Source organism: Rousettus aegyptiacus, unplaced genomic scaffold, assembly GCF_014176215.1.
Source record: "Rousettus aegyptiacus isolate mRouAeg1 unplaced genomic scaffold, mRouAeg1.p scaffold_m13_p_15, whole genome shotgun sequence".
Classification (NCBI taxonomy): domain Eukaryota; kingdom Metazoa; phylum Chordata; class Mammalia; order Chiroptera; family Pteropodidae; genus Rousettus; species Rousettus aegyptiacus.
In genome coordinates this window covers 6,296,756-6,423,314 of record NW_023416290.1, presented here as the reverse complement: position 1 = coordinate 6,423,314, position 126,559 = coordinate 6,296,756, and the positions used below count along the sequence as shown (strand labels likewise).

Sequence of the window (126,559 nt, the reverse complement as noted above, 5' to 3'; positions counted from 1 at the left end):
TCAGGGGTGATCACTTCAAAGAAATAATCAGTCCAATGGTGAGGTTATTGGACTAGAAGATAGAGAATTCCTTTCCAGCTGTTAATCAAGAGGCGATAAGCTCATGAGCTAAGTAAAATTACATCTCACCAAATATTTTATTACCGTGGCCACCTACAAACTTCAGCTCACACCTCCACTGACTGCACAGCTTGGTGCTATGGGGGAGTACAACCCATCTCCTCTCCCTAGTCCACTTCTCCTTCGTTTTGCTGAGTCATCATTCTCCACTCACTCTTCTGGTCAAAAATATGGGCGTCATCCTGAGTATAAGCATATTGACTGAGAGCACAGGATTTGGAGTCTGTTACACTCGTTTAAATTCCAGCTCCGTCACTTTGAAGCCGTGATTACTTTTAAGCAACTTGATCACAGCTGAATTTGTCCACTTCAGGTCATTATCATCCCTTGTCTTTATTACTGAAAGCCTCCTCATTCGGTCTGAGGCATAATGCTCAATAAATTACAAATATTTAAAGTGTGCAATTTAATGAGTTCTGATATACACGTACATCTGTGAAATCAAGATAAAGACTGTATCTGCTGCCTCCAAAAGTTTATTCGTGCCCTTTTCCACCACCCCATGACCTCTGATAAACACATCTAATTTTTGTCACTATAACCAAGTTTGCATTTTCTAGAATTTTACATAAATAAAACCACTAGCTTGTACTATCTTCACCTTGGTATTTTCAATCAGCAGAATAGAAATTTATCAGTTTCATATCAGTGACATGGTTCGTTCCTTTTTTATTGCTGAGTAGTATTTCATTGTATGGATATTCCAGTGTGATCCAATTACTTACTGATAAACATTGGGATGTTTCCAGTTTGGGCATTTTATAAACAAACTCGATAAAGCGTTTTTGTATAAGGCTTTGTGTGGACGCATTCTTTCTTTTCTCTTGGGCAAATACCTAGGAGTGAAATGGCTAATTTGTACAGCAGGTATGTTCTGCTTCTTAAGAAGCTGCTCGACTGTTTCCCGAATTGATTAAACGAGTCTCCATCCCCATCGGCAGCGTGGCAGGTTCCCGCTGCTCCACATCGCTGCCAGACCTCGGTGTGGTCAGTGTAGAGGGTGCGCAGTGCTCTCTCATGGTTTTATGTTCCCTTAACAACTAATGATGTTGGGCAGCTTTTCATGCACTTATTTGCCAACCTTGTATTTCCTTAAGTATCAGTTCAAGTCAAAAAATTCGTAAAATTTGCCTATTTTTAAATTGTTTCATTATTGAACTTTACGTTTCAAAAACATATTCTAAATGCAGGTCCTTGTCGATCAGATATTTTACAATTATGTCTTGCTTTTTCAGTCCAAGTGTCTTTTCTAAAGACTGAGTTAAATTTTGAGTCCAATTTCTCAATTGTTCTTGTGTCACAGCCATCTTTGAAAAATCCGAGATCTCAAATTTTCTCCTGTTTCACGTTGTATAGATTCTGCTGTTAATTTAGGTCTAGGATTCATTTGGGTTAATTTTTTGGTGTGAGGTACGATTTCTTTCTTACAGATGGGTTTCCAAATGCTCCAGTGTCATTTGTTGAATAGACTATTCTTTCCCCCTACAAGTGTCTTGTTGGCATCTTTTTTGAAAATCAATTGACTCTACTTTTGGACTCTCCCTTCTGTTCCATTGATGTATATGGATATCTTTATGCTGATACTTTATAATAAAGTCATCGCTATCTTTGTATGAATTACCAATAAAACCTCTTTGTTCCTCACCCCAGATGTGACTCTTCCAACAAACAGGCTCTCCAGACCATAGTCAAGGTCATTTCTCTTAAAAGCAAATCTGATTCCAATAGTCCCTATTGCCCATGAGATAAAACCACAACTCTATAACCCAGACTTCCGTGTTCTAGCTCTAGTTTTATCTTGTGGCTTATTTTTACCACCCAAATTCGATGCTACACACACTGTTCTCTCACGCCAGCTTTGCACTTGCTCCGCGCGCCCTCAGCCTCATTCTCCCGTTGTCTGGCGAATACTCAGCCCTTACACTGGACTTCTTCCTGGACTCCCTTTGATTGTCCCTGCCTTGATGCCGCTCACTCAGTGCTCTGGGGTTACCTGACCCCGCCACGTGTCACACTATTTCGATCACCCATTTGTCTTCCTTGCCAGACCGTAAGCAACTTGGGACCCAGAAGGCACTCAATATTTGACGAGGTATAAACAAGACGGATTCTGTTCTTCGGCACCTCCCGTGTGGCATGCAGAGCAGTAAACATCACCTCCACCCCAAACCACCAGTGCTTTCTAGGTCTGTTGTTTCTTTATTATGCTGTCTGGTTTAGAATACGATTTCCTTTGTGTACTGGTCACTGTATTGAAATCAATCACTTGCAGAGATTATTTGAAGCCAAGTAGCAGCTTCCTCCAGAGAAGACTTTCATTAGCTTCTGGTCACCTCCTGAGGGCAGTGCCAGTCAGGGACCTTGCCTTAATCCAAGTCCAAAGCTTGGCATCCCCCAAACCACTGGAGGGTGCAAGTCTGCATTAGGGCTGTTTACTCCAATAGAGCTCCAGTGGACTCATTTTAAACTAGTTTTGATGGGTGGAATGTTGGCATGGCGGCTGACTCATTCGGGGCACATCCCGCCCAAGCTTTGTTTTCTGGGCAATCTTCCCTGTGGTACTGCCCACAGTGGTTCGGTTTCGTAATATTCTATTGATAAATGTCCGGAGACCAAAGCAGCTTTGACTGCGAGGCTCACCTCTGAGTTTAGGGAAAACCGAGAGACCCATTTCTCACCCTGACTCATGTGGCCTTTGGCAGCTGCGCCCCCACTGGCCACCTCTGAACCGGCCACACCGTCCTCTGGGCCAACCTCATCCAAGTGTTAACCTAGGGCTTTGTGATCGTTGTTCTTGCCTAGAACTCATCCACAGAGCTCGTAGCTTCTGAGCCACGACAGTACTTTCTCCAAACGACTCATTTCTGTGATTTTGAGGAACTGTCATTTATCTGCACCTGTTAGGGCTCATCACTTTTTATACCGTAGTTTCATCTCCTTTATTACACAGACACTTTAAAGACATTTTATCTGCTACCCTTCATGCGGGAGAGGTACCAAGAACAGATGCTCCCTTATGATTGGGTGACACCCCAATAAAACCCTAGTAATTAGAAATCTCGACAAGTAGGAAACGCATTGAATGCGCCTCCCCTACGGAGTCACGGCTCAGCCTGGGACCCCTTACGGGCCCCCGGGGAGCGCACCTGAGCCTCGTCAGGCAAGGTCACCCCGCTGTCGCCCGGCAGCACCACTGCACTGTGCCTCGCTAGCCCGGGAAGAAAGCGAAACTCAAAGTACGGTTTCTACTGAATGTTTTTCACACCCTCGAGTTGCAAGATTTAAGTAAGAGACTACTTTTTCAATGTCCATTTTTAACTTTAATGAGGGTTAGGTTTATATTCATGATCTCAGGGTTCCTCAGACGTGTTTAGTTTAAAACAATGATATTCTTCATATGTAAATAAATTCAAGACAAGCAATTTACCGCAGAGATAAAGCAAGGATTTGAGAAACGCCTTTTAATGTAAAAAGCGCAACCAGTGAAGGATTCATGTGGATGTTTTCTCACTCACTGGGACAGGAAGGGTAGGGTGTTCTGCTATAACATGTCACAGATGGTGACTTAGATGTTTCAAAACAGCTGGAACCTGAATAACTTTCTTTGTAAAAGCCAGAATAAAAGACAAATACAATCCAGTTAGTTCAACAAACATTTATTATTAAAAGCTGCGATCACAGGACCATGGCTCCGGAGTTCAGGATGGAGACTGGCAGGGCGTGGGGGAGGGAGGGCAAAGACGTTAACTTTGTAGCTACTTAACTCTCCCTATTTAACTGGACCTTTCTGCTAGAAAAGCAGATGGAATGTTCTAGAAACAGGGAAGAACATCAGCAAAAAGAGGTTCTCTCGTTTCGCTACTACTTATGGAACAAGGTGTGTGGACAGTGGAAGAGCCGCCTCGCAACACCAGGACCAAGCAGTGCAAGACCTCACGGCAAGGGGACTGGAGAAAAGGGAGTCTAAAAACAGGCCCAACGGGACCTGACGATGTCAGAGAAGGCTGGTCCTAGTGTCAGATACTTCATCGGAACAACAGGTTGCAAAGAACGCCATGATGACAGGGACGACGTTATGGGGATGAGCTTGGAGATAAAAAAGGTTCCGGTTAGGCGGGAGACCTTTTTCGCGGGGTTCTTGCCTGAGGCCACGTATGCGCACACACTAGGTCACTGAAGGAAACAGTTAAGAGAAGATGTTTTCTACCTTAGTTTCTCATTTTGACCTCTCTTGTTAAAATACTTTCATCCTCCACTGGACTGGAAAGGGCACAAGGGCACTCTCCCACTTACAGATTCTGCCTCGAGCAAACATTAAAAGGAATCTCATAAGCAATCTAAGAGATGTGCTGACGGATTCCCAACAGGACAGATACAGGACCACGGCGGCTTTGGACCGTACTACGCAAGCACAGAAAACGCTTAGCTGTGCCACGGGACCCTGCAGTTCAGGGCACGTTCGGCTCGGCTACGCGTGCCGTCGGTGCGCGGAGTGCCAAGCGCGCGGGCCGGGCCTCAGCAGAAGCACGTTCCCAAGTCGCTTGAACTAGTGGAGAGCGTCGGACCTGCTATGGGAGGTAGGAATTATTTGAAGGATTATAATAAAAGGAGAGAATGCCACCAAAGTACAAAGGAAGATGGGTCTTTATTCGTCTAGCCAGCTATGAATGGAGCTGGTTAGGGGTTAGGGCTGCGGAAACGGCTTCGGCGGTATGGCCACCCCAGTAAGGCGCTCCTGGGGCGAGCCGCCCCTCTGTGGAAGGAACCCAGAGTACCCGCAGAGCACACTGAACCCCCTCCTGCCGGAGTAACTGAGGTGTGGCGACGTCCCCTTCTGCTCCGTCCTCCTCTCCTCGCGAGCACCTCGCCAGGTCAGCCGGCCGGGCCCGCGCACTCACAGGCCCCCCCAGGCGCTCTGCGGCGCAGCGCCAGGCTCAGGCGACGCAGCCAGCGCCCAGGGCCCACCGTCCACGGCTTCCGAAAACGCCGTCTCTAACCAGACTCACTGAGCGAAAGCGCGAGCGCCCCCGCAACACCGGGCGACACGCCCACGTCGGGCGACCTGCCATGCGAGTGAGCGCGGGGCCCGCCGGCTCCTTTCCGCCGCGCTCGTGTTTGGAAATGGCCTGGTGGCTGTTCCCACGGCCTTTTAAAGACCAGTCTTTTGTAAAGAGAAACTGCTATTGAAAGAAAATTTTACATTATCATGGGGTTTAATATACGATTCAGTATTCAAGTCTACAGAAAAATAGTCAAGGACAACTGCTTTATTAAAAGTTACTAAATTCCATAAAGCACACAATGTAATTTATATTCAACTAACAAAAGTTTGGTACATGTATTTAAAAATATATAATATATAGATTTATGTCTTAACATTTATATTCGATTTAAAAAGCAGTAGCTTTACATATTTTACAAGTTGAATTTATAAAATATATACATCTACCCTATTCAAATCCTCAAGCACGAACTTCCATTCCTATTAATAAAATGCACAATCTTTATTCTGAATATTGAGAGAAAAATGGTACCAACTAAAAACAACAAATCCATTTTGACTTAAACATGCACTTAGTTCTTGGCTACGAGATAATGAATCTAATAATCTATTAAAATAATTATTTTACCTCAAGCCTGACAATCAATTTGCACTTATATAAATAACCTATGGTTAACTATGAAAAGGCTTGCATTTTCATGGTTATCTGACACAATCTACCAAATTCCTTACTAGTCTTGCTTCAGGCTTTAAAATGAGAGAGGCAGGATTATTTCATCTTCCCGCGTACCAAGAGATCTGACAAGTGACGCCACACCTTACAAGCCACGCCCCTCGGCGTGAAGCCACGCCCTGCCTGTCCGAAGGCAGCTTGCCAGTACTGCAGGTGCGCGTTATCCACACCCCTGACCCTGCATGTGCCAAGGACGAGGACAGCAGCTGTTTTTCTTTTTCCCAGTCAAGTGCACTCAATTTGCAAAATCGGACATCTTTAGGTATGCTAAGGTACGCCAGCTTCGGTTCTGGCATTCTTTCCATACATTCAAAATGACTTCGGATATTAAATTCTTTAATCGACAAAACATTTTTCATAAAAAAAATATTCGTATAATCATTCTGGAGATTCATCCCCAAATGTAAGTCCCAAAACTAACATTTGAGAATTAAAATCACAATAAACACCTCAATTAATCAGTACCATCATCAGACTCAGAACTTCGACTTGCAGGAGAGAGATCCGAGTTTGAAGGACATGTTTAAATTCCATGGTCCTCAAATGATAATGATGTATATAAGCCCATCTTTAAATGAATGCACAATTTATGCTGAGAAAGCAAGTCTCCCATAAATTATTTCTGAAAGAGTTCCAAATCTCAAAAAGGCTTAGAAACTTACATGGAAATACATTTTACCAAGTAATTTAATTCGGCTGGGCAATTATTAGGATGGGAGAGTCACCATCCAAAAAGCAAACAAAATTCTCTTAATATTAGTAGTTATGAACTAAATTAGAGTTAACAGCTCATTTAGCCAATTTAACAAATTTAGCCACCTGCTGATGGACTGAAATTATGTATCAGAAATTATGTATTTTATTTGTAGGAAGAAGTCTTTTTGTTAAAAAAAAAAATTCTGATGAGAGGTAGAAATTTGAAAAATCCTCCTTTCTCTGGATTCCCTAACCCCAAGAAAAGGAAAGGGAAGGAAGGGGAAAGGGAGAAAGAAGAAAGGGAGAGAGGGGTCAGAAATAAAATGCTAAAGGCTGATACACTGTACATCTGTGAGAAGACAGAAAGGAAAACAAATAGAAGAGGGATAAAAAAACAAACACAAACAACAAAAAGGTCTGCAAAGAGGATGAGATCAGGGCTGGTCGGTGCGGCTTAAGACACCGTCGCAGATCTCAATCACGCAAAGGTACTAACATCACACAGAACGGTGCAGCAGCTGGTTTGAGAATGAATCCTCAGTTCTTCATAAAAAACCAACTTATATACACAATTATCAATCTGGAGCATTCAGCTAAAACATGTACAAAAAAACTAAATAAAAGTGAGATCAAGAAATATAAGCAGCAGTAACCATAAAGGCTTAGAACTAGTGACACTGGATTCTTTATTTAAAAACATTTTTGAACACACAGTACCTCCTCTTCTCTTCTATTTTTAGGAAGAAGCTTTAACAAGTTTTAAATGTCTCAATTCTCAAAAACAATAGGCTTTTTAAAAAATAAGATTCAAGTACCAGAAACAAGTAATATGTGGTTACATACCATTTTCATATCACTAATCATTTCCATTATTTGTCAATTCATCTTTGATGCAATCTGGGAACAATCAAGCAGTCACTAGATACCTGTTTTAGAATCTGAAAAAATTATTATCCACCACAGGAATCTAAGTATGCATATACGTAAAATTTCAGAAGGGAAAAGTAATAAACTATTCTAGTTACTTTATACCAAATATTTGTGTACCTAGTCAAAACAACAGGGATTAAGATCTTTCTCCTGAAGAACTGTATAGAAAAGCGACTTTTAGCATTTTTCCCTAGGGACTAAAAAAGGCTTTATTTCCCTGCTAGCTTAAAAGGAGGAATTTACACATTATAAGTGAAGTCCTTTAGAAGTGAATATTAAATTCCTTAAGAGAACATCCATAAAATTTATTTTTAAAAATTTATCTTAAAAAACTGAAAACCATTTAAAATCTATGGCATTAATACCTACATGACATAAGTTTTTTGAAAGGGCACCAAGTTCCTGATCTAAACATGCAAAATAAGGACTTCAATGTATCACTGTCAACAGAATTTGGCAAACCAAAAGAATGGCCTTAAAATAAATAAATAAATAAATAAAAAAGAAGGAAGTGCTACTGTCTAAATACAAGAGTATAATTCTGCAGGCCTACGCAGCAGAGCGCCCCACAGAGGGAATGCAGGCAAGAGGGAAGTAGCGTGTTCCTATGTACATTTTCTTGGCATTCTGGTTGTCACCCAACATGATTACAGAGAAATATTCTTATTATTATTACAAAGCCACTAATTGCCCTCTCTAGAACAATGACTCAGGTAAACCTCATGTCTTTTAATAATGTAATTTACATTAAAATTAACTTATTAAATCCAAGTGCAAGGAGTTTTCAATGATTCCTAAGTTCAAGGGAGTAATGAAGAGGTGTTATCTGATTGCAAACTTTGAATGGTTGGTATTTCTATCTTATAGGATATTTCATCTTAATTTCTTCTCTTTAAACCATAAAATGTACCAAAATTATTTGGTTTTCCTTTACTTTCCTCCACTTCATTTTAATTTACTTTATGATATCTCTATGTAGAGAGAGAGGTATGTTAAAATACTGTTGTTTATATTAAAAAACTCAACTGAGGCTATATATGAGCTATTAATCTATAGTATAGCATTGTTAATCTTTGACCTGGTTTATCGATTCCTTTGGTGAATAAGTGTCACAGGTCACTTTCTTATAAAAGGATATCAGTGAGAGGACCAGCGGTATGAAGACTCCCCCACCCCCAACTCCAGAAAATGGTCAAGTCAGTCAGGAGGTTAGAGCTGTTATGTAAAAAAAAAAACGAAAAACAAAAAACAAAAAACAAAAAACAAAAAATAACAAAACGACCACCACATAATCTACAGCTGCAATTTTCATATTAAAAAATACTTAAAAACTAAGAGTAAGTCAAAGCATTCCAAACAACATTTTCTGTCTTGGTTAAACAGACCAACTAAGACTGATAAGAGACTAGTGTGAGAACTTAGGTACACCTAGTAAAGACAGAACAAAAATGTTTTTAATTTTAAAAAGTGGCAGTTGCTAACTAGCCATATAAACAGTGTCCACAATTTGGTAGCTGGCCATAGTTTTAAGTTTTAATTTTTTTCAAGTTATTTCTAAAGCAGACATATGTTTGAAGTCTACCCACCCTGAGTTCAGCAATTATACTTTAGACTGTAAAATTATATGCCCTTAATTAACATGTACAAAGCTACAAAATGTCATCTATACAGAGATTAAAAACAATTTTTAAAATAGTCTTTGCCAATTATTAATTGGATGGTTTTGCTGGGGTACATATTTCAAACCTTTGAGCCACTGGCTTTCATTTTTAATTCCAAATTGATTCATAAATTCATTGTAGGATATGTCAAAAAGAGTGCAACAATAGACATTAGTAAAAATAACATTGTAGTAGAAACAGATCTTGCATATGTGAAAAGGTAATTTATAAAATACAGTAATCACTTTTTAAAAAGAGAACCTACTTGCAGTTATCATTAACTTACATGGTACTGAGAACTGGACCTTTCAACAATTGTTTTTCTATAGAAAAATTTTTATCTAGCTGGAAGCAAAGTCTTTTAAACAACAAGAAAACAAGACAAATCCCTCAGAAGTAACTGTATGGCTGTGTGAGACAAATAAGCAAACATACCATTCTACAGTGTACTTTTGCCTAAATTTTAAAATAAAAATGTCCACACTCTTTGTTAAAACATTAAGCCTCTGTCAAAAATGTATTTCTTATTTTAGGGTACAGGATTGAAGGACAAGATGATACTTACAAGAAAAGAAAATTTACAAGAAAAAACTTGACAAAAGTTTTTCAATTAAAGTACTGTAACATTCAAACTTGACTTAAAACATGAAAGAAACAAAATTGCAAACAAAAATGTTTATGGATTTTCCAAACATAAATAAATGAATAGTGTTTAGGCAGTAGGGCTCATGCTGATGGCTAGCAGGAAGTAACAGAGTGTAATCTACTTGGAAAAACCGTTAATGTACAAATAATAAGCCCAAGTCATGGACTGTAGCAGTTTAATCATCACTGCCATTTTGCTTACTTCCAATATAAAGCCTTGATTAAATCACTCATACCCTATATTAATCATACCTTTACTTCAGAGATCGAGGAACTATATACAACAAATGAATTTATTTTCACCATAGGGATAATGTATTGTACCTCTCTGCCAATGTTACTTGAAAACCTTTCACGTCAAAACAATTTGACAGCAGATATAAACAATTCAATAAATACGCAATGATCTTTCATTACAGTCCTTTAAAGATGCATGTTAATTCATGCTGTTAAACCTTAGGATCACAGTGCATAGAATCCAAACATAAACATTTGGGGTGACCTTCAAAGTAATGTTGGATCCCTCACTTTATTTATAATCCCACAATAACCGGTAAGTTCATTTCATAGGCCCTATCATGCATTAATCACTGGGTGGCAGGAGTTAATGAAAATTTTTCCTATTATAACGTCCATTGCCGGCAATGAACGTCCCCAAACCGTCAAGGAAGTCATTGTTATTGCACAATACACGAGGACCTGGAACTTTTCCAAAAGCTTAAAAAAATAAAAATAAAAAATGGAATTATATTTGACATTTCCTGACACCTGCATTAATACTGTATGACTAATTAAAGCATGTCAGTTGCCCGGACTGAACCAGCGATCAACATGCGCCCAGAATGCACACGAGTAAAAATGCAGTAAAGGAAGTAGTCTTCATTGCCTATAGGTCACTTCCAGTCAAAGGTTAAAGTTCAAAGACTGAATGATCAAAGTGCTCATTTCTCAGTAGGACTATCTTCTGCTAGGAGGATGATAAAGGTGGCATCAACAAGTATCATCTTTAAGAAAAGGAGAAAAAAGAGAAAAGTCACGCATGTGTAAGTCATCTGTGAGTCAGTCTAACACAATCCCAAGAAGCAAGAATGGGGTTTACATGTCTGACCTGCCTCCCCCAGTCCCTGCAAATAAAAGCTGACAGACAAATGAAGCCAAGTCCTAGTCTTTCAGGGAAACGGTAGTTCACACAAGTCTTAAAGTGAAGTATTGTTAATAGTTCTATTTAAAATAATTAATCGATGCATATTAGCATCAGTCTTAAGAGAATTCTTTTATGGCAATAATTTTAAATGGTAATGAGACAGGAATTAAACTCCTAACCAACACTGTCATGCTACTTAATACAGAATAATACAAGTCATGTTTTTATTCTATGAAGGAAATCACTTCGCAAATTAGATACAACCTCCAAGTCAACCAAATAATGTCATTTTCTTTAGAAAATGAGTTTGTCAGCAAGTATAGATACATATATGCAAAGGAGATAATTAAAAAAAAAACAGATTTAGTAATGTCTTCTGGTAGCCTCAACACATAATATTTACATAACACACAGTATAATCTTTTGAGTTCATGACTTATTTTACAGAAATTATTTCACAAAACGTATCTGAAGGATTCATTCTAAACACTGGTTATTCCTCGACAAGAAGCCAGACTAATGGCAACTACTCAAAAAAGTTGTGAAAGCTCTGAAGGAGAAAATTCTGAAAAATCGCCCCAAATATTTTACATCCACCCCATGTTAGGATCGATATATTGCTTATAAAATTCCCATTCATAATGGCTCAATGAGAGCTAAAAACCAGAAACTGACTTCTACCCCGGGCAAACTAGTAGAATAGTCTGTGTTCCTATACTTTAAGAGTAATCGAACAGGTGAAATAGACTAGATTTTAAAAATAAGTCATATCTAAATCATCAGAATCCTTTAAAAAAATAAGAATATCTTTAAGAAAACAAGTGGATAGTTTATAGCGTGAAGTGTCATGCGAAACTATGTTTCTTAAATCACTGTGGAAACCGGAATAAAGAGGATATATAAGAATATGAGTAAGTTCCTTAAGATATCACTTCTCTAGCAGTATATTTTGTAACTAGGGTCCTTGAAATTAATATTACAACTAATCACACTTAAATCTCTATGCTAAGAGATGGCATTAGATTCTACTTAATATGTCAAACTATTGGAGATAAACTTTAGTACCATACCGACAATGTATATACACTGTGACAAATAAAATTCAAACTGAACACAATGTTAACAACCAGGATTAAGCTTTTATCTCCAAAGACATTATCATCTTTGATAAATGGTACCATCAATGTATCTTTATCAGGTTGTTCCTTCTGGAAGTTTCCAGTACAGCAGGCTCTTGTAGAATGTGCTACCAACCTTCAAAAGGGTTGGGAGACCCATGTGAAGCTGTTGTTCCTATCTCAGCTCCCATCTTGGGTCAGATGTTAAAGGAAATTTAGGACTAATACGATACCACCTGCCTTGAATATGTACTCTTGGAGAAATAAGCACACTAAGTAAGTTCTGAAAAGTTCAATTATCTCAGCTAGGTGAACCCACAGGAACTTAAATATTACAAATCTGTGATGGCTGTATGCATGTAATCAAGAGTCTATGAGTAAACACTTGCGTATGAAGACAGGACAGGCATGAGGCAAAGCCATGGCCTCCTTTCCCCTAAAAAAGAAGGCCATCATTAAGAAGCAAAAAACAAATCTGTTAGCAGGAACAGCTTCCTGGCTATACGAAAGGATTACTGGATATTAGGAATGGCTTACAAAAAACAGTGTTACAGTAAACCCATCTTGAATCAAGACAAATACAGCTCTACGAAAGGTGCTGTAATAATACAATGAATTTCACCTCCTGGCTCAATTTGTGGCAAAATGATGGCCTGAAAAAAAAAATCTATTAACTATTTAAATTTTTTTCTGGAACTGCAAAAGCCCCTACTAAAATTATACCCTCAAAGATTATATACAATTTACCAGTTCCAAAGAAGTGACACCTACCATGGCTAACTTCACGGGGCATCTGGGAAACGTGAGTGAGAGAGAACTACGTTAGAAGAAGGCCACTTAGCATAAGAACCATCACATTACATGGGAAACCATATCCCTGGATAGTCCCAGGGACAGAAGACTAGAAGAAAAGGAACACAGTAATAGGTCAGCACATATGAAGTGGGATGCTACCTCAAGAAAGACAAAAATCCATCTTTACAGTTAGTTTTGTCTCTCAACAGTTTAGGGAATTAAAGTTTTCCTTTGATAAACCAATTCAAGAAAGATCTCAGAGTAGACAACAGAACTGTTATCCAGCAGGAAATAAAGGGCAAAGACCGAGTAAAAGTTAGGACTCATGAATTTAGAAAATGGTTTTGTAACCCTAAAAGGCAGCACAAATAAAAGGTTCACAACTAATGTAGATAAATCTATGCATTTAAAAGGCAAGGAGAAAAGGAGTTTGTTAATACTAGTCTGAGATAATTTTATGTTCCTATCCTCTTACAATCCTTATAATTTTACAGGCAATGTTTCGGCTAAATGGAACCAGAATATAGCCTGCAGTTTTGTATAAACGGGATTCCTCCTCTCCTCCCAAAATTACAAACTCATCAGTTTACTGGATATAACATGTAAACATTATGCCATTCCAATAAGCCGATACTCAACAGCAGTCGTAAGCTACATTGCTCAATTCTCTATCACTTTAAAGAAAATGCTTCAGGAACCACTGATCTGTACTCCCATCTGTGGAAAGCAATCATTTCTGAAACTAAGCTATAAATGTTTAATATTGGTCCCAAAAAACAGATGGATATTATTAATGGATTCTAGTTGGCTATCTCATTGAAAGAGTTTTTATGATCTCAAAAAAGTTCATCTTTTTCAAGAACAATTTTGTATGTTTTATGATATAAAGCTCTGAGGCTCATTCGTTCATTTGTAAATGAACTGGATATGGATCTGTTTTCAAAGGAAGATTCTAGCCCTGAACCAAAGGTAAATCCCTCAGCCTTTGTGTACGCTGAGATGAACTGTTTGTTCAAAGACCTATTTTGTTTAGGTCTCTATTTTTTTAATTCTATTCTCGTGACTCAATTGATTTTTCAAAGCATGTGGACCACTGCCTTAGTTGGCAACACGGAATATTTGCATTCCAATGCAGATATGACCTCAGTTAACTTCAAGTAAACAACAATAAAAAGTACATATTCACAAGTCAATGACTTGCACAATATACACCTAGACTATATGGTACAGCCCATTGCTCTGGGCTACAAATCTGTATAGCATGTTACTGTACTGAACACTGTAGGCAAAACTAACATAATGGTAAGTATTTGTGTATCTAAACATAGAAAAGGTACAGTAAAAACATGGTATAACAGATTATGAGACTATAACCTCATGAGAACACCGTCATACATATAGTCCATCGGTGACTGAAATATCATTATGTGGCACAAGACTGTTAGGGTATGACGTACACAAAGGCAATTAACAGTAGGTAACAGTGACTGTCTACTTTTCAAGGCACTAAACTAATAATGTGGAAGATCACAAATTTAAGATGAGAAAGGCTTTTTCTCAAAAACCCAACCCTGGTATCAGGCAGCTCAATTTTGGCGTCAGCTGAGTTCTCTTCTAACATCGGGAGATGAACTAAATTTCAGATCTGTTTTTTCTCTTTAATAGCCTCCACCTTGCATCCAGAAGCCCCCTGAAGTAGACAGGTATCATTCACCTAAACCCCGAACCCCTCCTGCCTCTCCAATTACACCTGACAAATACCCTGGCCCATGCTGACCCAAGGGTGTCAGCTGGCACCATAAGGAAGGACTTGATACCTGAGACCTACAATTCCGCCTGGTTCTAGAAACTGAAACATTGAGTGTTTCGGAGAGTTCATCCAACCCTAAGCAAGTCTCTGTTCAGTCTCTGATCTTTTTGTTTATTAGCTTTGCAGGTCACACTTTGTGATCCCTTCAGAATTAGATGATACCAAGAAATAATAAAAGACCATGCTCCTTGGTAACTGGTGTTATAAAGAGAACATGACCACTGAAAACCTTTGGAACTAAAGCAGCTAAGCAGAAAAACATTAACATCTGGAAAACTCTAAAACAAAGCTAATGTGTTCTGCTTTGTATTACTTTGATAAGATTTTCCAAATTCAACTACAATGCCAAGGTGGGTTATTTTGGGTATCGCCTATAACTTATTCTAAAATGTATAAAGGCAATATATGCTACACAGCTGAAATGCTTTAGCTTTTTAAAGGTGGAGGAAAAGTTTAAGGAAGATTCTCTGCATGCGGCCACCGTATTTATGATGGCGCAGTTGCTCTATCGTCTCCAAGTATAAAGGATTATTACTCTGCCTTGATCTCATATGAGGCTCACTCATAGAGCGAAATTGTTGATTTAAGGGAAAATGGGGGAAGGAAATGATTTAACTAAGCAGGGTTCAAACAGGAGGAGAAAACACTGAGGTAAGAATGGTTTTTAAGTCAATGAACTGAAGATGTTTTAAACAGAATTATCGGTAAAAACAAACAAAAATCTTGTACCTGGAACAAGAATTGTACTAGGATAGTCATGATTTAGTTGAATCAGAATCCAGTGCCTTTAAAAAAAAAAAAGGCTAATGTGTATGGGCGGGGTGGGGGGGATACTGTTAATCTGTTTATCGGGAAAATTCCTATACAAACCCTGGACCACTTTATATTAAGATGTTGTGCTTGAAAAGCCTCTTTTTTTGGCTAACTTGGAGATGATCTATCCTCAAACTATTAAAAGACCTTTCTAGTTCAGTTATGAAAGTATGATTTTTCAGTGACGTAACTATTAACTAGCAAAAATGACTTCTTTCATGAAATATATTTTATTTTAAAGAATTTTTATATTTCTAGTATCACTATGTGACTTTTCTCTCTTATTCAAAAGCAGGTCATAAGAAATTCTGGAAGTATTCTTAGGTAAGGGATTTCTCATTAAGTCCTTCCAACTATATAAGGTAGCACAGAGGGCTTGAAAGATGATTACCTTTTTGAAATATCCCAGCAGGGAACAAGAAAGGGAAAAACAGGAACATACTGTCAAACACTAGGGTGGGGTATAGTGGTAGAGAGGGTTATACTTTCAAAATAGATGTATTTTTTAAATTTATCAAAGACAATTTCTTCTCCAATTTTAAAATTTGGTTTAAAAGCACTATAGAAAAGACAATGGAAGGTTTTTATTATTAGTGAGGTTGAGTGTGAAATAGAAGATCCACTATCATAGGATCTTAGACATTTTTAAAAAGTGTTTGATTTAGTTGTGTTTGTCAATATTCTTGATCGACTAATCTCAATTGTAGGTGAATTTGAGAACTTACTATATAAGGAGGTCTGTGACACTTACCGAATTAGTTTTTAAAGGCTCTTTGTAAAAACAGCAAGAGGATGTAAAAGAAAGAGAAGACAGCTGTGTAAACTGAAGTAAAGGGCCGTTTAACCAGTCGGGTCTTTTAACGTTTGCGTGGACCCTCAGTGCTCAGAAAGGACTCCTTCCATCTGATTATTAACACATCCTATTTGGAAAGCTGTCCCTTTAAATCTAAGAATCCGTGAGACAGAAGTTCGCACATGACCAGCTATCTAGCATTACCTGGGAATATCTGAAAAACCAAAACAAACCCAGCATTCTAAACACAGCACTGAAGTTTACTGGATTCCTAAAGGAGAGAGCACTCAGCAAGGCTCCGGCGGGAGTTCCCGAGACCGGAGGCTGTGCGCGGGAGGCTCTGCTGCAGGCGACTGGCCCACGCGGAGCCAACGCCGCACGGAGGACAGCACTGGAGCGCGCGTTACAGAAACGCTCTCCTGAGCACTTCGTGCATAAAAAGTTTGTTATTAAGCATGATTTTCTTAGGAAGAATTCTTGGAAGTTTAGTAACTGAGACAAAAAGTCAATCTTGAACTTTAAGCTTGCTAAATACCGCTGAACTGCTTCCTTAAAAAACCACGCCAAGCATGAAAGCACTTTTTTTCCTACCTTTTACTCCTCTAGCAATGCATTCATTTTATAAAACTGCCATTTCACTGTTACAAAACATTATGTTTGTCGATATTTGTGTGTTGAGTTTTCTAGCCCATGCTCTTAATTATATTTATTCTTAAGCAACTTTTGTAAATAGTTTTTATTTTTAATAAGCTATGTTTCTCACAATTTTATTTTTTTAATTGTAGTGACTGTGATTTGAGGGTTTCTGGTGCTTTTATAAAAGGTTTAAATTTTATAACTAAATGTTTAATGTGTGATTTCCGTTTAATTTTAGAAATTTTTCCTTCCTCCAGAGTTAATACCCAACTTTTTAACACTTTTTCTATTGTTAGATTTTAAAAAAACTACTTAATTCAATTTACAGGAAATACTTTACATATGAAATAAAAATGTAAATGTTTCTTTCCCAAAATGATTACGGATTTTCTAAGAGGATCAGTTACTAATTTTTCCCTTCCCCCTGGTTTGTGTGTGACACCTTATTTGCCACAAATTCAAATCTTATACACAAAGCAGCCTAGAGAAGAGGAATTCTCTTTTAAAGTCTTTTCTAACATTAATGTTTTGGTGTCTGGTAGACTAACTCTCCTTCATTATCTTTAAAGTTCAAACTGATCTCACCTGTTATTTTTTCCCAAACTCTCTCAAGCACCCACCCCATCATTCCACTGGATTTTTACTGAATTACATTAAAACTATAATTTGTAAAGAATATACATTTTTTAATAATACTGATTTCTCATCAAGTATCTCTATTTTTCGCAGCTCATAAGTTTTCTCATCTCTTCTCCTAGGTCATCTATATTTCTCATTAATATTACCCCAAATATTCATATTTCTGTGACTCCAGGAATTCCTCTTTTTCTGTGTTTATGAACTTGTAACTGCTGGTACAGCACTACTTATTGACTCTAGACACCTTTTATCTCAACATTTACAGAACTCCTATAATTAATTTAAAAAATTTTAACTGACTCAAATTAACTGAGGTAACAGGTTTCAAACTGGATAGAAAGATTAAGGGATAAAAGGCCATATTCCTATTAATTAGTTTTGTCAGTTCTAATTTCTTATTAGGTTAACATTAAAAAAAGGACAAAACAAAGAAAATGCTCTTGTGTATACAAAATCACGGGGTGGTTTTTGTTCTCTTGCTTTAAAATGTACACTGAGGAATATGAGCTTTTTGTTTTTTAATGTCAAACATCTCTTGGCAAAGCAGTAAGATCAGTTTAGAAAGACAGCCGCTTTCATTTATAAAAGCTACCATCACCTTCCCAACTAGAACAGAAACTTAAAATTATTGAGAGTGCTGAATTCATAAAGAACCTCAAAGTGTTTGAGGAGCAACTATTAGGACAGGAAGAGCTTTCTTTAACGGGTCACCTCTGACCATGCGATCTAGATCTACTCCTTCCCTTCTGACCGACCGCACAGCATGAGAACTAAATGAGTACGCAAGGCATCAAAGCTTCTATTTAAATAACAGGTTTCCCAGGAACTCGTTCTAATTTGATTAATGAAGGACTTCTTCCTTGTAATGAAATGGTAGAGTTTCAGAATGTTAAAGCAATTTCAGGTTTTATTTGTATGTTTTCTGTGTCCCATTAAAAAGCCAGTCTAACTTATCTGTTAAAATACCTTAAAATATTTAAAAAATTTTCTCCATGTTACAAAAATACAACATCGATTATATAGGCCCTTCTTTTTCTCAAGCAGATATGCAATTTATCAAACCAAAATGCTAAAAAATGTTATTATTCTAAAATAAAACTGCTTACCATGATACCACCATTTTGTTTTCTTTGGATTCTTGTTACATGTTCGAACATAAAAAGAATTATCTGGTGGTCGTCTCTGAAACCAAAAAGAGTTTAAATAGATAAGAAGTTGTAAAACAGAAAAACATAAGGGAGAAATAGTTTCAATAAAAGCTTAGCAAAACTATTACAGGATGCATAAAAAACAATATAAATGCTAATGGCATAACTTAATACAGTCTAGTGAATGTAGTCTCTTGACCCTGAAATTGTTTTGTAAAAATAAAGAGGTGTGCCTGTGTGGTCTGGACAGGTTCTAGCAGGATGACTACAGTGTGACGAGCAACAAAAACTGTGCGCATTAGGTTGTAAAGAATTTTGGTTTCATTTATCTTATCTCCCTGGAAATAACTGTTATTACTGTGTAAGCTAATTTAAAACAGAAAAGTCTACCTAATTAAGTTTTCTGAGAAATTACAGCAACTTATAAACCTCCACAAAGAATTAGGTTTTCTGTAAGATAAGTATCATCAAGGACAGACCAAAGGATTCAGTTTCCAAACGACACATAAGAGGAAAAAAGGGGGAAAGCTACATTGGCACTTCTGCCACACACGTGCCCTGGCCAGCACCACGTGAGAAGCGCGTGGCCGGTCTGTGAGGGAGATGCGTCGCCGGCACTGATGCCAACGACGTCAGAGAGGGACGGCAAAGACTCTTCCTGGAAACTGGTGGATATTCAGCAGACACACGAAATGGGTGATACTACGAAGATCTGGAAACACCCCAAAACTGTATTAAAGCTCCGGAGGGCAGGTGTGTAGGTCATATGATAGGTCGAAGCGAAATGCGAAGGTGAACAGGACACACAGAGAGCAGGAAGGAGCCAGGCGCTCCGCTCGGTCCTTCTAAAGCTCACGTACATAACCACGATCTCAGGTGCACTTCACAATGCCCCACGAGTTAATGTTAATAACAGTAAAACAAAAGGAAAGAGTAAAGCACAGGACATTAAACAAATTTCTTGACTGGCTGTTAATACAGTGAGACAATTTCTGAGAAATTAGTATTATGAAATTAGATGCCTGACTACATCACAGAGCAGATGATCGGCTGTTGTCTGTCTCACAAAGTCATAACCGGCGTTAATGTAGTAGTAAACTGCTACTACATTTACTAATGTAGTAGTAAACTGCTACTACTATGGCAAATAACTTCATAAACTCATTTTATCTGTATATTTATTAGAAATCAATTTTCAAAAACAATATTTAAGAAAGAAAAAAACTTAGAGAACTCCTATGATTAATTTTTCAAAGTTTTCAATTGACTCAAATAAACTATTTCCTTAAGTCAAGAATATAACCAAACTAGTAAGTGACCAAGGAGACATGATTATTAGAAAAATAATTATACTAAAAGATGGATTACCAAAATTGCTTTAGAAACACAAGCTAAGCAGACCTGGTTAGCACTTGGATGGGAGACCCCCAGGAAGACCAGGTGCTGCAGGCGTAAAAAATAAAATAAGGGATTGTGAGCTGACAAACAAGGTTCTTGAAATCTGTGAGGTCAACCAAGGGTTGCCTTGCCTAAAAAAAAAAAAGGAACACACTGTAAAGTTTGGCTTATCTATATTATGTGGGCACTGAGAATAAAAGGGAGATTACCGAAAGGCCCTTGGTATCAATCTCAGAAATTATCTTTATTAAAATCTATTGCTGTGATAGATTTAATTAAATACCTTCGGTTTAGGGAACCATTCCCAACCGTGAAAAAGAACACTGGAACAAAAGAATTATGACTAAATCAAAGACCCCCAAATGCCTACAGTAAAAATTAAAATTTGTATTCAAAGAGTTGACTATTAAAGTGAAACTCAGACAACCATGTCTACCACAGAATAAAATTCACCTGTTTTAACATGAGTTTTCAGTGAGAATCTGAAAGACTTTTTAAAGCTAATCTGTATGTAGCTAGATTCCCCTCAATGTCAAAGCAAGTTTCCTGCTTGTCTCTGTAACCCAGTACTTAGCACAGTAAAAATAAAAATTTGCAGAATTTTATCATGTTATAGAACTAATGCTGCTAGAATTATTACTTCCAGATTATCATCTTTGTTAAATATATTATAATTTATATTAATATTGTAGTTTATCAATTATTCAAATGGAATGATTGGTCTTACACTAAGTATGTTAAGAAACGTTAGTAGCAGACAACTAGAATGTGAAGGGAATGGCAAGGGTTAGAAAAGAATGAAGAAGGTAAAGAACATAGACATTTTCTAGTTTTTAATAGAAAATCATTACATTTAAATGTAAACAAAGTTAATCGACAGGCATATGCAAGAACTATGTGCAGAAATCACTGGTGGTCACCTCATAACTTTTCTTATTAAGTCCTGCATTACTGCCTCACCTTTCTCTAGACATTCAACATCAGCAGAGACACAGAAGCCCTTGTAACTGCAAACTGCGCAGCTCCACGCTTAAAAAATTTGAGACTTGTACGTGTGCTGGGGTGGCAGTGGCAGAGGAGAAAACATGGAAGCAGTAGTAAGACTTGTTTCCAAGGCCTTTGGGGTGAATAAAAGCTCAAGCACAGCCTTAAAATGCAACTCAGGAAAGCCAACGGCAAAGGGGAAACTAAAGTTAAAAAGTGATACTAACGTTAGTGACATGGAACCTATTTCATCTCTTCTAAGGTGTACATTTTTTCCTGCACATTTTAATACTCATGAATGGGGATACGTGTCTTTTAACTAACAGTGGCTCAGTTTATCTGCCTAAGTTAATTTTCTTTCTTATAAAGATAGTATATTAAATTGCATATTAAGGCCTCTTAATGAACCAATTAAAAAATGCATGAAAACTTTTTAAAACCTAACAGCAAGAAACATGTTAGGGAACTAACATTCCAAGAAATGTACTTTACGAACTGGCTTACAGTGTCTGAGTCCAGATAACCTACCATTTAAAACTGAAGTACTATCTTAAAAGTTCAAAAGTTCTCTAAATAACAATAAAAATGATAGTTCAATTTGGAGAACACCGAAAGAGGCCTGCTAGAATAAACAACTCTACAGCCCTCTAATCTCTAAAAGTGTGTTTCTCCTTTCACAGAGCACCAGAGGAAACACTCATGGAGGAGAGAGGCTTTTAAAGTATAGAAACATGGGCACAGGGCGCTGCAGGCACCCCCAAGCAGGCATGACGAGAGGGCCAGACATGCAGAGGATTAAGGTACTCTAGAAGGGGACCCTAAATTTAACTCGTGTGATTTTTCTTTCTGATCATTCTCTCCTCTCCATCGGACACAGCATCTGTGGACTGGTGAAGGAGAGGAAAAGTCCTAAACCCTGCTGGTGGCCGCCCTTCCCGCTTCGGCCTCATCTCGTCACTGTGACGGGAGGCGCCAGTTCCCGGAGAAGCCCTGGCAGAGCCGCAAGGAGTCAGCAGAGGGGAGCCGGGGCGGCAGAGGGGAGACGGGGCTGGCTGCCCACAACGCCGGCTCCGGGGCTTTCCACTGGGGAATCTAGAAAGAATTTCTTGTACACCTTTGCCCTTTTGTGTTTACAAAAAACAATTCAAATTACTTAAGAACATCAGCAGAAATTTCCTGTTTAAGAAATAGAAAACAATGTCTAACTTCTATATGGAATGAAAGATTATCAAAATAATTTCCCGAGCTATTACTAAACATGACATTCCCTATATAACTTTATCATAAAAAGCATTAAGTCCTTCCTACAAATCAAATGAATATTAAAATAGTTTCTCTACCTAGCTAGGAGAAGAGAGATTACCTGGAAGAATTCTGGAAAGTCCTACCTTTTCCTTGCAGCTGGAAAGCATGCTAATAATGCTAAGACAGACTGACTGGACTGAGAGCGCTGGGGACCAGTCTTCTGTTAGAATGGACAGACAGATATGACCATTGCTATACACATGAGGATGAACGGGGATATTCTCACCAGTAAACATGACCTGAGAAAGAATAAAATTCCATTAACACTCAAATATTCTGTATTACCAAGAAAACAAAATATTCTCTACGTAACTTAACAGTTTTAAAACCACATCAAAAACAAGATCAGTGCTAGGAACAAGATTAACAACTGCTTGTTGTTTATTCTCATCGACTCGGTAAGTGCTGGTTTTACTGTACTGTAACAAATGCCCACGTCATGGTGGGGAAAACCCAGATATCTATTTTATATTTCAGCTACTTTTCACAAATCCCCTATAAAACGTTCCCAATTACCATGTATTTTTAGACTAGTGAAAGACAACTCCATTTATAACAATAGTTTTTCAAATTCTATTCATTGTTCTCTGCATATAGAAATCGGTATACTAAAATTCCAAACATTTAATTTTGAGACTGTGAGTAACGGGGTAGGAACACCCCTTCCACCTGTAACCATACTATCATCTCAGGTGCTATAAGCAAAAGGAAATAACTGCTACATTACCCACCTCCTCTAAACTCACACCTCCATTATGACAGGCACGAATTACTATTTTTTAATCAGCAAATAACTACGTGCCTAGACAAAAAACAAAGGTTGAATGAGTCTCCCAATTACCTGCTGTTTTTATCTTTTACTCAACTCTTCTAACAGTTATTCTTTTCTCCATCTTGTCTCACCACTATTTTGAAAGGTAATAAATCTATTATTTCCTTCCTTCTCCCTAATAATTTAACAAATATCTCAATAAGAGTGTTTCTTAAACAAAGCTACTTAAGCATCTGAATAGGCAGGAGAATAAATTCATATACCCTGAGGAATCTGTAAGCATAGCCAAAAATAGGTCAAAGAAAGTAGAAGTCTTATACTTAAGAATGTTTTCATGTTACTTCATAATATTTATTTTGATATAAAAAGTAATCCACCAATCTTTAAGTGATTTTACACTGCAGTGAGATAGATACACCATTTTTATTGTTCGGTATTAATTCCTAATTCCTGATGTGGCCTTTAAAAAAATTACTTGGAAGTCCTATGGCCATGCCACCCTGAACAAGCCCAATCCTGTCTGATCTCAGAAGCTAGGCAGGGTTAGGCCTGGTCAGTACTTGGATGGGAGACCACCTAGGAAGACCAGGTGCTGTAGGTGTAAAAAGTAACGGATTGTAAAATGACAATCTGTGAGATCAACCAAGGGTTGCCTCACCGAAAAAAAAAAAAAATTATTTGAAGATCTAGCTAAAAATACAAATTTAGGAACCCCACTTCCATAGATTCTAACTCAGCAGGTAGGTATGTTGGGATTTTTATAAAACCCACCAAAGTTTGGAATTTTTATAAAGCCCAACCAGCAGTTCCCAAAGCAGACTTATGGTACCCTTCTCAGCCCCGCAAACTGCCCTCACATTTGAACATAGCAGAATTTTAGTAAAGAGAAACCCTCCTGTAAGTTATGACAGAAACTGACAAAACACATTTATTGCTCTAGGCACACCCCTTCCCCCCCTTTATAGAGAACGGAGATACAGTGAAATAAAAGTAAGGTATGCCATAGGTTACTCTGGGATATGTTATGGGACATTACCATCGGCTAGGTTTTTGTTTTTAAACATCTAGCTACACATCTAATTTTATTCCAATTTTACAAATATTTACATTTTAACAAAACACTCTTTCATAGAAGCAGGAGTCCTCTAATATTTCAAATATAGTAACGTATGGGACCCATTTCTTTGGCTGAAGTATATTTTTTTGTTCTTTAAATGCTAGACATCTACCCTCCATTCCCACTAAAGAGAGCTAAAGTAAAGCTGAAAAATAAAGTCTCAAAACAAGAGACAGCAAGTCGTTTCCCCTTGTCCGACTGCAGAAGAGCAGGAAGACTTTCGCGCAGCTGTGTCCGAAGAACAGCATGTACCTCAATGTTATCTGTCAGTGCTTGTGCCTTGTTCATCACTTTTTGCTAAAATAAAAAAGTACTGCTCTGCGGAGAGAAATGAATGCTTCGATGATCTTGCAGGCTACCCTTTGAGTTTATCCACAATTACTTTAATCAAATTTTATTTTTTATAAATAGGAACTATAGTTTATTATGATACACATTTGATATTCCCACAATGTGTTACAGACGTCCAGAGTGGCAGTTTACACATCACAGAACGTGCATCTGCTTTAGGGTGTTCACTTTGCCACAAAATGCCACTGGACCAGTAAGATATATTCATTAAGAATGAAAGCAATGTCCAAATGGCTTATTCTCTGACCACAATTATTTTTTTAAAGGATATTTCTTTTCCAGTAACATCTCTTTTTTAAGATGTCAAGTAGACTAGCCTCTAAAAGTGCCAAAAAATAAAGAACTGCCAAGTTATCTTCTTTAGCAAAAAAGAATCAATGTATCAGCAACCATCAAGGAAAATACAGAGACAGCTAAATACAAAGATGACCACAGCAGTTTGACTAGGAAATTCACAGAGCAGAAAGAAAGCAGGATTATTGGAGAGAAATGATATAAACTAAATCACTTGGCCTGGGATCCAAGAAGTATGCATGAACCAACAGGAAATCAGGGGAGAAGAGAAAGAAAAGGGAAGAGTAGCAGTAAAAGGCACCTACAGCAGGAGCAGCAGACATTCTACCAGCAGAGAAAGGAGCCAGAAATCAAGACAGAAACAGCTTTGAAGCCTGAGGAGACTGAAATTAAAATAAATCAAATCTCAGTAACCCTAATTAAAAACAAAAAAACAAACAAACAAACAAAAAAACAGGAGTCTTTTTAACATGCTGCATGCAGGACAAATGCAGCCAGCATGAAACTTTTTGCAACCATAAAACCAAGGGAATGAATTAGTTGTACATAACATATTGAAGTAACCCCTAGGCCCTAATCAGCTAGATATAAAATTTTAGAAGTTTTTCTAAACATGGAAAGGCTGAGTTTACATGCCAGAGATGAATTCCTGAAATAAAAGAAAAAAACTTTTTCAACAGCTTATTCATGTAAAAAGCTGCTAAGCAGTTTCCACAGACTTTTAATGTAAACTGTGCTACTCTGGTTCTCTGCAAGCGATGGGGAGAGTAACCAAGGCTGAATTTCTTTAAGATCACTCTCCTAACCATCTCATTTACTTAATTCACAGCACAAGCCAAAGGAGGACATGGACATTTCAATTATTTTAATGCAGCAAAGCAGGATCTGAAAACTTGAGGTGATTAAGCTATTTTCAGAGTTCAAAAACTTTTTATTTGGAGTCTCAAGTAGCTGATAAGCTATCTAAAACATCTGACAACTGACTACAATGAATCTGAAACCAAAGAGAATAAATAAGAATGTTACTAATTTATTGATTCTTAAAATAATTTATTCATATTCAAACTAGTCATATAGATCCAACAGTTAGCAACTGAAGACTGCACACATTCTCTATGTTACAAACTTAGTACAATGAAATGACAATTTTTTAAGAATAAGCTGTTCGACGGAAATAAAAATCACAATTTTAGAAAAGGATCTTAGACCTAATGCATGTGAACCACAGCCAAAGTCGAGTCTGCATCAGAAGTGGTCCTCACATGTCTCTAAATTCTCAAAACATCTATCAGTGTGGCTCATTTTCAAGAGCAGGACCTGTGCTCAGGATCCGAATAATTCTGTACTTATGCATATCCCACTTCCAACCTAAAACTGTAAGCAAGCCAACCTCTAGGTAACTTTTGGGTACTAGACAGTATACTATCTTTAATAAAAATTACTAAAATTTAAACTGAAAGCTACCAATAGTAATAGTAATAAGGGATGGGGATTTGAATGCTAATTCAAATTGGAATTTCTACTGTGAAATTCATGGTACATACATAAGATTACCAAATATCCAGCTCAACATCACAGTACTGAGATCTCGTCATAAGGGAAGCACACTACTGTGTTCAGATTAGTGCACTCTGAGGTAATTACAAAGTCAGACACCTGATGTGGTGTCAGGCTTGGTCAAAACACAGAATATACTGAATGAGCAGCACAAAATATACGACAATTGTAAAAGCGTAGATAATATGGATACCAAGATTTCTCCAGGGACAATATGAATTTTTTTTTCTGATTAAAATTGTACGTTGATGACAATACTTAATGTGCAACTATATAACTGAACATATAAGCAGAAAGGTTATTGTAATTTAGCAGAAAGTCTAAATCAGGTAGCTATGAATAATGTGTGATATACGGTCTAGTGTAAACCATAAAATTTTGACAAAAGTGACTGGGGGTTAGAATTTTAACACAGTTTGCAATTCGATTCTTTCCTTTTAGTCATCTAACATGTATCATCAGTGTCAATATTAACGGTTTTCCTGATCTCCCATAATTACCACTACCATGCAGCTACAGGTGTACTGCAAAGACAGGATTTCTGGATACAATGAAACCACCTGGGCTCCCTTAGAGCTTCTCTCTCCTGTACACCGTGTTCCTCTAGCCTACCTCCTGCACCTCCCCTCTGCTTTACCTCCGAGGCTCCAATGAATGGGGTTGGTCACTGTTCACTTTCTCCTTGTCAGGTGTCCTAGATGCTAAACAATTTAAGGCAATAAAAATTGTTATTTAAGACTTCGGAAATTTTAACCACTATCCTATAAAAGAGCAGGGAGAATCATACCACAAATAAAGGATGAGGACATGATGAAAATAGGTTCTGGATCTCTGCGATGAGGGAATTTTAAGCAACAGAATGAAAGGGTCTGTGTTAAGGGGGCATGCACAGGAGGGGAAATAGGATGGGGAAAACGATTACTCTCTGCCCCAGTGTTTCTAGAGCTTTATAATCAAGGCAAGTTTATTTTCAGCACCACTCTCAGCATGATATGGTTTCAGGACTAAACAGTGTCCTCTTCCCCCTAAAAAAAATATTTCCCCTCCTAACTCTAAATTTTTTTCAACAAAAACTAGAACTGAAAAGCTCAAAATAAGTATAACTAGGATGTTTACAAACTAACATAGATGTGTTTTAGATTTGTTTCACTGAAACAGGATGTTCACGGAAGAAGGGGGTATGAGAGAGTGGCCATTCGCAGGCAGAATGCTCATGTGAAGGAGGTGGCAGGAAGGAGGAGAAGCAAAGCGGTTAAAGGTAAAGTCTGAAGATTTTGTTTTGATGGGGACTGACCACACCTCCCTATTCCTTTGGGATAAACTTTCAGCTCCCTCACACTGCAAGACCTTCTTTGACAACCCCCAAAACATCCTTCCTCCTTCATCTTCTGTAGCCCCCCCTGTACCTACACAGAAAACTACAACAGCATGTGTTCACAAATCTCAGAAGAGGCCATGTCCTCTCACGCCTTGTCCCGCTTTTGACGTAAGTTCCTCTTACCCCTTAAATACCAGCGCAAACAGGTTTTTCTTTGTCCCTTCATTCTATTCTAAATCAGTTGATGCTTTCTCTTTTCCTTCTGACGCACACAATTCATACTTCCAGTTGCAGAGGCCAAAAATTGTGCAGTCTTCCTTGACTCCCTTCCTTTATTCATGTTTCACATTAAGCCATCAGCAAAGCTTGCTAGCTCAATGTTTAAAATAGCTCCAAAAGATGGCCACCTTCCACAGCCTCCACTGCCACCCTTATGGTGCAAACAGCCATCACCTCTCACCTGGATTACTGCAATAGCTTGTCTGGTCTCCCTGCACCCTACGCCCCCAACAGTCAGCTGCCACACAGCAGCCAGATTTTATCTTTTCAGTAGATCATGTCATTCTTCTGTTTGAAATTTTCAAAAGTGTCCCCTCTTTCACAATAAAAGTCAAAATTCTAACAATGGGCTATAAACGTCCCATACAATCTGTGATGAATTCTCCAGCCCAAATTATCTCTACCCTATGGCCTACAACTCCCCTCTTGCTTATCTACAACTTCAGGGACCACCACACGAGCAACAGACTCCAGCCTTCGCTCTGCCTTCACCGATCTTTCCCTCGCCCTCCTCCTGGCTCACTCCCTCACCACTTTCAGATCTCTGCTCCAACGCCACCTTCTCAGTGAAGTCTTTCCTAATCACTCTTTCCAAAGGTACAAACGCTCCTTCCACTTTTTCCCGCCATCTTCCATACTGCTGTGTGTTTTCCTTATGGCTTATCGTCTGTCTCTTCGTACAAGAATGTAAACTACACACATATAAGGTTTTTTGCCATTTTGTTCACCACTGAATCTCTAATTATAAAGTGTCTGTCCTATGTTTTGTGCTCAATACTCACAAAATGAATAATGAATATTTACTCTCCAAACACTAAACAGATTATAAGCTGCTTAAAGGCAGGACGAATGGTTTTTAATTTCTGTAGTCTTTCCTATCTCTAAAGCACACAAGAGAGTATTTGGCACACAATTCATGCTCAGTATGTGTTAAATTAGCCAACCATTTACCTGTATCCCAGGAGAGGAAAATAGAATGTATAAAGATACTTTATTTTCTGTATGGCTAATGGTAGGCGCAATTATTAGACAACAATGATTAAAAGATGTCTCATCTTTGCTTCCATATTAACTGAAAAAGTTTTTTTGTGGTTGTTATCGTTTTCTTTAAAGCAAATGACTGGGTAAAACACTGTATTTTAGAAAAGTAGCTTTTTCACTATAAAGTGAGATAGTATGAGAAATTAATTATAACAATTAGGGGGAAAAAACACAGCAGACTATAAAATTTATGTATGGTCTTACAGATCTCACTCACAGATAAAAAGGTAATAATTTCACAATGAGACTGGTTTACTCACGAGATATTTCGCCAAATTCTACTCTTATAAGTAGTGAGAAATTCAGTACTGGTTATTGCATAGGAAAATGAAAGGCTGACTATCTAACAGGTGCAAGTGCTGCCAGGTCTCATCAAATAAAATCTGTGGTGACTGGAGACCGTTATTGCCCTAGAGAGGTTCCAACCGTTTCCTGGAGCAACGGACCTCTGGGAAGTTTGTTAATGGAAAAATCTTGAAATCTATATGCACGTCACGCATCTATGGTTAGACCCATTATCATTATTTTATAATCATACAGACGATGTGATTAATAAAATTTTAAAAAATAATTTTGTATTACTGGACTCAGAGTAGCTATACCATTTTCTTAATCATGGGTATTAGAATGTATAACTTCTATGACATGGGAGAGACTACAAAATTAATTACTGTTAAAAAAGGAACCCTCGTATTCTGAAAGACTGGGTACAAGAGCCCTAGTGCAGCAGTCTCCAATCTTTTTGGCACCAGGGACTGGTGCTCCTGTGAGAATCTCATGCCTGATGTTCTGAGGCGGAGCTGAGGCGGTGATGCTAGCGCTGGGGAGCGGCTGCAAACAGATGAAGGTTTATTCACTTGCCTGCCACTCACCTCCTGCTATGCAGCAGTTCCTAACAGGCCACGGACCAGCACCAGTCAGCAGCCCAGTGACGGCACCCCTGCTCTGCAGCTTTCAAAGGTATCATTCTACATGTAAGTATTCACTTCTAGAGACTGCATTACTGTATGGATAAATAAGCATTTTTCTCATGCTGGTATTCCTAACTGGCGATATGAGACAGAAGTAACTTAAGTTTAAGTCTTGTCTATTCTACTAGCTAGCTTTTAAACTATGAACAATAATTCCACAAGCTTCAATTCCTTCACTTATAAAATAAGGATGAACCCATCTCCCCTAACCACTTCATTAAGAGCTGTGACAAGATAAAAGCAGAATGGGTGTCACATCATAAAGTATGATATAAATATTATTATATAGAAGAATGCATGGAGGTATGTGTGGCTGAAATGATTAAGTTTAGACTTGACCGAAAAAGGACCTTACTGCTAAGCTAAAGAGTTTTTAGACCTGACCTCGAATAAAAAACCATTAGAGATTTTACTGAGGAGGGTGGGGATGGTGGTTGTGTGCATATGTGTGAAAACCAATGAGATAATTGTGCCTTCAAACAAACCTAGTGGCTCTGTGAAAGGACGGCTAAGAGTAGAAAGAACTAGGGGCTATTTTATAATAGTCCACATGCAAGGTACAAGCTTGGACTATAGCACTGACAGTAAGATAAGAGTGGATTGACTTCAGCACTGCAAAAGGATCTATGTTTAAGAGAAAGGGAAGAATTTTAATAAAAGCAGATAGGTGGACAATCGCCCCTCAAAAAAATATTCCCCTAATCTTGTTACTGGAAAAGACTGAGTTTAGATGTGTTCAATTTGAGATGCCTGGAGGTATTCAAGCAGAGATGCCCAAGAAGGTGTGTAATTAAACATCAGAAAGAATAGGCTGTGTAAAGAGCTATAAATCTAGGAGTCAGCTGCTTGAGATGGTTGAAGACGTTAGAAAGAAGAGTGAGAAGACCAAGGGAGTGCTGAATAAAGAACCCGGAGAACATCAAAATCAGAGGAGTGGACAGAAGTAGAACCAGAGAAGGAGAATAAAAAGAATATGAGATAAGACGGTAGAGGGAATTTATTGCAAATGCTCCAACTTGCAGAAATATTAAAGATGAAATTCAAAGGATGCTTAAGTTTGAAGTTTTAGAATTAAATACTAAGGATTAGAGGACACTTCTGACTTAATTTCATGTTTACAGAAATATTCATTTCCTCTGAGAAAAAATTTGTGAGCTCCCAGAATAAGCCTCCACTATACCCCTAAGCAAAAGCTTCCTAGCTGGTCAGCCCTATTCTTCCTTCACACACCTGAGACACCACTGCCTTCAAGCACTGACAGTCAGAAATAACGCTGATAAACCAAAGGGCGACAACACAACCTTAAGATCATTTTCTGGAGAGAAATAAGTCATTTGCTTTTGTTTTTGATTATAGCCAACAGATAATTTTTATTAGAGGCCTCGAGGTCCTTACAACGCATACCCCTTTGCTTTACTTTTGTAAAAATGATAAAAATTTGCCCTCCAAATCTTAACTTTTCTGCTCAAATGAAAACTTAAGAACTCTAGGAGTCATTTTCCATTTAACCCTAGGCCTTAAAACAATTCTCTTTATCTATAGCACAATAAATGACTTCCAACTATACTCCTACATGGCCAACGGAAGATTAAGCTATGTTTGAGATATTCTATTTCAAATGGCAATGAGATATGATTTTTCATAAAAATAGCCTATTTTAGGACCTAACAAGTTGAATTTCAGGTATTTTGGAAATTTCATCATCCAGAACACCTCATTACCTAGCAATGCTAGAGACAGCTGGCATTAGTCTTATCATTTTGCCACCATTAGTAATTCATTTACCCATCTGACCAAGCCAGGAATCTGGAAGTCATCTTAGTCTCCCTTTCTCTAACCTCTGACAATTAATCATTCTTCAGTTAAACAACTCTTAAAAATGGTCCTCACCAACACTATCCCTTATCCAAGTATTAAGCAATTAACTAAACTGACAGTGCCTCAAATTATATTTGGTCAGATTTGGGGCTGATGTCTAGACATTTAACATCTTGTAATAAATTCTGCCCCTGCAGTACTAAAAGGCTGCAAAGACAGCGTATCAAGGCAAAAATCGATGAAGTGACCCCTGAACACCAAACTCAATTCCTGGTAACACCATCTCATCATCTCACCTGGAAACGGGAGCCTAGTAATTCCAAAATGCTAGATTCTCCTACAACCTATGGGCCTGGGTTAGATTTCTATCCCTTTATTTACTACTGTCTACGAATAAGAGAGTCTTAAGTTCTTGGAAGTACAAAAGCAAGAAAGTCCTAATCTCAATAATGTAAATGTTGATGAGATCTTGATTATATTACAGGAAGAGAAAGGAACAAATCTATTTGCATTAATTATAATAAATTTACAAATTTTTACAGTCAAAAATCACTAATTCAGCATTCTGCTATAATCTAAAAATACAATAAAAGTTTTAAAAGTAAGGCAGTTACCTGAGGAGAGTCAAAAGGATATCGACTACTAAATTTAAATAGAAGTTGAAATTTTTCCCCTTCATATAAGGTACCTGGTGCACCTTCCATGTCTACAATCCACCTAGAATAGAAAAAAACAAATTTAAAACTTGAGATAAAAGGGACTGGGGTGAGAAGGAGAAAATGGAACACCAACACTTGCTCTACACCAGGCACTGGCACAGGGGTCATTCACATGGAGCAGCACACTTTATCCTCCCAGCAACTGTAAAAGTCGGTGTTAACATTCCTGGCCTTACTCCCTCCCTTCTCTGCCGCTCGAGGACAAAATAACCAGATCAAGGTCAGACGGCCAGTAAAGGACAGAGCCAAATTTTAGCCTGGGTCTGGAAAAAAAAAAACCCAAAACAAAAACCCGACTCAGGTGTGTTAACACCAAAGCTTGTACTTTTCCTACTCAATTTATGCTATCTTATTTTTTCAAGACTATTTTTACAATAACTAAAAAGACTGTACAGACAAAATCAAACTAATCAACTGCCATTCTGATATCAATTATTTTAGAACAGGGGAAGTAGGTATCAGTAACGACTACAGAGAATTGCAGCAGTCACTCTGCCTTTCTCATCAGTATTCTAGAGCAGACTAAACAGGGAAAAGGAAGTAAGCTGACATCAGTCCACTTCACACTGATGGGTATTCAAGGCTCTGTATGGCCTTTCCTTTGTCTCTCATCCCGTTTCAATTGTTCAATAAAAACCAGAATAGATTTCTATGGCATCTATGCAAGCTGATTTTGTTTCCATATATAACCACCATGAAAATAAATTTGCTTCTAAGTATATTCTGTACACTACTCCTTGTTCCTTTCTTTTTTAAAAAAAGGTGAGGGAGGCAGGGATTATGATGGCAAAGATGATGGGGCAGCATTTGGAAGCAAAAGTGGACCAAAATCATAAGATTTGAGTTCCTCATTATAGCTCTGCAACTTATAGTAATTATCGTACATCTGGCCAATGCCTTTAATCTTATACTCTTCCGGTATAAAAATTTATCATTTTAAATACTGGAAAACAAAAAGAAGATTGAGAATACAGTTTCGGGGTTCTATGCATCGCCTCATATACAACAGATGTAAGAGAATATAAAATAACAAATGTGCCTATCCTCTGAGAGCAATCAACTAACGCATACAGACCCTCAAGGGCATGGCTACTCATTTTTCAGAATGCATGCTGAATACCATATGTGGTACAAAAGTTACAACCACAGACCCAAGATGAAGTACTTTACAGTGAAATTACATAGGTCTGCCCCTTAACTAGCTGTGAGACCATGAATAAGCTGTTTTACCTCTCCAGTTTTAACTGCTTCAATTGTAAAACAGATATTTAAACAACAAAATAACAGATATTCAATTCAAAGTATTGTTGGAAAGACAAATGATATTACATATGCAAAAGACAGCACATTCCTGACATCAGAGCCAGACGTAATAAATTATGTACAAAACAAAAGCTGCCCTAAAAAAAAAAAAAAAAAAATCCAAAATTAAAACCTGTTCTCTCTGTAAACTAGGTAGGCCCTCCCTAGCCATCAGAATCCCTTTATCTTCCCTCCCTGACACCCACTACCGAGAGCAAAAGTGATATCCTGAGAGAAAAGCAGGACTCCCTGGTGCCCTTTTATTCTGTTTGTAATTTTTAGGGTACTCAATGTACCATAAATTTACATGCAATCTATCCAAACACAGGTTTTAAACAATAGCGAAGCAAATATCTCAATAATTCTTCAAATAGCTGGGTGAGAGGTCAAAGGTGGCATAATTTTCAATATAGTTCAGGATAACTTTGAATAATATTTTACTAATTAGAAAATAATATGTTCACTATAGAAAATTTAGAAAAAGTATAAAAAAAAAAATCACCCAAAGATAACCACTGTTAAAGTTCTTTGGGTACATTTCATTCTAGTCATTTTGCGGTTTCTATTGATGGTATCGAAGTCCAGTGGAATGCATTATGTGCACACTTAAATTTACATAAATTCAGATCGCCAGTGTTTATGATCCTAATCACGAGCACACACCCCAGAGTAAGGATGAGGCGGGAGAAGTCTCAGTTCTTAACTTCTTGTGAGTAGCTATTGCTCTGTGATTCTAATATTTAAACAGTATTTTTCAAACATTCATGTCTCCTAATCAGAGAAACAGCCATCTATTCTCCTTTGAAGGGAAAACTAGCTTAGTTGAGTTTATTAAGACAGGATACACGCCAATATGGCCTCTCTAAGGGATTTTCAAAGGTAATTATAACTACACATAATTTTGCCTTACCTGCTGACTACAGACTCTAACTCAAGAGATAACATTTCCCAGTACTACCTAGTGAAACCATTTCTCTGTTATTGACATTTACACTGTTTCCAAATTGTCCCTAGAAATAGTAATGTTGAAATGAGTTCACAGTTGACCCTAGAGCAACATGAGTTTAAACTGTGCAGGGCCACTTATATGTGAATTTTTTTCGATAAATATATACAGTATTATAAATGTTATATTCTCTTCCCTATGCTTCTAATAACGTTTTCTTTTCTCTAGCTTTCTTAAGAATACAGCATAAAAATACATAAAACACTCAAAATCTGTGTTAACCTACTAATGTTATTGGTAAGGCTTTTGGTCAACAGTAGACGGCTAGCTAAGTTTTTGAAGAGTCCAAAGCTGTATGAGAATTTCTGCCTGCGTGGCAGGAGGGCCATCTGCAGCGCTAGCCCCACGTCGTTCAAGGGTCAACTGCAGCTAGTTCTAAAATCAATCTTTCTATGTCTTTGTTCGTTCCTTAGGATAGCACGTGGGTTTATCACCTCAAAAGATATGATGATTACACTTTTAAAGGTCTTAGTACATGCCACCGAACTCTTCCAGAAAGCCTGAGGTGCTTCATCATCTTCCTTATCCATATCCACATCCCACAGAACTCCACTTAAAATTACTTTAAGATCTGATATTCACGGGACTATTTTTATATCCTGAATGATGGTCCAAATATAATTAAACACTTATGACTTACAATAAATTATTTTAAAAGAAAAATTATTGCCTGACAAACATCTCTAAATGACAGATTTATTCTGCAACACAGATGTTTATAAAAGAAACTATCAATAAAACAAAAAGGCATCCAACTGGATGCAAGGAGATATTTACAAAGAATTCCTTTGATAAGGGGCTAATATACAAAACATAAAGAACTCATACAACTCAATGACAAAAAAAAACCCCAGACAATTCAATTAAAAAACGGACAAAGGACCTGAACAGATACCTTTTACAAGAAGACATACAGATGGGCAACAGATATAAGACGCTCAACTTCATTAGTTATAAGGGAAATGCAAATTAAAATAACAATGAGATATTGCCTCGTACCTGTAGGAATGGCTATTATCAATAACAAGAGGTTAACAAGTATCGGAGATGTGAGGAAAAGAACCTCACACACTGCTGGTGGGAATGTAAATTGGTGCAGCCACCGTGGAAAAGAGAATGGAGGTTCCTCAAAAAATTAAGAACAGAGCTATCACATGACCCAGAAAGTCCTCTTCTGGGTATCTACCCGAAAAATTTGAACACATTCGTAAAGATATATGTACCTCTGCATTTACTGCAGCATTATTCACAATAGCCAAGACATGGAAATAACCCAAGTGTTCTTCAAATGATGATTAAATGTAGAAGAGGTGGTACATATATACAATGGAATACTACTCAGCCATAAAAAGATGAAATATTGCCATTTCAGACAACATGGATGGATGTGAGAGTATCATTATAAGTGAATTAAGTCAGATAGAAAAGGACAAGAACCATATAACTTCACTCGTATGTGTGATATAAAACAAAAAGCAACAAAAGAACGAGCTCATAGACACAGACAACAGTATGGTGGTTAGTGGGCGGGAGGGACAGTGAAGAGGGCAAAGGGGCCAGATACCTGGTGAAAGGGGACTAGACTGGGTGGTGGGCGCACAACAGAATATACGAACGATGTGTCATGAAGCTGCATACCTAAAACTTACGTTGTTCATCAATGTTACCCTAATAAATTTAAAAATAAAGATAATGCTGTTTGGGGAGTTATTATTTGTGGTATTACTACTTATGTGTAAAAATGTAAAAAACTCCTTTAACTTTTTATAAATCATTGTACTGTATGGTTCACCATGAATCCGTAAGAAGTAAAGGTTGAAAGAGGGAGCAACAAATACCAATTTCCTTGAAAACTGTAGGGCTAGCTGTTACAGAGTATTCTGAGGTAGGTTAACAAAGGAAGAGAGGAAAAAGCCTACAGGGCTCTTTCCTCTCTGATTTTATAATTAAACAGGGCTCGCTGTTTAATTATATTGAACAAAAACAGGTCACTTGTTTAATTGTATAGAACAAACAACACTCTAAATGTGTGATCCATTTTTAAATTCTGATAGAAATGAAAAATCAATCGAGAGCCAAGAAAAGACACGGAAGAACCTTAAATGCATATTACTAAGTGAAAGAAGTCAATCCAAAAGGGTTGTTACATATCATACAATTCCAACTATGTGACATTCTGGAAAAGGGAAAACTACAGAGACAGTAAAAAGATCAGTGGTTGGGGCAGGAAGAGAAGGATGAGCAGGTGGAGCACAGAGGATTTTTTACGGCAGTGAAAATACTCTGTATGATCGGAAAATTCGTACACATTATACATGTGTATGAATCTACGGAATATGCAACATCAGTAGTGAACTCCAATGCAAACTACAGACTTCAGGTGATTATGATGTGTCAATGTAGGTTCACCAATTGCCACAAATGTCCCACTCTGGTGGGGGATGCTGGTAATGGGGGAGGCTATGCGTATGTAGGAGCAGTGAGTATATGGGAAATCTCTATACCTTCCACTCCATTTTGCAGTGAACCTAAAAATGCTCAATTGAGAACCAGCGATGTTTAAAGGGACCGCTATAGAGCTGGAGATGGGGATGTACTACATTTTCAAACATCACTATATCCATCCAAACATCAATATATCCATTCTTAAAACTTGACTCCTGTCTTAAGTACTGACTCAAATGGTAAAGTCAAAAGTAACCAAAATTGTTTCTTCTGAAAGGATGTTGTGTGAATTTTGGTCACTTTTGCTCTCTGGAGCTAGAAAATCACTAAATATCTGACTTGTTCTATTTGTGCTAAAAGTTGGTCTACAGTAAACTTTCATCTTGTTGGTTCCTATTCTTTTTATGCTTTTGGAGATTTTTTAAGAGGGTCAATTATTTTAAATTTCTGCCCTATTTACCCTAACAGGATTATTAAATCAAAGAAGTGGTAAGAATAGATCATACTGTGTTGTAAGACCTTAGGATGATACTCTTGAAAACATGTCACACACTCGAAAGCTCCTTTTTTAAGAGAGGGGACGCCGGCATCTCTCTGCTCTTTTGGTACCCTGGCTGGAAGACACTTCTGCTCCACTCCCAGGGAAGGAGCTGAATTAGAATGCCTGTGTCCTCCTTCCGCGCTTCACTTTTTCATGTTCGGAATAAGCTGTTTACTGTGTCTACCTCTTGCTAGAAGAGAATGTGATGAACACAAAATTCTGAATTTAAAAAAATGAGGATATATTCACACATTAATAATAAAAGAAACAAATAAGCACTTTAAAAACTAAATACTTACTGTGTAATTGAATTTTGAACACTCTTTTCATTTAAAGTCATCCCAGGAGGTGGGTCATTTTGCAAAGCCAACAATTCTTTCTGCAGTCGTTTCTAGAATATCAAAAAAAATTGCATTTTTTTTTTGGTTATGACATAAAATATCCTACTAGTTATACGGTCTGAAAGCCTTGATTAAATTTCCTCCAAATGCTCCCACATTTCCCTTTACAAAACCCTTACATCTTCTATATAAGCCTAACTCTCAAATTTTTAATTGCCTGTCCTATAAATCACAATCTATTGTTAAAATATTTCTAAATGTATTTGTAAACATTGACACTGTAAAGTTGTTATGAAGAGCAGCTGGCTACCTAAAGAACTTTATAGCCACTCCACCAAGGTTTATAAGGTCTCAGCCTAGGTTATAAGTGCTTAGAGTTTTAGCCTTTTCAATTATGAAAACCATACTCCTCCACCATAATCCTTAAAGAATGTGTCATTTCAGACAGACAAGCTTTCCAGAGCAACTACACAAGCAACCAACCTGTGATGCAAAAGTATTTTGAAAAAGTTCTAAATAATTTTATTTTATAACTTACAGCCCATATTTCTGTTTTCTTAAACAGAATCTTCTGCACACAATTTAAAATTTCAGCACCAGAATATAACATATCAGGGCCTGAGATATGTAAACTTACTTTTCCACATACTAGATGCCCCCAAAAGGCTGTGTATTTTGCAATCTTGTTTGTACAGCTTTTCCTGTTCAACTTTTTCTCTAATTATTATTAGTAGATATTCTTTTTCAGGACAAAACAAAACAGAACCCACAGCAGCCCACAATTTATGGGTTTAAAAACCAAATAACCAATGTTTAATTAGAATTGCAAGCAACATCCTATTCTTAATGTGCACCTTTTTTTTTGGATTAGACAAGCATGGATTATCTGTATAGAACTCAAGAATTCACTGCTTAAAAGCTAGTTTCTGCTTTTTCTGGACAATGAAACTTTACTATAAACACAGCAATATTTCCAGATCGTTTCGGTTTACAACACCTTTAAATAAGCTTAACATCATCAAATACCACTACAGATTAGAAAACTCTTCTGCTTTGAGAATCACTAATATAACTTTAATAAATGGTTATGAAAACTTCTCCACAGATCTTACAGTATTATAATTGCTAGTAACAATGAAAATAACATATCAACTACTTGCAATTTCTGACCCCCCACATTCTAACCCCAACTCGCATTACCCAGCAAAAGGGTTTATTTATTTTGGCAAATATATCACATCATTTTGGTGTAACAAATCACAACTCATCTTCAGTGCCGATATTAATACTGCTAACATTTATTACTTCATGTGTTCTTAAACTATATTATATATTGCCTCACTGTAACTAAAGAAATTAGGAACTATTTCTCCAAGTTCTCATAAAATAAAAGCATGACTCAGTACCTCTTCCATAGATCACAATTTGTAAAGCACAGCGCTAAACCACAGAGTTTTATTCCAATGACGTGATCTTTACTTTTTTGGCTCCTGATCATTTTCACCAATGCCCATGCTTACATATCGGTTTTTTGCTTTTTCAGACAGCTGAGGATGATGGGTATGATGGCATAAAAAAGTACTAAGATGGTTGTTTTATCGTGAATTTTACTGTTTAAGTTGCTGACTACCAATCCTTTCAAATGAAATGTCCCAGTAAAAAAAATAAGTATTTTAAATAGCATCCTAAAAGGTCATTCATATCCAAATCAGTTCAGCTCCTCAACTAATATATTTCTATAAGTATTATCTCACACTAATGTATATTTGAAAGTAAGACAAAAAATTTAAACAACACTCTTGTGGTTATAAATCAAAACCAGGATATATCCCTCTTAGGTACTAATAATAACAATACAACAAGGAACAAAGTGACAAGATCTGTGGCCCCGTAAAGCTTAAATTCTAGTGGAGAAAGAGATGGTCAATAAAAAATAACAAAACAAATAAGTATATGGTACTTTAAAATGAGATGAAAGATGGAGCAAGTTAAGGTGACAGAGAGTTAGGTCTCCCGTCTTATTAAGTTTTATCTCAAATTGACAGTTTGAGGAACTATTCTAAAGAGTAGAAATCTTTACTAAGCATCGGGAGAAATATCAATGAGAGAGGGAAAACATTAAAAATGTAAAGCTATACGGCAATAGCTGCTAATGCAACAGTACATAAAATGGCTAACAACATTTTCTCCAATTTCATCTAACAACCAACTAAAGATGGAAGGTTAACAATAAGGGTGCATAATAGAAAAAAAAGAATCCCATACATAGTAACATCATGACACTAACAAATAACCACTATTTCCTCCCAACAATATTAAGAAACAATTACAACAACAGCCATTTCTCTTCTTTCAGGGTGAAATGGTAGGCCATGAAATTTTAGTTTAAAATACCGATGCGGCAGGAAACATTTTCTTTCCTGCTGAATTTTAAGTACTTCTACTAACCTTAATTCCTAACAGTTACTTATTGAAACTTATCTCCCTTTTAGAAAATGGTAAGCCTTCGACAAATGCAGGTATTCGTTCTTATTTTAAACTAACGTCTTCAACAATCAGGCTGGGATGCAAAAGGCGACAAAACTAAAAGAGTTCGATTTTTAAAGAGCTCATAACCTAAAAAGAAAGTCAAATACGTAAATAATTTCTACCTGTTTTCAGTAGAAGGAAAGAGTGGTCACAAAGGAGAACAACCAGGACTGTGGTATACTGAAGCCAAAGGAAGAATGTGTTTCAAAGACTGAACAGAATTTCATTTGCAGCACAAGGGCAGAGTAGATACTCTAAGTAATTCTAGAGAAAACAAAAATAAAGTGAATGCAGGAATTCTGAAACTTCACCGTGGGGGGAGGGGGGGTCCTACCAAACGAAAAGGCAAAGACCAAAAAGTGAAGAATCTAACAGAAGACTTACATAAAACTATGACCCCTCAGTTTAAGGGTGAACAAAGTAAGGATGCAAAAGGAAAGAACAATGAAATCTGCCAGTTTTTAACTTAGCAATGGGAAGAAGGGAGAAAAAACCCCTTGTGAAATGTCATAACCTCAAGTGGACACCTACTGGGTTTGCAGTCTGAATTTCTGCTTCCTGAGACCCTCCGGCAGGAATTTAATCAAAAGTAGTCCATGAAGTAATGCCCCAGGCAACTGAGAGAAGCAAACAAAAACCCTGGAGGAATACAAGTTCTATCCTTTGACGTAACAATTTCACTTTTCAGAATCTAGGAAGATACATAAAAGATGAATACGGATCAAAAAAGAAATTATTCAGAAGATGACAGCATTCAATGCCTGATATGAAAAAAAATCTATCTTTCCTAGCTGGAAAAGCACCAGATCCTCAATTACTTTACTTTATGTTCTTGTAGCATTTATATAATTAAGAGTAGCCCAAGGAGGAAATTACGGTATTTATCTTTGTATTCATAACATTCAAAACTGTGTCTGGGCATAACAGTTTATTGCCTCGGTAAATGTTTTTTAAAAAATTAATAGAGATATTGACTGGTCCATTGTTTGTAAGAGAAAATACAGAAACAATATATGTGTCTATCAACAGGTAAGTTACACAAATTATGGCACATGAAAATAAAACCATCGCAGCCATTAAGAATTACGTGAATCTCTGTGTATTGAGGAAAGAACTCCAAAACATACTGAAATAAAGAAAAAGCCTCAAAAGTATATATATAATCCCTATATGTTAGAATAAAAGCAAGAGATTTATTTACAAGCATTATGTAAATGTACACAAAGGAGACCAGAAGGCCACAGACAACTATTCACAGCAGTCGCCTCCTAGCGGTGGAGGTGAAGAGCACAGCCCTACTTGCATTACATACTTTTATGTTACAAGTGTTTTACAAGAAAGTAGAAGTGTATTTCTTGCATAATTAAAGATAGATTTAAGGGATCAATGGATGATAAAAAACATGTCCACATAAAAACATGTCTGCAAATGTTCACGGCACCATTATTCATAATAGCCAAACTATGGAAGCAACCCAAATATCCATTAACTGATGAATGGGTGAACAAGATGTGTTAGATCTATAAAAGAGAATGCTATTTGGCCATAAAAAAGAATGAGGTACTAATACATCCTGCAACGTGGATGGACCTCAAAAACATTAAGTGAAAAAAGTGAGTCACAAAGGATGACACATATGATTCCATATACATGAAATGTCTAGAAGAGGCAAATCTAGAGATAAAGAAAGCAGACTGGTATCTGCCAGGGGATGGGGGGAATGAGGAGAGCAGTGATGCATGCTTATGGGCACAAGGTTTCTTCTGGGGATGATGAAACTATTCTAATATTATTGGGATTACTGCACACTTGATTTACACTTTAAATGGGGGAACTGTATGGCATATATATCTAAATAATACTTTTTAAAAAATTCTATGATATTCAGCAGATTAAACATAGGTAAAGAGATAATTAGTACCTAGGAAGATGATCTGAAGAATTTACTCAAGATATAACAGAGAAACAGAGATGAAAATAAGACAAAGAGAACACAAAAGAGAACGAGAGGCAACATTTCAAGAGAGAATGCTTGAGAATGTCCCAGAATTGCTGAAGATATCAATCCTCACACCCAAAAGCCCAATGAATTCCGAAAAGCACAAATAAAAAGAATTCCAAACTTAAACACATCACTGTGAAAGTACGGAACACGAACTAAAACAGTGCTTGCTCTAAAACTAGAGAGAAAACGTAAATTACCTACAACGATATAGAAATTAGACTAATGGCTGTCAATTTTCAAAACTAAAAAAAAAAATTTCAATTACAGTTGACAATATCAGGTGTATAGCATAGTGATTAGACATCTATATAACTTACAAAGTGATCACCCTGGTAAGTCTAGTACCCACCTGACACCATACAGGTATTAAAATATTACTGACTGTATTCCCTATGCTGTACTGTATGTTCCCCTGTCTTTATACCTGGCAATCTGTATATCTAAATCCCTTTCCTTTTTTCACCCAACTCCCCCAACCCCCTCCCATCTGGCAACCATCAATTTGTTCTCTGTATCTATGACAGTTTGTTTGTTTTGTTTTTTTGTTTTATAGATTCCATACATAAGTGAAATCATAAGGTATTTGTCTTTGTCTGATGTATTTCACTTAGAATAATACTCTCTAGGTCCATCCATGTTTTCAGAAATGGCAAGATTTTGTTCTTTTTCATGGCTGAATAATATTCCATTGAATATATGCACCACATCTTTATTTAAAAACTGCAACTATGTTTAAGGGTAAAAAGGCTCAGCAGAAGCCAGTCTGCATTTCAGACAACAGACGTTCTGTGCTCTGCAACAGCTAAAAAAAAACAAAAACAATAAACAACTCCCTATACCAAAACACTTCCACCCTACACAACCTCATACCTCCTCCTCCCACAAACATGCACAGATCTACTCCAAAACACACCCTAAGAATAAAACACTTGGAAAAGGGGTACAATATCAAGAATGAGAAGTATCCTGAGATACATTTTGTATTTAAAGAGAAAATAATCACATAATTTTAATAGCAATGAAACAAGCGCTAAGATTAGTTGCTGTCAAGGTAAGAGTTGTGGACTGAAAGCTTAAGGAAAAAAGCTACCCCCAGAAAAGAACAGACTTTCACTGAAGCATTTTCTACAAAGTGAAAGAATCATCAACCGAATATTAATCTAAAGAGAAGCATATAATTAACAAGAAATTTACACTGATTTTAAAACACTACAAATTTTTCCCTATCCCTCAATTCTTTAGTTTCTTTAATTGGGCCAGGGCAGAAGCTGAAGCAAGAGACATCAAAGGAATCAAAGATAGAGCAATATTTTCATATCTGTTCTGACCTATTTTGGGAAAAAAAAAAGTATTTACATGAGTATTCTACTTATTTACTCAGAAAACAACTGAGTGTTTACTACCAGTAGAGCACTGCCCTCAGTGAGTTAAAAATCTAAAAAGACAAAGAAAGTACCTTTATAACAAGTACAAGGCAGAAATAAAAAAAATCCTATGAAAGAGGCAAAATGTGCTGAGGGCACACAAGGTAAGAAAAAATGTGCACAGCTTTGAGGACTGAGGCTGTGGTGGACTCATGATCTCAGGTATAAAGCTGTAAAGAAATGAAATGGATTTCGAGTAAAATATGAATTCAGAAAGATAGTACAAAGAATGGAAGGGCTAACTAACCTGCTAGATAAGACTAGATAGGATTTTTTTTTTTTTAATATCCCAGAAACAATGAAAAGAAAGGGGAGCTAAGCTGTCAAAACTAGCCAGAATTCAAAATAGAATTTCGATATAAAAAGTGACTGAAAAGTGTTGCTAAGTGTTCCTAGCAAGTAAAGGATACTGACAGATTGCACGTGTGCAGTAATGTCCACTTCGACCTAAGGACAAGCGAAGTGGACAGAGGACCCAGAATCATAACAAACAACCTAACTCTCAAGGATTTTAATGGACTGAAAAAAGTTCAGTATAGGCCTTAGAAAAGAGAGATGCAAGGGCTAGCAACGATGACTCTAAGGAAGGGCCAAGAGACTAAAATAAAAACAAGGGCTATTCATATTTTAATACAGGGCTCCTAAAACAAAGAGGAAAATAGAAATCTGAGAGCTGTTAATTATCCATATCCATTTCCTGATGGTAGTCTTTATTCCAAAGATTCATGATATAAAAGTTTCAAGTTTGTCTAGATACACAACTGGCATAGAAGAGTCAGCTAATAACTGAGCCTAGAGAACCACCCAGCAGCCCTATCTTAATGTCGTCTGTTTATTAAGCCTCCTGCACAAAGAACTCTCATGGCAGATACTTTCTTCGTGTAAAAGAGCCATGAAACACGAGATTTCACTAAAACTGATAAGGCAGTCAACATTCGTGCAAGAAATGGATGTTCTCCGATAGAAATGTAATTATGGAGACAGCCAGGAACATATATAAACATTTTCATAGTCTCAAATTTGGTTCTTAAAGATCTCTTCAGAGGTATCAACTCTGATATGTCTACATCTCCTGAATTTTAAATCCAGTTCAAGGAGCGGTATCACATCTTATCAACTTACATAATGCACACACCTGAATCTCTCCCTTGTAGTGAAGGTGAGCTCTCAAGTTGGGCTGCACATTAGAATTACCTAGGAGCTGAGAAAAATTCCAATACCCAAGATGCATGCCAGACCAATAAGATGCCTCTGGGGACAGTTTTGTTCTTTTTTTTTTTTTTTTTTTTTTAAGCTTCCCAGGTGATTTCAGTATAATGCCAAAATTGAAAACCACTAACTTGAATTTTCTAAATCCAAAAAAATAAATCAAAAAAGAAACAAGCAACCCAGAGGTAGCAACACCACGTTTTACCAGTTTTAACCTGGCTTCAATATATTTCAAATCAAAGGTGGATTGATATTTAAATTAAAATAGTCAATTCTCAATATTCACAGCAGTTATGTTCCATAAAGTCACAGCAAATACCGAACCACTGTTCCTAGGGGAAATATAGGGTTAGGCTGCTGCGATCCCTTGGCCACATTCAATCAGTAATGTTGGTGGTTGCATGTCTCTGTTTAAAGACTCTTTAAGGTAGACTGGTGATACCATTAATATTGAACCCCAGGCCAAGAGCCCAGGCCTGAATGAAGGTTATCAACATACATTTTCTGCAGAAGGCACATCACAGTCTTCTTGCAATTACAAACACTAGATAGCACTTCAGTACTCCACTTGGAGGCCATTTTAAACAGTGAAATCACCAAAAACATAGAAGTGCAAAAAAGTGGCCCTAAATAGACTGAGAAAAGGACACCTGTTGACAGCATGACAGCTGAAACCAAACCAGGCAAAGCATGACCTTGTTTAACCTTGACTGGGACTGTGAACATTCAGAACTCACATTTTTTGTTTTTCACTGCTCTGCTGCACAGATCACCACAAATGCATCACAAATATCAACTTTTAGAGTTACAAATAAAGTTTGCTGAGTAGGCCGATTCACAAGTGCGGAATCCATGAATAATGAGGATGGACTGAAGAAGTATCAAATCGAGGCCGTGCAAACTAACTGTTGTGAAGAAATGACTTCCACGAGGGTTCAACTAAGCAAACCGAAAGCAAACGCGGCTTCTGTACGCCCGGCTATGTAGTTTTCTCCACTAGAACCCTTAAGCTGGTCTCCCTAGGAACATAACGGTTTTCTCATATTGAAATCTATATACTAAAAGACATCTATATACTCGATTTGCTCAATATATCTGCCTTTTATGTAGTAAAAAAGTAAACAAATTATATTTTATCAACTCCCTCGACTCACAAAATGCAGCAATGGTTTAAAGAAAAGGTATGGTGGGTGGACAACAAAAGCTCTAAAGTGCCCTATGGCTCGAAGTTTTTCTAAGTCTAAAAATTAAAGTTCATATGCCTATTTTATTACAGTAAAAGTCAATGTACGAATATGTAAATATTCTCAGTAACAGTTTATAGGGTTACAATCATACTTTATTTTTAGCAGGAGGCCTGCAACATAAATTCCCATTTGGAAAAACAGCTAACAGCTCCACTCACCTAGAGAAATAACTTGAATTCAGCAGGATACTATCAAACATGATGGACTCTCAGCTTGGACCCATATAACTTCAAAAAGAAAACTCCTGACATATTAATGCTATAGAACTAAAAATATCTCACACCATATACAAAAGTTAATTCAAAATGAATCAAAGACCTAAGTGTAACAGCTAAAGCTATAACACTCTCAGAAGAAAGCACAAGTGTAATAAAGTATAAATCTTCGTGACCTTGGATTAGGTAATAATTTTTTAGATATGACACCCAATGCACAAATGATGAAAGAAAAAACAAAGATAAACTGAACTTCATCAAAATTAAAAAATGTTGTGCTCCAACGGATACCTCAAGAATGTGCAAACACAGCTCCCAGACTAGGAGAAAGCATCTGCAAATCACTCCAAGCAGAGGGAATAACAGAAAAGCAAAGGCATAAATAAATAGCAAGGAAACCATTAAGGGGGTGGGGCTGGGGGCAGGGGTGGGCGTGGGGGGATGCAGGTGACGCAAGATAGATGACTTAAGGCTTTTTAGGCCCTAATAGGGATTCTGGATTATATTCTGAGTAAAACAGGGACACCACAGAAGAAATGTGAGTAATGTGACAACTGACTTTTGTTTTGAAAGAATCTAAGTAATGGGTTCACAAAAGACAGTAAGGGAACAAGGGCAGAAACTGTGATATAATCCAAATGAAAAATGATGACTTATATCAGGGAATAATTCAGAAGAGCAGAAAAAGTTGGATTCTGGAAATATTTTGCAAGTGGAGCTGGAGAGAATTTGCTGATGGTATGACTGTGGAATACAATGAAACCAAGGTCTCTGGTCCAATAGAGGAAGAATTAAGTTGCCATGTACCAACATGGGGAATACCATACAAAGAACAGGTTTGGGGAAGGAAAATCAGAAAAGCAATTTCATACATGTTTACCTTTCTGTTAATTTGCTTTTGTCTTAACCACCACACACTGATTTTGTACAACATAGCTGTTAAGTTGTGAAACAGAACCTGAATTCAGGTATTTTGATTCAAGATCCTGTGCTTTATTTCCTGCTGAAGTTTTACAAAAGCGACGAAATGAGATAAGTTTCTCAGAATTAAATGAGGAAAATTTTAAACATCTGACAAATATGAACAAGTCCTTTTTTGATAAAATTAATAATTAAGCAGACAGCAATGATATAAAGATGCAATAAAATTCATCTAGCAAATGCTCAATTTAGATAAATATTGCACAGTCTATTTTCAGGAAGATTTTCACTCTTACTTTTAAAACTCCTTGCTAATATTATTTTTGAAAAGTAAAGACCTGTCATTATTTTACTCAGTGAACAAGTATATAAACTTTAAAATCTAATGCATAAAGTAACTTTATATTGTAAAGTATAAGGCATACTTTCCTCTCATTTTCTTAGCAACGGAAGCTACATTTTAGTAAATGCTTAAATCTTGACTGAAAGTTAAATAATTATCCCAATGATTTCTCTATGCCAAACTTGTACATTACCTACAACTTTATGGCATCAATGGATTTCAGAGCTTGGTTTCTAATCGCACCTTCATTACTCAGTTGCTATGTAATCCTGGATAAGTCACTTTCTAAATAAGTGATTACTTACCAAAAGTTTGCATTTTACAGGGTTGGAATAAAAATTCAGAGAGAAGGAATATGAAATACAGAAAATGAGCTCATTTATACTATTCCTGTACAGGTACTCAACCTTACTATTAAAGAACTGCTGAACAGATTTCTCCAGAATAGAATTGAACTGTTGCAGAATCTGCTATTTAGAAATGCTTTCTGAAGTGTCAAGTGATACACAAACATTTACTGTAATCATTATGTGCACATTTAAGGGACAGAAAGCATTTTTCCTATTCTCATGAAATCTATGGCCCAAAGGAATGAAAGAACTAAATAAAAGACAAAAACAAACACTTTGGGACAAAAAATAGAAGGCATCTCACAAAGTGGTAACTGATTAACAGCAAAAAGTAGCACAATGACTGCTTTGAGAGTTAAGATGATTACCCCAGCTTTATGCCTTTGCTTTTGTTCACCTATATATGAATCTACTATCTACTTATGTTTCTCATTCACACAGAGCACCTTCAATTCTATCATATGCTGTTCCCCTTTTCCATTGGCACTTGCTCCAAAAGCTCCCTGGCAGCCCTATTCCTAACCAGAGCATCCATCCAGCCAACCTTTCAAATATGATAATTCTAGGTATACTCCAAGTCTCCAGTGCTCAGTAAGCCTCAGGATGCAAGATGACAGCCAATTTTTAAACTTTTGATTATGCCATAACCCTTTATGAGATCAAACAGTCACATGGAATCTAATTGTCAAGGCAACATGACTACAATAGTGTTGGTAAGAGCCCATATTCCACTACAGCCAATTACTTGAGTAAAGAGCAACGCAAAGTTGAAAATAATCCAAAAAAATTTATTTCTAAGTCATCTGAAAATTAGCACACACTCATAATCCATCTTTCGTTACTAAATCTCAATCTCCTTCCAGCTAGCCAAATCAACAGTCAATAGTCTAAGACCCAGGTAAGAGAAAGGAAGAAAACACAGAATACTCACAAGAGTAATTCGATAGACCAATTTCTCTCAATTACATCAGTTTTTAGAGTTGACAAACATCAACTATTATGTCCCGACTTTCTAAGATCCTAAGAGATAACATAAGGAGAGTTCATATCTTAAGTTAATAAATGAATCTAGATGGTCAAATTAGAAAAGCATATCAAATATACTTAAAAATTCCAAAGTGAGAGAAGTCTGAATAAAACAACTAAATTCTAAAATCCGAAAATAAACCAAGGAGGCCAAATTAAACATTTCATAATACACACTTGTGAATGAAATGAGCCAACAGAGAAAGAAAAAAAGATTAAATACAAAATGAAAATGAAATAACACACAAAATATAATTTTATGGTTTAGCTGAAAACAGAATACCCTAACACTGCTATACTAGCCCACTATTCTCATGAGCCCACTATTCTCTAAGAATGATTTTCTTAAAACAATCTAACCATAACCTTACTTGGTGATTTTTGACTGTTACAGGAAGAAAAAAAAAGAAAAAGTGGTAAAGAATGTCTCAGAGGGCTCACATAAGTCTGAAAATGACAATCTTAAACTGTATCTTAAAGAGCAGAGCTTCCCCCAGCATTACAGGTGTGCCAGAAATACTGATCTCCCTCAATCGTTCACAAAGAGCTGCCTAGCCAGGTGCTTCCAACCTCCAACAACCTCACCCACCCTAGTGTGTGATTCAAAAACTATTTTCTACATGTGCCACAACCTGAAAAAAAAAAAAAAGGTTGGGAGGCACTGATAAAGCACACTAAAGCAGTTACAACCTCAACTTGAAAATACACATTCTCCAACAAGAAATTCAAAGTCTATCATTAGCTGATGTTATTGATCCCAAAGACTAATTTATTTCATCAGTTCAAGGAATCAAATCTTACATTTGTATAACATGTATTTTTTAAAATTACAGTTTTTCCTACGGTTTAAGTAACCTCCTCAGCAGCAGTACTATCCTGGTGTGAGTAGGATAAAGAAACCTGAAAACTTTTTAGGTAAGAACATGGTCAGAGCAGCGTTCATGCATGGCACTTTTTCCTAATCATTCTAACTGAAATCTCCAAAATACCCATTTTCCTAACCTCCTTCCACATTTTTTCTTTACAGCACTGATATATAACATACAATTAACTTAAATATTTTATTCTTATCTGCTTCCCCAAACTAGACTATTATATCCAGAAGGGTAGAAGTCACGCTTCTGTTCACTGCTCTAACCCCAGTACCTGAGCGTGAGCCCTCAAAAGAAATCCCAAAACTGATGAGTGAATAAACAAATGTCATAATTTGGTTGCAGTTTATGTATAATTTAACTGTTCTTAAGAAAATTAAACTTTACTATTAAGATGGTCAGGAAAAAACCTGTTCGCCAAAGACACAGAATAACCACATAGAAAGTAGTGTTTCAAAAAGCTTGATTTACCTATATTAAAATATTTTTCAAGATATTACCAGAAAATGTGTATGAGACATTTTAAAACACAGATAAAAGGAGAGATTTTCATTAAAATAGGTAACATCAGTTTTCCCCTCCTCTCCTCAGAAGGCACAAAGGAATGAAGTGCAGTGAGACAAAGGTAGTATTTGGGACACAGAAAAATGCAGTGTAACACTGGCAAGTGTTTTTTTCAGTTGCCACGTCAAATTCAAGATTGTCAATATTAAATTCAAGATTATCAATATTAAGTTCCGTACTGACTCATTTTTCTCTTTAAAAACTAAAATCTGCCTTTTCCAGACACTTGAAGGCTACCTAAATCTAAGCAGCTACTTATCCTTAGAATTTTCTTATGAAATATAATCACAAATATTGTGGATTTTAATCTTTAGCATTAAACACTTTTAATCTTAACACAAAGAATCTTAAATTGGTCATATAGCCCATCTACTGTTCAACTAGTGTTCCACAGTTCCTTTTTTGGCCTCGAATGACGAAACTTCCCTAACGTCTCTGGAGAGATTAGTGTAAAGTATAATGTTTCCTGAAATTGTTCTTGTTTTTTCCCTGCACCATTTTGTGACATATTCTCAACGAGAAATGTTACATTTTTTTTTTTTTAATTCTGCAGGAAAAGTCCAAAGGGAGAAGCAAAGGTGAAAAGAATACTGTATGGAAAACGGGTTGAAAGGGGATTACACAAAAGTACAGAAGTAAATGTGAAGCAAATATGCGCACAAAAAGGAAGATGATGCAAAAAAAGAGAGAGAGATGAAAGAAAACCTCTGTTCTCGCCTAGAAAGGATAAAAAAAAAACGGAGGTGGGGATAGGGAGACTTGCTTATTCTTTTAGAAACAAAAGCACAAAAATCCTTCTAAGAAAAACGTGGTCTCTTTTTTTACTTTAGGAAACGCTGTTAAAACTCTAAAAAGCGCCCAGTTAACACTCCAAATGAGAGTTCTACCTTCTCTTCCTAAGTGCTTCGATACAAGTATTCATCTGTAAATTAAACGCAGGCTATAGATAATGCGGAGTCAGTCTCTACAAAACTGCAATTGTGGTTGCCATCTTTGCCAGAAAAAAAACCCCAAACTCCTTGGATTTCGGGGGGGAAAAAAGGACTGTATTAAGTTGGAAAGCCAGCAAGCCACGCAATGCCAAGTCAGGTAGCTATGACAAGGGTTAACAAACACCTCCTACCGAACTAAGGTTCCACTAAAGATAAGGGCAAAGGGCTGTAGTCCGACTGCAAGGGTGGGGCACCGTAGGAAAAAAAAGATTTGAGGGCGAGCTATCCCGAGAGGTCTAAGGGGGCTGGTGACTTGGCTCTCGGGGACACTGCATATTAGGCGGCAAGTGATGGTTATGGACTAAGTGTGGCTTCGGGGAGAATGGGACAGTGGGCCGCTGTTCGTTGGGGGTGCGGAGGCTGAGAGAGGAAGGTACCCAAGAGGCACAGGACTGAGAGTCAGAGGAGGAGAGGCGAAGGGCCGAGCAGTCAGGGAGGCCGGGCATGGGAGGCCCGAGCCGAGGCCGCCAAGGGCCCTTGCAGCCGGCCGCCTTCTCCCGGAACGCCCTTCGTGCTCCTCCACACTGAGCCCCTCTCGGGGCCGCCCCTGGCCCGGCGACGACGGCGAGAGCAGCTGTTTCCGCCCGGCCCGGGACTGCGAAGGGAAAGGCATCCCGGGGGCGGGCGGGAGCAGCGTCTGTGCGAGCGGGCGCTGACTCCGAGACGACTGCCGCTGAGGCAACGCCAAACTTCGCCTTCCCCTCCCCTGAGCCTTCTTTATCCCCCAACTTCCCGGCCGCCGGGTGTCCGCTTCGACCGACCGAGCCCGCCCCCCCTCCCGTCTTCTCGCCGCTTCTCGCCCCTCCCCAAAGCCCTACGGCTGGGGAAGGACTGGCCGCCACGGCCGCTCCCGAGCCCGCCCGAGCGCCCTAGAGTCCCAGACACCGCCCCCCGACGAAACGCTCGCATCCTCTCGCGGCTCGCTCGCCCGCCCAGATACTGCAAACTCCTCTCACCTGCATTGACGCCATGATGGAACCATCCCCCCTAGGCCGGCGAGGCCAGAGACGCAGGGGGCGGAGCTGCCGTGCTCGCGTCACGCCGTGGGCGCCCCGCATCCTGGGCGGGGCCTCGACGAGCTGGAGCGGCGCCGCGGATTGGCTGGCGGCGCGGCGCCGCGGGGAGGGGCGGGGCGCGCGGGGAAGCGCGCTGTCAGGGCCCTGGGGCTCCGCCAGCGCTCGGCGGCGTGCGCCGTGAGGCCGCCCGCCCCACCCCCGGCCGCCGGGGAGCGGCCGCTCCGCTTCGGACCTGGCCGCGGTCGTTTCATTCTGACGATGCCCGGGCCCGCGGGCTGGTTTTCTGTTTTGTTTTTACACACGACCATGCCCACTTTCACAGCCGTGGGGCCAAATAAAACTTTCCGCCGGCTGCTTTTTTTGGTCTTTTCGAACCTGAAAGTCTCTTCATATTCCTATTTTGAGAAGAGAGACAGGAGTTCCCGTACAACAGGATGAGAATTGACAGCAGAACAGCACCTTGCTTTAAAGGCAAGGGTAGATTTGTACAACTGAACGTGTCCGAAAGGGAAGACGCAGTTTTGAAATTTTTTATGTCTGTGTGCGATTTCCGCCCCCTTCACTCCAGCCCCTAAATTTAAAACCTCATCTGTATCACTGATAGGGTTGTGAAGCCACTGACATTTGATCAGACATTTGCCTCTAGGCATGACTTACTTTCTTTAATGTACCAGTGTCATGTTATACAAATAACCTCTACCGCATCCAGATTTCTCAGTCTGTTCCGTGGCGGGCACTTTTGTGACCAGTGGACCTAGGGATGTATTTGAGTAAGGAAAACCGAGCATACAGAATTTATTTTGGGAATGCACCAGTTCTGCCAACATTTATCAGAAGCCACGTTTTAAAAAGCCACAACAGAACTGAAGATGTCATTGGTTTATAAAATAGAAGCCGAAGCTTCTCGGGTTCTATCTCTAAAAAATTAAGGGAGTGGATACAATGAGTAGAAAGCTTTTACTTTATCAGAATGAAAGCTTAAAATCTGTCATTTTATTAACTCAGAGATCTTTTAGAAATTTCTAAAAGTTAAGATTTAAGTATAAGAGCAATGTAAGATATCATCCGTTCCACTCTTAAGATAATGTTCTCTGGGAAATTTCCTAATGTAAAATGTGTTCATAAAGGAAAAAGATCTTTAAAATACACTATTCTATAGTTTAATAATAAACACACTATTCTTCATCACTAGAGAGGAAGTTATATTGGTAGACTGTTTTTTTTTTTCTCAAACATCCACCCTTATTGCTAGAAATGTTTTTCCCTTTGCTGTGCAAAATGATCATATCCTTAAGGATGTTTGGAGGCTCTTGTAACCAAGAATCATCCAGAAGCATATCAGGTGTTAGCCCAATGTGTTGTTAACATTTCAACTATCAGTAAAAACCATATATCCCGATGAAAGAGGAAAGCTTTTCCAGAGTTATTTTCTTCTGGAGATCTTTATCCCTATGATCTCAGAAAATTACTCCAGAAGATCAGATTTTATGATCTAAGGTTCATTTTGTTTAAAAGTTGATTATCCCTAAGGTATAAGTGATATCAGACGACCCCACAAACAAAGCATTATGACATCATCAGAGCCAACAACCTGCCATGACAAATACTAACAGGGAAGAAGAAGGGCTACAAGAATCTTGACACTCCTTACAGGAAAGTCAACACCTGGTCCCCTGGGTTTTATGTGTTTAAAAAGGTCTTCATAGGAGGGAAAAGTCAGTACCAGTCGTATCTTTCCTGGGAAATATTAAATAGTACTTTCTTTAATATATAATAGAAAGAGCCCAATGTATTCAGGAACTAAAACAGTGACTTTCAGATGGCATGAAGGCATACAATTATTTCCAGGGAGCCTGAAATTTTTATGTCTAAAACACTTGATTACACAATGTTTAAAGACTAGGCCCACAGTCCATTTCTTTATAGAGTGACGCTTACTATAGACAGGCAAAAGATTAATGTCTGACAATCCCAAAAGTGGGAGAGGAAGTGGAGATTTCATAAACCCTCTAGGAGTGAAATTGGTACAATCACTTTGTAAACAGTTCAGCAATAGTGAAGTTCAAGTGTCCCATACTCTTAAAGAATCTTTTTGCTAGCATAATTTGCAATAAAGGTATTTAAGGGACATATTAAACAAATGCTAACCTTGTTTGGATACTGATTCAAATAAACCAAATGTAAAAAAGATATTTTTGAGACAACCGGACAAATTTAAACATAAAATAGATGTTAGATGACATATAAAGGAATAATTATTTTTGTTAGATTTGATCACGATATTCATTTTTGAATTGACATAGCAATTAGAAATGACCATCAGGTTCGAGGAAGTGATTCTCCCTCGTCTCAGAAAATATGCCCTCTCCTCCCCCCCCCCCCCCCCGCCAACTGCCTCCCTGGAAGCAGGAAAAACAAAAACAAAAACAAAAACAACCAGGACAGATCAAAGCTCTATGTATGCTTGACGTCTTCCCTTCCAAGGAAAAAAGGCACCATACTAGGAATCAAAAGGCCTCAATCTGAATCCTAACTCATCTGCTTCCTAGTTGTGACCTGGAGTTGGTCATTAAACTCCTTTGCACCTTAGTTTCATCATCTGTAAAATGGGGATAAAAATGTCAGCATGTAGTTTGCGGTGGAGTTGCTATGGGATTGTGATATGAAGGAGCTTTATATCTGCATAGCACCACATGGGTGAGAGGCAATACCTGCTTTTTCTGCCAAATTACTCTCTGTTCTCTCCAGTGGGCAGATAAAATGCTAACTACAGATAAGAAGTGTGGTAGATGGCAGTGACTGAGACTCATATTAAGATCCCCAAATTTCATATCACTGTGAACATAGAAGAGTCCGGGTAGACACTGCTCTTAACTGAGCTTGCCATAGACAAACTTCAAAGTTGGGATGTTGCCTCTCCCTGCTCCACCCAGTGTCCTTGCCCACGAGTGGCATCCTCCCAGACCTGCCCTTATTAATGAGTACAGTGATAAGAGCTACCTGGGATTGAATATTTACATGTGCCACATAGGCACTCTGAGAGGCACTTTCATTTCCTGTATTACTCAATCTTTAAACCAGCACTATGAGGTACACAAACCAATTCCCATTTTTCAGGTAAAAAAACAAGCTTAGAGAGGTTAGGTGATTTGCCAGGGTCACCCAGCTTACGAACAGCAGAGTCAGAATTCTACCTTGGGAACTCTGAACTTCATGAATCTACAGACTGAATGACTTATTATACAACGTTGTCCTCCCGATTCCATTCTCTTAATGACCCAGATCAGCGAGGTTTTAACTAATCAGACTGATTCATTTTAAACTACGAAATGTAATAGGCAAGGTGGGTTTTACATTTCAGTGAGAATATCTGATGACCCCAACTATATCTAATTGGTGAATTTTCACACAATTTGACCAAAAAAAAAAATTATATGGCATTTTTGACCAAAAAGCATATATTGAATGCCAGGCACTGGGGATATAAAGATGAGTAAGAAACAGTTTCCATATTCACATTGCTTACAGTCATGAAAACAGATGAAAGAAAGGATTTTGATAGTATATGGGAAAAGCTACTTACTGGTTATGATGGGATCATAAGTGAGGATCCCATGGTCTTGCCTAGGAGCTGAAGACGGCTTCCTGGAAGAGCCGAAGCCTGAGCAGAGGTGAAAGGGGTAGAAGACAGGCATCCGGGCCTAGTGAGCATGAACCAGGTAATTGGTGGACTACAGGAGACGGCAAACAGTTTGGTGTTGCCCAATGGAAACTGATGAAAGGAGGCGGAAAACAAGTGGCGGGCAAGACCTGGTCATGAAACACTTTGAAGGCGGACAAGGAGGTTGGACCTTATCTTCGAAATCATTTGGCAAATGGGAAGTGTGTTTCAGATGGGAAGTGGTGAGGCCAGATTTGTGTTTTGGAATGGCTGCTCTAGCGGCCAGATTTGATCAGGTGAGATCAGAAAACAAAGATCGGAAAGGGGAGGCCATTGTAAGAGTTTGACAGATGGAGGATGAGGGCTTGGACTAGGACATGTACAGGAAGGCAAAGAAGGACTCTAGAGATATTTAGGAAGGGGACCACAGGACTGAAGTGTGTTGTATGTAGGAAGGGGGCAAGGCAAGAGTTGAATGCCAGGTTTCTGGTTTGAAAACATAGGAGTTGGTAGAAATGGAATAAAAGTAAAGAGGGAAAAAATTCATTTTGGACATGTTTGAGGATTTTAAGCTTATATGATAGGACATATGTCATACCAATTTCAAGTAGAGATTGCAAAAATCTATCTTGAATGAATTTGGTAAAAATCCTGGGAGCAGGGGACTCTTTTCTGTCAGTCTCTGTGGTGAGCAAGATGGCCTCTAGCCTCCAGACTCATATAAATCCTACTGACGCCAGCTCAGTAACCCCAGTGGACAGTACCAGCAGCAGAGATCTGGGAGGGGCTCTGGTTGGCTTAGCTTTAATGAGCTGCATCTCTCAACCAATCAGTGATGAAAGAGGTGAGGTCCTCTCATTGGTTGGGCCTGGGCTGACTCTTGTAGCATAGGCGGGAGTGGGGTCAGCCCCACTCAAATCACATGTAATGAGACCTCTTATGAGAAAGAAGCTGATTATGCCAGAATGAGGGGAGATACGAGGAGAGATGCCAGAGAGACAGAAAGCGTAGAAGCCCACTACTGCATCTAAAGGGAATATATTCCACAGGCAATTCTACATCACGGCCCTTAACCTGGAGAAGATAGGGAATAGTTTTCATTTAAGTGAAGTTTTGGATTATAACATTGGATGGCCTGAAAATTTTAATGCCCGATAAAAGACTGTTCTTGTGACAGATGGCCTAGAGACGTTCTCACACCTTCCTGAGATTTCATCCAGGGCAAGGAAACCCCATGGAACAGGTTTGAAAGCACAATGGGAGACAACTTCACACAGACTTCAGCTCATTCAGCAAAATGATTACACTTGGAAGCATGAAAATAAAGAGATCACCCCAAGAGAGAGTTTTGGAGAAAACATGATGCTGAGGTCAGAGGCTAAGGGAACACTGATATTTAAAAGGAGAGTGGCCTAGACACCAAGTCTTGAGGAAGGAGGAAGTTATCAGTAGTGTAAATTCATCCAAGAGGATTTGTAAAAAACAAAAAGCAAATAAACAAAAACCTGACTGAACTGGCAATGTGGAGTAGATCAGCGATCTGCATCAGATCTTGAATTGTGGAGTGAACTGGTAAGTGGAGATATAGAGACATTGAGAGGCTTAGCTCAGAAGAGACAGAGAGAGATTAGACTGTACTACAGATGAAATGCAAAGTCAAGAGTAGGGGAAAATTTTTGTTTGTTTTCAGAAAGAGATTTACAAATTTTCATAAGCTGAAGGGAACAAATAGAGAGAGAGATGGGAGTTTGAAGAGGGCAAGCTGTGTGAGTCATATATATTTAGATGTTGAGGAATGCCCCTAATAGCTCCTTGAATCGTAGTGTCATAGGCCTGGGGGAAATAGGATATGACGGGGGTGTATGAAACTGCAAGATAAACTTGGTACGTCTTCCTAGAGCATGAATTTTACTGTTTGCCAAAGTTATTTAAAATAGAATGTTCTTCAGACTCCTTGACATGCAAGTGCACACTTAGGATTACTTAAGTGGAAACTCAGAGAATCACTGAGGTAAATATTAAACTTCATCCTGTTTCTGGCTTCTTTGGCTCCATTGGTTTTGTCAAATGAAATTTGAAAGAATGAAGAGTTTTAAATAATTAGAGAAGCCAACTTTGAAGGGACTCTTCTGGTCAAAGATAAGATGATTTGAGCATCAAAACAAGTACGGACTTCTATAAACTGAAGCACATAATTATATACATGAAAATATATGCATATGTTTTATATCTATATACACACACACAATCATTTGTGTCATAAATTCATAACTATACTAAAAAAAACATTGGTCACTTTTGGAGTTTGCTAGGTCATCAACTCATTGGGGGAAAAAGGGGAATATTCATCTTTCTCTACCCTTCCTATCAAAAATGGTATTTCAAGGTAGCTAAGTGGTTGATAAAGGGAAGTTTTTATAGAAAATTTTCAGCTATTGCACATGGAAGCTGTGAAGAAAGAATAATAATAATAATTGCGCAACCCTTAGTGAAATAACGAAGCCCGGCATCAGTCATCGATGGCTGCTAAAACGATCAGATGCGAAGTTGAGGAGGAATTTTGTAATGGATGGATCATGCTGACACACCTGAACCAACTCGTCAAGGTTAACATCAGTGAAAGTGCAGCAACCAGATACGATGCGCCCCTTGAAGATGGTACAATAAGAAGTAACATGAAATGCTCTTGCCAAAAAAAACCAAAGTAAGACTACGTCTCGGGATCAGTTTATAGGAAATAAGGGTGAGAGAGGTACGAAACAGATCAACTTGGTAAACCACATCATCAAACAGCTGGTCAGATACGATTTTCTACAGGGCAAATGATGCAGTTTCTTCAACAAATGGTTACCTAAGGGGGAAAAAACAGAGAAGACACAAATTTCTAGTAACAGAAATGGAAGAATGTATGGACAGAAGAGGATAAAGGAGTGTTATGAACAACTCTATGCTAAGATCAAATGGGCCAATTTCTTGAAAAATATAATCTGCTAAAACTCTCACATAAGAAGTAATAGATACATAAATAGGCCGACATCTATTACATTGAATCAATAATCAATAACCTTCCAAAATAGAAATTATCATGCCCAGATGGGTTCGCTGGTGAATTATTCCAAGTATTTAAGGAAGAAATTATATCAATTCTGTACAACCTCCAGAATACAGAAGCAGAGGGATTCATCCTAACTCTGTCTATAAGGCCAGCAATATGCTAAAACCAAAACGAGACCGAGACATTACAAGAAAATTACAGACCAATATCTTTCATGAATGTTGATGCAAAAATCCTCAACAAAATATTAGCATACCTAGTTTAAAGATGTATGAAAAGAGTTACACATCATGATCAAGTGGACATTTTCCCAAGTGTTCCAGGCTATGCGACATTTAAAATCAATTAATGTAATCCATCCTATCAATAGACTAAAAATGAAAATCGCATGGTCATATCAATAGATACGGAAAAAGCATCTGACAAAAGTCAACACCTGTTCATGATGAAAGTTCTCAGTAAACTAGGAATAGAGGGGAAGTTCCTCAACTTGATAAAAAATATCCTTAAGAAAACCTACGGCTAACATACTTAATGGTGAGAAACTGGACACTTTCCTACTGTGATTGGGAACAAAGCAAGGATGTCCCTTTTCACCACTGCTTTCCTGGGAGGGTATGTCCAGGCGTGAGAGTCTAGGAGATGGTGGCACACTGATCTGGCAGTTGAGGAGGGTCATGAGGGGTTCGAAACAATCCCTGTTTAATTTGGGAGTTCCTACTCTTTCCTCAATCAATATTCTAAGCTTTAAATGGGAGATGTGCAACCACCAGCCGCCAACCCAACTGACATTTTAACTCAGCAACTTAACGGATCGATCCTCAAGTCTGGTTTTACAGTTGTTGGAAAGCTGTCTGTGGCTGAAGAATAAAATGCTAGATGTTTCCTAGGATTCTGATTATGCCTTGAAAAGAAACAGGACCTGAAGTTGTCCTCTTTCTTCAAGCTGTCCAGTATCATTAAAAGCAACCATTCCACTCCTCCCGCTATAAATGCACACTGCTCATCCTTCACGTCCTCCATCCTGTTCTTTGATAGGTGCATTGCAAGCATCCAAAGTCCTGCCCTCAATGGACAAGCATTCACTCGCATAGCTTTTTAACCCTGCTGAGTTCCTGGCTTTCAAATTCCCTTTTAAGAATACTATGGGATTGCCACTGCCTTTGGCCCCACCTGGACAAGGTAATTGAAATCAGATCCCCCTTCTCCTGAGGGTTTGTTGCCTGCAAACTACTCTCAATGTACCCTCAATATCAATTTCTGTAAGTCATAGTTCTTAACTGAAAGCGACTGAAATCAACTAGAACTGCCTAGGTAGGAAAGAAAAGGCAATTCCTGGAAGAAAGTGAAGGGCTCCCTGGTCACGTGCCTGGGCCCTGGTAGTCAGGAAGCAGGAAGAAGCCTCTTTTTTGGCTTTTGTAGTAGGATATTGGGGCCCCATCTTCATGGATGTCCTAATTCTCAATGGCCCCTTTTCCTTTTTGTTTGTGAAAGGCAGGGAAATGCCTTCATTGTCGTGCTCCAATGACATGAAAGCCAACGCAGGCCCCTAGGGTGCTGCGGTCCACCATTAGACACCAAGGTCTCCCTGCCTGCACGATCACAGTCACAGCCACCGCCAAATTACTGCAGCACGTGGGAGGTAATGCGTTCTCCACTGACTCTTTATGCGCCTTGTGCGGTGGAAGCCCTACTCAGCGCTCGTCACACTCGGTGTCATCCTCGGCACCGCTCTGCTGGCAGACGGACGTCCTGCGAAGGTCTTTGCTATCTTCATCTAACAGGACTACACTGCTCGCTGCGATACTCTGAACCCTGCGGCTCTCCCCTTTCTCCCCTCACGACTGCCTGACATTAGCAGACTAGCAACTCCCTGAATCGACTTACAGGAAACACCTCTTGAAAATGCTGAATTAGTTTGGTTTACGATAGTTCTTACCTAAAAGGTGAAACTGGCCACTATCAAGCAGGCTACGTAATTATCTCTGTAATGAAATCACGGGGGCCAGTCCGGTGCCTCAGGAAACTCGTGCCTGACAAGCAGAGCCCCGCGCACTAACCTGAGCTTGCAGTGTGGCCAAAGGTACGACAGCTAACATTTACACCGCCAGCAGGCATGCCCTTGGCTTTACCCATGGTTTTGGTATGCTCAGAAAACAAAGAATTCTTGACTTCTTCCAGGTGAAAGATGAAAAACAGCTCCTATGTTTTAGAACTCTTAGAGGCTATCGAATTACCTACAGTTTTAGCAATCACAAAAATTCCTGGACGCTTAGTGGCCGACACAAAGGAAAGCAGAGGCAATCACGCGGCTGACGCCGCCGCTAAGTTAGCAGCATTAAAACAATCCCAGCCGCGAAAGGAAGCATCTGCGCCTCCGGCAGAAGCAGCTGGGGCTTTAAAAGATAACGTTATGGAAGCACAGCACTCAGCTGTTTGACAAAACAGGAATGGTTAGAACAGGGCTGGAAGCATGACCCTAAAGAAACTATGGACAGGTCCGAACTCTCGCCCAGTCCTCCCTGACTGCATGCACCGTGTATTATAACATGGATGTGACTTAACTCACTGGAGCCCTGACAAAATGGTTTTATCGGGAAAACAACAGTACTGGAAGCCATCGCCAAAGACAGCTTCCCAGGTACACCCCAAATGCCACACCCGCCCACAGCGCTGCCCCGGAAAGCCCATCATACCTCCGTGGGCGCGGTTCCCTGCCTCCAGGCCCCTGAGGCCTGGCTAATGGACTTTACTCAGCTGCCCCATCTCGGCAATACAAATCTGTTCGTGATGATCTGTACATTTTCATCGAGAGGGGTGGGGTGGATGCATTCTCATGCAGTAAGGCGCGCCTACATCCTCCCACCTGGGGAGCCCCTCGGAGCTCCAGAGCGACCCAGGAACTCATTTCATAGGACAAACGATACAATCTGTGAGAGCTGGCCGATTTCACATTTCCACTGTGCTTCCCATCCGTGGTCCTCCTGTCTCCAGAAGGAACTAATGGGCCAATCAAAACTCAAGTACAAAACTCACAGTCTTGTCATCTGCCTTGGCCTAAAGCTCTTCCTCTGGTATCACTCAACCTAAGATCTACTCCCTCCCCCAAGCACAGACCGCCTCCTCTGGGAATTACTACCGGCAGACGGATGGAATTAGATGGAGGGATGTACGAACCCGCACTGCGGAAAGGAAGCCTCCCGATTAACTGCACAGAACTCACCAGGGCCCCGAAGACGAACTCAGTTCACAGAGCAAGCCGTGCACAGCGCGACCCCCCGGGAGAAGCCTTCCACCACGCTCCCCATCCGGATTCCGTCTCCGGGAAATGCCCGCTCCATGAAGATGCCCTTCTGCCCACCAGAAAGGGCCGTATCGGGCATGATTTATTAACCCTTGTGCTGCTACTTAAGGGTGACCCATGGACTCATGTTTCTCATATAAAAAGGACACCCACACCTGAGTGGTCATCTCCGCTTGCTGGAGATCTTAAGCTGAAAATCTCTCAACCACCCAAGACCAGCAGTAGAACTGTCATGTCACTCCAGGATCAAATCGGACAGTGCCTGAGGGAGGAGGCTCTTGTGAGACCCCAGACCAGGCCCGTAACACCTGATTCCACTCAGCGACCCTTACCTCTGGCCCCCCTTTGACCACCTTTGTTTCGTTTACTGATTATAAAAATGTGTAACTGCACTCTTACATGATTCAGACCATGAGTTCACACCTCGATAAGCCTGAAGGGGCTATAGTGTTACTTCTTACAGTGTCTCCTTCATGTGGAGAAGTTTAGGGAATACCACTCAGTCCTGGAAAACAGGTAGATCCCCCTGCTCTCCACTATGACTTAGGGACTAGACCAAAAATCTGGTATTTGGTGAAAAACCAAATCAAATCTCTTTTAAGGAATCCCAGCCCACCATCTTGGAACCACCTAACCCAAACTAATCTCTCAATCCTGACCCAAACGTATAGAAACCTCCTTGATCATGATAAATCACACGATGACTTAAATGCCTCGTATTGACTATCGTGATCATCCAACATATGTAGGACACGAAGTCCCTGCCTCAGAAACAGGACTTCAGACTTCCCTCGGTCTGGGTTGAAGGGCCTCAAAACATGTTCTCACTTGAGGGCGCTGGGTGTTTCTTTGTGGGATCCAAATACATCACCTTGCCAACCCAAAGGCAGGTACGCTACTGTTGTTACCAGATTCCATTCCCAGGCTCACCCTTCCTCTGCCATTATCCCTAACCTAGGAGCTTTTGTCTACAAATTTTAGCCAAAACAAGGAAACTGGGATTTCAGATATGGTCTTTTCTCAGTCCTCCCTCCAGCAAAAAAACCCCATAACCCATTTCCCCTTTGCCCTGAGAATACTTGCCTGCAGTGCTTGGGGCTGCAGCGTTTACCCCGAGATAACTCGTAGAAGAGTCCTAACCTTCCCAAATTTGCCCCGAAATAGCTTGTTTTTTATTATTTTCACATTGTTCTAGTATCTCTAAAGTCTTTGGAAACAAATGACATCATTCTATTCCTAGCATTGTTTTTAGTAGTGGTATTTCCATTTACAAGATACAGTAATTGTCGATTGCTGAAAATATCAAATCCTAGAAAACGTAGCATGCCTATGCGTGATGTTACATTAACGCTGGGAGCGAGCTGCACTTTTTTTCTACTGGGGAAAAGGGATAATAGATGAGCGAGGCTCTTTGGCTTGCTTTCGCTTGCGCTTTCTTTCCTTGGTGATGAAATCGTTAAACTAGAAAAGCCGATCGGATCATGGAACGCTACACCTGCGCTTGAAGAACAAGGAGTAACTGAGGTAGCGCTACAAAGCGACAGGGCTCCAGTGCATTAGTGCCTAGCGAGGTGGGGCTTGTGCCCTACTGGAGAGGAATGTTATTTCTATACCAGCGAACCACGCAAAGCGATACAACAGCTTGAGGTTCTGAAACGTTAAAATCCTTGAATAGATAGAACATTATCCCCTCAATTGGGTCTAGACAGACTTAATTAGCTGGTTGCCTTGCAGGAATACGGAATTGGCTTCATTCTATATCACAGGCCGTAAGTCTACTGGTTTTTGATTATACTGTTTGCTACTTAATCAGGTGTCTCACCAGGTGCATTGAACAATCAACCGCTAACAGCCACTACCAGAATCATGGGGGCCCAATGCCCAGAGAAGTTAAAACGAACGAACCTGAGACCACCTCTACCAGAGAACTTCCGATGTGCGGAACAAGAGATTTAGTTCTGCTTCCAACAAGCCTCCTTGTTGCTCAGAGGCGGCCATCAGCTTGCCTACTATACATTCAGGTTTTCCCTCCTGTGTGGACACGACACACCAGAAATGAGCCTCCCTGGGGATGAGGGGTCATTGTTACTTTCCAGTGACACAGACTAATGATACGTCCTAATGGTTGATTATCAATGCTTCCTAAGGAAAGAGTGATAGAAAGGGGGAAATGTGAACGAAAGTACAGAAAAACAAAGTTGGTATTGTCAAGAGAGTAATTTAAAATGGAGCCAGGCCTCCAGGAAGCTGAGCTCACACACCCCACCCTTAAATACTCAAGGTACTCTCCAATGAAAATCTCCCTGCCTAGCTGAGGCCATCCACATCTACTGGTGGAGTGGCTGTAAGTTACAAAAGGCCCAACTGCAATGCAGCCACTTTCTTAGATGTGGTTTTGTGGCACGCCACGCTAACCGAGCCAAGTTACTGGCTACTCGAGAGAGCTACTCTAATTTCCTTAGGTATGTACCTTCTCCTTGACACAGCCTGGCTACTCAGCTTTGCTCACCGGGTTTGGATCAAAACATTTATTGCAAAGCATCTAAAGAAAAGCCTCTCCCGCTACTGAGGCTATTCAAAAGAATGTTTATTGTAAGCTCTAAAGCCAGTTCCAGAAACATTTTCAGGAACTACAGTCCTACCAAGTGAAGGATGATGTTCACTACATAGGACAGTCATGTATTTTTCAAGGTATTTATTACTTTACAGGTACACCTCAAGCAGCAACTCCCCACCACAATCCATTTTAATATTCTGTATGTTATTTATTTCAATATTCTAACATGATTTTATAGGTTGTCTCTAGGAAATAATGGTTGGTCATCAGTGCTTGTCATGTTCGTTCTAATTTTTTTTTTTTTAGGCGAGGTAACCTTTGGTCGACCTCACAGATTGCAAGGACCTTGTCAGCTTACAATCCCTTATTTTTTATTTTTTTTTTTTACACCTACAGCACCCAATCTTCCTACTTCCCATCCAAGTAGTACTAACCAGACCTGGCCCTGCTTAGCTTCTGAGATCAGATGGGATTGGCCATAGACATATTTGTTCTAATTTGAACCACAATCTGGATCTATGATCTCACTGCAGTTAGCTTTGTGACTTTGGACTATCATGTTTTGTCTTGGATCCTCATTAAAACAAAAAAAATAAAATATATTGAAATATATTGGCTGATTCAAGGGGCAGCTGTTAAGAAACTAATGAAATATGCATTTGCAAAAATAGCTGAAATCATTGAAAATTACTTTCCAATTCAAAATTATACTCAAGGTGGATGTAGAGATGAAGTTTTCTAGAGCAAAAATGATACTACACTGATTCAAAAGCAAAAAATATTATAAGTCTGCATCAAATTTAATATACCTAGAGTTAAGATCCTACTAATGTATTAAAAAAATTCTAACATTAGATCTGGGCCAGCTGGTATACATAGGCAGAATTAATCCCTTTATTTCACGATGTAAAAGAAGGCTCTGATTAAAAGATTTTAGACAATTCCGGTTGCATAAAAATTCATGAAGTTTGAATTTTTTTATTCTTAGCTGTCATCTACTTGCTTCTCTAAATATGAAGCAATAGATCTTATCACAAATAAAGGTCTTAGCATATAAATACGTATCTAGGTAAATGTAACAAAACATTTCCTATTAAAAATGAATGTAAGCATTTAGTACTATAAAGGGCAAAAACAATCTAATTCAGACACACCTGTGTCCTATAAGGAAGAAACACAAAACGTATGGAACGGTTTGATGATTAAGACTGTAAGTTCTATCTCAAAGCAACTTTAAAATTTCTCAATTAAAAAAAAAAAAACTTGGGGCGAGGAATCAACTAGGGAATGTGGGAAACAGAATATTCCTCAGGGCATTAAAAAAGTCGTTTTCAGCTAGCGATACATTAAGTAGATAAATTACATACACACCTAATTCAGGATAAATTACTAAATTAAAGCATGAATGAAAAATGTTTCTAGTTGATCTGGCATTGCTTATGCTGTTATAAAAACAGCATGTAAATTTTCTTTTATATTACAATTACTGATAATCAGAGCTGCAATCGGATTTTCTTTATATGGCAGGCAATAGAAAACTACAATGATCATGAAGTAATCTAGTTAATCTATTTAGTCCTGATGTGTCATATTTAATGCCTAGTCAAAAGTAGCAAAAAGTGAAATTTATAGATTAATTTAGAGATGCAGTAAGAAAGCCATTTTCTTATAATTCGTCTAATCTAATCATCTGTAATGTTACAATCTTGGATTTAAGCAACATTCATAAACACAATCTTGTTTGCTCATAAAAAAAAGGTAAAGATCACTCTATAGATGTGCAATTTCCTAATTTTCTAGATGTGAAATTAAGGTCCAGTGATTTGTTCAAAATCATGTGGCTGATTAGCACAAGATTTTACATTCCCTACTTCCAGCTGATGCTCTAATACACCAAAATACTTCTGGGCTAATAAATATTCGTTTAAATCAACAAACCATTAGGTACAAATAAGAGTTTAGCCAATAGGAATAAAAAATCTTAGCACAAATATGACTGGCTTGAAATTAAACCAGACTTATATATCGTAAATAAAACCATATATAAAAAATCAATGACATCTATTGATTTCCAGATCATGTTTTATGAAACTTCAATATAACCAATTAGAAGCTCAACTTAGTACTGCTAAGTCTGGATACATCCAAGCTTTGTTAATTTGCACGAAATTTCCTCTATATAGACAGGAATTACTAGGGTTACTTTAAACAGTCTTCAGTGTTGAACAGCAATTTCAGATTATTTCTCAGAATATTTACACTAATTTGAAAGAAGTGATAAACTTAGCAAAATGACTAAGATGACAGGTCTATGAATAGCAAGATGTCTCTAAATGTATTTTTCTTTTAACATATGCTGAATTGGCTGCTTACAGTAAATTGTATTTCTCGATATCAACAAGATTCTTCAAAAGGAAACTGTTATCCATCAATAACTATTGCATGAAAGATAAGCAACCTCAAAGGCATACAAGAATCCAGACAGTACAAAAATGAATAAAACAAAGGATTTGGTGGTAATATTTTCTATGCTGAAAAAATTAGAGATTTTCACATAATTTAAAAAGTAAACTAATTACCAAGTATCAGTGTCGAGGTTTCAATGCTATATAAAATTCTCTTTTAAATTTAACCAAATAAAAATCCCTGCTATTCAATTATATGGCAAGAGGTCCTGAAGCAAAGTTTCATGAATCTTCGGAAAGAGAAAATTAAGGCTAAAAAGATCAAACACCAAGTGTTCATCAAACCTTTCAGTCAACAGAACCTTTATTAACATGCAAGTATCATTTGCCACAAGATATACAGTTTTCCTAATCTTTCGGTTCTTTTTCAATATTTTAACTTAAGGTTACTTGTGGATCTAACATATAAAGTAACCTATAAAACCCGTCAAAGTTAAACTTTATTCTAGTTATCACCTTAACCTTTAAGATCATTATTTAGGTTTATAAATTGGCATTGTCACCAAGTAGAATAAAATTCTTGTACTTGATAATCTTCTATACTAAAATATGTACCAGTATGTCTTAAGTTACTAAAATATATGCAATTAACATATTTAACTGCTTTCGATCAGCTAGAAAGTACAATGTTAGGTCTTCTAAGAGGAAAAGTATTTGTTGAACTTGGTTATTTATGGTTTTTGCAGTTTCCAGACAAACTGGTCCCTATTAAACCAGTCTTGAAGAACTAAGCTGAAGACTTAATTCATAGACCCTGTATGACAACTTTGTTTTACCCCCAAGATAGACATGATAGTAAACCAAACTACGGTGATGCTCTTCCCACACCTCAGCAGAGATGCTTAGTTTTCCAAACTTTTTGTCTGCTTAGTATAAAAGCTGAATGACCTCTTTATAAGTTAGACTTCCATAGAAGACCCACAGATTACAGGTATCAGATTTTCGGGACATATTTTAATGACTAGAAGATAATGTATATACTATATCAAAGTGCATTATAAGATCTGCACTGCATCTCTCCATATATTTTTCATATTTTGTAACATTTCAGTTGGATGCAGGAAGATTGGAAGAGTTCATAAACGTCTAGCTTTTCAGATCTGGATAAAGTTCATAGTGAGTCTTCTAAAACATATTTAAATATCCAGAAGTATAATCATAACAACAGACTATGTAAGAAGAATGAATATTGCAAAGGAAGCTTTATAGTCAGTGTAAGTACAGTACTTTGGATTGGCTAAAATGCACAGTGCACATGAAACCAAGGTCATGTAGTTTACTTGTTGACCATGTGGCTACAGTTCAAAAAGTCAGTGCTCCAAAAGCTGTACCTAGTAATCTTCCAAAATTGCTTTCAAATAAAGTTCTTAAATTGTAGCAATAAACAAAAAGACAAGATACACTTAATACTGCAGTTTATCAAAAGACGCATAAGAAATTTCAACTCTTATGTCTTCGACAGTTATAAAAATCAATATTTGGCTAAGTTATAAACATGTTTATAATGCAATTATTTGCATAATTCTAGTAATGCTAACGACGGCTATAAGATCAGAATAGTTTTTTAAAAAAACACTAAAAACATAAAAATACGTAGCCCCATTATTTACCTGTAGAACATGTTCATTATGCCTAAATTTCAGCATTTACTGTATCATCACCGCTCTAATTTTAAAAATCATATCCAAAGGATAAGAAGGCCAAACTACCTACGAACTGGCATATTAGTTTATTTCTCAATTTGTGAAAATGTCCTTAATTTGTTGATGTAGCAAACAAATTTCAACTGACTTCTATGCAAAAGAACAGAAGATAATCTGCTTTGCAATGAACTTGAGAGTTCAACTGCGCACAGGCAACATGCTCTATATGAAAAAATTACTAACTGAACTACAGGTATTAAATACTGAAAAAAGTTAACAGTTTATTATAATTTACTTTATTTAACAATCTAGGAAGTTCGCAGCCATCAGCAGTTCCAGTGCAATTTCAGGTGCAATGGGGAATTCAGGAATCTCCGTGGAGCTGTTAGTGTAGCGAACCTTGTAAGTAAAATACATGCATACTTTTGATAGCACATGTGAAGGGATCTCTCTAAAATTGACTTCATTAGTTTCGTTCTCAGCAAACTGACCTGGAAAAGAAAAGAAGTACGTTCGTTACGGGCTGAACTGTGTCCTAACCCCGCCCCAGTGCTTCGGAATGTGACTGCGTTGAGAGACGGGTCTTTTATTTTCTGGTCAGGAAGCATTTTAAACAAGCGCTTCCCATATCTGCATGGCATCCTTGAGCAGGGGCCATGCAGATCTTCTCTGTATCATTCCAATTTCTGTATGCGTCTTGCCAAGACGAGCATGGAGCCGGTTCTTAAAGAGGTCATTAAAATGGGGTCATTAGGGTGGGCCCTGATCCAATAGGACGGTGTCCTTATAAGAAGAGATTAGGTCACAGACACAGAGAGAGGACGACATGAAGGCACAGGGAGAAGAGGAGAAGATGGCCATCTAGTGAAGTGAAAGCAACCCTGCCAACACCTTGACCTGGAATTTCTACCCTCCAGAACTACGCGAGAATTAATGCGCTGTTTAAATCACCAGTCTACGGGACTTTCTTATGGCAGCCCTAGCAAGCTAATACAATGTGAAAAGAATAAACTAACTGGCGTCGAATGAAATATCTAACTCCAATTTCTGAGTATAAGCATTAAAAAAAAAAAAACTTCATTAAGATAGCATTTGAGATTCATCAATATTGAATTTTAAAATTCTAGTTCTCTCCCAGAAGTCTGGACACTTATGTACCTTTTCCTAAGAATCTTCTTGACAGGATTACTGAAGGATGAATAGGACATAAAAAGCCAAATCTTTCAGAAGAGTCAGTCTAGGGAATCAAGTCTTTCTGGACCATCAGCAGCCCTGTGCTATACTGAATTGGCATCCAAAAATAAATTAGTGAAATACTACTTAAAAATCTTTTCAGGAAGGTCAATCCACTAACCTCCCCTTTAGTCTTTAAAAATATTATCATGTTAATGAGGTCTCCTTATACGCCACTTCCCTTTAATAGCATTTCATAAACAGTTTCTAGTGATTTCTCGAAGTTTCTTCTGCTAGATACAGGTTTTATCATTTAGCTTTTATTATAGGGATAAAGTATTTTCCTAGCAGTCAAACACTAGCAATGTGACCTGAATACAAAAGGCAGAAAAATGTACTTTTCTGAGATGTAGTATTTTTAGAGCTTTTTAATAATTGTGTGTTGGTTTGAGGTGAGGTGAGCCAGGAGAAAGGAGATTGGGATTCAGCAAATAATTCAAAGGCATAAGGTAACTTTTAGTTTACCAATAATTAAAATTCTCTTTCTTGAACATATGCATGAAATATTACCAACGAGCACTTAAGCCTTTGAGACTAGAAACACATTAAGATTTATTTTTTTGAGGTGACATTCAAATCACATAAAATTAACCATTTTAAAGTGTACGATTCAGTACACATCCACAGTGTTGTGCAACCACCCTTCTATCTAGCTCTGAAATATTTTTATCACCCCAAATTGAGCCCTGTGCCCTTTAAGCAATCACTCCCATTTCCTCACCCCCCAGCCTTGGGGCTTTCTATCTATTCTGGGTATTTCATACAAATGGAATCATGTGACATGCAGCCTTTTGTGTCTGACTTCTTCCACTTAGCATTATGTTTCGAAGGTGCATCCACTTTCAAAAACACTGTGTAGCATGGATCAGTACTTCATTCCTTTTCATGCAAACATTAATTTGGGGCTGAAATTTGATCTTCAGAACAAAGCTCTTATTTTTAAATTTTAAAGGAGATCAAGTTTACAAAAAGCAAACATCCTTTAGTTTTAATTAAAACTTTCTCAGCGTCCATGATTTTCCCTCTAAAGTACACTGAAGCTCTGTCTGGGAGAAAAGACTAAAAGCAACTCGACCCAGGAGCAATGAGTCCTGCCTGTACCCAGACCAAGTCCCTAAGTACCACTTCCCACTAAAAGAAAACAGGGCTCTTGGGGAAAATGGCAGTTTTCTGGATTGACAAAAAATGTACAAAATGAGCCCGAGAAAGCTTGTTATTACAGAAAGTAGTACAGCTGTACAACAGCGATGGTGAAGCCATGTCAAAAAGACACAGGAGCCATAAAATGGAGCATATTTTGGGCATAAAAATGGAGCAAATGGAGCAATTTGAGCAACCAGTGAGAATAACTACATCGGATTGAAAACCACCAAAAATATATAGTGATGAGCTAATGATGACATGAAAAAACAAAACAAAACAAAACAACACTTTATTATTGGAGAATGCTGGAGAACCAAATTCATTACTCCGAAAAATTATATGTAAAGGGAAAAATCAAGCATTTACCTTTTTTCCTGTACAGACTATATTTCAGGGCAACCAAATAGTTCTTTAAAAGAGAATTCTAATAAGTAAATGCAGAAAAAACTTATAGAATTAGAAAATCACTATTTTGTAATTCCAAATGAAGTAAATCTCAACAATAATCACAGTGAGTGCTAAAATAATTATATGAAAGTCTGACTAGGGAACTGGGCCCCCTAATCAATCTTGACATGGCTAAAACACGTGTTACAATTGTATACGACAGCACGATAAAGTATTCTTGCCTAGTAAAATGAACCGGATTCTAATTAAGCCTCTAGAGTTCTAATTATGAGTTTACAGGATGAAACATTAAATCTAATCGGAATGTGGACATTATATAAATAACCTTGTTTCTTTGTAAAACCGATGGTCTGGAAAAAAGGGGAGGTGCAGGGGGACTAGCGCAGATTTTCTAAGTGAAATGACACGATGTCAGGAATTCCCTGGAAATACTCTTTAAAACACAAGGACAGATGAAACAAGATCGGAAAAATGTTGATCACTACTGATGCTGACTGACAGGCACATGACAGCGTATTATACCATTCCCTCTACTTCTGTGTATGCTTTAAAATCTCTGTAATAAAAAATATAGAAAGGGAATTGTAAGCGTTCTAAAAGAGCCAAAACGATCTTAAAAAAGAAAAAAAAGTTGTAGCCTCGCACCTCCCAATTTCAAAACTTAAGAAAAAGCTGTGGTAATCAAAACAGTGTGGTACTGGCGGCATAAAGAACAGAACAAGGGAAGAGCACCGAGTCCAGAAATGAGCCCACAAATCTACAGTCGACTGATGTTCAAGAAGGGTGCCACGAGCAATCAATGGGGTAAAGCATGGCCTCTTCGACAAATGGTGCTGGTATGTCCACGTGCAAAAGAACAGTTAAATCATTACCTCACACCATATACAAAAACTAACTTAAAATCGGAGACCTAAATGTGAGAACTAAAGCCAATCAAACTTTTATAAGAAAACATAAGAGTCAATGTTTATGACATCGGATTTAGCAATGGATTTTTAGACAGGACTCCAAAAAATACAAACACCAGCAAAAGGGAAAAGAGATAAAGTGAGCTTCACCAAAATAAAAAAAACTCTTGTCCATCAAAAGACATTATTAAGAAAAAGATGACCTATGGAACAAGAGAAAATACCTGTGAATCATATATCTGGTTAGAATATAGTCTCCAGAATTTATAAAGAACTCTTACAACTGAACAACAAAAAGACACACAACCCAATTAAGAAATGGGCAACGAACTAAAATAGACATTTCTCCATAGAGGATATATAAATTGCCGGCAAGCACATGAAGAGATAGTCAACATCATTGGTCATTAGGGAAATGCGAATCCCAAGACACAATGGGATACCACTTGACATGAGCATGGCTAGAATGAAAAAACTGCGACCTGCCAGCGAGGGCAGGAAGAAAGCCACACGAGGAACCCTCGCACTGCTGGAGGGACGTGCGATGTGCAGTCTGGCGTTTCCTCCAAAAGTTAAACACAGAATTACCATATGCTCCAGAATCACCATATGCTCAAGGAAATTTTTTTCCTGAGGTAAAAAAAAAAATACCTCCAAAGAAAAAAGAAAATGTTAAGAAAAGATATTTGGGAGGTGGTAGCTTCTACAAACTTTATGCATAACTAGGAACACAAATCACCAGAAGCTGACCACGGAAACCAACCAAGGGAAATGGTCCTCCCAAAGAATCAGCGTGGTCTTATTGAAACCAGAGTAAACAGCTCAACACAGCGAATGGCAGAAACCAACTTTCTCCCAATGCGACATAATCATGCAAATGTTCAAACAGTTACCGCCTCTCTTTTGTCTTTAAATGTTGAGTCATTTAATTCGACTTAAAAATACCTTCATGGAACATTAAAAGTGAAGATCTATTAAGAGAAAATAAAGGAGAGTTCCTACCTGGGCCACTCAACATGGCTTTTATTGTTCCTGATGTTAATGCATGTTCTCTTTTTACAATGAATTCATGACCATCCGAAGATATCAATTTGACATACATGGCATCGGGGCCTTCACAGCCACCGTAGGTTTTTTCTTCTCCATCTAAAGTAAGTAGTAAAATGATTTTTCAATCTCATTTACTAAAAATAAACAGGTTAACCAAGGTTAATATTTGAGGAACTCAAACCAGAAACATTTCCGGAGGGTGAGAGCCACTAAGATTTTAAAGTTTTTAATTCCTTGTCTATTATTTTCTACATATTTTCCAATGTCAGAATAACCTATTCAAGGATGTTACTTTGGATGAAATTTATCAGTATTTTCCAAGGAAGTATTAACTTTTTTATGATCACAGCAGCCCATCAAATTTGAAGATTAAGACACAATATTCAAATAGTAAAACTTGAATTTTATCACCTGAAATACTCATTTTAAAAATAAGATGCATAGTGTGTTTACGAATGAATGTTTATGTCATGTGAGTGCGACTTTTGACATGCCCAAATGCTAAAAGTTAGGGCTTTACTCAGCATTTTACTCTTGATCCATGAAAATAATAAAAACATGGTATTGATCACTTTACATTGCTGAAAGTAATGAATACAGACAGACAAATGTCCATCTTTAAAAATTCGAAGCAGAGGTGAGGAGACGGAGGGCACAGCTGTCATTCTGCTGCCACCCGCCGCCCCGCCGCCACGGTGCTGGCTTCGGCCACAGCAGCCAGCTCAGTCTTTACGGTCTTTCTCACATCGGTAACTTGTACAATATCGTACTGACAGAATTTAAATTTTTATGGTTTTCAAAATCTAAAAAGCATCCTATGGCCTATTCTAAAAATTTAAGAAGCCCTAGAAAGGAGCAGCACAGAGGATAAGGCTGAAGTAATATTAGCCACAAAATTCCATGTACTCGTTGAGTTCTCAATAGTTAATTTAGAAATCCCTAAAATTAAGATGTACAACTATCGAAAACACTTGTGTAATACTGCTGCCGAAAACGTTTAATCTGATTCTAACAGGAGGAAACACTGAGACAAATCTAAACTTTAAAATGTCAGGAAGGACCTCGTTCCTCACTGCTCCTCCGCAGGACTAGAGACAAGTTAATGCAGTAAGTAACCTCTGACAAGGTCCTAGATTTAAATAATACACCTGCTGTAAAGAACATTATTGCAACTGGAAAACTCTGAATATGGACTGAAGACATGCCAATTTAGGTGTGTCCAACTAAATCTTAAACGGCACAGAAAACATTTTTTTTGTATGTGTGTGCATGTATAGGTGTGTATATAAACACGTACACACAGAGGAAAAGCAAATGTGCCAAAACATTAACAATTAGTAAAGGCCATGTAGTGTATTTTTCTTGCAATTCCTCATTATAAAAAGCTGGAGGATTCAGAAGATGCAAGTAACTTCTAAGTTACAGACTACTCCAACAGAGTCCTAGCAGTTTTTGTCAACCTCTGAGAACGAAATAAATGTAATTATCAATTATTTAAATTTATACTTCTACTACTCTTTGTAAGCTAAACCATTCATGTCTGTTGGGAAAGTTTCTAATATCTTAATATATAAGCGCTCACTAAGAATCACAAATTATATTTCGTACAATAACGTTACTAACCTGTCTTCCTGGAATATATAGTAGACATAAGCTGTTGATTTAAACAACTTTTGGTCCACGCTGACTGTTTTCTTACTTGCATTCACTGACATCAAAGGTCTATCTTGAGAAGAAAAACCAGCATTTACTGGTTGAAATACTTACCCGTTATTTTCTTATGAAACTTACCCATTATGTTCTTATGAAATTCTACTTTGCTTCCACAGGAAGTTTAGTAGTTTCCTGAAAATATAAAAATGCTATATTAAGACTAATGCTGAAATAACATGTTTTCACCCATTATGATTTAACATGTCCTCGGTGTTACAAGTTTAGGACTCTATATTTCTCTCTCTTTGCTATGCAGAAGTTTCCCAGCCATCGTAATACAAAATAGTATCAAGTTTCTGAACATCTGAGGAAAGACGATCACTTCTAGGACAATAAAGTGTAAATAAAGATTTGTTCTTTTTATTTTCTGACAATAGTTTAAAAACACAGATGCTGTTCCTTAGGACCTTACCTGAACTGAACTTGAACGAGATCCCTGGCCTTAATCATCTTTGTATATGCACTAAAGCAAGTATTTGCTGAATGAATGACAACGAGATAAATCCAAGGACATGAAGTACTGAGAATGAAAAGGACAAGGCCTGCCCTCTTCTTACATAAATGTACACACTTTACTACATTTTATTGTTCCATCCCTTCTGCATGCAGGCTGCCAAAGTTCTGAAATTTAACAGCAGAGTGGTAAAAAATTTGAGAATTTTTAAAATCTTAAATTTTACAAAATAAGATGATTGCTAAAGGATTCATGTTTTCAGTACTTTATATTTTAACAGCATTTCTTCAAAAGAGGATTTCTTAGTATCTATATATATATATATATATTTTTTTTATGTGTCAGGAAAACAACATATCCTAACTATCTTATTCTCTAAGAAATTCTAGCCTAATATGTTAATTCTAGCCTTACGGGTAGGGTCAAGAAAATGAACCATAATGTTTTAAAGCAAGAAAGGCGCTCGGAGATAACTCATATAATCCCTCAACTTAAACAAGTAAACAAACAAACAACAACAACAACGAAACCCGATAACATCACTGACGTAAAGAGAGGCTGAATGATTTGTTCCAGGCAGTGACAGATTGGGAGCAGAAATCAAATCTTTCAGTCCAGAGCGCTGGCTAAGCATGGAAGGAGATGTTTAAAGTTCAATTTCTAATGTGAGATAAGGGCAGCTGCAGCATTATTACCAACAATTTGAGGGCCCTACAAGGGGCAAACACTGACTAAACGCCTTATATACATTTTATTTTAAAATGACACTTTCGCAAGGGAATTATTATTCCCATTGTAAAGATATGAAGACGCTAAGAGGCTGCTACTTGCTCAAGGGTTCTACAGCTTAAGTGACAGCACAGCATGAGGATTTAAACCTAGGTAGGTTTGTTTTACAGCCCATATTCCCTTCCGTTATTCCACGCTGCCATGGTAAAAAATTCTGGCTCGTTAAAACTTCTTTTCCACTACTTCTGAGAGCTCCTTAGATCATTCTCTAAAATGTAAAAACAGGACTATGTTATTTTATGATGATAAGAGTAGACAATTAAACACTCATCAGCCATTATTTTCTTCTGTTCATATTGCTTTGTTATTATTCTTCTAAAAAAAAAAAAAACAAAGCAAAATGAAAAGAACAAACTGCTAGAAAAGCAAGAAGAACAAGAATTTCAAGTGCCAACTTTTCTATCTGGAAAATTTCCAGAGCAAAACATCTAGAATGTTTACTTAAGTAGCAGTAGCTAAGCAACCATGCAAAGTAACATTTTAGCAGCCCTTTGGGTAGCAACACTTTCTCTAGACTTCCTAATACAGTAAACCAATTCTACCCTTTCTACAGCAAGGGTTAAATGGTAGTGGTGGTGGGGGGGGGAAGACTCCCCATCACTAACAAAGAAAGTAAATCAACAGTAAGACTTAAGAGCAAATCCTCATTTCTAGGCAGAAACTATTTTAAATATGATTAAATCTAGACTTAGATGTCACTGTGCTTCCATAGTAGTATATAGAAACATTATTCTTTTACAGCTTTTTTATTTTTTGGTGACAAATGGAAATCCTACTTGAGCCAAGGGTCACAATGAAATCAGTTTTGAATCTCGGACTGCACACTGAAAAGATCTTTGAACAGCCCATTCTATTTCTGATTTGAAATGTTACCTTTATCGTATACTATACGTTACCTGGATTTCTAGACTATATTCAGTTCCATTGGTCTGTTTATACACCTGACCGATACCCCTCTTTTAACTACGATAGTGATAAAATTGTTCTGCTAAATGGTTGGGCAAGTCTCCTTTTTGTTATTACACATTTCTTGCTAGATCTACTCTTGGGTACAGTTTCTATTATGAATGGATATGTTTTCCAATTATACTTTCCGAAAAGTTATTGCTAGTATTTTAAAGAAAAGCTTTAAATTCACTGAGTTGACCTTGTAACCCATCACCTTTGCAGAACTCTCTTAATAGTTCTAATAGTTTTTCAGTTAATTTGCTTGGATTATTTAAACAGCAATTGCTGCAAATCTATTTTTTGTATATTTTTGTTCTTTTACACTGGTAATTACTTGAAAAAAAAAAAGTTAGCTGTCTGACATCACTAACAAAATACACTGCAGATTAAAATAAGAAATATAAAACCCCCCCACTGAACTCTGGAAAAATAGAATACAAAATATAAATAGCACATGGATCTGTAAAAAAAGTGCTTGATCCATCCCAATGGCAAAATGCAAACTTAAACATTAAAATTTGTGAAGACCCAGTGTTGGAGAGGAGAAATGGGTGCTATCAGATAAATGGCACAAGTTTTGGAAGGCAGCAGCAGAATCATCGGCACTAGAAGGCTCCTTCTCGCTATCTCCTTTAGAAAAACACTGGCACCGTGTGCAAAGGCAAGATTATTTACTACAACATGTGTACAAATGAAAAACTGAAAATACCCCACAAAGTTCATCAATTAGAGAATGACTAAACATAGGCAGTATTCCATATTTATGAAATATTACAGGGCAGTGAAAAGGAATATTAAATCTATATTTGTCATGACATGGAAATACCAAGATAAACTGTTAATTTTTTAAAAAGCAGATTAGATGATAGGAACAGTTTGATGCCCCTACATAAAATAAGTGGCTTTTTGCCTATTAATCTCATGTTTTCCACATATAAACACATAAAAATACATGTTCAGAAGTGTAAATAACTAGAAAACTATGATTTAAAACTGAATTTTAAAAAGGAACTAATAAGTGCATGGAACCGAGGAACTCACAAAGGGAATAATGGTCAGTTAGCCTGATGATTTGTCCTTAACTACATGTAAGAATATGATTAATTTGGGTCTAACCAATGTACTGTCTACTTGAAACTAATTTAAATAAATTTTAAAATAAAACTGACATCTAAAATTATATATATATATAAATATAAAAGATTAATTTGCAGACCAGTAAATTACATTACCTAAAAATTATCTCGTGTTCAGGTCTATCTGAAGAGGCTTTGGCTATATAATACAAATTGACAGAAGTTAAGATATAATGCCATTTTGTAATAAGACATCAAAATATCCTGCCTAGAATGTGCTTACAGTGTCGCTGAAGCCATGTCTTCCAGGATGAATTAAAATTCTCATTCTGGTCTATTCAATTATAACAATGCTATATTTAACTCTAGTGTAGACAGTCTTAATACTTTTAGCAAGAAGTGCCCTTCCTCATTTTTTCCTCCACTGTGGAATTTATAGTTTTCTTCACTATTAGATACAAATATTTCGCAGCTGCTTTACAAGTGTCTTTTCAGATCTACTTGTCGCCCTAACAAGCTGTAAGTTTCCACAAGGCAGAGAGGTCTCTCTATGACCCACATATCAGGCACAGAGGCAATCACGTGGCCATACAGTGAAGGACATGCCACAGACAGAGATAGTATTAGAGCTTTCTGACAAAACAGTTATTCAACAGCACTACGCTTTTCAGCAAGTGATTTTCATGATTTTCCTTGATGTTGGCATCTAACTTGGAACTTTTAGACAACCACAATGAAAACTGTTCTTTCCAGGAAACATCTATTTACGTTTATTGAAACATCTTGTGTTATATTAAGGGGAAGGAATGACTAAGGAAGAAGACGGTATTCCATCTTTCACAACAAAATTTAGTCAATATGAGTTCTAATTCTTAAAACAGTTTTATTTTAAAGATTTCCAGGGCATAGCCACATGTTTCTAATATCAAAATGTAAACATCAGTCTCACGATTTTGTACCCACTGTCATAAACTGCTAATTATAATACGAGTGTATCAAACATGTATTCCTGTACATTTCTGGAATTTCATGTTCCCTAGAACTAATTCAGTTATATTTGCATTTCTATCTCAAGATCCAGAGAGTTTAAGACGTGATAAGGCTTGTTTCGCCCCACCCCCCCACCCCCCGAATGAGGAAATTGGGCTAAAATGCATCTACAAGTCCCTTCTGGCTCTACCATTTCATGGTTGAACCCCTCCATAATTCATCTGCTCTAAAACAAATGCTTGTAAACTCCCAATTTTCCATCTTAATTAAACAGAGTCACTCCCACATAGCACAGAACTTAAAGGCTCCAGGCGCTGTGTGTTCCCAGAGTTTGTCTAACTCCTGCAAACTATCTAATCTCCCTCCTACGTAATGATCTCCAAATCCCTTTATTTTGGTTTAAAAAGTATAAGCAAATACTTCCACTATACAGTGTTTATTTAAGTATATTAAGAAAACAATTTCAAGGAACCATTAGAATGATGGGCTCAAAAGAAATATAGAAAGAAATATAAACTAAGTTCTGACCTTGCTTCGCTCCATTGTTAAGAGTCCGTGGAACTGGCACCACGCCCATCTCGTCCTTTTATCGCTAACACCCAGCCCTCTCCTCTGATGTCCCCACCCACACAAAGCCCAACCCCGCCGAACCCAATTCTCTGCCTGGTACAGTCCGGAACCGCAGAGCGGAACGTGGCTGGAGAAGAGGCACATCCACTGACTGGCCTTAACCTGACATTTATGGCCGCGCACTTTAAACAGACACTTGGCACGGCAGCGATCCTCCTAGTGAACTGGCTCTCCTACTCTGAGAAAACGTACGGCTTTTTCCCCGAAACCTCCAACACTGCCCTGACTTCACTTACTTCGCCAGGAAAACGGAAACAAATCACTTCAGCTGCCTTGTCTTTCCTCCTTCATCCTACCTGCCTGTATATACCATATTCTCTGTTCGCCCTCCTGTTAGAAAAGTTAATAGAAACCACCCTTCCCTCCAAGGCCAAGCTGCCCACTTAAGCTCACTTACCAAGGATTTTGTCCTGCCATTATTCCCATCAACACTCAAAGTGCTATGTCACCGTCCAGTGCTTGACCCGCTCAGATCAGATTTTTGGCCCACTAGTTCGTTCGAAGGGCTCTTATAAAATTTCCACTACTTTGCTTCGTCACCTGACCAGTTTTAATCCTCATTTTACTCCCAGCAGGGCTTTACAGTTGACTAATCTCTCCTTCTTGAACCGTTTTCTTCTCTTAGTATTACAGATGCCACGCCCTGTTTTCTGATTCCACCACTGTTCGTCCCTCCTCTAACCAGAGAGCTCCCTTTTCTCCATTCAACACTCTCTACTTGATGTCCCCCAGTCAGCCATCAGGTTCAAATACCACCTATGAAATACAACTTCCAGATTATCTCCCTAGCATCGCATCTCCCGAGTCCCCTGAGAAACAGCCGTGGAGATACAGCTCGGCCACTGCACACACTGAGAGCTGTAAAAAAGTCATCAAACTCAGTACATTCTATACAGAACTTCTGATTTATTCCTCAGAAACCAGTGTACCCTCCCAGCCTTCCTCATTTCAGTAAATGGCACTACTGTTCGGCCAGATGAGCAGGCAAGACACTTGATTTCTCAAAAAAATTTTTTTCTTCTTCTTCTAGGGGTGAGGGCAAGACCTACTTGGCTCCATCTTCAAATTACATTCCAAATCAGACCATTTCTCACTAACTCCCAAGCTACCATTTCTCAACTGGACTATGCCACAAGCCTCCCCAGGAGCTGGTTTCCCCACTTTCCTCCAACGTGGTCTATTTGCCACCCAGCAATTAGTCATCGAAAGCACACATCAGATGTCACTCCCCTGCACAAAACACTCTGATGGGTTCTCATCACAGACAGAAAAATGACTATCAAGTTCCACCTTAGTGAGTCTTTGGTAATCAGTCTGACCTCACCTCCCATCACTCCTCACCAAGCACCAGCCACAATGGCCTTCTTAGTATGCTAATAGGTCAAGTTCTTTCCTCCTTAAGGTCTCTGCATTTGCAGTTACAGCTATCTTAAATTTCTTCCCTCACGTCTCCCTCATCATTTAGGTCTTCAGGCAAAACATCAACTCCAGAGGTAGGAGTTTGATCACTTCCCTGTTGAAATTACATACCCCCAACCTGGTCACTCTAACTTAATCAAACTCTAATCTTGCTATACTTACTTTCATATTTATCATCACCTGAAACTATATTTGCTTATGTTTTGTAAAGCCTCTCTCCTTCCTCAACTCCATGAGGGCAGGCCTAGTATTGTGCCTAGCATATAACAGATGCTTGATAAATATTTCTTGAATGAATGGTGCTATTAGTTTCTTAATCACCTAGGCTTGAAATTTCAGGCATCACGGAATGGGCTTTTTTGGTTCTTATGAACAGTAAACATTAAGGACAGGTTAGCTAAAATCCATTAACACCTATCAGTGCAACTGCAGATTTTCCAGATTATTTTCTGGTACCGAAAAATCTATCAAAACCCTCAAAACATTTTATAAGGCACAAACTAACATTACTTTAGAACTTCATAAATAAGGCTCACTATAACTTCTAACTATAAACTATTGTCTAACGATATTAAAAATTACCATAAAGCAATGAAATTGGCATCCTCCATTTGAAATATATATTTTCGAATGGTAAATAACTGGATAAATCTCATACATAAGGATAAAAGAATATTCATTTAAAATTAAGTATGAACCCCAAATCACTGGCAATAAATATCAGATATCCACGGTGCCTGGGACCACAGTTGTTGCCTTGCCGTTGCAGCTCCAGAATAAATGAATCCACGTGGAATCTGTGATGGTTCGACATTATGAATTATAGTTATAACGCAAATGAGATTTATCATTTTAGTCCACTAAAAAGAGAAGGAAAGTATCTGGAGATCAAAAAGCAAATCTGTCCGTTTGAAAACGAGGTTTTAAAACGGAAGGATTTAGGCTGCTTTCCACACTGAAGGCGATGCAGAATAGAAATGCACTAGTGACACGAACTCCATAGCTATGCGTTACTAAAACGATTTTAGTTCCATAAGAGAAACTCGATGGGCACTGTAGTTAACACTAGATACCTCCTTTCAGACAAGGCTGGGAGGTAGATGCATGACACCCCCAAACCGCCAGGTCGGGCAGAGATCGCTCAGTAAGTTGCCCAGAAGGGAAAGTTCTCGAGGTCCCGCAGCCAGAAAAAGTGAGGGCCCTCTCCTATGACTGCGGACTGCCCCCAAGAGAAGGACGAATCTCAGTGCACACGGGGAAGGCAAAAATGAAAAGCGTCAGGGCTGCCATGCTCCTAACTCCACCCTCCCCGCGCCCAGCCCAGAGAGAAGGCCCCGTCTCCCCGGCCGCCGCCCCTCCTTCCACCCTTTGCCGAGCCCTCCGAACGCGCCGGGAGAGGTCCCGCCGTCCTCTTCCCCCTCCCCCAAACCAGGAGCCGAGGCGGCCAGGGCAGGCTGAGGGCTTCCGCTCCTTCCCCGCCCAAATGGGAAGGGGTGGGCAGTAGGGCGGCGAGCGCGCCCACTACGAGCCCCCTTCGTCCTCCACGGGGGCCCGGAGTCCCGTCCCCACTGCAGCCCGAGACTCACTCGCCAGGCCCGCAGTCACCGCAGCCACCGCACCCGGTCCCCGCGCACCGCCACAGCCCCCAGTCCAGGGCCGCCCCCCCACCCCCAGATGCCTGCCGCCGTGGGTTCCGGGGCAGTTGAGGAATCACTTCCGCCGAGTCACGGACGCCTTGTGCGACGCGCGGGAGATTAGTACCTGGTGAGGCGGGGACGCACTGAGTCTGTCGCCCACTTCCGTCCACGGGAAATGCGCAGCGCCCCCTCCCCTCCCCAGTCCTACAGCACCGCAGGCCAGCGTGGGGACAGCGATCTCTGCAAATCTCAACCAATCCGCTGCCAGGCCTTCTGATTCCCAGCATGCAGCACCGGCCCCGATCCAGTTTCCACGGGGACGGCGTCCTCAGCGAGCTGCTCCGGGGGCTCAGCAGCACTGCATCCTGGGACTTGTAGTTTCCCGGGTGGGCGTGTTGGTGGTTGGCCGAGGCAGCACTGCATCCTGGGACTCGTAGTTTTTCACACTGGGTGTTAAGATTTTGGGAAATTTTAGGAGTTGTTCGTGTTTGTCTTTTGGGGGAACTCCTGGAAGTCGGAGACTGTCTGCAGAGGGAAGACTGAAAAGTGGGAGTACGGTCTCTTTGCTGACAAGATCGGCTCTTTATGAGGCAACATCTGTCTTTTGTGAAAAGTTGCAGTACGTGTACAAGAGCATCTCAACGCCTCGCGTAATCGCCTGGCCTCATTTCCTCTCTTCCCCGTACCGTTCGATATTTACTGAAAACTAACCACGCCCCCACCCCCACCCTGGGGCTCTTCCCCCACCTTTCTAGTCCTCTTTCCTGCCCAACATTTCTAGATTCTGATTTCATTCGCAGAACTTCCAGGCGTCTGGCACCAACACTCAGTTCTGAGACCATCTGTCATTCGACACCTCCTCAGCCCCTACACCTTTCCAGTCTCTTTCGCTCTCTCGCTCATTTGCGCGCTCTCTCTCTCTCTCTCTCTCTCTCGACGCGCCTATCTTTTTACTTGCTTTCCTGTGGTTAAATTAAGGCACTCTTCCAGGAAGGCTGAAACAGCTAAATAAAGTTCACCCACTGTTTACAGGACTAGGGCACAAAGAGAATGCAGAGCCAAGAAGCTCGCCATTGCAAGTTGCTCAACCGGGCTCTGTTGTGTAACAATGTCCACAAAAGGAAATATACAATCCATCCAAAGTTTGTAGACCTAATTAATGACTTTTGCCTGAAAGACATAGGTGATTTGGCCGATAAAAATACTGCTTTTTACAGACAGACTGTCCTGGGTTAACTTAGAAAAGCCTTTGCAAACAGTGTTCCACAAGGTTTTTTGGTTGTAACAGTACTTAGAGTTTGGTTTGGAGGGAGAGGCATTAGGGTGAGAGGAGGCGGCCGTGGGCTCCTTGTTAATCATACGGTTCCCCCTTGACTTCAGAAGTGTTCTTTTCTCTCCTCTTACCCTTTGTTTCTCACTGCATCACCCTACGAATGTGTTAGTTGCCTAGAGAATGATAGATTTCAGGCAACTGTTCCCAGGCTAGCTAATGCCAGTTCTAGGGCTAGAATCTAGCCCTTTTTTCCTATTGTACAAAATTTAACTATATTCAAAAATTTTATTTTGTCAATATAATACACATTCGTTATTAAAATGCAGAAATTGCATTTTTATAAGTTTGTTTGTTTGTCCATGTGCTTCTACATAGATCAGGCACTTGATTGTCCCGATGTGTAGTTCGTATTGTCAACAGGAAGTCACTGTCAGGACAGAATTAAGGAGAGACGGATGCTTTCTCATAGGCAAAGGTGTCAGCCGATGGTGTATTTTATCTCCCTGTTTGTTCAATTTGTATGCATAACATGTCATACAAAAAACTGGGCTAGACTTAGAGGAAGGAGGAATGAAAATTAGTTAAAGGAATATCAATAAATTAAGATATGCAGATGACACCATCATATTGGCAGAAAGTAGCAATGATTTGAAATGATTTCTGATGAAAAGTGAAAGAAGAAAGTGCCAAAGCAGGACTGTGAACATCAGGAAGACAAAAATCACGACCGCAGAAGAAATACAGAACTTTAACTTAGACAATGATGACACTGAAATTGTTAAAAGAGTTTGCTCACCTTGGTTCAGTCGTCAATTCAAACAGAGACCGCAGCCAAGAAATCACAAGAAGACTGAAACTCTGAAGGGCAGTGATGGAAGAATTAGGAAAGATCACCAAGAGCAAAGATGTCATTAGAGACCAAGGCTGAGATTGTCCACACTCTCGCATTCCTAATTCTTATGTACGGATGAGACAGTGAAGAGGCTGTTAAGAAAAAAATTGTTTCTTTTGAAATATGATGTTGGAGGAGAGCTCTATGGATACCCTGGATTGCCAGAAAGATGACTAAGTGGGTCCTAGAACTAGAGGCAAAAGTAAAACTGAAGCTGTCCTACTTCGGTTACATCATGAGAAGGCAGGGTTCTTTGGAAAAGATAATAATGCTGGGAAAAGTAGAAGGCAGCCAGAAAAAAGGAAGACCAAATATGAGATGGATTGATTCCATAAAAGAAGCTATAGGCGTGATTCTACAGGAGCTGAGCAGGGCCGTTGAAGACTGGACATTGTGTATGTCACTTATTCATAGGGTTGTCAGGAGTCAGAGCTGACTCAATGGCATATCACACACACATACATATACAAATTGTGTAGGTACTATTAGCAAATATAATATGTATACATATATATGCATATATAATATATAGATATATAGAGTTCTGTATACTATTTACTTTCCAACGTAATAAATCTCAAAAACTTAAATCTCTGTAACCAGAATCTCAACAATTATTATTTTAAATGATGCAGTTATTTAGAATTACATTGCCTAAATGTACCATAATTCACTTGAGTATTTCCTTAATATCGGATATTTACCTTATTTCTATTTTAAAATCATTGTAATACTGTGTTCAGTATCTCAGCAGAAATCTTTGACTATGTTTCTTATTATTTCCTTAGAATATGAACATTTAAAAAAATCTTGATAATCTGTTGACAAACTCTTATTTGGAAAGATTCTCCCAGTATGTGCTTTAAACCAGTAGTGTAAGAAGAAGTATTTAGGATTCTTATCAACACATTAGCTTTACCAAAATTTTTTCCACCATGCCATTCTGCCCTTAAGCTCGCCTTAAAGATGGGGAAGGGAGCTAACTGATGGATGAGTAGAAAAGACAATGAAAAAACAGAAAAATTACATACAATAATGGTGGTCTGCAAGTGATGCCATTTTTAATTTTCCCATCAGCCTCCATCTTTAAAGGGAACATCTCAGGTGATATGGGGAATCAAAGCTTATTTTTGAACCAGTCTTAGTGTCATTCTAAAATGCCGTTCAAGTAGTTTTTATTCAACAAATGTCTCTAAGAATTGAGAAATCTCTTAAACGATGAGTAAAATTTCCCTGTAATTCATAGCCATTTTCAAAATATGATTTCATTTTAGCTATTTAGAAACTTTGAGCAGACCAATTTTTTTTTTTTTTTTTTTTTTTGCTTATAGTACCTATAAAAAGAGACTAAGCTTAGCAGAGATAAAAATACAGGTTTTCTCAGCATACAGTTGAAGCGATTAAACATGAAGGGCATTAGACTGAGATTGTTATGATACTTGGTAGCCTACTAAGCAAACCAGAATCTAAGCCAGAGTCAATTCCTGTAGTGCCTCGAGGGAAAGAACAACCAGTCTTAAACAGCCAACTAGGTTTTCCCAAATAATGCCGCTGCTTCAGTTATAGCCAAATGATTTTCTTGTGTTTCTTGTGCTTCTTCTCTATAAAAATCTTGCAGGTGGCTTCTTTCTTAAGTTAATCCCTCCTAACCACTTCCACTTTGCCACTGCCTGATTTAAATACATTTTTGCTCAAATAAACTCAAAATGTTTAATATGCCTCAATTTATTTTTTGAACAATATTAAAAAACTGTATCAACAGAAAAATGTAAACGTGTCAGGAAAATAATGGATAATCAATGTTGGTTGTAGTATGAATTACACTATTTAGAAGTTTTTAAAATGTGAGTGGAAGATAACTTTCAGAATGAGGTTACTCAAAAAGAAAAATTTTATTTTTTTGGATACCCAGAAAAAAGTATACAGGATTCGGAGTTGCCAAGGCGATTTATTTTAGACTGTTTGTTCCTCTCCTATGCAAATGTGTGGAGTAAAAATATAGTTCTCAAATAGTAAACAAAAGTGTGTCTCTACTAGTTGGTTGCTCATCCTTCAAGACTGTTGAATCTGAAGCCTTTAGATGTTTTGAGGCCAAATGAATCATGCTGCCTTTCGGGTTTCTGCTGCATTTTGCAAACTGGTATATTTCAATTCTATTAGAGCATTATGGTTTATTTTTAGATGCTTCCTCCACTGTGTGAGAACTGTGGATTCCCGTTTTTATCAAGTATCTTTGTGTTCTCTCTCCTAATTTAGTCCTGGCCGATGCTTAATACTTTAGTAAGTAGCGAACAAATGTGTATACGGATGTGAATGATCCCCAAAGACAGATTTAACAAGTATCAACACGACCTGAACGAGTTTCATTTATTTTTCATCAACCCATTAAATTAAATTATCATTAAATTATCATTGTTGCATTAAATTATCATTCGTTTTTGTGCAAATCGTATAAAGTATTATTCCTCTGTACCAAAAGACTAGAATCATTTTTCCCAAAGAAAATAGTTTCCGGGGCCTACAAAAGGACCACGAAAATGAAAGCTTTAACCCTGGCTTCCAAGCTTTGTCCTTCGCGCACGGCTCTCCCCTCAGCCATCGCGCACTGTCACACGGAGCTGCGGACGCCGCGCGCAGGCCGGGCGTTTGCGCCTTTCGCGGGGCGGGGGCGCGGTGCAGCGGCTCGGAGCTCCCCCGGCCGGAACGCGAGCGCGGCGGCGGAGGTTGCAGGCGGGCCGCTCATCCCGCGCAAGCGCGGCGGCCAATCCGGCCCGGCGGGCCTCTGGGGGGGCGGGGCGTGCGCGGCGGTCCAGCCGTGGTCCGGCGAAGAGCCGGCGGTCAGGGTTTCCCGCTGCTTTCGCGGCGCTGTCCGCCGCCCCTTGTCGCGCGTGCGATGCTGCTTCTGGCTTTGAGCGGCCTGCGGGTGGCCAGACTGCGGCTCAGCGGGCAGAGGGCGGCGCCGTGGGCGGCCACCGCGCTGCAAGGCCCCAGGACGGCCGTCTCGCGGACGGCCTCCTGCAGCGGCTCGTCGGGGCCTGTCGGCCGCGGGGGTACGGGACTGCGCGCGACCGCGCCGCTTCTCCCGCGTCCCGTGCGAGCGCAGGTGGGCCGTCCGAGGGCTGGAGGATCCAGAAAGGGTGGGAATCTGTGAGTGTAGTCGGAACCCGGAGCCTCTGTTCTCTGACAGCTCTCCTCGCGCCTGCGGCTGGCTCTAGGGCGGAGGGAGTCCCCTCCGGGGCTGGCGGGAGTAGCAGGCCTCGGCGTTAGATGCACCACCTGGAGTCCGAAATGAAAGACCTTGGATAATATGACATTGAGTTTGTTCTATTTTTTATTAGATGGCCCTAATTTTAGGAATTTCTTTGCTCCCTGGAAAAAGGGAACGGAGACGTTAATCTTCTGATTTTAATATGAATAAATTGCCTCCTAATCCTGCCTGTAAAGTATCGAAATTAACAAATGTGGTTGAAATGTAGAAGAAAGGCCTAACATGGGAATTGACATCTAATTAAAGTTCAGCATAAAGGAATTAGGCATGCCTTTTGAAGTCTGTGTGCTGTGAAATTCATTTTCAGACTTTCAGAGGACTCTCGCGTTCCCGTGAAATTTGATGTATGATTTCAAGTAAAATATTCGTTAGGAGTAATAAGAGATGCAAATGGATGGCCTTTAGGGAAAGACTTACCTCTTTTTTTAAAGTTTTTATACTAACTATTGGTATAAATATTTTAGAAGTATTAAAAACGGTCTGGACTTTATATAGACATTCCGAATTTGCAGTGTTTTACTTGCATTATTGTGTTAAAACGTTATTTTTTGAAAAGCTAATGCATTTAACTCTGACCATCAAACAAGAGTGAAGTTCTCATTAACAGTAGAATAAAAGAAACCATTCCACTAAACTTTTTACACGTTCAAGGTCACACTTTACCTAAAAAGCTTGGAGCTGGGATTGCAAATCTGGATCTTCAAACTCCAACTCAGCACGCGTCTACTTGTAACTGGAATTAAGGAAAGACATTCTGTTAGCCAGTTTGATTTCTCTACCTCTGTAGATTATTTGGGAGAATTCTCTAAATCACCTCATGTGACAAGGTCTCCTCATTGTCTTAAAATTTTTTTAAATTTAAAAGTTTTAAAATGCAATTTATTATGTACTTACATTATAATAGTCTCTGTCTCTATTTCATTAGATACCTGTGAGTTGGGAAAGATGTATTCGATGCTTACATACGCAAGTTGAAAAGTCAGAAGATGGAAGGCTGATTTATACTGGGAATCTGGCCCGAGCAGTATTTGGTGGGTAATCAGAAAGGAAGATATTTACTTTTTTTTAACCCTTTTGATTGTAAAAAGTGTTCTTAGCATATTTTATGTATTATTTTAGCCCTCGTAATTGTAAGATATAAGGAAAAATTAGGTTGTAATTTTTTTCTTCTGTCCCGTTGATAAAAAGATTTAGAGGTTGAGACCTTTGCATTTTTAGATTTAAAAAAGATTTTCGAAGACTATTATAACTTTATGATCTGATGGCTAAAGCTTCCTTCCTTTGGTCACCTCTTGGGATATTTAACAACAAAATAAAACAGCAAAAGTGTATATTTGTGTACTGGTTGAATATACAGAGAAAAAATGTGGAATACCTCTTAGGAGTAGTTATTTTGGGGGAGTAGACATTTACTTCAGGTATTTTTAAGTTTGGTGTTTAAATGAACATGTAATACTTTTATAATTAAAAAATATATTTTACATTTTTTCAGGTTATTTTAGAATTGTCAACACAATATTTACTTAGTGGCTTTTCCAGGTGGTAGGTAGAGAGCTATGGAGAGTTACAGACAGTGTGCTAAATAGCTACAAGTTTAGAGCTCTTTCCTTAGATCGTAATTTAGGATTTCATATGGAACAGTTCAGGAGGGAAGGCCAATGAACTGAGGTATGTGATTTGTTTAATTTTCTTGGGTTGTATTTCATTGTAATCTTTTTTTTTTTTTTTTTAAGTATGACATGAAATTTCTAGAGGATTACTTTATAGCCAGGTTAGCCCAAGATTTCAGCATGCTCCTTTGCATTTGTGTTTTTGATCATGCTGGTATCAACTGATCACCAAAAAATTTATTCTGGAAATCTAAGTTCTCAAGTGTGTGACATTGAAATAGAGTATGTTTAAAGTATAATTTTAACTGTTTAAAACTTTTTAAGGATAAGGACTGATTATAATCACCATTGAGTGGAGCTCTGAAGTTATTGGAATAATCGATTCTGGATCTTAGAAATTTCTTCAGAAGTCAATACATGTGTAGGTCATTGAGCCTCTGTCACATCTCTGGCCTGGGCTACCCAGATTGGATCCACTGAGATGTGTTAACAGTGACACCGAATGCTACCTTTCCTTCTGAACACAGACAGCATTCCTTCAAATACAGGGAAGTCTTACCAATTTATTTTATGTTCCAGACTCTATCCTGGAAAGAAGAGAATATAAATAGGAATTAATTTTGGTGTGGGTAGGATATAATATTTGTGGAAGAGCATGGCTGTTCATGCTCTTCAAAGTTCTAGAATTGTAAAGGAATTTAATGTTTGACTTCTTTTAATATCACGAACGCAGACAGTCACTCTGTATACTTATCAGGGATTGATATTTTTTCTAAGTAGAAACAGAGAGAACCATTTTTTCTATGTAAAACTGAGTGAGAGACCACAAGACATAGAGGTGCCTTTCCTGGAGGTTCTTTACCAAATGGGTCCTAGTTTAAAGATATTTGAAGGTCCTTTTAGTCAACAGTTCTTGTTAATTCAGCAACTCGTAATTATTGATGTCATAGGATTCTCATTTTAAGGTGAGTAGAATTTGAACATGAAGAAGTATGAAAGAAGGGGTACCCGAGGCACAGAGTGGTGTGAGCAAAGGTAGGAAGATGGGAAGGCCTTGAATGTTTTAAAAATAGCAATACTTCAGTCCAGGCAAGATCAAGTATATGTGCATGTTAGTTTCCTAGGGCTTTCGTAATAAATTTCCACAAACTTGGTGGGTTAAAACAACAGAAATTTATTCTCACAGTTCTGAAGCCTGGAAGTTTGGAATCAAGGTGTTGGCAGGGCTGTGCTCTCTGAAGGCTTCAGGGAAGAATTCTTTCTCGCCTCTTCCAGCTTCTGGTGGCTCCCGGCAATACTTTGTGTTCCTTGGCTTGTAGCTGCATAACTCATCTCTGCCTTCTACTTCACGTGGCCTTCTCTTTGTTTCTGTTTGTCCTGTTCTGTCCTTATAAGGATATTCTCATTGGATTTAGGGCCCACCCTAATCCAGTATGATCTTGTCTCAATTTTTCATTGCCTGCATAGACCCTATTCCCAAATAAGTTCACATTCTGAGGTTCTGGGTGGACGTGAATATTTGGGGGAATAGTATTAACCTCCTACAATGTGACAAAAGTAATGGGGAAAGAAGAAGAAGTTGGGAGGTCTGAGGAGGCTTTCATGTAGGAGGCAGCTTGGTCCGCACTGCCTCCCATGTGTACCAGTGTCATGGCAACTACCTGTGGGAGGAAGGGGAGGAATTATTTTAAATTACTGATTCAAGATAGTTAAGCCGTCAGCCAATAGTAGTGTATGAGTGTCTGCTTCCTTACAGCCTCACCAACAGAGTATGTTGTCAAACTTTTTTTTTGCCAGTTTAGGGAAAAACAGTAACTCACTGTGGTTTTTATCGCGTTTCATATGATTGAGGTTAAGCATCATTTCATCTGTTCAAGGACCATGTGCACTTTTGTTTCAGTGAACCGTCTGCTTGTATTTCTTGCATGTTTTTTCTTCCCCCCTTAAATACTAGAATCCTGTATAGCGGTGATATTAACCCTCGCTGATACAAGTCGTAAATATTTTTCTCATCTGTCTTTTTACATTTTTAATGTAATCAGATTTATCAGTCTTTCTCCTCAATTGCTTCCGTACTTGTAATCACGATTAGGAAAGTTTTCCTATCTCAGATTATGAAGCATTTTATGAATATTTTCTTCTTGCACCTCTGTGATTTTATCTTTTACATTTAAATCTCTGGATTATTTGGAGTTTCCTGGTTTATGCTGTGAGCAATGGATTGAATTTTTTCTTTTTCTGCATGGCCGTCCAGTTGTCCCACCACCACTTTTGCCCACTTATTTTAGATTTTATCTTTATACTAAATTTCCATACACAATTAGGTTTATTTCTGTATTTTTTATTTTGTTCTTTTGATCTGTTTGTGCACCAGTGCCACACTATTTTAATTTTAGAGTCTTATGTTTTAGTATCTAACACCCCCCACCTTTTATTTTTGCTTCTTTAGTTTTTCTAAATTAACTTTATAATTAACTTGTCTGAGATCTCAACTTGTCTATTTTCCAAACAGATAGTATTTTTATTGGGATCATGTTAAAATTATACATTCAAACTAAGAGAAATTTATATTTAAAGTCATTTATTTTCTTATCGTGGCAAAATATACATAACATAAAATTTATCATCTTAACCATCTTTAAGTACATAGTTCAGAAGTCATTGATTTTTAATCTCTCTAATATAATAGGTAAAAATATCTCATTGTTTTAACTTGAATGTCTTTCCTTGGTAAAGGAGTTGAATACCTTTCCCATATGTTTTGTAACCACCAGTGTTGTTTTTACCTTTTTTTTTTTGGTCATTTGTTGTTTTAACCATGGGCCCTTAGCTCGATAATGTTAGTTCCACATTTGAAGACTTTATGTTAGAGAGTGCTTGTTAACAGAGTTTTATTCGATAGTCTGCTGACTGAGTTTTTATCATATTAATAAGGATCTTTGAAAAATATCACATCTTTTCCTAGGGAACCGAGGTCGAGGCCAGTTAACCCTAATGCAGATTTCCTATTTGAAGAGGTAATGCAGTGTAATGGCCAATGGCCTGGACTCTGCAGTCATGTTGCCCAGGTTTGAATTCCAACTCTGTCGCTCGATAGTTATGTGACATTGAGCTAGAGCCTCATTTTTCTCATTTCATGATGATAATTGTATATCTATGTCTTAGGGCTTTCTGTAGATTTCATGAATAAAATATGTAAAGTGCTTAAAACAGCCTGGAACGTTATAACACTTTATATGTATTTTGACTTTGTTGTTATTCTGATGATGGTATAGTAAGAAAAGTGGAAGAATTAATTGGATAGGTTGATTCTTTTATAAAATTTAAGAGTATTAATCCTCTCCCATTTTTGTTCCTATTCAGGTGTGAAATGTTTCTCTTATTCTACAAGTGTGATCAGCCTTGCATTTCTGCCATACCTTTTCGCACAAAGCAATATCATATTTGGAAGTCTGCCTTTGCAAGTCTTATTTTACGGCGTCATAGGGAGCTTTACGTTGATCACGCCAGCGCTGCTTCACTTTGTTACGAAGGGCTATGTCATTCGGCTGTACCACGAGGCCACGACAGACACTTACAAAGCCATTACTTATAATGTCGTGCTTTTGGAAAAGAGTACAGTGTTTCACCAGAACGATGTGAAGATTCCAAGCAGTGCACATGTGTTTACCACATTTTATGCTAAAACGAAATCATTGTTAGTTAATCCAGGTCTCTTTCCAAACCCTGAAGACTATGACCATCTAATGGGTTATGACAAACCATTCACTTTCGATATAGAAGAAACCAGTGAAAAGAAACAAGTTAAAGATGAGAAATGAATCTTTGTTTTTATGTTTGTGCTTAAATACGATTTATGTTCCAATGCATAATAATAAAATTGCCTTTACTTTTGCTTTTGGTCAGTGACTGATTGTGCAAAATAATTTAAAACTGTAGCAAACAGAACTTGGAATTAATTTTCAGAGAATTGCATTCCTTTATAATAAAATAAGCTCTTTTATTATACATGAAAAGCATATGGTATTCCACCATTCGTGTTTTTAAAGAAGGTGTGAAAACGTACAGGTTGGCATATGTATGGATAATTTACTAAGTGGCTTAATCTCAGCTGTGGATCAGGCGTCAGAAGCAAATGGGGAAAGTATTTTTCTTTGCGTCTAGATTTTTCTGAGTGTGTAGATGGTATCTCTTCTCATTAAAAACTCTTAAAAATCCGTAAATGATGGAAAGCAATGTTAATCTGCTCTGAAGATTTCCTGGCTCTGAACACAGGTCGTTGCCTAGGTTTTCTCGTAAGGCTGCCCACAGGGTGTCCATGTGCAGTGGTTAGCTATAGGGGAAATGGTCACCTGAGCAGTTGTCTTTTGTGGTCCCGTTTGCCATTTGTGCATTCCCCCCCGTGGCGCACCCTATCAGGGTGGGGAAATCATATGTACTAAACAGGCGGAAAGTACCTTTTGTAAAATAGCAATCTCCTTGCTTGCTTTATCAAGTATTGACATTTCAAGATTTTCACCTCTAATTGTAAATTGAAAGTTGGTTCTCATGGAGGATTTTCAGCCAGGAGCAAAAGGCCTCACACCATGCTATTTAGATCAGTGTCCTTAAGCACATAGAGTGTGCCAGGCACTGTGCTAGTTGCCAGAGTCACCGTTAAGAGCAAAACACCAGTCTGTGTTGCTGTCTGACACCTGCTGCCTGCCACTGCGGTCAGTATAATCTACGGCTCGCCGTGTATAAGGGAGGTCAGTGGAGAAGCAGCAAAGGCATCACTGGTTCATGGGGAAAGGCCATTCAAGTCCGAAGCTGCGAGAAGCTCACGGGAGACAGCCTAACGTAGAAAAGTGCTCGCCTTTCTGAGACCGAGAGCCTGCCTTCTGCTAGGGTCAGCCAGCTTGCCTCGCAGAGGGCAGGATCTAAGCTCTTTGGAAGATGAACAAGCTCTGTTCATGGGTTGGGCCTCTGCTTGCATGTTCCTCTGTCCTATGTTACCTAGATAGAAATGTTGCTATCCTAGTGTGATTATACCTTTATAAAAACTATTGAATTGATCGTTATCAAATATTTGAAAGTAGAAGCAAGAAAAAAGTCGCTCCAAGTTCCATTCCCGAAAAAACAAAACCCAGCATTGTTAACATTTCAAAGTTTTCTTCCGCCAGAATAATTCAGAAGACAACTTGGTTGTTTAGGGAAAAGAAAAAATACTTAAAAGACTGAGAAAGATGACTTCTCAGGAGCCTGGTGGAGTGAGACCGAGATGTAGAAAAGGGTCAGCATGATTCATTGAAAGAAGTCAGCGGAAACGACACAGGCCAAGGTAAGGAGAAACATACGCACGTCGTTCCATGCTACTTCGCTGTCCTCCCCCCACACGGGTGACCTTGGAAAGACTGGGAAGGTGATGTCTGTATGGGAAGAGCATCAAGTCAGTTTTACCTGAGTCTCAAAAGGCAGGGTGACCCGGGCTGACATGTGGGTTACATCAGATAATATACCCCGGGATGGTAAAATATAATCTTTTGCCTCAACACGGATTTCACTGGACTGGAAGACCTGGGCTTTTGGGAGCAATAGTAACAAAATGGCCATTAGGTATGAAGGGCAGGCAGCCTTAGCTTGGAAACAATTGTTAAAACTGCATTCTGATGTTTTCAGAATACTTCATCCCTTTGTTGTTGCTTTTCATTGAGAATGTCTAACATTCAAAAGTAGGAGTGCAGGAAACTAACGTGACAAATTCATGGTCAATGTTACTTCACCCAGACCCCAACCACTTGCCCTCTACTTCTACCTGGATGCAGATTTCAGACATCATAACTTTTTCTCCTTAAATATTTAACTTTGTAACTCTTCAAGATAAGGACTTTAAAAACACATTTAAAAGCATGTTATTATATCATTATAATACCTAAACTGCCTTCCGCTATGCTATCAAATATCCAGTCTTCAAATATCCAATTGCTTCATATATTCCCCCCACATTTCTTTGGATTAAGACCTAAATAAAGTTCACACTCCAGTCACACCAATTTTTGAAATGTCTTTAAAGACTTCAAATTATGGGCCCCTCTATTTTTTCACTTTTTTTTTTCCTCCTTGCAAATCTTCTGTCGCAGAAACTGATTTGTTTGTCCTTTACCTGTTTCTGTGGTTTAGATTTTCTGATTATATCCCTGAGGTGTAATTTAACATGTTTGTCTTCCGTGTTTCCTATAAATCGGTAGTTGGACTTGAGACCGAGGTGCGAATATTTTGGACAAGACCGATTCATAGATTATGTTGTTTTGTATCATCTGTTGTTGTATAACAGATTACTCCTAAAACTCAGAGGTGTAAAACAACAATAACCACGTATAATGCTGCCCAACTTCAGTCGGTCAGGTGTTTGGTGGTGACTTAGCCAAGTGGTTCCGGCTCAGGTGTCTTGTGAGGTGGCAGTTGGGAGAGCTGCTGCCGCCGTCGTCTGAAGGCCGCACTGGCTCGCACGGGACTGACAGACTGGTGCCGGGCTTTTGGCGGGAGGCCTCCGTTTCTCACCACGTGGATCTCCCTCTCCTTAGGGCTATTTGCTTCCCCCTGAGCAGTTGATCCAGGAGAGCAGGTTGGAAGCCACAATGCTTTTTATGATCTACCTTGGAAGTTGCGCATCGTCATTGTATAATATTTTGTTAGTTACACAGTCAGCCTTATTCATTGATGGAGAGAACTACACAGGATTTGCATTCCAGGAAGTGAGGATCATTGGGTGTCATCTTGGAGGCCGGCTACCCCCGTGTTCACCATCTAGAGGTACATAATGTCTTTGTGATGTTAGCAACCGCCGATAATACTAAGCTCACCAGTTCATTAGGTGTCGCAAAATGGTTCTATTCTATCTGTTATTCCTTTTTCATAAATAGCCGAAATACTTCTGAGAGCAGAGAAAAGAGTATGAAAAGGCAAAGGAAAATTGCCACCCTCTATGACTTGGTTCCCAGTTGTTCCGTTTCTGTAGGAAAATCAGGACCAGTGCTCGATTCTTTTCCCTTTTATCTACCAGTTCTCAAAATAGAGTTTGTTTCCTAGCATCATCTGATGATTAATTAGATTTAAAAAAATTATTACAAGCTCATGGATTTAAATATATTTGATGTATTTCAGTGCATTCCAGTTACTTTCTTAATGATCATATAATCTATAAGATGTTCACATCTGGAAGCTGCACATGTTATATTAAATGGCAAGAGGGATTTTATAGGTGGATCTTGAGTTGGGGAGACTGTCCTGGATTATCCAAATGGTTCCCTCATAGTCATAGGGCCCTTGTGAGAGGAGGCAGAAGGCGATGTGGAGACGGAAGCAGAGAGGCGGCGCTGAACTTTGAAGATCAGGAATGCAAGGATGGTAGCTCTCGAAACTGAAAAAGACAGGGAAACAGATTGTTCCCCTGGAGTCCCGAAGGAACCCACCCTGCTGACACCGGACCGGAACTGTAAGATAATATATTTGTATCGTTTTAAACCACTATGTTTGTGGTTATTTGTAACAGACCACGGGGGACATTCATGAGGTTTTTCCTCTCCAACCCCCTCTCCAATTTTTAACCACATTTTCAAATTATGGTAAAAAGACGTAACAAAAACTTGCCACCTTAACCAACTTTAAGTGTGCAGTTTAGTACAGTTCAGTATACCGTTAACTATATTTACATCGCTGTGTAACTGATCTCTAGAACTTTTTCACCTTGCAATCCTGAAATTCAATATCCATTGAACAACTCCCCATGTTCCCACCCCTCCACGGATTTTTGCCTTTTAAAAAATGGGAAGTGGCACAGTTCTTTAGTGAAATCTTTTAATAACATGATTATTTTCCTCTAAACTTGTAGATTTTTGGGCCCTGCCATTTTTGGCTACTGACTCCAAACGGTATCCTATAAAGGGTCTCAAGGAGCAAAGCATCTAAAGGGTTAGCTGTTTTTCTAGAATGGAGTGAGAGTTTTGAAATGAAATACATGTCATACACAAAATAATAAGCATTTTATTATCAGGGCTCAAAATAGTTCCCGGAGCTGCAGATCACGTAAGCAGGTGCATTTTCAAGCTTGGCGGGGCCCCTGCCAGCTGTGCAGAATGGCAGCTAGCGTCCCGTGCCTGGGGTCTCGTCCAGGACGGCTCTGCCCCATGCCTGACCCTGCTGCTGAGCAGAAAGGGTTTGCATAAGACCCTTCAGTTCCCATCTATAGGTCCAGCTGTCTGGGGCACGAGAAATTATCATATAAAGAGCCTGTGAGAGAGAAGAGTAATGCAGATGGGAAGGGGTTGCCTGTTGGGATTCTCGTTTTGTTACTGTCGACTGGGAAGTACCTTGTTTTCGTTCTTAAAACTCTGTGCTCTCATTCACATTGAGTGTTGGAAAATCATTTTCTTCTCTCCTACCAGGAAGTTCTCAAATATTACACATGCATGCACACACACACACACACACACACACACAAAAGAGGAACCAGTTGGATCAGAACTTAGAAATCACATGACTGATGACTAAGTTCAATTTTTCCTACTTACTGAAAGGAAAGAGTCCGGTGATTAGTTATTGATATGTCCTTTTTAGGGTTCTGGCACTATTAAATCATGTTCCCATTTATGCTCTTTTCCACCCTGTTTTCTTCCGTATTTACTCAACCGGCAGAGCAGCACTGGGTCTGCAACTCCTCTGATACCGACATCTGGTATACATACTGCGGTAAGTAAATCGGCAACAAGGAGTCGTAGCATCAGCTGTTTCGAGGGTGGGTTTTCACAAGAACCCGACTCCGCTGTTGCTGGAACACAGGAAATGACCACATGTTCTGGCGGCCGCCAGCAGCAAGAGTGATGGCTGATTACTTCCCCGTGTGGATTTCCTGCGCCCTTCGCAGACCTCGCCAGCCTCTCAACTGTGTTGTGCTTGACCTCCAAATGTTTCTACTGTTCCCCGTGGTGTCGACCTTGAACCCAGTTGCCTATTCTTCTGGGCTTCGCAGAACAGTCTGCTTCTGAGTTGTTGCTTCAGCCCCGAGGCCGGCTCTTCCTGAGAAGGAAGAGCTGTCCTAGCTGCGTCCTGGAATTGATCATTGCTCTAAGCTGTCATTTTCCTTTCAGCAGGGTCGGGCATATAATGGTCGTTCTCTAAGCGTTTGGGGCTGCGATTTCTGAGGACTCTTGGAGTCACCCCCCTAAGTGGATGTAAGCTGGTTCTGTCACTTACGTCGCCTCTCTGCACCCCAGCTTTTTTTTAATCTGTAAAATGAAAGTGACTTTAATTTTACAAGGATTAGTATGAGGTAAAATTTTTAGCACAGAGCCACACAGCAACAGTCTTGATTACTTTTTAAAAAATTAGCCAGACCCTAACGCTATTGACTGATCGTATGACCGTCGGTCTCCCTGCTTTTCTCCGCGAGCGCAGCCTCGGGCCTCGACCACATCTTTTGTTTGGTTCTTCCCACCGCGATGCTTCCCTAGACAGCCTAAGGGTCCATTGATGGATGAATGGATAAGAGAAGTTGTGGGGTGTGTGTGTATGTGTGTACACGGTGAAATATTATTCATCCATGAAAAAAGAGGAAATCTTACTATTCGTGATAACATGGATAGATCTTGAAGGCATTATGTTAAATGACGTAAGACATATAAAGACAAAAACTGTATGATTTCACTTATATGTGGACTCTTAAAAAAAAACAACAAAAACCAAACTTACAGAACAAGATAACAAACTTGTGGTTACAAGAGGCAGAGGGGATGGGGAGAGGGAATTGGAGGAATTTGGTTAGAAGGAACAGACTTCCAGTAAAAAAGAGAAATACGTACTAGGGAAGTAATATGCAACACTATGACTGTAGCCAGCACGGGCGTGTGATGCACAGGATGGTCGTCATGGGAGTAGCTCTAAGAGTTCTCATCAGGAGAAGACATTTTCTTTTTTCTCTCTTTTCTTTTTCTTTTATTATATAGATAATAGATGTTAGTTGAACCAATTATAGTAATCACTTTATAACATATGTAAATCAAACCATCATGCTGTACGCCTTAAGCTTATAGTGACATGTCAATTATTTCTCAAACTAGGAAAACAGAGAAAAGAGCAGATAAAAAAAGTCACAAAATGGAACAAGTAATTTTATAAAAATATGTTTTGGGGAGTTTTTTCCGCACGCAGAGTTTAAAATAATTTAATACCTCTAGCCTCCACCTTAACGACATTAAAGGACATTAAACACTCTTCTCTTTACATTATGGGGAGATTTCTTTTTCGTATTCATACTGCATTTTTTATTTTCCTTCACTGTGGCAAGAACACTTTGTTTTGCATGAGATCTACCCTCTTAAAAATTTAAGTGTGCAATACATCACTATCGATGACACACAGCAGATCTCTAGAGCTGCTTCATCTCTCTTGAAGCTTCATGCCCATTGGCCAGTAACTCCTGGTTTCCTTCCCCCCAAGCTCCTGGAAGCCACCGTTCCACTCTTCGATTCTAGGAATTTGACTGTTTTAGACATGTTATATAAGTAGAATTATGTAGTATTTGTCCTTACAGGACTGGCTTGTTTCTCTTAGCATAATGTACTCAAGATTCATCCATGTTGTAGTGAACTGCAAAATTTCCTTACATTTTTAAGGCTGAATTCCATTGTATGTATGTATCACATTTGCTTGATCCATTCACCTATCAATGGACATTTAGTTTCCACGTCTTGGCTATTATGATAGTGCTGCCGTGACCATGAGAGTGCTAGTATCTCTTCAAGATCCCGATTTCAGTTCTTTTGGGTAAATACCCACGTAGGATTGGATCAAATAGTGAGTCTATTTTTAATTTGAATCTCCATACTGTTTCCCATAGAGGCTGCACCATTTTGTATTCCTACCAAGAGTAATGCAAGTGTCCTAATTTTTCTACATCTCTGCCAACACGTGCGTGTGTGTGTGTGTTTTAATAACCATCCTGACAGGTGTGAGGTGATACCTCGCTGTTGATTCTGTGATGCCTAGCGACGCTGAGCACTTTTTTCATGTGTCTGTTTCCCACTGGCATGTCTTCTTTGGAGAAATATCTGCTTAAGTCCTTCGCCCGTTTTAAAATCAGGTTATTAGTTTTTTTTACAATTGAATGCGTAGAATTTCTTACACATTTTGGATACTAACCCCTTACTGGGTCCATGGTTTGTAAACCATTCCTCCCATCCCGTAGGTTACCTCTTCTCTCCGTTGGTTGTTGCCTTCGCTGCGCAGACGCTTTTAATTTGATGTGGTCTCCCACGCCCCCGCCCCGCCCCCCGTTTATTAATGTTTTTGGTGCCTGTGCTTTTGGTGCAATATTTATGAAGAAGTCACTGTCAAGACTAATGTCTTGAAACTGTCCCCTATGTGTTCTTTCAGGATTACGGTTTTCGAATCTTACGTTTAGGTCTTTAACCCATTTGAGTTGATTTTTGTGTGTGGTTTAATTTAAGGGTCCAGTTTCATTCCTTTGTATGTGCACGTCCAGCTTTCCCAGCATCATTTATTGAAGAGACTGTACTTTCCCCCTTGTGCGTTCTTGGCTCTCTGTTAAAGATCATTTGATAATATATGCATAGATTTATTTCTGGGCTCTCTGTTTAGTTCCCTTGGTCTGTATGTCTGGTTTTCCTGTACCATACTGTTTGATTACTATAGCTTTGTAATGTCGTCTGAAATCAGGAAGTGTGATGTCTCTAGATTTTTTTCCACTCTCCCAGGATTAATTTGGCTATTTGTGGTCTTTTGTGGTTCCATAATCTTAGAGTTGTTTTATCTATTTCTGTAAAAAATGCCATTGAGATTTTGATAAGGAATGCATTGAATCTGTAGATTGCTTTGGGTAATATGGACATTTTAATAACATTAAATCTTCCAATCAATTAACACAGAATGTCTTTACATTTGTGTCTTGCGTAATTTCTTTCATCAATCTTTTGTAATTTGCAGGATAAAGTTTTTTACCTCTTTAGTTAAGTTCAATCCTAGGTATTTTACCCTTTTTTGGTGCTATTGTAAATGAGATAGTTTTCCTAATTTCCTTTTCAGATAGTTTATTGTTAGTATATAGGAACACAACTGATTTTTGTATGTTGATTTTGTATCCTGAAATTTTACTGAATTCATTGATTAGTTCTTTTTTTTTCCCCAATGGAATCTTTAAGGTTTTCTGTATATAAAGTCACTTCATCAGCAAACAGAGAAATTTTACTTCTTCCTCTCCAATTTAGATGCCTTTTATTTATTTTTCTTGCCTAATCGCTCTGGCTAGGACTTCCAGTACTGTGTTGAAAGCAGGTATCCTTGCCTTGTTGCTGATCTGAGAGGAAAAACGTTCAGTTTTTCACCATTGAGTATGATGGTGAAAAAAAAAAAACAACTCTGGGCTTTTTATATATGGCCTTTATTATGTTGTGAGCACTGCCTCAAATTCTTGTTTTTTGAAAGTTTTTATTACAGAAGGGTGTTGCATATTGCCAAATGCTTTTTCTTCATCTATTGAGGTGATTATGTGATTTTTAAAAAATCCTTCATTCTATCAATGTGGTATATAGCACATGAACTGACTTTCATATGTTGAACCATCCTTTCATCTAAGGGGGAAAAATTCCCACTTGGTCATGGTGTGTGATCCTTTGCATGTGCTGTTGAATTCAGCTCACAAGTATTTCGTTGAGGATTTTTGCATCTATATTTATCAGGGATATTGGCCTGTAGTTGTCTTTTCTTGTGGTGTCTTTGGCTGGCTTTGGTATCAGGGTGATGCTGGGCCGGCCAGATGAGTTTGGAAGCGTGTCCTCCTCTTCAGTTTTTTGCAGGAGTTGGAGAAGGGTTAGTGTTAAGTTTTATTTAAATGTTTGGTAGAATTCACCTTGAAGCCATCTGGTCCTGGGCTCCTCTTTATTGGGATATTTTTGATTACTGATTCAATCTCTTTACTAGTTATACGTCTCTTTGGACTTTCTATTTCGGGATCCCCTTGGAAAATTTGGGGATCTGCATGCGTGAACCAACCTCTTCCCCCGTGAGTGTAGCTGGAGGCTAGGGGATTTTTCTTATTGTGCTGGGCCAGGTACAGGGTCCCTGTTGAGAAGGGTGTACTGAATCTCCCTACCAACTTCGGTGAGTCTGGATTCAAGTTCTCCTAAGATATAGGACACTTTCAATTTGTCTTTGATTTTTCACGAAGGGCGTTTTCCATGAATTGTTGATAACTCTGTGTGTTTGTGAGAGGAAGAAGGGTCTTAGACTCCCTATTCTGCCACTTTGCTGCTGTCATTCCTCTGGAGAGGGGGCATTTTTAACCCCCCTCAATTTTTCTCATTATACAATTCTAATGCTAAAGACATCTTTCGGGGACTGAATTTCAGAATACTTTACTTATTGGAAATGATTTATAATAATTTATTGACATTATCTTTATTCTTTCTAGATGACATGAAATTCCCTATTTCGTTAAATGTTAACCCCTGTATAACATTGAAGGGAACCAGGGGAAATTTATATGTTTCCTACATTCCAAGTAAGTCCAAAGTTTTGTTTTTTATAGATCAGTTAAAAGGGTTCGAGAAATATCAGTGATAAACGATCGTGTTCCAAATGTACATGTATTCGTTTTCTATTGTTATGTAAAAAATTACTACAATCGTAATATTTCTTATTAATACTCAATGAACAGTGCGCATTTATTATCTCGTAGTCTCTGTGTATCTGGGGAGAGCTTAGCTGTGCTGCTCCAGGACCTCCCACAGGGTACAGTCAAAGTGTCTATGAAGGCCCGGGTCTCTTCTGAAGGCTTAACTGGGGATCCACTGTAATTCGCATGGGATTATTGACAGTATTCAGGTCCTATCTGGCTGCTGGCCAGCCCTCAGGGTTTTGCGACATGGGCCTTTTCAACATAGCTTTTTGCTTTATCAAAGTCCGCGAGTGGGACAGTCAGCTAACAAGACAGAAATCACAATCTCATGTGTCCCAGTCATGAAAGTGTCACTCTATCAACTTTGCTATATCTGTTTGTTAGAAGCAAGTCACGAGGCTCACACTCATGGGGAGGGCTTACATAATGGCAATGGGGTAAATGGGAATGACTTAGATTTTTAACAATCTAATAGATATCTCCTAGGTCAATCATTAGCTATTTAACTGATAAGTGATGTTGGGTTTCCACTAGTTAAAGATCTGAATGAGAAAGCCAGGATGTCTGTGTCTAAAGTTGACCTTTCTAAAGAAAAACATGACGACGATGGGATGAAAGAAGACAACGTTTTTTATTTTGCGTTTCATCTTGTTTTTCCCGTCTGTGATTTTACTGGTCGTCAGCGTAGGTGACAGTGATAGAACTGGGCTGGGTCTCAGTGCTCGTGAAATCGCACGCAGCTTTTACCCTCCCTCACCGGCCAGGTTTGCTGTGTGGAAGTTTTAGGACTCCAGAAAACGTCAACTCTAGTCGTTCTCACTCCTGTGATTGTTTTCATCATCGCCATCATTATTTACCTCCTAGCTTATATTTGGAGCTTATACTTTACAAAATGCTTTCACATAAATAAGCTTAAAGAAAGATTCCCTCCGCCCCGATTTTAATCCTCCAGTTTATAAGAAAAGAGGTAGCTGAGAACCTAGAAATAATAGACGATAAATTCGTGTTTTGATATTCCTGAATTTAATTGTTTAACCTGCACTTTGACACTTTGTTTCTGCATTCATTTATGCATCAAAACATATTTAATAAATGCATAGTGTATTTCAAATATTGTGATAGGTACTCTAAACTCATTGATAAATAAGACATTCTCTTGACCTTCAAGAATCTGTTAGGATGGGAAGAGGGGCAGATCTGTAGAAAATATGGCACGATAGTGAAACAATAGCAGTAAGACTTAGTGGCAGCCCGGAAGAAAGAACGATTAACCCTGTTCACTCTACTTTCTTGGCTAAGATTAAAAGAAATAACTTTTTTTTTCCCTAATTTTTGCCTGGCTAAGGCTCTACAGTTTCCTCTTCTTTTCTCAGGTTTTGTTTTCTGGTCTACTCGGTGTGCCCTATCCCTAGATGTTTGGCTGAAGCGATTATGTACATAATGAATGACCTAATTTTCCAGCAAACTCCTTCCTTGCCCTTACACACAGGAAACAAGTTGTATCCTTCCAGGCCCAAATAGTAATAACACAATATAGTATCACTCAGGATTTGCTGAAAAGTAGATACCAGAGAGTCAGACACAGAAGAGAGTTACTGGGGGAAATGCCTGTGAACAATAAAGGGAAGAGGGTACCAGGCAGGTGAGGGAAGGGTTCAGATGGTGCCGCATGTCCGATGCCTTTGAAATGAGAGAGAGAGAGAAGGAGACTCTGGTAGATGATCACCAGACCAAAATGTATCCTTGAGATTGTCTCAGCTAGATCAATGCGGAGCTTTAGAGCAAAGATTGGCTGTTGGGAGTGTCCCATCAGAGGGGGAGCAGGCTGGCCCTAGAGTCCTTGCAGTCATTAGAGTTTGGCCCCTGGGGAGGGATGGAGGCTACCTACCAACCACCTCACTCCCAACAGTTTCTTTGGAAGATGGTTCGAGGAGGGTACTCCGTGGCCACCCGAGCACCTTCATTATTCACTAAATGGATGGCATTATATTAATGCAGTGACAAAAGAATTATTCAGTCATGTTTTTTATAGAGTTTTGCAATAATGACCCGAGTTTCCCTGGAATGTAATAGATCGTCTATGTAAAGTGTGGGGCCATGCTGTGGAAATCTAACTATTTTTATGGTGCTATTTCTTCTTATATTCAGTAAGAGCTTTAAGTACAACCTTGAACCAAAAATGAGTTGGGAATAGAAAATATTTATTTTGATACTTTATGGCCTTGCTGGTAAGTTGTTTGTATACCACTAACAGATTGGAAAAGCTGAACCATAAGTCTCCCTCAAAATTATTTCTGGTAGTTTCTGGAGTTGTCTTAGGTGAGCTCAAAAACAGTCTTCTTTGTTACCACACGACAGCCGCCAGGTTTCTCGTCTGTCCCTCCAACACTCACATTAGTATCTCCGCCCACTCAGCCGTGCAAGGGGCACCTCACACTGACCATTGTTCACGTGACTAACGTGAGCACAGTGACGTCCTAGGACAAAAAGCTTCTCAAGATGTAAACCGTTGAGATGTCGAAACGGCAATTCCCTTTTTGGAGTCGTTGAACACCAGGGACGTGCTGTGTCCCACACAGAAATGGAAGGTCCTTTGTCCTGCGTTGTCACCGGCCACCACGGCAGTATTGCCGCATCCCTGCTTCTGGAGAGGGTCAAGCCAAAGTCTGTGGAGGAGAACGTGGCTCCACCGTTTGAAGCAGACCCTATGATGTTCTTCTCCACGTTTGAGTCTGAAACTGTAGAAGTGCAGACGAATTAGGAAGTTTGGTGGTACTTTGGGCTCTGAGTAATGAGGGCTTGTGTTAAGACTTGTGGTAACAGGGATGAAAAGGCGCCCAGTAAGATGTATTGGGATTGGGAATTCCAGTGCCGACTTGGAGATGAGATGAGGAGTCAGTTTGGGATCTGTGGAGTGAGGTGATGAGCAACATTCCAACAGAGAGATTGAATGTACATATGAGACAGGTGCTCAGGAGAAAGGTTGAGACTAAGGGTGGCGATTTGGGAAGTATCACCTTCTGGGGTACTTTAGGCCAGGGAGCGTGTGCAGAGTGAATATTGAGGAGCACTGAGGCTAGGACCCTAAGAAAGGGAGGTCAAAGAACTAGACTTTGGGGGAGGAATCAGAGGTTGGAGGAGAACGGGGAGAATGCGCGGGAGCACCAGCACTGCCTGGAGGGGAGTTTCGCGGAAGGAGCTGGCGGCTCTGCTGAGCGCAGCGACGTTCACGTTAAAGATGGAGAACTGTTTCTTTGATTGTGGCTACCGTGAGCCACGGTGACCTTATTAGGAACGTATTTGTAATGAGGCAGCAGTCACAATAATTTATTTTCATTGTAAAAAAGACCGTACATCTTTTCTAGTTGGGCCAGCTGAATAACTTGAAAGAGTTGGCAAAAATGCATCATTTACTGGATTTTCCCATGTTAATTGCTAATAGGGAGAGCACGAGGAAGTAATAAACAGCTCACACATCTAATTTTTAATCAAAAAGTTTAATTTTGTTCTCCAAGGAGTCTTTTATCAAAACGATTAAAAAGTGGGCAATTATCGTTACTTCATTTTCTTTTTTTTGAACTTCCTAGCAGAACTGTACCTAGAACAGACAATTTTATATCTTCATCTGATAGTTTCCTCAAAAAAAAAAAAAATAGGTTTCTCTATTTTTAGGCATAGCACACAGAATTCTTCCTGTGGAATGTTCTGTTTGATTTCAATCTACCAGCCCCTCATAACTTCAGTTTTCTCATCAGCAAAACAAAGGTTGCAATACCCACGTGGTGGGTAATTGTGATGATTGAATGAAACAATGTAGGAAGAGCACAGGGCATATTGTAAGCATGTAATAAACGTTAATTATTATGTATAATAGAGCCTCTTACTTGAGGGACTAATGGGATATTTTTCTTTTTCAGGGAGAGACATTAAAAAATTGTATTTCAATCTGTATGTATCTTTCAACTCCATGAATTTCCCATTGCGCACCGAGGTGGTTTGCCACGGGTCCGATGATGTGTACTCGTTTTGCAGAGCGCTGAAGGGAGGTGAGCATCCCTTTTACGTCGCTCCCAGGATAGACTCTGTGAGAATGCCGGGACTGTTCCACACACCGGAAATGTCGGCTTCCTTTTCTGACGATAATTCTTTACTTCCGGTCGAAATTTTTACTTTTAGCGGCTCAAACAACATTTTACAATTATGTTACTGAGTTGTTATTAAGGTGACGCTTACCTTAGTAAAGGGATATTAACGTTTTTACTTTGTTCAAATTAACATTGTACATTTACTCTTGGTTATGGATCTCTTTTTCTAAACACGATGTTTATTTCTTTTCGTAGAAACTCACTAGATTTTCCTGTGCAGCTCCATTGGTTTCTTCAATGTTTTCCCTTTCATTTTTCCGCCCTGGAATTATTCACAGAATTATAAAGTTTTATAGTTTAAGACCTTAAGATAACTTATTGCAAGCTTATGAATTTTTCCATAACAATTTAAACTAGTATTTTAAATAGTTTAAAAGATTATGAATATTATGCTGTCACACTACCAAAAATTGGAAAGTATAAACAACGAAAAAGTCATGGAATCATATTTCTAAAGTCATTTTAGACTATTTTTTCTCATATTTTAAACTACGTATATTGTTTATGTAGTTGTAAGTATAGTTTACTACAATTTCTAAAAAACTCATTTAATTCTTTGACTAGATAACCACATCCACGTGGTTCAAAAATCAGAGTACAAATATTTCACGGTGAAACATCTCCCTTAGTGCATTCTCCCTGGTTTACTTTTTACTTACTCATCCTCCTGCTGGACATTCAGTGTGCTTCTGGTATTTATACCGTCATAAATAATATTATAGTCAATATGTTTTCGTATATAATTTTTCTCATATTTTAGATTGGAATATTCCCATGTTTGAGAGAAGGAGTTATAGATAACTTCCAGGGAGATTTCTCAGCTTAAATGGTTTTAATGTGTTTGTGATTTTGTTTATATAAGGCCAAACTGCTTTTCTAAGGTATTTTAGGTAGATTTTAGGTAGTTTACATGTAGACATTAGACTTGGCAACATAGCACGAATTAGTTATAGATGGGCTCAAAAATGTCATAAACAGTAATAGAATTACATGCTCTTAGCTTTAACTATATACACAATTATCAATTTTCTTTAGCAGAAAAAGTCAGTTAAGACTTCAGAGAGTGTTTTATTAGAGTCTTGAATCTGAGACTATCAGAGAGCGGGGATAAAGGATGTCTTCTGGAGAGGAAACAGTAGTTGTGGACCCATCTAGCTGTGAAAGAATATGGCTTTTTTGGAGAGTAGTTTTTTTTGTAGCCGGAGCAGAATGTGCTTGTGGGGAATTGCAAGAGAGAAGCCTAGAAAGGGGGAGGAGCAGACATGTAAGTCACGCACAAAATATTATTCTGCAGCCTGTTGTCAGTGGGTGGGGACGCCCCACCGAGATGTTCATATTTGCAGATACCTGGTGTCCATGTATCTGATGGAAGTGAAGCTGGGAGACTGCGAGAGGCCACGAGGGCCCTGGGGGTACAGGGGAGGGGGCGACAGAGAGCACATCGGGAGACGGAACTGGCAGTACATACCGGTAGATCGGAGATGGCAGGCAAAGGTTAGGTAAAATCGAGAACCGCTCGAGGGCCAGAGGCCGGACGGATGGCAGCGCACTATCTGAAATGACGCATGCAAAAGAAGGGACAGATTTTTTTTTTTAAAAAAGATGATGAGTTCCGATTCGGGCATGTTGAACGCAAGGTAATTTGGGGACATTCAAATAAATATGTCCATCTGGCAGCTGACTCTCTGGGCCCAGAGCTCAGGACATTCTTCTTCCTGTGTTCCTTCACAGTCTTCCCTCTCTGCACGCTTGTCTCTGTGTCCAAATGTCCACTTCTTTTAAGGACACAGTCACATGACCTCATCTTGACCAAGCTCTATTTCCAAATAAGGCCCTGTGCACAGGCACAGGGGACTGGGACTTCAACATCTTTGGGGGGACATAATTCAACCTGCAGCATCATCCGAGGCTTGGGTCCTGCATCCTGTGTAGTTGCTGGGATGACTGGACCGGACCACAGGTGAGCTGCATGAGAACAGCAGAGAAGGGCCTAAGAAGAGGTTCCGTCTCCTTTCCTGTGGCCCTACCCTGGTTCTCACTTGGATTTTTCACTGCGGGCAGAGGCTTCACGCTAACTTCCAATAACAGTAGAATGGGAAACGTGACCAAAATACGAACTGTCCAAGGGAGACAGAACAATTGAAAAAGGGGGTTCCCCCGCAGAATACATTAGTGCTCCTCTTCCCACCCGACAGGTCAGCGTTTGGCCGGTCTCCCCAAATAGATAGCTAGGAGTTGCTCTTGATTTCTTTCTCAAATCTCAAGTCCCCGCTCCGCGCCCTGCCCCCCACCAAAGCTGGCAGGGCTGGCTTCGCAACCGGGCTCTACTCAGAAGGGCTTCGTAGTCGGAGTTGTTAACGTTCCGTGACTGCGGCCTTGAGATTCTTGGTCCTTTCGTCTCCGAGCGTGTGTTTGGTAAGCAGTCTGATGCGACGGGGGGGGGGCTCACGCCCATCTTCCCTCGACAGGGTTTCGGCTCCCTGCTGCCCCCTCCCCTGCTGGCATCCTGGGCCCTGCATGGTGTCCCCCTCCCCGGGCCCATCCAGTGACACCTGCTGCCTTCTGCTGCGGTAGAGGCCTGGCTGCAGGTCGGGTGGGGTACGGCAGTGACCGCCAGCCCCGGCCAGCAGCACCCTGAGGGAACCTCCTCTTCCTCCCTCTGGACTTCCTGAGTCTGGCCTGTGTCAGACTCTGTCCAGCACGAGGTGTCTTTGAGGATGAGCCAAAATACAAATTGTGTAATTTTAGTGATTCTGCCTTGGAGTTAAATGCTCTGATATTTGCACTTAAAACTGGCATTGTGCAATATAAAGATCAATGGTAAAATTCATGTTAATAATTAAAAATTTTGTTTTATTTTGAATGATATTAAATAGCAAATAAAAGACTGTAGCAAGTCTAGAGAGAAAGAGACTGTGGAAGAAAGGAAAAGTGTCATAATTTCGAACCTCGAACGGGGTGACTCCCCTGATTCTTGAATGAGGGGCCCTCGTGTTCGCTTTGCACTGGGCCTCGTGAGTTATGTAGCTGGTCCTGGAGCCAGGTAAGCAGGGACCGGGTGCTGGGAGCTGGAAGTTCAGATGCGACACAGACCTGGCCTCTGGGAGCTTGTGGATGAGCGGAGGAAACAAGATCACCACTCAGTCATGAAGTAAGATAAAGATAATGAAATAGGGTTCAGTCTGTGATAAGTGTCTCAGGAAAGCAGCAGGCAGATGAGCTGGACCATCACGAGGAGAGCACCTGAGACGGACGGTATTGAGGATGAATTTACCTTCTGTCCTCTTCACCCCTCACTGCCTCCTGGCCTCTAACTGGCCTCCCTGACTCTTCGCGCCCCCTGAACCCACCCACCACGCGGCCATGTGACTCACGTTTCTGAACAGAATCTGACCATGTCACCCCCTTGGATGGTTTTCTGTCACGTTCGCTCTCTCGCACGGGGAGCCCGAGCCCATTCCCGCAGCCCCTTCGCCCCCGCGAGGCTGAGCCGCGCGCAGGGACGTGCGGGTCAGGCTGATTCTCACTCTCCTGCCTCTGCGCTCCTTTTCCTGCCACCGGGAACGTCCCCTCTGTCTCCTCTTCCCGCCTTCACGGCAGTTCAACTGTCGCGATCATGTTAATATCAGCGAGAGTATAATGGCGTCATCATCATATTTCTAAAGATGCCATGGGAAGGGGTCTAGAAAGGGGGCATAGCACTTAGTGTTGTAATAAATGACATTTTAATGTCGTTCGTATTCAGTGCACGCCACGTCCAGACACTGTCCTGAGCGCTCACAGAGCCCTCATCATAATCCCGTAGGGAGGTGTTATTATCCACTGTCATTTTGCGGAGACACAGGGAGGTAAAGTGACTTGCTCAAGGTCACACACCCAGTAAGGAGAGGAGCTGGGATTCAAACCCAAGCAGTTCTGGCCCCAGAGCCATCACTCTTTCCAAAAACATGACACCGCCTTTGTCCTTACTGCGCCTTTTCATTGCATGTCACAGTCGGGGTGCCTCTCTGCCTGGATCCCCAGTAGGCTTTCAGTCTCTGAGGGAAAGGACAGTGTGTGGTCACCCCCGTCTCCCAGCTCCTGGTACCCAGTAGACTTTCGGTAAACATTTGTTGAATTACTAAATTCGGATTGGGCTAGCCTCGAATGAAAGGTCACAAGATCCTAAAGGCACGGCCACTTTACTAAGCTCCAGAACCAACATCTCAGTGTATCAGCATCCTTAATCAGGACCCAGCCCAAAGCAAATAGATGCTTATTTGTGAGAACAGAAGGTAAGTATGTAGACATAATCCGTTTATTTGCTAGTAAGGATTGTCTTTAGCCAGTTCTGAGAACGATCACCATTATAGTTTTGCACTCAACTATTTATGTATATTACTTAAAAAAAGATTTTTGATCGCTATTGCTTTTGTTAGAAATTCAGCACATTTCTTTCTATCCTTACTCGGTTAGTTCATTCTTTTGTTGTTTCTGACTAGGTCAGTGGACCGAGGTTTTTCCTGCCCTCCTGACTCTCTGCGGTCCACAGTTTCTGCGCAGCTCGGCCCGTGGCTGTGCATTTCAAAAGTGACTCAATACCTAGGCTTCTCAGTGGTGCCATAGGAAGGAGCTGTGTATCCTGCTGCCTCCCAAACCTTCCTTCTACCTTTGGGAAGCGTCTTCTCAGACCCTGCCGAATGAGCAGCAGTATCAAACAGCACAGATGTAGCTTGGGGCGGAGCGTTTTAGCAGTAGCTTCTTCATCGCTTGTTCATTGTTGAGACCGGGAGGCCTTCAAAGCTCGCATCTCCTAAGGGACGAAATAGGGGCTGGTACTGAGAGAGGTTCCAGTCGGCAGAGGAAGCCCCAGGCGACTCGCAGACGGGATATAAGACCACTTCTCTCCGGTTTTGCTTGGGACTGCTGGTACCTGTAGTTAAGCGTACAGGTACGTGCCGTTCTATCAAAAAAAATTTTTGTGTTTTGTTCGCAGAGACAGTGAATGCAACAATACCATTCTCCTTCAGGGGACTACGCTTCACTAAGGTATTGTTCAAGGACCATTTTGCACCTTCTTAACCTTTGGCAGTAACAGATGTGGTAAAAATTTGAAATAAGCAATTCACGACGTCTAAACATTGCGACTCAAGATTACCGAGTTTCAGATTTAAAAAAAGTTTTTTTTATTTGGTTTGGGGTATTTTGCCATTTCTTCTTTTTGAAGGATATGGAACTATAAAAGAGTTACACAGAAGAAATCTCTTTTTTACGTCGTGTTTGCCCTCTAACATACATGGCGACAGGTGCTACAGATGCTGATTGTTAATCTGTTGAATGATCTGTGGGTGAAATCGCCACACGGCCGCTGTGCAGAACTCTGTGACACCTCCTCAGTCATACCGGGAATTTTCGGTGCGGGCCTTGGATACCTAGCAATGAAATTCTGCACGTTTCACTTTGGGCGACTGTTTTAGAACAAACTTTAGCAATGCATAGTCTTTACCCATTGTTTATGACTGATCTCTAAAGTTTGAAAATCTCATAGACTAGTTTCGAAAAATTGTTTTAAAATGTCTTCTCATAATTGGATGGTAAATGGGCTTTAGGCTCGCCGAATTCAAAGGCATACAAAATTTTATTTTATTAGAAAACTGAGAAAATGATAACCCATTCAATTTAAATGACTTCCTCCTAGCAAGAAAAAATTCTTATAAATTTCTTACAAAATAGAAGCAGCTAACGTTTTGTATTGTGTTTCTTATTCCTCGCTTTAGGGACGGTACAGATGTATTGCAGAAGCCTTCTCCGGGCACATTGAAGAAAAGCTCTTTTGTTTGAATTTCACCATCATACACCACCCTGATTTCGATTAGAATAAATCGATTTTCTTTTTCAAAGGTTTTATTTTTCACTTAAATTTTTTTTTTTTTTTTTTTTGGTACAGTGTATTAGTTTGCTAGGGCTGTCATAACGAGCCGCCACAGAACGGGTCATCTAAATAACAGGAATTTAGTTTCTCAGGGTTCCGGAGGCTAGAAACCCGAGGGAAGAGTCAGGCCGCCCTCTTTAGCTGGTAGATAACCGGGGTCACAGGGTCCCCTCTGTGTGTCCTCTCCTTATAAGGACACCAGTCAGCTGGGAGCAGGGCCCGCCCATGTGACCTCATCTCACCTTAACCGCCTCCTTAAAGACCCTCTTTCCAAATCCAGCCACATTCTAGGTGTGAGGGGTTAGGGCTTCAGCATATGAATTTGCGGGGTGAGGTGGGGGGTTGGGGAGGACACAATTCCTCCTGGAGCACGCAGGTCATGAAATCTCTTGAACGGGTCAGCTTTTCTCCACTTCCCGCCTCTGCCCTGGGGCAGGTTGCCAGCCCTGCCGCCCCCCAAGGACTCCGCTGCCTCCTGACAGACCCCCGCGCACCTGCTCAGGAGCCTCAGGTAAAGCATTCTCCACACAGGCAGTTCCAATATGGCCTTCACAATGCAGGTTCACTCATGTCACCGCGATGCAAATGGAACACAGCGAGACAACAACAAACAAGGCCCTTCCTGTGGCTTTTGATTTTTAGGGGGTGGGTGGGGTGGGTAAAGCTGGAATCTGTTGGAGGGCCTGCGGGACTCCGCGCATCCTGTCCCTTCCTAGTCCCTTGTCCGGCCACCTTCCCCTTGCTCTCTGCGTTCCAGAATGTGCCGTACTCCCTCTAGGATCTTTGCCCACACAGTCCCCTCCGGCTCATCTCCACTCCTCCACTCCACCTCACACTCACGTCTTCACCTCCGCAACCGGTGTGGATCTTTCCTGGCTCAGGTGCTACTAAGGGACTTATCAGCAGGTGGCGTGGAGCACACTTCATGTATTTCAATACTGGGCAGCGGCAGTCCTGATGAAAATCACACAGAAATCGTGCCATGCAGAGCCTTGCTACCAGTCTCCTGTGGTCTTCCTGGTCCCCCAGATCCCTTCTCTCCCACCCACCTTCATCTCACCCAGGCAGGGCCAGCTTCGCGATGAGCTTTTGTGGACGTTTCCCTTTCTTATAGCGCTGACCACTCGTTTTTCATTATTTTAGTCGTCCATCACTAGGCTAAGCTCTGTGAGCCCAGCAGGGAGGTCGGTCCTGTTTTGCTCAGCACCTAGCATAGCACCTCAGCTTGAATTTACCCTGACTCTGTATTTGTTGATTGGATAAGTGAGCCTTTTCTTCTTGTAAAATATTTAAACAATACATAACTACAGAAAGCAAAACATTCACGCGATCCTACGGCTAATATTTATTGAGCACCTGCTGTATGTCAGGCCGTGTTCTAGATGCTGAGTACACAGAATTTAACAACCAAGATTAAAAAAATACACCTGACCTTTTGGAGCTTATATATTTGAGAACGAGACTGAAGAATAAGTAAATGATAGGGTGCTTTAGGAGCAAACGTGCTATGTGGCCCGAAGAGCACTGAGGTGGGGGAGAGGGTTAGGGACCGCGGAGTGGCGGGACTTCGTCCGTTGCCGTGAGTGAGATGGAAAGCCTCTGGAGGGCTCCGTGAGGGAGAATGACATCAGCTCCCGTTTCAGGAAGGCTTGTTCTAGCCGCCGTCTGCTCAAGCATGGGGAAAACACGGGAACTTTTTGCAGTGATCGAGGTAGAAGAGAGGAGAAAGTTGGGAGGTTTACGAAGTAGTCCAGATGAAAGATGATGGAGGGGGTGGCGAGAAGCGGTCCACGCTGGATGCATTCTGGGGGTACAGACAACTGCAAAAACACTTTTGCCTCCGGGATGGATGTAGGATATGAAACGAGGAGAGGAGTCATGGCCGATATCTGCTGGAGCAAACGGAAGGATGGAGTTGCCGTTACTTGAGAAGGGGAAGTTGGGAGGAACAGTTTTGAGGGAGAATCATAACTCTATTCTGGACACGTTGCGACATCTATTAGGCATTCAAGTGAGACTTAGAAAGGGCCGTGGATAAGGGAGTCTGAATTTCAAGAGCAAGTTCCAGGCTGGAGATAAACTTTTGGAAGATGTCAACGAAAAGAGAGAAAGAGTGTGGGGAGAGGAAGTAAGAGGCCCCAGGACTGAGCTCTAGAGGGCTCTGTCATCCAGAGGTTGGAGATTTAAGAGGAGCCAGCACGAGAGGGGTCACCGAGTTGGAAGGGACCCCAGAATACCGGTCTGTTGGGAGCCAGGCGAAGGGACCGTTCCAGTGGTTTCGATCGGCCGATGCGCTAAAAAGCGTGAAGACTGAGTGTGAACCTGTGCGCTGAGCACCGTGGAGCTCCTCTGTGGCTTGATGGCACCAACAGAGAGCCCTCCACGTTTTCCAAGCATCGATTCCAACAGGGTGCCACCCGAGCGTGCGGGTCGCAGGGTAAGCTGTGTGTGCGGCTCCATGGGAGCCCCCTCCCAGGGTTGAGGTGAGAGAGCAGGTGCTCATCCATCTCCATTTCACCCCTTAAGCCGGTGGTCCCCGGCCTTTGTGGCACCAGGGACCGGAGCTCCCACGAGAATCTCATGCTGTGGATCCAAGGTGGGGTGGAGGCGGTGATGCCGGCGCTGGGGAGCGGCTGCAGACAGATGAAGCTTCGCTCCTCACCGGCTGCTCGCCTCCTGCTGTGCAGCCCGGTGCCTAACAGGCCACAGAATGGTACCCGGTCCGCGGCCTGGGGGTTGGGGACCCCTGCCTTACGCAGGGAGTTTGGAGGTGAAGCTCACGGCACAGCTTTCTCCAAAAACAGTCTCCACAAATCTTCTCCTGTAAGATCTCCTCTTGGATTAAAAGGTACCTTGACCTTTTTATATAATTGATGGAAATACATTTTACTACTTGATGTAAATACTTTATATGCTTGATGTAAATATATTTTATCTACTTGATGTCTAATAGCTCATCTCACAACGCTTGCACCCTTGAACTCTTGAGGGGGTTCAAGCGTTGCGGGGTGGGTCATCAGACATTTCCTGTTTCCTGATTTTGTTCTGGTGTATGCCACATCCCCAGCCCCAGGGCCAGACCCCGATCTGCTAGGTCAGCCAGTGCAGCGTATTCCCAGGGGACTGTTAGTGGTCCAGATTGGGCACGTGACTGAGGTTGGCTCGTCAGATTGCAGCAAGGGACTGGACTTCCCCAGCTGCCTCACTGGATGTAAACAAGGAGGGAAGTTGCCTGCATTTCTGCTGACGGGTATCCGATGACCATGGGGAAACAGGCTTGGGATGAATGATGCTGTGGACAGAAGAATGGAGCGTGAGAAAGAACTGAAACTACAGACACTGTGAAGTGCTCCGATCAGCGAGGCCTGGACCCCGCCGCGCAGCTGGACTTTGCTGGTTTCGTGGTTTGGAGTGAGGACTCTTACTGCAGCTAAAAGCCTTCGAGTTGAGTCACAGCTACACTGTCCGCCCCATCCCAGGATTCGGGCTGATTCCAGAGTCTGGCCCTCCTTCCGGTCCCTTCTGAGCTTTTCCAGTTCTTTTAACCCTTCCATTGCTGTTGCTTTCAGGGCCAACTTTCCAATTAGGCACCATGGGCACGATGGTTAGGGTCCTCAAAATGTTTTCATTTCAATTTCTCTTAAAACCAGAATTAAAAAAATGAACATATAAGCAATGAATATATACCAAGGAACCTACTCTGGACTCTATTCATCTTTATACCAGAACAGTTATAAAATATAATTTTTAATGTGTATCTTTTTAATACAAAGTGGGAACCCACAAAGGCCCAAGTGCCAACACCCATCAAAGTCATAATGAGGCCCTGGGTGCTGGGTTCCCACATCCTCCACTTTGGGGACTTTTGTTAATATCGGAAGGTGGCTAGGTGAGTGGACTTCTTCAGTATTTATTTAATGCCTGCTGTTTTTTAGGCGCTGCGTTGGGCCTTGAGGATACTGGGATGAACAAGAGAAACAAGAAGGAAGAAATACTGGGATAAGCTTGTCTCTTTGACACCAAGAAGATATTTTGGTCCAAGCGTTGATATGCATCCCACGTTTTCTACTAGATGCTTCTATTCTGATGCTTTACATCCTTTTCTATTACACACACACACACACACACACACACACACACACACACGCACACACACTACCTTTCTGAAGTTATTTTAAAATTACATTCATTGTGATTCATTCTCATCTCTTCTCTAGTGAGTAAATATAATTGTTTTTAGAAACTGGGTTTAATTTAGGGATGCCAGGGAGCTGCCCTGATTTTATTGACAATGCGTTCACAAGCCTTTCTTGCAGTACGGGTGAGGACTTCAGAGAGAAACGTCCAGGAGGAACACTTGCTGATTGGATTGTCACGTCTTAGTGAGATCATCATATTCTGGGGACATCGTCTTCAGTTTTGCAGGCAAAAAACCCTCAATTTTTTCAGTTCAGTCAGACTTCATCAGCACTAGTTGGGATACAAGTTTGGCTCCTGTGGCAAAAACCTTATATAACAGTAACTGAAATCGGATGGCAGCTTATTTCTTGCTTGTCTAGGACTGCTGGGGGCACCATGAGCACCCTGGAAACTTCTGCCTGGCCCTGGTCTGAGGCCTAGATAGCACCTTTCCATAAACAACCACACTTAAAAGACAATTTTATAGAGTTATCAGACATCGCTCTTTTAATTCTTTTTTCTGGTCTTTCATTGCTCATAAAAGAGTTAATGACTTGTAAAAATATTACGTAGATAGTGGCCTCGTATTCTTTCTCTTGAAGTCATTTTAGGGCTTTTTGCGTAACTGCCCTTTGAATTTCTTTACTGCATTTTATAGTATCCTAAAGATCTCAGATTTCACTTCATCCTAAATGTCCCACTATTAAGAAAAAAAAAGTTTATGGAACTGAACTTCCCCTTGCACGTGAACTAGCTTAAGATCTCATATTTCTCCCAGCAACCTTCTCCCTTGCCCTCTCAAATAATTGCTTACACCTTTTGATGAATTATGCACTTAAACTTTATAAGAACCATTCCTGGGGATTTCCATATTGCCCATGGAAGAGTAAATTTTATTTGCGATGTTATAAAGTAATTCGTAGCTATTATATATGCTACCTTTCTGAAGTTATTTTAAAATTACATTCATTGTTATTCATTCTCATCTCTTCTCTAGTGAGTAAATATAATTGTTTTTAGAAACTTCTACTTGCTCTGCAAACATAATTCAAGGAAATCCTGAACATAGCAATTATTTTATTTTGATTGGTTTTTACGTCACCATTGTAAGCATATTATGGAAAACCCCTCAGTTTGTGGAAATAGCCATTTTCCTTATATTGATTTCTTTTAGGAATTAAGAAAAGATAATGGTTGGAATGGTTTACTCAATTGTCTTCAAATGCCAAGTGGAAGTTCTGAGCTGGACCATCTCTGATGGATGAGGCTGGAGGAGGAAACAGGATTTCACCCTCTCAAAGCATTCTGTTACGTTCTGATTTTGTCTTGGGTGTTGCATGCTCTCATAGATCAGTCAGAAAAGTTGTATATGTGAGTTACAATGGGAGATGAACCTAAATCCTCACTTTCCTTCGGAGGTAAAATTTTGTTCACAGATAATAATGGATTATTAGAAATATAAAAAGACATTCTTCAACTTGACAACCCACCAAGTACCAGATGGCTGAAATGTGTGAGAAAGAAATACTTTTTCTTCTTTTCTTCAAAGTAAGTTAATGTGATAAATTCGTGAATGTTTAAATGAGGTAATTCTGTCAGAGGGGAGGAGAACTGTTTGTCTCCGAGTGTTTGAAGGAGGAGGGAATCGAAAGGCAATGTCAGTGTGAAACGGCTCAGCTCCTGAGTGCTCAGGACCACGCCGGGCCACGCTTCGCCCCTCCCCGGACACGCTCTCCGCCCTGCTTGCTAAGCCTCGTTCACTCTTCTCATCTTTATCCTCCCAGAAGAACACCGTCTGATGATCCCTGCTCCCTAATAACTGCAACCCAGGATAGCCGTGATGCTCCATTCATCCCAAATGTCCAGCTGGAGTCGCACGCCAGACACCGTGCCCGACACAGAGCGTCCCCACAGGAAACATGTCCCCTGCCTTTGGGGTCCCCACAGGAAACGTGTCCCCTGCCTTCGGGGTGTCCACAGGCCTGCAAGTCCAGAAATTAGAACGTCACTTGTTTTTGAACGATGGGAACGGAATGGAACTTCTGTGCCCTTTGACCTCTGTCTTCTTTCTGAGCAACGCGGTTCTTGCGAGGCCCCCCGATATCGTTGCTGCAGGCGGGTACGCTCGTTCCTGTTTTCCACCACAGACGGTGCCGCCGTGAGCGGTCCGGTGCGTGTGTCCCGGTGCCCGCGAGGCCGCGGCGCTCGGCAAAGGCCCCACTACGGTCTTACCCAAACGCCAAGCGTACCCCGATGCCGACTAAGGAGCCGGAGATGGAACGCAGGTCGCCCCCTCTCATTCTCCTGCTGAGAGCGGTTTCATGGTTTCCCACTGTGCTTGGAGCAAAGGCCCCGCCTTGGAGCCCTTCAGACCATCGCCGGCTCTCCCGCCGTTCTTACCCGCTCTTTCTTGGGGTTCTACAGCTACGGCGGACTTTCAGTTCTTTCAACGAGTCTCTCCCGGGCCCCTCCTGCCCACCCCAGCCCAGCCCGCAGCCTAGTTAAGCGCACCCACCACCCATCTGAGCTCAGCTAGTCAGATGAGCCCGCCTCCACCCCAGCACACGGCGGAGGTCATGACCTTTCCTGCACGTTCTCACAGAGCTCTCTTTCTAGAACATGTGTTAGTTAGGACGGAGATCTGCCACTGAAACGGAGACCCGGGTGACTTTAATTAGATAGAAGCTTATTCTTTGCTCGCAGGACCGTGTATGCCTAAGCCCAGGGCTTGTCTGGAGGCTCTGAGACGTTGTGAGCCCAGAACCTTTCACCTTGCTGCCGGACATCTCTAGGTCATCGCCCCTCGGGCTTGCTCTGAGATGACTCACCACTGTATTCACATCCCAGCCAGCGGGAGGGAGGAGGAGGAGGAAAGGGAGGACACACCCACCCGCTTTTAAGTGCTTTTAAGGGCACGAGGGGAATTACATTCACTACTTTAACTCACCTCTCAGTAATTAGAACTTGGTCACATGGCCACACCTAACTGTAAGGGAGGCTGGGAAAAGCGGCCTTTATTTTGGCTGCCTGAGCCTAGCAATGCGGCTGGGGATCTGTTACTGCAGGTGGAGTGAATGGCTATAGGGACACCTAGTGGTCACTGTGGCAGAACAGCCAACCCAGGTCACAAGGACACACGGATCAGTGTGATTCTTTGATCCACGCGCTGGACTGTAACCTCTGCGAGAGCAGGGGCCACTTCTGTTTTTGCCCACCACGTATCCCGGTGCCTGGTACAGAGTAGGACCTTGACATGTATTCGTGCGATGTATGGATGAATAGATTGGGTCTCCGACTGCCACCTCCGGCTTTTCCCGGTCTCACGTTTGACAGTCCGGCTAGACCAAATCGCTTGTGGTTGCCTAGCAATGTGTTCGTCCTCCGTTTAAAAAACCTTTGCTCATATAGTAAGCAAAACCAGTCATCTCACTGTTCGACTTTCTTGGATAACTTTTGAGATCACACACAGTTTTACAAGTTTCCGTGTCTATTTCTTGTTTCGGGACGCGAGGTGACTAGTTCCATTAACACCCGCTGAGGGGCACGGAGGGTGTAACGAGATCGCAGCGGCACACTCGGGAGTTGGGGAACACGGCGTAAAGCCGAGCCGAGGGCATCTGTCCAGTCGTCGGGGCGCACCTGCACGCGGTTTCTCAAACCTGAGCGTCCCACGGGCGTCGGGAAGCCAAGTGGTGAAGGTTACATTCTCTGTTTAGAATCTGGAGGTTGGGGTGACATTGTGATTGATAATAAGTAATGCATGTATATTTATTTGGTCTTCATCCCCATTTCTGGCACCTGAAACCCTTGCAATTTCTGAAGCGACGAGGCCTACAATGGTGTCTTGATATTCATAGCAAACCCCTGTCAATCACGCCCGAGTTTATGTCAGTGTGGTGACTTTGAGAAAGCCCCCGAGGGCGAGGGCTCGTTGTCAGGGGAACCAATACTGTGGTTACGGGGTTGGATTTTTCACTCCCACCCCGACCTCCACCAGAGGGGAGGGAGAGGGGCCGGAGGTCGCACCGATCACCGATCACCAATGGCCAATGGTTTAATCAATCATGTCTGCATACTGAAGCCTCCATAAAAACCTAAAGGAACCGGGTTTAGAGAGTTTCCCGGCTGGAAACCAGCGGGCTTCCATATGCCGGGCCCCGCACTCCACTGGGACGGAAGCGCCTTGGTTTGCAACCTAATTCTCTGTGTCGCTTCATCTGGCTGTTGATTCATATCCTTTAATATCCTTTGTGATGCCGGGTCATCTAGTAGGTAAGCTGGTTTCCCGAGTTCTCCGAGCCACCTAGCAAGTAAATTGAACCCCAGGAAGGGGTCGTGGGAACTTTCGCTTTTTAGACAGCTGGTCAGAAGCACAGGTAACAACCTGGACTTGCGACCGGCATCTGAAGTGGGGGTGGCCTTGTGGGACTGAGCCCTTAACCTATGGGGTCTGATGCTGTCTCCTGGTAGATAGTGTCAGGACTGAGTTAAATTTGTGGGGGCGCCGAGTCCCCATCCTCGCATAGTTAATTGCTTGGCAGTATAGAAAAAAGTACACCTATTCTAGACAGTATTTTAAATTGCTATTTACTGGAATATCTATGAGTTTTGTCAGTCAGTAAAGATTAATGTTGTATTGATAAATAAGCTTGATTAAGACTTGATGCGGATAGTGGCCAGCTCGCCTATAATCACCCAGCCACGCCAGCCATCAGCAGGTAGAGGTGTTTTGCTTATCATACATTAAGTGATAATAAGAATGTAAAAAATGTAAAATATTTAAAAAAGATGCTCTGAATGAAGCTATATGAAAAAATGGATATGTCGTGAGGATGGTAGGATTTGGATATCGCTATTAAAGACTTTTCTTTAACATTGTTTTTATATTGTTGCTAATGAAGCTAAATCATATCACCGTCACTTTCGGCAAGCCACAACCGCCCAAAACAATTCCATTAGCAGTGCCCTTTAAAACATTCATGAGACCCGTGGGATATTATGGGGAGCAGAAGGCTGTACGTGGCCTCTGTGCGGAGGACACGTTTTCCTGTACGAGACTCGGTTGTAGTTCTGAAAGCTGAGAGAGGAAGCAATAACTCAAGGAGAAGACAGAGAAGAACTTCTGCTTCCTTAGTGATCGTGGCCGGGCCTGACATGGACATTACCGCTAATGAGAGCAGTGCGCTTTCAGACAATAAGGACTCGCCACACAACCGAGATCAGCACGAATCCAGCAATAGGGACTCGGTGGATTTGTTATTGATGTAAGCTGGGCATGACTCAAAGTTGTCTTTTGATAAATTACTCAGTGGCTGCTCAGAAATGCCCCAAATGCACACATAGTTCCTCTTAATCACCTAGTGTAGTGGGAAACTCCTCTTTCGTAATCCAAATTCTTAGCAGGGTTCGATTTTAGTCTCTTCTCAGTTCAGATCACTGAGTTTTCAAGTTTGACTACTGTTTGAGTAAGGTTTACTCACACAGATATTTAGGGAAGCTGAATGTGCAAAAAATAAAAAAGAAAGAAAAATGAAAGACTTGGTAACATGAATAGAGAGACAAGAGATTATTTGGGAGGAGGGGAGGAGATTTTGGTGGATGGGTGATTTTGGTCAGTAGAAGGGCCGTGTGTGTGTGTGTGTGTGTGTGTGTGTGTGTGTGTGTGTGTGTGTTGAGGGGGAGCTGGAAACCAGGGTTGGGGCTGGTGGGGGTGGCAGCTTACAGGGGCTGATAAGGGACAGTAGAAGTATGACATAACTGCCTCTGTTACAGTTGGTGACAGCCCTCGATCAGCACATGTACCCGAAGGCGGTAACCTTTGGTTTCCTCCAGCATAGCCCAGTTTGTCCTAACTAGGCTGACCCGTTTCCGATGCTTTCCTGGTCTGATAGAGGCTGGACTTCCTGGTAGGGGAGGGAAGAATGGCTAAAAAAGACAAAAGAAGGGAAAACGCTGGGTGGGGGCTCAGCACTTAGGGACAGACCAGCGTATCTACCTGGAAACCTGACATTCCTTCTGGGACCGAGTGAAGTGGCAGGAAGGGCAGAGTGACCAGTGGGGGAGCGTGGTGACCAGAGGGTTTGGTGGTGGCAGGGGCTCCGGATGCTACCAGAAATGTTTATCTCACCAAAAGACATGTAAAAGGATGGTCACTGCAGCTTTATGCTAGTCCCAAACGGGAAATAATGCAAATATTCGTCAACAGTTAAACGGAAGAATAGATTATTATAGATGTAATCATGCAATTGGATACTGCATGCCAATAAAAAACAAACTACTGCTATTTGCAACAACGCAGATAAGTCTCGCAGACATAACAGTTCGTGAAAGAAGACACAAAACATGATTCCATTTACATGAAGTTCAAGAACAAACAGAAAATCTAATCTGTAGTAATACATCAGAATAGTGGTTTCTTTTTTGGTGGGGGGGGGTATTAACTGGAGTGTATGAAAAAGTCTTTTGGGGTGCTGGAAATGTTCTGTGTTTTGATCTGGGTAGTGGCTATAAAGGGGTAAACATTTTAAAATCTTTTGAGCTTTGCAGTGAAGATCTGTGTCCTTTATATTATCTAAGTTATAACTATAAAGTTTTTTTTAAGATTCTACATTACTCATCAATACATGCTTAATTGGATTTGTGACTGTGTTTTTGATTAGGTACCTCTGAGACTAAGCAGATGTAGCCTAATAAGGCAGAGTCATATGTGAGTTTATGTATAAATAATTACCTTTCCAGGCTTCTCTTCAGTGCTCCCCAACATAAACTGTACATTCCAGCCAAATTAGATTACTCATTCTTCCTTGAACACCCCCTCCTTCTCACTTCTTGGTCATTGCTCAAGTATATTAATATTTTATAAGTTAAATCACATTTTAAATGAACCCAAAGAGCTTTCTTTGGAAAGAAATCAAATCTTATTAGGCCTTTTGCAAAATGAACCTCAAGATATTACTATACTATTTATGTTTTTGGAAAAAACCAGATTTTCATTTATTGAGCATATACAAGATAAAAATCACGTGATCTAGAAAGTCACTAATAATAGCCAATAAAAATTAATAACTAATAGCAACAGCTAAAAACAATAATTCTGAGAGTCAGAGTAAGGAGGAGTGAGTGTAGACGTTGATGTCAGACGGACGTGATTTTGATTTGTTTTTGCTGCTTCCTAGATGTGAAGTCACCTAGGTCAGTGAGGTTCTTTTCGATAAATAGCAGTAGCCTCCAAAAATTACCGGTAGTGGTAGTGGTCCTACGTCTCCTTCCAGTTTTTCTGTTAGTTTACAAAGATAGCATGTTTTAGACCAGTTTTTACCACACGCACGTATTTGTGAATAAGTGCGCTCTTTGTTCTTTTAGGTGTCCCTACGGCCTCTGGTGGTAACTGTCCCAACAGAGGGACAGGATCCAGCTCTAATTGGCTAACGAGAGTCAGATGACCCCAAATCTTCTGAATTGGTGGCTAAACTTGGGAGTGTTCTGGAATCACGCACCATTTCTAAAGGGACAGTTACGGGGGCTTGCTGGATTTTCACGCCCTGTTCGTGCGTAGATGGAAAAGCCTGGATCCT

The 126,559-nt window shown here is 39.9% G+C and overlaps 4 protein-coding genes, 1 long non-coding RNA gene and 2 pseudogenes across 10 annotated transcripts; 4 read left to right on the top strand and 3 right to left on the bottom strand.

The window, feature by feature from the left end:
- Positions 1 to 5,372: 5,372 nt before the first annotated feature.
- UBE2W (ubiquitin conjugating enzyme E2 W) lies at positions 5,373 to 52,998 on the bottom strand. Of its 3 annotated transcripts, none has more exons than XR_004954568.1 (6): positions 40,894 to 42,469; positions 38,201 to 38,292; positions 32,503 to 32,605; positions 22,454 to 22,609; positions 18,642 to 18,717; positions 5,373 to 10,791 (listed from the first exon to the last, which is right to left on the bottom strand). XR_004954568.1 is itself a non-coding variant. In XM_016153703.2 (6 exons), the coding sequence occupies exons 1-6, from the start codon at positions 52,995 to 52,997 to the stop codon at positions 10,778 to 10,780; spliced, it is 543 nt and encodes a 180-aa protein (XP_016009189.1). In that variant the 5' UTR covers position 52,998; the 3' UTR covers positions 5,373 to 10,777. The 3 variants fall into 3 exon arrangements, 2 of the variants coding, with proteins under 2 accessions (XP_016009189.1, XP_016009188.1); XM_016153703.2 differs by lacking the exon at positions 40,894 to 42,469 and adding an exon at positions 52,896 to 52,998; XM_016153702.2 differs by lacking the exon at positions 40,894 to 42,469 and adding an exon at positions 52,896 to 52,997 and having other exon boundaries at positions 5,373 to 18,717.
- Positions 23,625 to 23,743, top strand: LOC118612244 (annotated as a pseudogene).
- A 15,285-nt stretch (positions 52,999 to 68,283) lies between the features above and the next one.
- Positions 68,284 to 84,331, bottom strand: ELOC (elongin C). 4 transcript variants are annotated; one of them, XM_016153698.2, is made up of 4 exons: positions 84,163 to 84,331; positions 76,174 to 76,227; positions 74,335 to 74,478; positions 68,284 to 70,131 (listed from the first exon to the last, which is right to left on the bottom strand). In XM_016153698.2, exons 2-4 carry the CDS (start codon positions 76,175 to 76,177, stop codon positions 69,941 to 69,943), a joined length of 339 nt encoding a protein of 112 aa, XP_016009184.1. In that variant the 5' UTR covers positions 76,178 to 76,227; positions 84,163 to 84,331; the 3' UTR covers positions 68,284 to 69,940. The 4 variants fall into 4 exon arrangements, with proteins under 4 accessions (XP_016009184.1, XP_016009185.1, XP_016009186.1 ...); XM_016153699.2 differs by having other exon boundaries at positions 83,988 to 84,165; XM_016153700.2 differs by lacking the exon at positions 84,163 to 84,331 and adding an exon at positions 81,380 to 83,036.
- On the bottom strand, positions 70,247 to 70,347 carry LOC118612066 (annotated as a pseudogene).
- A 4,667-nt stretch (positions 84,332 to 88,998) lies between the features above and the next one.
- Positions 88,999 to 94,975, top strand: TMEM70 (transmembrane protein 70). Its single transcript, XM_016153692.2, has 3 exons — positions 88,999 to 89,306; positions 90,397 to 90,502; positions 94,445 to 94,975. The coding sequence occupies exons 1-3, from the start codon at positions 89,097 to 89,099 to the stop codon at positions 94,900 to 94,902; spliced, it is 774 nt and encodes a 257-aa protein (XP_016009178.2). The 5' UTR covers positions 88,999 to 89,096; the 3' UTR covers positions 94,903 to 94,975.
- Positions 94,976 to 95,106: 131 nt separating this feature from the next.
- LY96 (lymphocyte antigen 96) lies at positions 95,107 to 115,440 on the top strand. The gene is made up of 5 exons (XM_016153693.2): positions 95,107 to 99,808; positions 104,544 to 104,633; positions 108,668 to 108,796; positions 113,871 to 113,923; positions 114,652 to 115,440. The coding sequence occupies exons 1-5, from the start codon at positions 99,697 to 99,699 to the stop codon at positions 114,748 to 114,750; spliced, it is 483 nt and encodes a 160-aa protein (XP_016009179.2). The 5' UTR covers positions 95,107 to 99,696; the 3' UTR covers positions 114,751 to 115,440.
- Positions 115,441 to 117,671: 2,231 nt separating this feature from the next.
- On the top strand, positions 117,672 to 119,213 carry LOC107515176. The gene is made up of 2 exons (XR_001597960.2): positions 117,672 to 118,250; positions 118,742 to 119,213. It is a non-coding gene; the product is annotated as an uncharacterized LOC107515176 (long non-coding RNA).
- The last annotated feature ends 7,346 nt before the right edge of the window (positions 119,214 to 126,559 follow it).

Excerpts from the sequence above, each read along its gene's own strand:
- ELOC (XM_036232785.1), bottom strand. The coding sequence starts at position 76,087 with ATGCAAGTAAGAAAACAGTCAGCGTGGACCAAAAGTTGTTTAAATCAA. Across the intron at positions 74,479-76,005 it reads TATATATTCCAGGAAGACAG|ATGGAGAAGAAAAAACCTAC; the intron begins GTTAGTAACGTT and ends TACTTACTTTAG. Across the intron at positions 70,132-74,334 it reads AGCCATGTTGAGTGGCCCAG|GTCAGTTTGCTGAGAACGAA; the intron begins GTAGGAACTCTC and ends TTTCTTTTCCAG.
- LY96 (XM_016153693.2), top strand. The coding sequence starts at position 99,697 with ATGTTCCCATTTATGCTCTTTTCCACCCTGTTTTCTTCCGTATTTACT. Across the intron at positions 99,809-104,543 it reads CATCTGGTATACATACTGCG|ATGACATGAAATTCCCTATT; the intron begins GTAAGTAAATCG and ends TATTCTTTCTAG. Across the intron at positions 104,634-108,667 it reads ATATGTTTCCTACATTCCAA|GGAGAGACATTAAAAAATTG; the intron begins GTAAGTCCAAAG and ends TTTCTTTTTCAG.
- UBE2W (XM_016153702.2), bottom strand. The coding sequence starts at position 52,997 with ATGCGGGGCGCCCACGGCGTGACGCGAGCACGGCAGCTCCGCCCCCTG. Across the intron at positions 38,293-52,895 it reads CCATCATGGCGTCAATGCAG|AAACGACTGCAGAAAGAATT; the intron begins GTGAGAGGAGTT and ends TTGATATTCTAG. Across the intron at positions 18,718-22,453 it reads TTTCCAGCTGCAAGGAAAAG|AGACGACCACCAGATAATTC; the intron begins GTAGGACTTTCC and ends TTTTGGTTTCAG.
- TMEM70 (XM_016153692.2), top strand. The coding sequence starts at position 89,097 with ATGCTGCTTCTGGCTTTGAGCGGCCTGCGGGTGGCCAGACTGCGGCTC. Across the intron at positions 89,307-90,396 it reads CGCGTCCCGTGCGAGCGCAG|ATACCTGTGAGTTGGGAAAG; the intron begins GTGGGCCGTCCG and ends CTATTTCATTAG. Across the intron at positions 90,503-94,444 it reads TCTGGCCCGAGCAGTATTTG|GTGTGAAATGTTTCTCTTAT; the intron begins GTGGGTAATCAG and ends GTTCCTATTCAG.